Source organism: Oncorhynchus kisutch, linkage group LG3 (genome assembly GCF_002021735.2).
Source record: "Oncorhynchus kisutch isolate 150728-3 linkage group LG3, Okis_V2, whole genome shotgun sequence".
Taxonomy (NCBI): Eukaryota; Metazoa; Chordata; class Actinopteri; order Salmoniformes; family Salmonidae; genus Oncorhynchus; species Oncorhynchus kisutch.
This window is the reverse complement of record NC_034176.2, coordinates 27,739,712-27,857,328: the sequence shown is the minus strand read 5'-3', so window position 1 is coordinate 27,857,328 and position 117,617 is coordinate 27,739,712. Positions and strand designations below refer to the sequence as shown.

The 117,617-nt window shown below is 43.0% G+C and overlaps 3 protein-coding genes across 9 annotated transcripts in view; 2 read left to right on the top strand and 1 right to left on the bottom strand.

The window, feature by feature from the left end:
* Positions 1 to 695: 695 nt before the first annotated feature.
* Positions 696 to 10,738, top strand: LOC109879445 (KAT8 regulatory NSL complex subunit 3-like). Of its 3 annotated transcripts, XM_020471615.2 has the most exons (20): positions 696 to 1,105; positions 1,612 to 1,875; positions 2,073 to 2,243; positions 2,450 to 2,540; positions 2,702 to 2,887; positions 3,006 to 3,137; positions 3,403 to 3,519; positions 3,635 to 3,733; positions 3,896 to 3,967; positions 4,345 to 4,419; positions 4,567 to 4,724; positions 4,932 to 4,995; positions 5,196 to 5,384; positions 7,387 to 7,543; positions 7,812 to 7,889; positions 8,300 to 8,476; positions 8,711 to 8,798; positions 8,993 to 9,099; positions 9,508 to 9,614; positions 9,710 to 10,738. In XM_020471615.2, the coding sequence occupies exons 2-20, from the start codon at positions 1,670 to 1,672 to the stop codon at positions 9,944 to 9,946; spliced, it is 2,511 nt and encodes an 836-aa protein (XP_020327204.1). In that variant the 5' UTR covers positions 696 to 1,105; positions 1,612 to 1,669; the 3' UTR covers positions 9,947 to 10,738. The 3 variants fall into 3 exon arrangements, with proteins under 3 accessions (XP_020327204.1, XP_020327216.1, XP_020327209.1); XM_020471627.2 differs by lacking the exon at positions 8,993 to 9,099 and having other exon boundaries at positions 809 to 1,105; positions 9,710 to 10,715; XM_020471620.2 differs by lacking the exon at positions 8,993 to 9,099 and having other exon boundaries at positions 823 to 1,105; positions 9,524 to 9,614.
* A 10,853-nt stretch (positions 10,739 to 21,591) lies between these two features.
* On the top strand, positions 21,592 to 74,866 carry LOC109879433 (bone morphogenetic protein 1). Its single transcript, XM_020471609.2, has 20 exons — positions 21,592 to 21,867; positions 47,686 to 47,799; positions 48,426 to 48,569; positions 48,869 to 48,986; positions 50,386 to 50,564; positions 50,723 to 50,828; positions 57,443 to 57,567; positions 60,756 to 60,871; positions 65,011 to 65,113; positions 65,267 to 65,383; positions 66,294 to 66,439; positions 66,598 to 66,793; positions 67,130 to 67,255; positions 68,016 to 68,176; positions 68,404 to 68,584; positions 68,739 to 68,864; positions 69,289 to 69,416; positions 69,848 to 70,061; positions 71,458 to 71,708; positions 72,601 to 74,866. The coding sequence occupies exons 1-20, from the start codon at positions 21,723 to 21,725 to the stop codon at positions 72,733 to 72,735; spliced, it is 2,931 nt and encodes a 976-aa protein (XP_020327198.1). The 5' UTR covers positions 21,592 to 21,722; the 3' UTR covers positions 72,736 to 74,866.
* A 27,803-nt stretch (positions 74,867 to 102,669) lies between these two features.
* LOC109879424 (protein dispatched homolog 3) overlaps positions 102,670 to 117,617 on the bottom strand; it is a 15,402-nt gene continuing 454 nt past the window's right edge. Inside the window, exons 3-27 of one of the 5 annotated variants that reach the window (XM_031819897.1) lie at positions 117,515 to 117,609; positions 117,182 to 117,294; positions 116,689 to 117,068; positions 113,220 to 116,495; positions 111,212 to 111,322; positions 109,189 to 110,214; positions 108,809 to 109,028; positions 108,419 to 108,555; positions 108,102 to 108,236; positions 107,824 to 107,984; positions 107,535 to 107,674; positions 107,303 to 107,394; positions 107,038 to 107,205; positions 106,667 to 106,828; positions 106,209 to 106,358; positions 105,941 to 106,077; positions 105,677 to 105,837; positions 105,453 to 105,583; positions 105,141 to 105,316; positions 104,916 to 105,042; positions 104,671 to 104,816; positions 104,397 to 104,556; positions 104,117 to 104,230; positions 103,718 to 103,890; positions 102,670 to 103,480 (exon numbers count right to left, since the gene is read on the bottom strand). In XM_031819897.1, the coding sequence (XP_031675757.1) occupies positions 103,130 to 103,480; positions 103,718 to 103,890; positions 104,117 to 104,230; positions 104,397 to 104,556; positions 104,671 to 104,816; positions 104,916 to 105,042; positions 105,141 to 105,316; positions 105,453 to 105,583; positions 105,677 to 105,837; positions 105,941 to 106,077; positions 106,209 to 106,358; positions 106,667 to 106,828; positions 107,038 to 107,205; positions 107,303 to 107,394; positions 107,535 to 107,674; positions 107,824 to 107,984; positions 108,102 to 108,236; positions 108,419 to 108,555; positions 108,809 to 109,028; positions 109,189 to 110,203 (4,056 nt within the window). In that variant the 5' untranslated portion in view covers positions 110,204 to 110,214; positions 111,212 to 111,322; positions 113,220 to 116,495; ... (1 more) ...; positions 117,182 to 117,294; positions 117,515 to 117,609 and the 3' untranslated portion in view covers positions 102,670 to 103,129. Of the gene's footprint in view, positions 103,481 to 103,717; positions 103,891 to 104,116; positions 104,231 to 104,396; positions 104,557 to 104,670; positions 104,817 to 104,915; positions 105,043 to 105,140; positions 105,317 to 105,452; positions 105,584 to 105,676; positions 105,838 to 105,940; positions 106,078 to 106,208; positions 106,359 to 106,666; positions 106,829 to 107,037; positions 107,206 to 107,302; positions 107,395 to 107,534; positions 107,675 to 107,823; positions 107,985 to 108,101; positions 108,237 to 108,418; positions 108,556 to 108,808; positions 109,029 to 109,188; positions 110,215 to 111,211; positions 113,197 to 113,219; positions 116,496 to 116,688; positions 117,069 to 117,181; positions 117,295 to 117,514; positions 117,610 to 117,617 lie in introns of those variants that run through there. The other 4 variants (XM_031819900.1, XM_031819898.1, XM_031819893.1 and 1 more) reach the window with 4 other exon arrangements.

Genomic DNA, 117,617 nt, shown 5'->3' with positions numbered 1-117,617 from the left:
TGTCTTTTTAGGCATGATCCATTGCCAGTGTAGCCGGTGCTATACTGCACCGCTGTAACTCTGCGTTGTGTGTGGTTGATAGAGACTATAAACATGGATTTTGGAGATCAGGTAGTTTTAATCAAGCAGAACTGACTCTCTGCATCCTGCATCTGCATCCAAAAGGAAATAAAACATTTGTAGAGCACATCTGTTCTGAGAATCGTCGCCTCTTTCTACAACAGATGCACAATAGGAGGGACTGGGATCTTTCGAGGAGCTAGCCATCGTTCACACATACAATAGCCTGCTAATACCTTAGCTAGCTATTAACCACATGTTGAATTCAGAATGTTGATATTATCCTAAAAAGTACAATTACAAGTGCATCTTAACAATACCATCCACTTATGAGTAACCTCTAAATATATCTTCTAAGGATCTTCTATCCTTGTGGGGACCTAAAACACCAGGGTTTGAATTAGGGTAAGGGGCTTTGGTTTAAAAATCGTATTTTTTGACTGTTTTCACATTTTACAATCATAATAGTTCATATAAATACAAATCAGCTTTCACATCAATACATGGATACATTATTACATAACATGGTTTACAGTGTGTAGTAGCAGTTCCATAAAATGTGTTCTAAACTCTCATCATGACAATTAGGTATAGGACAAAATGTACAAAACAGCTCCACTTTTACTACGGAACGCACTGGTAAACGTCGTACGGAAATCCACCATGCAGTTTTTATTTCATTTGCTGACAATTGTGTACTGAGTAGATTTTTAATAAATTCTTTAACATCTGGTTAACATAGAGCCACTGCTTTTCAGGGTTCAGAGCAGGCGCTGGCCAAGGCCCCAGTACATGCACCGCCCGTAGGAAATAGCTACCCAGGCGGTGTTTTACATCCGTGTACTGACAGTGGCACGCGCCCACTCAAAACAAAAGGAAGTCGGCTATAATCAATGATTTATATAAACCCGAGGCGGAGTAGTCCTTCTTAAATGTGACAATTTACACGGAATTTAGATTTTGACGTTTATATTTTATTGAATTTGGACTTAATTAGATTTCGATTGCAATCACATAATGCTATCAATGGTAGTAGTATGAAAAGGTGAGTAGCCAATACGACTAGCGCGTGCTAGCTTTAATGCTACTATGCACGCCAAGTTAGCTAGCTACGTAGCCACGTTGTAATGCCCGGTATGATTGTTAGTTACCCCTTCTGTAAGCTAACGTTAGTGTAATGCATATTTCGTGTTAGGTAGCTAACTAGCTAGTTGGCGTTAGCGCATCTGTCTAGGCATGTAGCTAGCTTACGTTAGCAAGTTAGCCAGCTACATAATAAAGTAACGTCAACAACGCACAGATCGCTCTCCGCCATGCATGAAGCAAACGCATGTTGCTTGCTATCAACATTATGAGAACATCTCTAAAGAATCTAAATAATGCCGTTAGCCAGCTAGCTAGCGTTACAAAGTTGGTTATTAAGCCAATGCATAAGAAGGGTGCTTGTAACGAACCAGCTGTGGGTTAAAGATGAGTGGTCCAACTCACATGACGTGATGTCCCATTATGTTTTGACGTATATGATATTGATCATGGTTCCTCCCCCTTCAGGCTTGGGTTGAAAGGACCACTCTCTCAGAGCTGTAGAGCCTTGGGGTCTCAGTAGAGGATGTACTGTAGTGGGGACTTCCAGACTTCAGCGCAGAGGATGGGTACATCCTTGCTGTTCCAGTTGTCTGTTCATGAGCGTGAGCAGGACTTGGTGTTATTGGACCACAGCTATGCCAAGCCATGGAATGCCCACCCGGACGCCAGCAGTGCCCGGCCCACGCGCATGCTGTTCGTCACACCCCGTCGCCAACCTGATGCCACTCCGTGAGTGTCAACCTTCATAATCCTCACTAATGACTCAATGCCCAAATTATTTTATGCACACATATGACAACACTGAAGACATGTCTATCTTTCTGCCTCAGAACAAATTTCATTTTGTAACTTTATCAAGGCAATAATTAAGTGACTGCTAAAACTGGATAACATCATTGACTGTAGTATGTTTGTGTCTTTTGCAGGGAATCAGATCTGTCAATAGATGTGGAATCTGTCACGCCTACACCTATCCGACTCTATGACAACCAGAAAGCACGCAGTGTTATGAAGGAGTGTGAGCGACATGTTTTATTTGCTCGCACAGTTGCCGATGGTCCCCCACCCCCTGATGACTGGGACGAACGCATCAACAAGTGAGTGGCCTCTACCCAACATCCCTTTGAATAACCCTATAGAGATTTTCAAAATATACATTATTTCGGACTTCTGTGGTGCAGTTACCTTGTTTGCTCAGCTCTTGTATACACTTTTTTCCTAAATTATTAATGTCTCTCAATCTCCATTTCAAATAGTGATCATCTTCACACTTCAATACTGGTACACACTGCTTGTATTACAGGGCTGGATGGTCGGTCACTCAAAACAAATTATTTAATAAGCTGCTGAAAGCTCTGCAAGCTGAACGACTGGCCCGGCTTGCCAATGAAAATGTGAGTTCATAAACACCAGCTAAATGCTTTTGTATGTGGTGCGTATTTTGTTTCAAATGTGATTCAACACGAAAATATTGCGTTGACATGATTCAGTTTGAATGACTATCAAAGTTCCTGTCCCTGTTGTCTCACCATCTCACCACCCTTCTGACTCGTAGGCCTCCAATGAGCCAGTATTGCGCAGGATTGCTGTGGACAAATGTGCCCGGAAGGTGCGCCATGCACTGGCCAGTGTCAACTGGGACACCAAACTGACCCAGTGGCTACACAGCACCCTGATAGAGTCTCTCAGTCTGGCCATGCTGGCTGCTTACCTGGACGTACTGCAGACACTCAAGAGCAAGGTACTCATTCTCTCTCTCTCTCAAAATGTGATTACACTTTGATGTTATGACACATGCATTCTTATATAGAGGGATACATTCTATCAGGGTGATTCACCATTCCTCTCTGTCTGTGCAGTTGCCCTTGCTGATTGACAGAATGCTGCTGACGTCGTCAGTAAAGACTGGAGCGGCTGGTGCAGAAGCCCTCTCTCTGCTCCTGAAGAGGCCGTGGGATCCAGCCGTGGGCGTTCTGTCTCACAACAAACCGGTACGTCTCTAATGCTGATATCCCTGTCAGTGGTGCTGGGAGCAATCAGAATTCACTGCAGTCAAAGAATGAATAGGACAATGGAAACAAACACACATTCCAAATTATGATAGGGATGAAAGTGATAGTTGTGGCAGTAAGAGAAAGCTCTTAGTAGTTTCATCTTTATGCTGTTTTATACGGCTAACTGTCTTACTTTGACCACTGTTTTGACTTGCACTACTTTGATTACATTTCCATATCTTTGTGCTTGTTTGTATTGCAGAGCAAGCTTCCTGGCTCCCCACTCATCTTAATTGTACCATCAGGTCCCACCAATCCTGCTCTTTCTACCCCGCGCCGATTTAGATTTTGGCAGTCACAACTCTCCTGCTTGGGAAAGGTATATATCTACTCTATTCATACTCAAGTGTGACTGCGTCTTTGTGTTTTATTCACACCCAATAGGCTTTTGGGAAAGTAATTGAATTACTTACTGTATAATGTGTCTATCCCAGGTCATCCCAGTAAGTACCCATGTAAACAGTGGAGCCAATGTGGGTATCGCTCAGTGTCTGGAGCACATGTTGGCCACAGTCAGGGCCAAAGTCATGGAGGTAAGGCTGTTCTATGAATCTGAAGTTGTGTATCCAGATTAATGTTCCTAATGGATTTGACCGTTGCTGCTAATTGAGATTGTTGTTTGAATACTATGTACCAGACTGATCTGTCTTCAATTTGCTTCTATTCATTTGCTTTTCAATGCATTTATGCACCAGGTCCACAGTCACTTCCCTCACAAACCCATTATCTTGGTTGGCTGGAATGTGGGAGCTCTCATCGCCTGTCACGTAAGGCTGCTTTATGAATGCTGTCTCTGTCTATACTGAACACATATAAACGCAACATGCAACTATTTCAAGGAGTTATAGTTCATATCAGGAAATCAGTCAATAAGAAATGAGACCCTAATCTATGAATTTCACATGACTGTGCAGGGTCGCAGCCATGGGTGGGCCTGGGAGGGCATAGACATGGGACAAACACTTTACATGTTGCGTTTATATTTTTGTTCAGTATATATGGTGTCCACATTTTCTAAGAGAATTCTCTGTGATGCTCAGAAAGATATACATCTGTTGGTTATTGAAAACCAATCCACGGTTTGACGTGTGTGATGGGTGGATGTGACATTGGTGCACATATTGACGTGGTTGTCCTCTCCCAGGTCTCCCTCATGGAGTACCTGACCGCTGTGGTGTGTCTTGGCTTTCCTCTGCTAACAATCAATGGGGCAAGAGGGGTAAGGAAATATGCTCAAAAGTTTTCTGCCTTGTGGAGACATTAGGATATGATGCTTCTACTTGTCTTACAGTTTCAACATTCTTTCACGGGTCAGGGATGTGAGTCATAGACTTGTATTGACTGTATTTGTATTGTTGACTGGCAGGATGTGGACGACCCCTTACTGGACATGAAGACCCCAGTGCTGTTTGTGGTTGGTCAGAACGCTCTGCAGTGTGGCACAGAGGCCATGGAGGAGTTCCGAGAGAAACTCAGAGTCGACAACAGCATGGTGGTGGTGGGGGGAGCTGAAGACAACCTCAGGTGGGTTAAGCCTACCCTGTGTTTACTCTGAGGAGGGTTAGTGGTCTTCACACGCTATTGAAATATATATGAAGACATTGGAATTTAAAAAAGCAATTTTATACTTGGTGATTGCTCACAGTCATTTTCTGCATGGCTATTCAATTGAAGAATTTGAGGACATTTCAGTTTATTTCTCAGTCATGATTAAATGGTGTCTTTCCTCAGAATCAACTCAACAAAGATCAAATCAGAGGGATTGACACAGACCATGGTGGATCGCTGCATTCAGGTTGGTCCATTTTTCTTGTCCTTGTCTTGGAAAGGAACCATGTTTGTTTTATCCAGACAATGTTTGGCTAAGTGCAGGAGTTTCTACGAAAACTCTCGAAAGAATTTTGAGAATGAAAACCATGGCCATCAAACTCTTCACATATAGTGTCAGTGAAATGCGTTTGATGCAGATATATGCCTGTTGTCTCTCATGTGTAGGATGAGATAGCAGACTTTCTGTCGGGAGTGCTGGAGCGGGCGGAGAGCCACGGCCACAGCTCCGGAGAGCTGAGGGACCTGGACACAGAGAAGAAGAAGCAGCCCTGGCGGGAGTTACCCTTTGACCTAGAGAGGGCCCGCCCCTCTTCCCCTGCCCTCAGAGTACCTATCTCCCCCTCAGGCTCCGAGGTACATCCTGCATCACTCAGTCACGCTTAGGAAAACTAACAAGGAAATGCTAGGAATTATATACACTGACTGTACAAAACATTAGGAACACCTTTTGCTCTCAGAACAGCCTAAGTCCGCCGGGGCATGGACTCTAGAAGGTGTCGAAAGCGTTCCACAGGGATGCTAGCCCATCTTGACTCCAAAGCTTCCCACAGCTGTGTTAAGTTAGCTGGATGTCCTTTGGGTGGTGGGCCATTCTTGATACACACGGGAAACTGTTGGGCGTGAAACTCTGCACCATTGCCATTCTTGACACACTCCAACTGGTGCCTGGCACCTACCACCATACCCTGTTCAAAGGCACTTATATATATTGTCTTGCCCATTCATCCTCTGGATGGCACATACAGTGCCTTTCGAAAGTATTCAGACACCATTACTTTTTCCATATTTTGTTATATTACAGCTTTATTCTAAAATGTATAAAATTAAAATAAAAACTCATAAATCTACACACAATACCCCATAATGACAAAGAAAAAACAGGTTTTACATTTTTTTGCAAATGTATTAAAAAACAACAACAGATACCTTATTTACATTAGTATTCAGACCCTTTGCTATGAGACTTGATTGGACGTGATTTGGAAAGGCACACACCTGTGTATATAAGGTCCCATAGTTGACAGTGCATGCCAGAGAAAAACCAAGCCATGAGGTAGAAGGAATTTTCCATAGAGCTCTGAAACAGGATTGTGTCGAGCCACAGATCTGGAGAAGGGTACTAAAAAAATTCTGTAGCATTGAAGGTCTCCAAGAACACAGTGGCCTCCATTGTTAAATGGAATAAGTTTGGAACCACCAAGACTCTTCCTAGAGCTGGCCACCTGGCCAAACTCAGCAATCGGGGGAGAAGGGCCTTGGTCAGGGAGGTGACCAAGAACAGAAGGGCCTTGGTCAGGGAGGTGACCAAGAACCCCGATGGTCACTTTGACAGAGCTCCAGAGTTCCTCTGTGGAGATGGGAGAACGATCCAGAAGTACAACCATCTCTGCAGCACTCCACCAATCAGGCCTTTGTGGTAGAATGACCAGACAGAAGCCACTCTTCAGTAAAAGACATGACAGCCCGCTTGGAGTTTGCCAAAAGACAGCTAAAGAAGCAGGATTCTCTGGTTTGATGAAAACAAGATTGAACTCTTTGGCCTCCCCATCCAATCTGATAGAGCTTGAGGATCTGCAGAGAATGGGATAAACTCCCCAAATACAGGTGTGCAAAGATTGTGCTTTAACAAAGTACTGAGTAAAGGGTCTGAATACTTATGTAAATTTGATATTTCTGTTTTATTCTTTATAAATTAGCAAAAACGTCTTAACCTGTTTTTGCTTTCTCATTATGGGGTATTGTGTGTAGATTGAGGGGCGGAAAAACAATGTAATACATTTTAGAACAAAGCTGTAACGAAACTAAATATGAACAAAGCCAAAGGGTCTGAATACTTACCGAAGGGTCGTTATCACTTAATTGTTTTATTATATAAATAACTGTGGGTCAAAGAAAAGTCAGTGTATAACATCATTGCCCATCATGCATTGCTCTAACTTTCAAAAGATTTTTCCGAAGTTTGCCCACAAAAAAAATATTTTCCTACGAATGAAGTCGCTAATTTTGGGGGGTCTTTTCGCACACAAACGCACAAAATCTGCTGAAATACTTTTTGTACATATTTGCATGAATTGAGTGATTGATTGTGTTGGATGGCTTGAGACGGCATCCAAATAAAAGAAACATCTCTATTTTAGGCTGACAGATTCTTATGGGGATTTTGTATTATTATGCTAATTCGATTTCCACAGGGTGCAGACATTGACCTTAGGGGGTTAACAAGTGACATCAAAAAGGGATCATATCTTTCACCTGATCAGACTGTCATTGAAAGAGCAGGTGTTCCTAATGTTTTGTACACTCAGTCTACATTGCTGATCATTTGATTAACCGTGTTTTCTGGTTGTGTCCTCAGGACATGTCCAGTGTTTGCAGCAGTCCCACCTCCAGCCCCAAGCCAAAGACCTCGGGACTGTCCCCGGCACAGAAGTCCAGCCTGATCACCGCCACACAACTCCTCAAGACCCATATGCAGCGGTCTGGGACGGTGCTCACACACAAGCAGGCACAAGGTTTGTGGGCTTACTTGCGTGTATGAACACACACACACACACACAGCTCTCACATTTGACACATTTGTTTGTGTGCGTTTGTTCTAATGAGTCAGTCCCCTCCATTGCCAATGTGGGCTTTGGAAAATGTGAATGAAATATTGAATGGTGAAAATAGTTTTCTTCGACATGAATCTTGTTAGAGCAGTCACGACAACAGAAGGGCACAATGGAACGTAACGGATATCTTTTCATCCCTTTTTTTTTCATCCCTTTTAATTCATTCCAGCCCAGTTTGCTGCTTTTATGAAACAAAACATGCTTGTGAGGAAAAATCTGCCCCCTGGTGCTCCCTCCTGTGTCTTTGGTAAGTATCTCCTCTTTTCTCTTCTGTCTGCCATCTCCCTCTTACTGCCAGATCATTAGCTTCTAATCATTAGCTGCCGAGTTCCCAACTACCGGATGTTCCGGGGTTTTTTCCGGTTATGACGCGACTTCTACTTTTGGACGTTAACAAGGCGACACTCCATCTGAACATTTACTGGACTTGTTGAACAATGCAGAAGAGACCCTTCCATTTTTACTTAGATTCTTTCTCGTCAAGACCAGTATGTAGGGGAACTAGTTTTAGATGTTTATTTTACGCCTTCTACGTTAGGTTACCAGATAATTGATGTACATTTTTTATAGGGTCATATAACAATTTTGAGCATTTTTATCAGGGTTGAAGTGGTCTGGTTTGTATATCCCAGTCAGTGATGTCTGTCTGTGTCTCAGTGCCTGTATCCAGTGAGCAGACTGAGAGCCTGGAGAGAGATGAGCTGATGGCCCATCTGAAGAGAAGGCAGACGCCCAGCCCCACTCCCACCAAGGCCTCAAAGAGAGCCAAGATCAAGGTGACCATCCTGCATGGAGAGTCAGCAGGGGTTGCTGTCAGCTCTGCAGCACAGGAAGGTAACTGGCTCAGATTTAAGTGTGGGCAGTTTTCTGCTCCTCTAAATGAATGATTCAGTAAAGAAAAATTAGAAATAGTTTCCAAGTTAATTTAAATATTTGTAGGGCTTATATGGATCATATTCATATTCATTTCCACCATTTCAAAACTCATTAGAAACCATTGTCAATGTCATTGTGGCGTTGTCCAATCAGATTTGGCTTATTCTCTTCATTGTCTGTTTTCCAATGCAGTGGGACCCTCTGGGAAGCCCCTGAATGTGACTGTGGGACAGACTGTATCTGGAGCCAAGGAAGTCTCCAGACTACTCACAGCCCAGCGGTAGGCCTGACACACCATGATCTCCAACTTTCCAAACTCTAGCCCGTTGGGCAGCGGTGTGTGCTGCAAACGGATTGAGTTCTGGACTGGTTGGAAGTTATTGTATAGAAAATAAACTATGGGGAGGGTAGCTATCACAGCAGCTCTGTTTATCAGAGCAACTTTGAGTAGATTGATTGTGTGTGTTAATGCAGGTCTGGTAGTCTGACAGGGGTGTCTAGCTCTTTCCACAATCTGCAGAGTTGCATGGTGTCAGGGTCCTCCTCACATTTCCAGGCGCAAGCTCCTGCTACTGCCCAAGGTATCTCCTACCTGCCTGCACAACTGTCTTAACTCGGCACTGCAGCAGATCTATCTCACAGAACACTGTGAACTACAACCAAATATGTTGTACAGTATATTTTCACAGATTTGTTAGTTGCAATGCAGAGGAACAGAGAATCAATGTAAAAAGAATGGAACTAAAGTGGAGTTTTATGTCATGACTTTGAGCACTTCACGAGAACCGATCTGAGCAAACAATGTTATTGATTACTTTTTGCGTTACCCTTGCAATGTCTCTGGTTGTTTTTTCAAGGTCGTTATTTTGAATAGAGAAATAGGGGTGGTTCTCAACTGTCGTCACCAGCAATTGTGTTGTTGAGCTTCCTGTATTGACTGTGTCTAAATGTGAACTGTGCTGAATCATTCTCGCTGTGTTTGTGTGCAGCACCTTCCGCCAGCAGCCTCCTCCACGGCCTAAGTTTCAGTCTACAGGAGATGGTGACCAAATCCCCTAGCCTGCCCAGCACAACAGCTAGCATGGGCAGCATTCAGGTACACCCAGCCTCAAAAACCTGCTAAAAGTATCCTTGTGTCTGTGTGTGCTGACTCATTGTTACTGACTGGCTCTACCTCTCCTCTCTCCCTAGGCCCTCGGTGGGAAGCCCCAGGGTCAGGTTCTTAACTCCATAGATACTGCCAGCAGCACTCTGCTCCGGGCAGTGCCTGTGGTCTCCACTGGAGGGCTGACCAAGACAACTGCCATCCACCAGCTACTCAACAACGGTGGGCTGGCCAAGCCGGCGAGTGGCCTCCCCGGCCTGCCACACATCTTCACCCAGAGTGCCGGTACGTCTCGAACTGCCAAACCAAGGCGGCCACGCTGAATGCCCAGGGTTAACTCCTTAACCCCTTGTTTCGGGAAAGCTAGAATAGCAGGACGGGCCCTATCGCCAGTTCACTTTGGCCACACTACAGATGGGTGACACAGATAGTGGACAGCATGATCAGTAATGTGTATGCAGATAGTCATCTATGAAGATCCTAGGTGTTGTCAGTATTTGAAAAGACAGACTTGCAGCTGTGTAACATCGAGTATATAGATTTGTATCGTACGGGATGTATTTTTGTACTAATTATCATGTTTGAAAGAGCCATAAGGAAAACATCAATGAATACCATGATCTGGAGGGATGTGACATTGGAATTAGAAGTTTGATGAAGTCAAGTTTAATAGTTATTGTTTCTGAATCAATGGAAGTCTGTGTCAAATGTAAATGTTCAAAATGCTGACATGAGAATCCGTCAATGGCATGTTCATATTTGCATGATGTTGCATTGAATACATGGAACTCTTGATACAAAATTGATGTCACAAGAATTGTGAATCAGGAGGGCCAAAAATGAGTCCATTTTAATATTTGACTAAATGTCACATGACTACAGAATATGTCAATGGCCCTGTTCAGAATGAATTTCTTCACCACATACGTCCACTCGGTAAAGATGGTCTTCATGTTACATTATTAATTAAATCACCTGCAAGCAGCAGCCGTACTTCCAGATGCGCACAAGGACCCACAGACTCACTTTGGAGGGAGTAGAAGAGTTGAAGACAGTAATATTCACATCCGGCATATGTTTCTGTTTCTATCATTGCAATAAAGACTGGAAAATAACCCATGTTTTCATTCCTATTTTTTGATGGAGAAATGGATGTTGCTGTTAAGATATCCAAGTCTTCCACTCCTTCCCCAGGATTGCTGTTGTCTTTGGAGGCTTATTTTTGTAATTCTGTGTAAAGTTCGAACCTGGATGAATCATTTACGCTAAGACTAAAACAAGTTATTTTTATCCTTACATACTCCAGTAGAAATCCTGTATATACGGGAAGATCTCAATTGCATACACCTCGCATCCTCTACACAAAACCCATTTGAGGACAGGGACCTCTGGCTTTCTCATCCAATGGGTTTTGAGAAGGAGAGAGGATGCGAGGAGTATGCAATTGAGATCTTTCCTCACTGTGTCTCCTGACATGGACTGTTCCCGTCATTGAGAAAAGCAAGCCAGACATGAAAATACAGCCAAACACCAAATACGCCCTTGGGAAATATTTGATCTGATTTAAATATTTTTCCCCCATCGGATTAACACTGCTGGATACTCGCTGTTCAGGAATGTCAGTTGGAAAGTTGCCTGCTTTGCTGTGTCTGGGGAAAATTCTGTCTGAACTAGGCTTGACACCAAGATCAAGTTAAAAGATCAGAGTAGATGTGTAACCCATGCCATCTCTGTGTTGGCAGCAGGGCTGCAGAGCCCCCAAAAATATAATTGTGACACTGCGAGGACAGCCCAGCAGAATGACTGCACTGGGCTAGGCTGTGGGTGGCAAACATCCCGTCACTCCCTGACCTTAGTTATCTTTGTTTTCTTTATTATTTTGGTTAGGTCAGAGGGTGGTATGTGTGTTTTTGTCTTGTCTAGGTTTTTTTGTATATCTATGGGGTTTTGGTATGTAGGTCTATGGTGGCCTGAATTGGTTCCCAATCAGAGACAGCTGTTTATCGTTGTCTCTGATTGGGGATCCTATTTATGTTGCCATTTTGGTTTTGTGGGTTATTATTCTATGTTTAGTTGCCTGTTCACACTAGTCATATTGCTTCACGGTTCGTTTTTGTTATTTTGTATAGTTTTGTTCAGTGTTGCATTCGATTAATAAATTAGAATGTACGCCTTTCACACTGCGCCTTGGTCTCCTTATGACTACCGTGACAGAATAACCCACCAAACCAGGACCAAGCAGCGTGAAAAGGAGGAACAGCTCTTAATGGGGAAATGGACCTGGGAGGAGATATTAGATTGAGCAGGACTGTGTCCAGGGGAGTATCACCGTCCTAAGGAGGAGTTAGAGGCAGCGAAAGCGGAACGGTGATACTACGAGGATAAATACAGGAGAATAGAGGAACAGCGATGATATGAAGGTACACGGATAGCACGGAAGCCCGAGAGGCAGCCCCAAAAAAACAATTTTGGGGGCACACGAGGAGATTGCATGAGTCAGATCGGAGACCTGAGCCGACTCCTCGTGCTTACTGTGGGGAGCATGTTACTGGTCAGGCACCGTGTTATGCGGTAGAGCGCACAGTGCGCTATTCTAGCCCGGTGCGCTCTATTCCAGCTCCTCGCATTGGCCGGACTAGAATGGGCATCAAGCCAGGAAGGAGGGTGCCGGCTCAGCGCTCCTGGTCTCCAGTAGACCTCTTTGGACCAGGATATCCTGCGCCGGCTCTGTGTACTGTGTCTCCGGTGAGTCTGCACAGCCCACTGCGTCCTGTGCCAGCGCAACAATAAACATCCAGCCAGGACAGGTTGTCAGCTCTACACTCCAGACCTCCAGTGCGCCTCCACAGTCCAGTACGTCCTGTGCCTGCTCCCCGTACTCGCCCTGAGGTGTGTGTCACCAGCCCAGTACCACTAGTGCCAACACCACGCACCAGGCTTCCAGTGAGCCTCCAGGGTCCAGTACGCCCTGCTCCTCGCACTCGCCCTGAGGTGCGTGTCCCCAGCCCGGTACCACCAGTGCCGGAACCAGGCCTACCGTGCGCCTCGGCAGTCCAGAGCGTCCGGCGACAGTACCCATTCCAGTCTGGAACCTCCAACGACGGGCCACAGTCCGGGCCTCCTCCGACGGGCCACAGTCCGGGGCCTCCTCCGACGGGCCACAGTCCGGGGCCTCCTCCGACGGGCCACAGTCCGGGGCCTCCTCCGACGGGCCACAGTCCGGGGCCTCCGACGACGGGCCACAGTCCGGGGCCTCCGACGACGGGCCACAGTCCGGGGCCTCCGGCGACGGTCCCCAGCCCGGGGTGTCCGGCGACGGTCCACGGGTCAGTGCTACAAGAGCGGACTCAGTGTAAAGAAGGGGGGCGGCGTCCAGAACCAGAGTCGCCACAGAGGTTAGATGCCTACCCAGACCCTCCCATATAGGTTTAGATTTGCTGCCGGGAGTCCGCACCTTTGGGGGGGGGGGGGGGGGGTACTGTCATGCCCTGACCTTGGTTATCTTTGTTTTCTTTATTATTTTGGTTAGGTCAGGGTGTGACGAGGGTGGTATGTGTGTTTTTGTCCTGTCTAGGGTTTTTCTGTATATCTATGGATGATGTCTAGGTATATGTAGGTCTATGGTGGTCTGAATTGGTTTCCAATCAGAGACTGCTGTTTATTGTTGTCTCTGATTGGGGATCCTATTTTGGTTGCCATTTTCCATTTTGGTTTTGTGGGTTATTATTCTATGTTTAGTTGCCTGTTCGCACTAGGCATATTGCTTTACGGTTCGTTTTGTTATTTTGTATAGTTTTGTTCAGTGTTGCATTCGTTTAATAAATTAGAATGTACGCTTATGACGCTGCGCCTTGGTCTCCTCCTTATGACGACCGTGACACATCCTGATATGAAAGTCTGTCTCCTCGCAAACATGTTAACTTTTATCACATTTTCTAAAACAATGTTTTGTTACCAAATATCCTGAGTGTACAAAATGTTAGGAACATATTAGAACAAACATTAGAAACATATCCTAATATTGAGTTGTACCCACTTTTGCCCTCACAACAGCCTCAAATTGTCAGGGCATGGACTCTACAAGGTGTCAAGAGTTCCACAGGGATGCTGGCCCATGGTGACTCCAATGCTTCCCACAGTTGTCAAGTTGACTGGATGTCCTTTGGGTTGTGGACTGTTCTTGATACACACAGGATACACACTTGGCATTGCCAAGGAGATGGCGCCGGAGGAGATGGCTGCCGTTTTACGGCAAGCAGGACTCACACGATATTCTCCAAACACCCCAAAGGGCAGACATCCCAATTATTCGCAAAAGGAAACCACGCAGAGGACGAAGAGCCAGATGCCCCGTCCGGACCCGCAGAAGGCAACTAGGAAAGCTGCCGTTACCGTCTATTACTCGCCAACGTGCAATCATTGGACAATAAACTAGACAAGGTACGATCACGAATATCCTACCAACGCGACATCAAAAACTGTAATATCCTATGCTTCACGGAATCGTGGCTGAATGACGACATGGATATTCAGCTAGCGGGATACACGCTGCACCGGCAGGATAGAACAGCACACTCCAGTAAGACAGACTACACATTGTGTAGACCCAGATGCAAACCATGTCAAATAAACAATCGTTTAATATTCCAACAGGGGCAGGCAATAGGGTGTGACAAAAAAGGCCTGTGTTGTTGATGGTATACTCAATGAAATGATAAAATATGCAGATAACAAATTGGCTATACTTAAACTATTTGACAGCATCCTAATCTCTGGCATCTTCCCCAATATTTGTACCCAAGAACTGATCACCCCAATCAACAAAAGTGGAGACAAATTTGACCTCAATAACTGTGGTGGGATATGCGTCGACAGCAAACTTGGGAGAATCTTCTGCAATATCATTAACAGCAGACTCGTACATTTCCTCAGTGAAAACAATGTACTGAGCAAATGTTAAATTGACCTTTTACCAAATTACCGTACAACAGACCATGTATTCACCCTGCACACCCTAATTGACAGACAAACAAACCAAAACAAAGGAAAAGTCTTCTCATGCTTTATTTATATAAAAAAAGCAATTTGGCTTCAGGGTCTGCTATACAAAGTGATGGAATGGGTGTTGGGGGAAAAACATGCAACATTTTAAAATCCATGTACACAATTGCCAAATAACATGATTAAATTGCCAAAAAACACACACAATTCTTTCCACAGGGCCGTGGGGTGAGACAGGGATGCAGCTTAAGCCCCACTGTCTTCAACATGTATATCAACGGCACTAGAACAGTCTGCAGCACCCGGCCTCACCCCACTAGAATCTGAAGTTAAATATCTACTGTTTGCTAATGATCTGGTGCTTCTGTCCCCAACCAAGGAGGGCACCTAGATCTTCTGTACAGATTCTGTCAGACCTGGGCCCTGACAGTAAATCTCAGTAAGTCAAAAATGATGGTGTTCCAAATCATACAAATACAAATTCAATCTAGACACCGTTGTGCATATTTGTAAACAACAGCTGGTGCACGAAATCTAAGGAGGTCTCTAGATTTTGCTCGCCTGAAGTAGAGTATATTGTGATAAATTGCAGGTCACACTACTTGCCTAGAGAGTTCTCAGCTATACTTTTTTGTCGCTGTTTATTTACCACCACAGACGGTTGCTGGCACTAAGACCGCTCAGCTGTATAAGGAAATAAGCAAATAGGAAACCACTCACCCAGAGGCGGCGCTCCTGGTGGCCGGAGACTTTAATGCAGGGAAACTTAAATCAGTTCTACCAAATCTCTATCAACATGTTAAATGTGCAACCAGAGGGAAAAAAATCTAGATCACCTGTACTCCACACACAGAGGCGCGTACAAAGCTTTCCCTCGCCCTCCATTTGGTAAATCCGACCACAACTCTATCCTCCTATTCCTGCTTACAAGCAAAAATTAAAGCAGGAAGCACCAGTGACTCGGTCTATAAAAAAATGGTCAGATGAAGCAGATGCTAAACTACAGGACTACTTTGCTATTCCAGACTGGAATATGTTCCGGGATTCTTCCGTTGACATTGAGGAATACACCACATCAGTCACTGGCTTTATCAATAAGTGCATTGAGGACGTCGTCCCCACAGTGACTGTACGTACATACCCCAACCAGAAGCCATGGATTACAGGCAACATTCGCACTGAGCTAAAGGGTAGAGCTGCCGCTTTCAAGGTGCGGGACTCTAACCCGGAAGCTTACAAGAAATCCCGCTATGCCCTGCGACGAACCGTCAAACAGGCAAAGCGTCAATACAGGGCTAAGATTGAATCATACTACACCGGCTCCGGCGCTTGTCGGATGTGGCAGGGCTTGCAAACTATTACAGACTACAAAGGAAGCACAGCCGCGAGTTGCCCAGTGACACGAGCCAACCAGATGAGCTAAATCACTTCTATGCTCGCTTCGAGGCAAGCAACGCTGAGGCATGCATGAGAGCATCAGCTGTTCCGGACGACTGTGTGATCACGCTCTCCGTAGCCGACGTGAGTAAGACCTTTAAACAGGTCAACGTACACAAGGCTGCGGGGCCAGGCGGATTACCAGGAAGTGTGCTCCGGGCATGTGCTGACCAACTGGCAGGTGTCTTCACTGACATTTTCAACATGTACCTGATTGAGTGTAATACCAACATGTTTCAAGCAGACCACCATAGTCCCTGTGCCCAAGAACACAAAGGCAACCTGCCTAAATGACTACAGACCCGTAGCACTCACGTCTGGAGCCATGAAGTGCTTTGAAAGGTTGGTAATGGCTCACATCAACACCATTATCCTAGAAACCCTAGACCCACTCCAATTTGCATACCGCCCAAACAAATCAGATGATGCAATCTCTATTGCACTCCACACTGCCCTTTCCCACCTGGACAAAAGGAACACCTATATGAGAATGCTGTTCATTGACTACAGCTCAGCGTTCAACACCATAGTACCCTCAAAGCTCATCACCAAGCTAAAGAACCTGGGACAAAACACCTCCCTTTGTAAGTGGATCCTGGACTTCCTGACAGGCCGCCCCCAGGTGGTGAGGGTAGGTAGCAACACATCTGCCATGCTGATCCTCAACACTGGAGCTTCCCAGGGTGCGTGCTCAATCCCCTCCTGTACTCCCTGTTCACCCACGACTGCATGGCCAGGCACGACTCCAACACCATCATTAAGTTTGCTGACGACACAACAGCCTGATCACCGACAACGACGAGACAGTCTCTAGGGAGGAGGTCAGAGACCTAGCCGGGTGGCGCCAGAATAACAACCTATCTCTCAACGTAACCAAGACTAAGGAGATGATTGTGGACTACAGGAAAAGGAGCACCGAGCACGTCCCCATTCTCATCGACGGGGCTGTAGTGGAGCAGGTTGAAAGCTTCAAATTCCTTGGTGTCCACATCAACAACAAACTAGATTGGTCCAAACACACCAAGACAGCCGTGAAGAGGGCATGACAAAGTCTATTCCCCCTCAGGAAACTAAAAAGATTTGGCATGGGTCCTGAGATCCTCAAAAGGTTCTACAGCTGCAACATCAAGAGCATCCTGACCGGTTGTATCACTGCCTTGCACGGCAATTGCTCGACCTCCGACCGCAAGGCACTTCAGAGGGTAGTGCGTATGGCCCAGTACATCACTGGGGCTAAGCTGCCTGCCATCCAGGACCTCTACACCAGGCGGTGTCAGAGGAAGGCCCTAAAAATTGTCAAAGACCCCAGCCACCCCAGTCATAGACTGTTCTCTCTACTACCACATGACAAGCGGTACCGGAGTGCCAAGTCTAAGACAAAAAGGCTTCTCGACAGTTTTTACCCCCCAAGCCATAGGACTCCTGAACAGGTAACCAAATGGTTACCCGGACTATTTGCATTGTGTGCCTCCTGGCTCGCAGTCGACGTCCCACCCCTATTTTACCATGCTGCTGCTACTCTCTGTTTACCTTATATGCATAGTCACTTTAACTCTACATTCATGTACATACTACCTAAATTGGCCTGACCAACCAGTGCTCCCACACATTGGCTGCTCGGGCTATCTGCATTGGGTCCCACCACCCGCCAACCCCTCGTTTTACGCTCTGCTAATCTCTGTTCATCATATATGCATAGTCACTTTAACGATACCTACATGTACATACTTCTTCAATTAGCCTGACTAACAGGTGTCTGTATATAGCCTTGCTACCCTTTTTTCAAATGTTTTATTTCTTTACTTACCTACACACCCACACATACCTTTTTTTCCCGCACCCATTGGTTAGAGCCTGTAAGTAATCACGAAAAGAGCAGGTGTTCTTAATGTTTTGTACACTGTATATCCTCTTTTTCAGTGATGACCTAATGATGATCATGATGACTGAATCATGCCAGATGCCAAATGTGATGCCATCATCCTGAACGGGGCTATGATCTGACTATTCAGATATGTAGATATGAGTTAGTTTATGTACCCCCTGCCCTTACGTCTACTCCCACCCCAATGCAGCAGAGGAACACTACATTACGTAAAGGATTCAATTCCCCATGGTTTGAGATGACTAGCTGTGTAGTGGATGAGTCTCCATTCTGCTACAGGCATTCTCCATCTACCCAACTGCCATATGTTGAGAGTTGAGGGCTTACATTATTGAAGGTATTTTGTCACATTTTGTCATCCTCAGCATCGTTGAAAAGGATAGCCCTAACAATTATTTTCTGTATGCTTTGTTCTGTAACTTTGTTTAACTCCAGTTGGGTCAATTAATTTATAATTTGACCTCTATCTCATGGGAGGAATTATATAAAGCTTTTTGGCCTGGCAAGATGTTTCACAAATATGTGTGGGACATTGTTCACATTTATTAATAGGTGGACTACTCCTGTGTTGTAAATATGTATTTACAGATCAAACATTTTACTTTTAAATGGAACAAGAGCGAGGTGAGAGGACGTGATTGTTATCACAGAGGTTCACCATCATTTTGAGCTTTTCATGTAAGTTTGAATAGCTCATCATTGGCTAGTAGTGAAGCATTGAACAAGCACATCATTATCTTCATACGTTATTCTTCTGCACTGTGTCTTCATTACACACATGGGTAACAGTCAGACAATATAGAGGAGAGAGTATGTTTTCGCTCTTATATAAGCCCAGCTTTGTCTGTGATAAACAGGGGATAAGTAAGCCAGTCCTGAAGTCCTGCTGTTGGACTAACTTCCCCACAGTTCATGGTCATATTTATTCCTTCAGGCAATCCATGTTTCACTCCTACCACAATGCCACATGGGTCATCTATAATGTGGGCTGCAAGTGTTTGTCTCAAACATACTTTCTACATTAAGCTTTGTATGTGGACACCTGCTCGTCGAACATCTCATTCCAAAATCATGGGCATTAATATGGAGTTGGTTCCCACTTTGCTGCTATAACAGCCTCCACTCTTCTGGGAAGGCTTTCCACTAGATGTCAGGACAATGCTTGTTTCCATTCAGCCACAAGAGCATTAGTGAGGTTGTGCACTGATGTTTGGCAATTAGGCCTGGCTCGCAGTCGACGTTCCAATTCATCCCAAAGGTGTTCAATGGGGTTGAGATCAGGGCTCTGTGCAGACCAGTCAAGTTCTTCCACACCGATCTCGACCAAGCATTTCTGTATGGACCTCACTTTGTGCACGGGGGCATTTTAATACTGAAACAGGAGAGGGCCTTCCCCAAACTTTTGCCACAAAGTCGGAAGCACAGAATCTTCTAGAATTTCATTATATGCTGTATCGTTAAGATTTCCCTTCACTGGAACTAAGGGGCCCGAACCATGAAAAACAGCCCCTGACCATTATTCCTCCACCAAACTTTACAGTTGTCACTATGCATTTGGGCAGATAGCATTCTCCTGGCATCCGCCATACCCAGATTCGTCCGTCGGACTGCCAGATGGTGAAGTATGATTCATTACTCCAGAGAACATGTTTTCACTGCTCCAGAGTCCAATGACGGTGCACTTTACACGACTCCAGCCAATACTTACCATTGTGCATGGTGATCTTAGGCTTGTGTGCAGCTGCTTGGCCATAGAAACCCATTTCATGAAGCTCCTGATGAACAGTTCTTGTGCTGACGTTGCTTCCAGAGGCAGTTTGGAACTCGGTTTTAGATTTGTGTATTGTTTTGAATTGTTAGATAGATACTACTGCACTGTTGGAGCTAGGAACACAAGCATTTCGCTACACCCGCAATAACATCTGCTAAACGTGTATGTGATCAATTAACATTTGATTAGATTTTTTAGTGAGTGTTGCAACTGAGGACAGACGATTTGTATGCTCTTCAGCACTCGGCGGTCCAGTTCTATGAGCTTGTGTGGCCTACCACTTCGCGTCTGAGCCGTTGTTGCTTCTAGACATTTCCACTTCACAATAAAATCACTTACAGTTGACCGGGGAAGCTCTATCAGGGCATCCTATGATGGTGCCACGTTGAAAGAGCTCTTCAGTACGGGCCATTCTACTGCCAATGATTGTCTATGGAGATTGCATGTCTGTGTGCTCGATTTTAAACACCTGTCAGCAACGGGTGTGGCTAAAATAGCCGAATCCACTCATTTGAAAGGGGTTTCCACATACTTTTGGCCATGTAGTGTAATTTACATCTCCAAAACTGACAAATTTGCTTGGTTGCTTCCCACGCTTACTGAGTGAGACCCCCACTTACTGAGAAATGATTCAGGCCACATTTGATCAGGATCTTTGTGTCAAAATGCCACTTGTATTTAGTCAACACAGCTCCATCCTGTTCACTCCTAAATCACTGGGATGAGACACCTGACAAATCAAACGCTAACTCAACTGTCTTTGCAGACTGATCTACATGTTTTTGCAAACTTTGAATTGTCTACATTGAGTTTGCACAATTGATCATTTTATGCAGTATCATGATCAGAGGAACGGGTAGGAATGGCCTATGTTTGATCTTTTACATGTTTGCTGTCGAGTCATTTGTATTCAGTTAATAATGAAATAATCAATCTTTGTCATGCTTCGTGTTTACTTTTTGATTACAAATAAATGGTGTTTTTCTTTGCAAGTAAAATATGATAATTCCATGTGTTGGCAACAGGTGGCGCTCAACTCAGTAAAAACCATTACTGTTTTAACTGATTCTTAATGATACACAGTATGAGTTATAGCTCCCTCTTTATTTTTCTAAATTAATATTTCCTTTTGTCTCTGATTGCATAGTTAGTTTGATATCTGATTAATAGATTTCATCAAGTGATAATAAGGCTGTGGTATCTTAGTCACATCTATGGAAGGGTTCTGCCTTGTCTGGGGTAGGGGGAAGCCTGTTTGATAAACAGCTTAATGTTTCTTTACAACCAGACAAAATACATGATGAACTGTGTGACTTATAAACCACCTGAGTAGAATAGTGATGACAATGCCAGCCAGGAATAAAAGTGTGTGTGTGCAAGCGTGCGTGCGTGTGTGTCAATCCATCTCCATTGGCCTTTCTTTATATCGACTATGGGAGCAGAGGGTGTGATCATTTGGGATGATGAAACACAAAATGTTATATGTAACTTTGTAATGATAGGTTTTCGATTTACTTACTTTCAAATTACACAAATCAAGTCAAGTTTATTTCTCATATGCACAGGAACACATGGGACACAAAAACATAAGACTGGTTGCTCTTAATTTTCCAGTATTGACCATGTTGAAATGAAATGTGTTTACACAATTCAATCATGTTTGTTAAAGTTAGGGATTATAATTCATTAAAGACTAAGATAAATAACTATTTTTACAGACGAGTAGGTACGGGGCCCCATCGCTGTGGCTCCTCTCCATAGATCCCAACGTGATGATGTGCCACGATCACCGAAGTTTGCAGGCAAATGCACTAGCCCGGAGCACGTCTAGGGAGCGAATCACTGCCCCATAATCAAGACTTTGTGGAGAGGCTGAGCTCTGATTTTAAACCCGCCCTCCGGAGAGATCTAATTTCCCCAAAACCTCCCATTTTCTCTCTCTCCTTCTGTCCCTTTTTCTTTATCTATTATTTTTCGTCTTTCGCTGTAACCCCACTCACGAATCATGGATCTCACAACGAGATGTTTGTTTCTTCTACCCTGCCTTTGCATGATATCTGCGATCGATTTAGAAGCAATAGACACAAGCTACTATGTGGAGCCTACTGCCACTTCAGATGTTATCGACTATAAGGATCCCTGTAAAGCTGGTAAGATTTTGGAACGCTATTTACCTCGTTTATGTGGACCTCAAACATGCCACGAAATGCTTTTTGTGTGTCTGGAAGCTTGTGGTCAGTGAAGGAAATGCATTTGGAGATGACAGCGGTGAATCGAGTTTTAAAAGGTATAAGGATATTTTATATTTCTTTATTTTTGACCTATTTTCATAGTTTAGCTGATTCACGCGTTGAACATAACATACTGTTGACATAGCTAGTGGTGGAAAGTTGGCACTCGTTGAAATAAAATAAGGACAATGTCATTTCTCAGGGTATAATGTTAAAGGCATGGAAGAAAAAAAAAAGTTAAGAATTTTTACTGGAACATAATGCAAACATGTTATTAGTTTAAAAGTTGTGTCATGTCTTTATAGAAAGTATTTTTAATGTATGATCTTTCTGTGTAGTTAAAAAAATATGGCATTTTTAGAATAGCCTATTTAAAGAGATTTTAAGGAGTTCTAGCCTAACTTGGAAGAATAAAGATCCATTGGAGAGCACTAAATAATCACCTATTGAACTGTCAGTTGAAACTATTATAATCCTTTCTACCGATCTTACGTTCACTTATTAATTAGGCCTTGATCGTGAAGAAAAACGCTGCATTTTAGTATGTTATGAGGCTCCAGTGTTACCCACTTGGTTTTGTCATTGCGCAAAATGACCTGCATTTAATACTTCACCGGCTGTTCATGTGACCACTGAAAACAAGCAGCTGGAGGGGGTGCTGTAATGTAGTCCACACCTGGTCTATTATATTATTATCCTCATCTCCAGTTCTGACCACTCTAAATCCCAATTCTGTTTACATTAATTGGGAGCCTATGTGATCTTCTAAATATACACTACACGACCAAAAATATGTGGACACTAGCATGAAAAACAGGCCCACACCATTATTCCTCCTCCAACACCAAACTTTACAGTTGACACTATACATTAAGGCAGGTAGCTTTCTTCTGGCAAACACAGATTTGTCCATCGGACTGCCAGATGCTGAAGTGTGATTCATCACTCCAGAGAACGCATTTCCACTGCTCATGAATCTAATGGCTGCCAGCTTTACAGCCAACGCGTGGCATTGCACATAGTGATCTTTGGCTTGTGTGAACCTGCTCGGCCATGGAAACCCATTTCATGAAGCTCCCGATGAGCAGTTCTTGTGGTGACGTTGCTTCCATAGACCGTTTGGAACTCAGTCATTTGTGTTGTAACCGAGGACAGAGGATGTTTTTGCGTTTCAGCACTCGGCGGTCCCGTTCCGTGAGCTTGTGTAGCCAACCACTTCGTGGCTGAGCCGTTGTTGCTCCTAGACGTTTCCACTTCACAATAACAGCACTTACAGTTGACCGAGGCAGCTCTAGCAGGGAAATTTCTCCCAAGGATGAACCAGACTTGTGGAGGTCTACAATTTTTTTCCTAAGGTCTTGGCTGATTTCTTTTGATTTTCCCATGATGTCAAGCAAAGAGGCACTGAGTTTGAAGGTAGACCTTGAAATACATCCACAGGTACACCTCCAATTGACTCAAATTATGTCAATTAGCCTATCAGAAGCTTCTAAAGCCATGATATAATTTTCTGGAATTTTCCAAGCTTTTTGAAGGCACAGTCAACTTAGTGTATGTAAACTTCTGATCCACTGGAATTGTGATACAGTGAAATAATCTGCCTGTAAACAATTGTTGGAAAAATTCCTTGTGTCATGCACAAAGTATATGTCCTAACCGACCGAGAAATTTGTGGAGTGGTTGAAAAACAAGTTTTAATGACTCCAACCTAAGTCTCTGCAAACTTCCGAATTCAACTGTATATATTATTTTAAAAGCAGCCAACAAGTGCTCACCATATTTGGGAACTCCTTCAAGACTGTTGGAAATGCATTCCAGGTGAAGCTGGTTGACAGCTTTGCAATCTCTTGGCATTCTCTCAAGTTCAAAGGGTGGCTACTTTGAAGAATGTATAAAATGCCATTTTTTGATGTAACACTTTTTTTGGTCACTACATGACTCCATATGTTTTATTTCATAGTTGGGAAGTCTTCACTTCTATTCTACAATGTAGAAAATAGTAAAAATCAAGAAAAACTCTTGAATGGGTGTGTCCAAACCTTTGACTGGTACTGTGTATATATCTTGGCTGTTGTTTGTTTACGTGGTATTTCTCTTATCATATGGATATTCTCCCATAGCCTAGGTTGTAGGCATAGCCGCGGGAAGTTGTGGTGGTGAGGGTGCTGCAGCACCCCCTGAAAAATCTGAATAAAAAGAAAACAATATTATGCACTGTGCCTTAACCAGTTCTGCATTAGCGATTCGATATAGCCGTCTCTAGCGTGCCGGAAAATCTCAGCACCCCCCTCCAGCAGAGGCAACAACAAGAAACGTAGACTAAAATCATTCCAATCCTGATTTAAAATTGCAATGGCTGTTTACCTGTAAAGGCTGGCTTTAGGACCATGCAGAGCATTGGAGAGCAGCCTATGTGCCTTTTTCTGTCACTTTTAGAAAGCAGAGGGCAGAGACGGTGCCATTTCCTTTGCCGAAAAGCTGTTTAGACAGTGTGCTGATGTAACAGTATAACTTTAGTCCGTCCCCTCGCCCCTACCCGGGTTCGAACCAGGGACCCTCTGCACACAGACAACTGACACCCACGAAGCATCGTTACCCGTCGCTCCACAAAAGCCATGGCCCTTGGGGAACCACTACTTCAAGGTCTCAGAGCAAGTGACGTCACCGATTGAAACACTATTAGCGCGCACCACCTCTAACTAGCTAGCCATTTCACATAGGTTACACTCACCCCTCATTTGACGACCTCCTTTTCCGCAGCAACCAGTGATCCGGGTCAACAGCATCAATGTAACAGTATAACTTTAGTCCGTCCCCTCGCCCCGACCCGGGCTCGAACCAGGGACCCTCTGCACACATCAACAACTGACACCCACGAAGCATCGTTACCCATCGCTCCACAAAAGCCACGGCCCTTGCAGAGCAAGTGGAACCACTACTTCAAGGTTTCAAAGCGAGTGAGGTCGCCGATTGATACACTATTAGCGCGCACCACTGCTAACTAGCTAGCCATTTCACATCGGTTACACTGATTGCTTTGAATTTGATGTTGGCATTTGAACTTGGTCTTGTAAGCGTTGTTGTAATCTGATAGCCAGAGGTTCATTTTAATTGTGAGGAGGGGAGTCCTCCTTTTTTGAAACCAAAAGCTGTTTTATTGCTATTAAAATATAGGTTGTGATAGCTGTAAGCCTAATTTATTATTTTAAATTTTTCACCCAGCAGGCTAGTGCAATTTTGGTTTCATGTTGGCCTATAGATATGAAAATAAACAACTGAATAACAGCATTTTCCAAAAATACATGTCTTGTTTTTGGCTTCGAAGACTATAACAATTGCAGGCTATAACAATGTGCATTGTCATGCAGTGACAGAATGATAATTGATATCATGCAAATTATTATCTAGTTGGGCTAACTTTTTTTACTTCTCGCTATAGCTGGCAGTACCTACAGTTGAAGTGGGAAGTTTACATACACTTAGGTTGGAGTCATTAAAAAAAATGTTTCAACCACTCCGCAAATTTCTTATTAACCTACTATAGTTTTTGCAAGTTTGTTGTGTCATGCACAAAGTAGATGTCCTAAGTATTTTTTCCAACTATTGTTTACAGACATATTATTTCACTTATAAATCACTGTATCACAATTCCACAGGGTCAGAAGTTTACATACACTAAGTTGACAGTGCCTTGGAAAATTCCAGAAAATGATGTAAAAAAGGTACAGGTACAAAAGTATCTATATCCACAGTAAAACGAGTCCTATAACGACATAACCTGAAAGGCCGCTCAGCAAGGAAGAAGCCACTGCTCCAAAACTGCCATAAAAAAAGCCAGACTACGGTTTGCAACTGCACATGGGGACAAAGATCGTACTTTTTGGAGAAATGTCCTCTGGTCTGATGAAATAAAAATGGAACTGCTTGGCCATAATTAACATCGTTATGTCAAGAAGTAAAAAAGGGGAGGCTTGCAAGCCAAAGAACACCATCCCTACCGTGAAGCACAGGGGTGGCTGCATCATGTCTGCTTTGCTGCAGGAGGGAGGGACTGGTGCACTTCACAAAATAGATGGCATCACGAGGATGGAAAATTATGGGGATATATTGAAACAACATCTCAAGACATCAGTTTATGCTTGATTGCAAATGGGTCTTCCAAATGGACAGTGACCCCAAGCATACTTCCAAAGTTGTGGCAAAATGGCTTAAGGACAACAAAGTCACGGTATTGGAGTGGCCATCAAAAAGCCCTGACCTCAACCCTAAAGAAAATGTGTTGGCAGAACTGAAAAAGCGTGTGCGAGCAAGGAGGCCTACACACCTGACTCAGTTACACCAGCTCTGTCAGGAGGAATGGGCCAAAATTCACCCAAGTTATTGTGGGAAGCTTGTGGAAGGCTACCCAAAACGTTTGACCCAAGTTCAACAATTTAAAGGCAATGCTACCAAATACTAATTGAGTGTATGTTAACTTCTGACCCACTGGGAATGTGATGGAAGAAATTAAAGCTGAAATAAATAATTCTCTCTACTATTATTCTGACATTTCACATTCTTAAAATAAAGTGGTGATCCTAACTTACCTAAGACAGGGAATCTTTACTCGGATTAAACGTCAGGAATTGTGAAAACTGGGGTTAAATATATTTGGCTACGGTGTATGTAAACTTCTGTACATCATCATCCTCTGCCTGCATCCCTACCTGAAGCCTACCTGCCTCTGCTGTAATGCATTTCCACCTCTCGCTCTTGCTTGTCCATCGTCCTGAATTAACAGATCATTCTTGCTGGAAAAACGTCATTAAATATTGCTAATTATTTAGCTATAGTGTGGATGTAGGGCTGTTTTTGTGTATATTGAGCACCCAGATGTTTCCCTCCCCTGACAATTTAATGCAGACAGGCAAATACAATAATGAGCTGGGTACAGACATTAGAAGGAATGGTGATAAGCGCACCAGACAATGACACTGTCATAGTAGACTGTATGCGCCGTTCAAAAGGGTGACTTCATATAGCAGGGGGTCTGCAATCTTTTTCATATGAGTGACAATTTACAATTGATCCTACAATTTCTAAAGATCTCCGTGCCAGTTATGATTTTCATATAAGCATTGTAGGCTACTCAACTCTGCCCAGGAAATGTCTAACTGCCCACAAACTGAATAGCCTAATTCTACCTGGCTAATAGACAGAGACGCTGTCCATTCAGCCACCCCCCACGGAGCTCCACTATGCCTACCTGTACCGAGGCACTGTCCATTCAGCGGTGCTGAATCCCGAGCACTGCCTTAATGTGTAGGTTTTTCATAATTCCCTGGTCGAGTTGTTTGTCCTTGTCGATTGTAGGCCTAAGTAATTCCTTTTATGTATGCCTTTTATTTCAATGCATGTGCAGGATTTTTCTGGTATAGTGTCAATGTCGGCCTTGATAGCGTGTATTATGCATCTATTTCATCATGTTGCACTGTTCCCCAGTCTGTGGAGCATATGTATGAGGATGAGTAGTACATTGTACATGCCATTTCACAGACATTTAAACCTAATATTGACGTGATAATGTCGGACATTTTTTTTTTTTGCTGTTCTCCAAATAGCATTATATTGTTTTAAAATTGTGTATAAGTACAGTAAATGAGCTTCAACTGGCGGGTGTATTTCAACACACCCCGCTTTGCCATACCCTAGGTTTAGCTGAGCTGCACTACCCCCACCCCCCAAACTTTGGCTATGGTTGTAGGGGTCCTTCATTTATAACCCAGGCAAGATGTGTAGCCTAATTAAATCCAATCAATATATTCTGATTACATCAAGATCTGATTACACCATCCTCTGGCTAGTTTATTTCTACAAATATGACAACATTCAGAACAGAATAGGCATGTATATTTTGTGTGGAAGAGCATATCTCAGTTGTCATCGTAATAAACAATGTGCTGTGAATTCACTGTCTCCCAAAGTGTCTGGTGAATTTCTAGAGATTATTTTCTCCATCTGCTGAAGGCATTTAGTTTACAGACAAGAGACATGTCTCCTGGTACTTAAATTGTTTGGCGCTTGTGCCTGTCTCATTCTCGCTTGACAGCATCATGCAGATGAAGGGTATGTGTAAAGTCCTTCATGTCTCTGTTAGTCCTCCTACTTCTCCTCCTCTGTCTTCATTTATCCTCAGTCCAGTGGCCTGGATTCTTTGTCCTGTTTTTCTACGGAGAAGAGCTGGGTTGAGCATGATCCCAGCCACTCTATTTGGGCAATTCCACGATAACGGAATTGCGCTGAGACTAAAATTTTTCACTTACAATGTATGCCAAACCAAAACCAATGATTTCAAAGTTTAACAAACCATATAACTCTATGATCAAGGACTACTTTTAAAAATTTACAATGAACATTTGTCAAAAACACATTTACTGGAAGAGCTGTGCAGATGCAAAGTTGGGACAGAATTTCTGTAATATCTCCCTAATATTTGACCACGTTTTCCAAAACTTTTAAATATCTGCTCCGAATTAAGTTTCAAAGATGTCTGCAGAAATGATTGGGTGTCAGCTATGACATGACACCTTGCGTTTAAAAATATATATATTTTGGTTATTGAACTACAGTAAGTGAAGTGGATTTACACCTGGTAACATAATTGTGGTAACGGATATTCATCATGGGTCCCTGATCAATATTACACAGAAATGCATCATTATGGATTTGTTGCATGTCATTCTCTTCATGGTGATGTATCCTAAATAGGATTCAGTACAGCACATTATAGTGTACTCAGCTCTAGTGTGCTCAACTGTATTGTAATAAGCTCTACTTTAGTTTTCTTTACTATACTGTGCTGTCCAAGCATAGCCATCTATGATTGGTTCTGATTTGGTGGAGGATGCTGGTTATAGAATTACATAGGAAAGAGATGGGGCTCATGGGTAGGTGTCATTAACCTTTATTTAACCAGGTAGGCCAGTTGAGAACAAGTTCTCATTTACAACTGCGACCTGGCCAAGATAAAGCAAAGCAGTGCGACAAAATCAACAACAGAGTTACACATAAACAAACGTACAGTCAATAACACAAAAATCTATGTACAGACTGTGCAAATGTAGGGAGGTTGGCAATAAATAGGCCCTAGAGGTGAAAATAATTACAATTTAGCATTAATACTGGAGTGATAGATGTGCAGATGATGATGTGCAAGTAGAGATACTGGGGTGCAAAAGAGCAAGAGGGTAAGTAATAATATGGGGGTGAGGTAGAAGGAAAGAGATGGAGAGAGGGTTCCAGACTAGAGTTTTTTTAATAACTTAATCATTCATAAAGAAAATGTATATCAGTGAAAACACAAACTAATTGATAGGTCCACCTTTACTTGTTACTTCTGTGAACGTTCATTATCCTCCCTCATATGGATGCTTGTGGAAGGCTACCTGAAACGTTTGACCAAAGTTAAACAATTTAAATGCAATGCTACCAAATACTAATTGAGTGAATGTGATCTTCTGATCCACTGGGAATGTGATGAAAGAAATAAAAGCTGAAATAAATCATTCTCTCTACTATTATTCTGACATTTCACATTCTTAAAATTAAGTGGTGATCCTAACAAACCTAGAATTAAATGTCAGGAATTGTGAAAAACCGAGTTGAAATGTATTTGGCTAAGGTGTATGTAAACTTCCAACTTCATCTCTATATAAAATGTGTATATATATATAAAATGTGTATATATATATATATATATATATATATATAACTCTTAGCTTTCATTTGACACCCAATTTTACATGCTCCTATGAACCTCACATGTTGGTGCTCATGGGTCTTTTTACATGGAAATGACCAGAGGCAGAACATAATAAAAGTGGTGTTTTGCAATACAGAATCCATCACACACACACACTGCTCTAATTTCATATAGCTTGTTTATACTTTTCTTGTATGTAGTGAGGCGTGATTACGTGAGATGTTTTTTACGGGGGGTTCAAGAGGTTGCTTCCTCTACTATCTACACAGATCTGTTTAGAGGAGCAACGTTATCAGTATTTGTCATCTCAGTTGTCCAGGCAAATTGTTTAACTTACAAATAGGAACATGTGGGATCTGACTCATGGTTAGGAGCCCCCTGGAAGCAGAGTAAATCAATCAGTACAAGTGCTCCAAGTGGGATTCCTAAATGTAAACAAGTATGTTTTCATCATGGGCTGGAATTAAGGATGCAACATGAACAAACATGTGCAGTGTTTTCTGAAGATCAAAGGTCCGAAGTGTCAGTTTTTTGCTCGTTGCTTATTCCATTGACCTAACATGATATCTTTAACTTGTCTAGTTGGAGCAAATTACCAAAATCAAACAAACAAATGTCAGGAAGTCATTTCTTGACATATTTTAGTAGTGATGGTAGACCAGTCCCATCATCATTTGAACAGTGGGTTAATGTGTTCACACATACCCATGAGCAATGTTAAGGACAGGTTCTGAAAAGACGGTTAAGTACAACTCCCACCCATTTCTAGCCTCCGCCCCCTTTCAGCTGTCTCACTCAAACTTCTTCACTCAATGACTCGCTCACTGACTTACTCACGCTCTCTCGCAAAAGGTGACAACCACTGTCAGCAATCGATAGTGGTGTTGTGTTCCTTCGCTAGTGCCTGTATCGATTTTTACTAAAGGATACCATTGCATTTAGTCAATTTGATAGCAGTCTGCTGCTTTCAAGGTTAGCTTTAGGTCAACAGTGCTTAGTGCACTTGCAAGCTTACAAGATTAATAAGTAGTTTACTTGAGCAAAATATAATTGCTAACATTACAAATGGTTGAATATAAATTGTAAATGGAGAAAATCCATTTTAAAACCGATAGTTATCTGATGGAAAATGCCTTAGTTCAGAGCTCCAACCATGGCAGCATCCCAGCAACTTGTTTACTGTAAGAACCTATTAAGATTAGGTCCACTCATTTTATATATAACAAAAAGAGTGCATTCTATAATTCTATATAAGAAATGCAAGTCACGCTCAATGCCTCCTGTATTTAAATCATGATAGATCTTCAAGAGAGCAGAAACTGACTTGACATTTGAGTTTGCATTGTGGGGTAGATGACTTCATCTACCAAGGAGCTTCTTTCAAGGGTTGAGTCTGTTGGATTTGAAATCATATATCCTTCTAATTTGTATTCTGACATTTCATTTGAAGTCTGTGGGCTACAACAGGCTTTGCCCTCCGTTTGAGCTCATCTGCTGTAAGCGTTACCAAGAGACGTGCTGTAGCCTATAGGGAGGGTGAGGAGGAGACCAGCCTCAAGCAACAAGCAACCCCCTGCCCTCGCTTATGCAAGTGGTTTTCCTGTCTCCCCCACCCCCCTCCTCTCTCCTCTGACTGTCCCTGGCAGTTCCCACAGACTGTACTGTAGGTCATTCACGCCATGCCAGGGCAGAGCTGCTGGAAGGTGGAGGGCAGGCTGGGCAGACTGGCCACGCCAGCTTAAGGTGAGTGAAGCCCATTGGCAGCTTATCTAGGAGCTGTTAACTGGCCCTGAGGGTTGCATGCATGCAGTCAACCCAAGCCTTTAATCATCCCCACCGTTACTTATGCATTTGACTATGAGCTAGTCTCTGACTTGATAATAAACAATGGATCCTGGGTGATAGGGGATGTTTGGAAGGCAGCTGTCTACTCTGATGTCTTTGTCATCTGAAGAGTCTAGTTGGATAATTCCCTAATTAATTTCAGGTGTCCTGAGTTGTTGATAGTGTGACCCAGAGGGAGCTTGTATCTTGAGGCCATGTTCTCTAAGAGACCTCACATGTGCTACTCAAGGGTTCGAAACCTGGATATTTAAATCACTCCTCAAAAAATGTGATCCCAGTGGGTAAGGTTATTCTCAAACAGATCTAGTGAAATATTACTTGTGTGATTTAGACAGCAAGAGCCAGATGTTTGTCATTGGGAGAGAATTTGATGGGTGATTATATTCGTCAACAAAACAAAAACATCTAAAATATCAGCGTTGTTGTAAACCAATTGTTTTTTAATGTCTGTTACGTGGTTTGTTGATTTAGAACTAAACTCTCCATCTCTTATTTTTGGAGAAAAATACATTTAAACGGTACAGTCTTTGTAAATGATATCATAAATATGACTGGTGGAGTTATGTCATACATGCAGCTAACAAAACTATATGGAAATGTGTGCCTATTGCAGCATTACCGCAGAAGTGGAAGAGGCAAGTGAAAGGGGGAGAAAGTAAAGAACTGCTTTAAAGACCGAAATTGGTTAAAGAAAAATGGTTAAAGTATACCAGTTTAATTTAAGGACCAAACAATTAACAGCTGTGCTATATATTATTACAAAATAGTTGGGAAGAGATTTTTGATGTACTGATTCCATGGCACATGGATTATGAACTAATGCACAAAATAACACTGGATTCAAAACTTTTAGTTTTTGCATTTAAATTATTATACGACATTCTTGCAACCAATAGAATGTTATATACTAACGTTACCGTTCAAAGTTTGGGGTCACTTAGAAATGTCATTGTTTTTGAAAGAAAAGCAAAAAAGATTTGTCCATTTAAAATGACAAAATTGATCAGAAATACAGTGTAGACATTGTTAATGTTGTAAATGACTACTGTAGCTGGAAACGGCAGATTTTTATTAATGGAATATCTACATAGGCGTACAGAGGCCCATTATCAGCACCCGTCACTCCTGTGTTCCAATGGCACGTTGTGTTAGCTAATCCAAGTTTTTATCATTTTAAAAGGCTAATTGATCATTAGAAACCCCTTTTGCAATAATGTTATCATAGCTTAAAACTGTTGTGCTGATTTTAAAGAAGCAATAAAACTGGCCTCCTTTAGACTCGTTGAGTATCTGGAGCATCAGCATTTGTGGGTTCGATTACAGGCTCAAAATGGCCAAGAAACAAAACTTTCTTCTGAAATTCGTCAGTCTATTCTTGTTCTGAAAAATGAAGGCTATTCCATGCGAGAAATTGCCAACAAACTGAAGATCTCGTACAACGCTGTATGCTACTCCCTTCACAGAACAGCGCAAATTGGCTCTAACCAGAATAGAAAGAGGAGTGGGAGGTCCCGGTGCACAACTGAGCAAGAGGACAAGTACATTAGAGTGTCTAGTTTGAGAAACAGACGCCTCAAGTCCTCAACTGGCAACTTCAGTAAATAGTACCTGCAAAACACCAGTCTCAACGTCAACAGTGAAGAGGCGACTCCAGGATGCTGGGCTTCTAGGAAGAGTTCCGAAGAAAAGGCCATATCTCAGATTGACCAATAAAAAGAAAAGCTTAAGATGGGCAAAAAAACACAGGCACTGGACAGAGGAACTCTGCCTAGAAGGACAGCTTCCCGGAGTCGTTTCTTCACTGTTAACGTTGAGACTGGTGTTTTGCGGGTACTAATTAATGAAGCTGCCAGTTGAGGACTTGTGAGGCGTCTGTTTCTCAATATATACAGTTCCAGTCAAAGAGTTGGACACACCTACTCATTCCCGGGGTTTTCTTTTTCTACATTGTAGAATAATAGTAAAGACATCAAAACAATGATATAACACATATGAAATCATGTAATAACCCAAAAAGTGTTAAACAAATATATTATATACATTAGATTCTTCAAAGTAGCCACCCTTTGCCTTGATGACAGCTTTGCACACTCTGGGAAATGATGCAGACAATCACATGGATGGAATCTGCAATATTAATGCTGATCTACCCCCCCCCCCCCCCGCCCAAATTTTTTTTAAATAAATAAATGATAATAAGTAGAACTTCTCCATTTAGTTACTATTGGGACCTGCTTCTAGAAAGCTCCATGCATGGAAGATGGAACGTATACAAACCAGCCCACACATAATGTAGTTTATATCAACAGGTTTGCTCCTGTAGTTTTCAGGTGATTAGGGTGCCATGGTGTGGTCATAATCTGGATGCATTAGTGGGAACAATATGTTTGTTGTCAATGCTAAGAAATAACAAATGCTCTGGGAGTGCTCATTTAAATGACTCAAAGCATGCCTAATTAAGCAACAATAATGAGAAGCTAAACAAGCAAAGAGGGAACTTCTTTACAGTTCAGTCCCATTTGTCATTCATTTTGACTTGTCTGAATTATTCATTTGAGCTCCATTACTGGAAATAGTGTTTTCCCCACCTGTAGTTTCTTTAAAAGTCTCCTTTTAAATGTATTTAAAGAAGCTTGGATGTCTCTTCATGACACAATGCATCATCTCAGCTTGACTAATGACTATGACAATTCTAAAGTAAATTCTCTAATCTCTGATTTGTACTTTATGTAGCTACCACTCTTCACTAGCCATAAAAATGCTTCGCAAAGATATGGCATATGAGTAATAACAGACATAATATGTTGCAATGGTTACATGATGATCCCATAAAACGAATGATTATTTGAAAATGTTATGGCTATACGATATGGGAGTTATTGGGGAACACTATGTCAGTCATGATTTTAAGATGACATTTTAGACATGGATAAATATGGGAAATCAGATCCTGCTAATGGGCCTGATGGAGTTTGAAATACGTTAGAAGAGACAGGCTCTGGGCGTGTGTCTCTGGATGTGTGGCTGCCTTCATGGTGTCAATAATAAGACTCTGGATCTCTGCTGTGGTGCCTGATGAGACTTCTAGGATTTTATTGGAGCGTAATCCCCTCTTAGAATCTGGGGCTTTAACCTGAGGCTTCTCCGGAATCTCTCCGAATTACACCATAGTTGTGTTTTTTTTCCCTCCTGCCTTGGGCTCAAATTGCAGTGTGAGGAAGTATCAAGGTAAGCATTTGCTCAAGGAAAAACAGCTGGAGTTGTTTTTGTTTTTCCAGAAGGAGAGGGGCACAATATTTACAAGACTCCCACCTTCCATAATACCACCAATCACTTCTTACTATAAGCTTTTCATAGACTGTAACACTGTTTGCCTCACTATTCGTGGTACCTGGATGTTTTGTTTGTATTTTTCTCTCAGGAATTTAAAAAGATACAGCCACAGAAGGCACAATGATGCCTCATTTTTGACTCGACAACCAGTGTTACCCTAGTGTATACTAAGTGTAACAATATTAGAAAAATAGTGTTTCCATAGCTAGGACTAACAGTGAGGACAAGATGAGAATCGACAACCTCTGCATAATCAAAACAGTGAGAACAAGATGAGACAACCTCTGCATAATCAAAACAGTGCGTTGTGGTGTTAAAGTTCACAGTTAGCCATTGTTTTGTAAATTGAATCTGAAAAGTACCAGTGGCCTTGCTTTGGCCCCAAGTGAGAGCAGGTCTGCCGGAGCCATGGCCCATTGAGACACGGGTGCCGGCCCGCATAGATGGAAACAGAAAAGTCTGTGCCTTTTGGGTAAATCCTGTGTGGAAATGTGCCATGAGTGTAGGGTATCACCCTGCTGCCACACTGTAGCCAACATGTGTGAAGTCAGATAGGGTTGGCATTCACTGAATGAAACCTGAAAAGTGATACTTGCCCTGTCATCAGATGGTAATCATCTTAACGCAATACACTATTGGCTGCCATTAGAATGCAAATGCATGTTTGTTTTCAAAACACCCTCACTGTGAAAGGCATTGCCATTTCATTGTAATGCATTTCAAGCCCACGTCAGCTGTTCTTTTCCACATCTCATCTCATTGATAGGAAAATATCCCCTTTTTTCAGGCAAACTGAGTACTATAGAAGTCCAAGTCTCCTAGTGATCCTACTTTCCTTTATGTGATAGTCGTGTTGGTTTTTAGAGGTTGTTTGTAGTTTTACTGTACCAGATGTGGTGTCCTGGTGGTCACACAGGGAGAATAACCAGTAAATAGTGTCAGTAAGGGTAATTTCCATGTCGAAGGATCTAAGAGCACCAACATGTGAAGTTCATAGGAGCATGTCAAATGGAAGCCAAGAGTCGGTTTATTTTATTATTAAGGCCTATATACATTTTTCTACCATTTTCCATCCTAAAAATGAGCAATAAGCAAAGGCTTTGATTTCTTTTCAAACAGAGGGAAATAGGGTCTTAGAAAACATCTACCAGAAAAAATATGTATGTATTAGAAATACATGTATTAGAAATACATCAAAACACGATGAAGTAGAAGTAAAGGAAAATGTTGTCCACCTTCTGTAAGTTTAAGAAACATAGCCTTGTTACCAAAAACCCACATCTTTAAGATATTTTCTAATTGAGGGAGGACAATAAAAGTTCACATAACTAGCAAGTAAAGTTAGAACTATCAATTAGTTCGTTTTTACTGAAATTAATTTCGTTTCTGAATTATTAAGTGATTAAAACTCATTCTGTTATCAAGTCGGTAACAGAATTTCAGAAAAATTGGTAACAGAATTTCTGCAATTGAATTGGCTGAACCAATCAGACGTCTAGGTTTCACAAGTTTGGACAGCACAGTACAGTACTCACAAACCATAGTCACCTGCTACTGTCCTCCCTTCCACTGGCGTACTGTTCAGCTGAAACGTTCTCTTTCTGTCATCTGATGGTCAAAGCAAGTGTGAAAAATCTGGACAATCCCTGTCTCTCTCCTCTCTCTCTCTCTCCAATGAATGTCACATCTCCCGGCTATTACTGACAGCAATTACAGTCCTCGAGGGCCTGATTGGTGTCCCAGATTTGCCCCAGCTAGCACACCGGACTCCAATAATCACCTAATCATGATCTTCAGTTTAGAATGCAATTTAATTAATCAGCTGTGTTTGCTAGGGATCGAGAAAAAGTGTGACACCAATCATGTCCTCGAGGACTGGAGTTGCCCACCGCTGATTTAGGCATTTACTGTAACCAACATCCTCACCCACTGTGCACGGTCCGACACCGGAAGTCCATTCAATTTGGTTAGTCTGCCCTGGCCGTCTGGACCGGCCTTCATTTGGCCAAAACATATACTTCCATGATTGTTTCAGATTTAGTCTGGTCTGGACCAAATCTGAACCAATCATAGACGTCTATGTTTCACAAGTTTGGACAGTAAAGTAGAGTACAGTAAATAAAAATAGTATAGTACAGCACAGTCCTGTATTGTACAGTAGAATAGAGTACACAGTAGAGCACACTATAGTTGAGTGCTCAATGCTTTAGCACACTGCCAACCATGATGTCCTTGCCGTGTCTGAATCCTGGTTTAGGAAGGCCACCAAAAATTCTGAGGTTTCCATACCCAACTAAAAAAAAATATGTCAAGATAGAACTGCCAAAGGGGGAGGTGTTAGCCTGCAAAGTTCTGTCATACTTTCCGGGTCTATGCCCAAACAGTTCGAGTTTCTAATTTTAAAAATGAACTTCTACAGAAAAAAGTGTCTCACTGTTGCCGCCTGTTATAGACCCCCCTCAGCTCCCAGCTATGCCCTGGACACCATATGTGAATTGATTGCCCCCCATCTATCTTCAGAGTATGTTCTGTTAGGTGACCTAAACTGGGATATGCTTAACACCCCGGCAGTCCTACAATCTAAGCTAGATGCCCTCAATCTCACACAAATTATCAAGGAACCCACTAGGTACAACCCTAAATCCATAAACATGGGCACCCTCATAGATATTATCCTGACCAACTTGCCCTCCAAACTACCCCTCTGCTGTTATCAATCAGGATCTCAGCAATCACTGCCTCGTTGCCTGCATCCGCTATGGGTCCGCGGTCGAACGACCACCCCTCATCACTGTCAAACGCTCCCTAAAACACTTCAGCGAACAGGCCTTTCTAATCGACCTGGCCCGGGTATCCTGGAAGGATATTGACCTCATCCCGTCAGTCGGATGCCTAGTCGTTCTTTAAAAGTGCTTTCCTCACCATCTTAAATAATAATCTTAAATAAAAATGTAGAACTAAGAACAGATATAGCCCTTGGTTCACTCCAGACCTGACTGCCCTCAACCAGCACAAAAACATCCTGTGGCGGACTGCACTAGCATCGAATAGTCCCTGCGATATGCAACTTTTCAGCGAAGAACCAATACACGCAGTCAGTCAGGAAAGCAAAGGCTAGCGTTTTCACACAGAAATTTGCATCCTGTAGCTCTAACTCCAAAACGTTCTAGTATACTGTAAAGTCCATGGAGAATAAGAGCACCTCCTCCCAGCTGCCCACTACACTGAGGCTAGGTATCATTGTCACCACCGTAAATCCACGATAATCGAAGTATTTCTCTGTCTGGCTTCCTTGCTTTCCTCCTGGCTACCCCAACCCCGGCCAACAGCTCCGCACCCCCGCAGCTACTTGCCCGATTATTATTTGCCATCATTGTTGCGACCCCTATTACCAGTCTGTTCAACCTCTCTTTCGTATCGTCCAAGATTCCTAAAGATTGGCAAGCTGCCGCGGTCATCCCCCTCTTCAAAGGGGGTAACACTCTAGACCCTAACTTTTATAGATTTATATCTATCCTGCCCTGTCTTTCTAAAGTCTTCGAAAGCCAAGTTAATAAACAGATCACTGACCATTTCGAATCCCACCGTACCTTCTCTGCTGCGCAATCCGGTTTTCGAGCTGGTCACTGTTGCACCGCAGCCACGCTCAAGGTACTAAACGATATCATACCCGCCATCGATAAAAGACAGTACTGTGCAGCCGTTTTCGTCGACCTGGCCAAGGCTTTCGACTCTGTAAATCACCGTATTCTTATCGGCAGACTCAACAGCCTTGGTTTCTCAAATGACTGCCTCGCCTGGTTCACCAACTACTTCTCAGACCGAGTTCAGTGTGTCAAATCGGAGTTCCTGTTGTCCGGACCCCTGGCAGTCTCTCTGTAAATCACCGTATTCTTATCGGCAGACTCAACAGCCTTGGTTTCTCAAATGACTGCCTCGCCTGGTTCACCAACTACTTCTCAGACCGAGTTCAGTGTGTCAAATCGGAGTTCCTGTTGTCCGGACCCCTGGCAGTCTCTATGTGGGTACCACATGGTTCAATTCTCGGGCCGACAATTTTCTCTGTATATATCAACGATGTCGCTCTTGCTGCGGGTGATTCCCTGATCCACCTCTACGCAGATGACACCATTCTGTATACATTTGGCCCTTCTTTGGACACTGTGTTAACTAACCTCCAAACAATCTTCAATGCCATACAACACTCTTTCCGCGGCCTCTAACTGCTCTTAAACGCTAAATAAACCAAATGCATGCTTTTCAACCGTTCCCTGCCCGCACTCGCCCACCTGACTAGCATCGCTACTCTGGACGGTTCTGACTTAGAATATGTGGACAACTACAAATACCTAGGTGTCTGGCTAGACTGTAAACTCTCCTTCCAGACTCATATTAAACATCTCCAATCCAAAATTAAATCTAGAATCGGCTTCCTATTTATCAACAAAGCCGCCTTCACTCACGCCACCAAACAGTCAGTTTTACTAGGGTATCTTACCGATCCTTGACTTCGGCGATGTCATTTACAAAATGGCTTCCAATACTCTACTCAGCATATTGGATGCAGTCTATCACAGTGCCATCCATTTTGTCACCAAAGCCCCTTATACCACCTACCACTGCGACCTGTATGCTCTAGTCGGCTGGCCCTCGCTACATATTCGTCATCAGACCCACTGGCTCCAGGTCATCTATAAGTCTATGCTAGGTAAAGCTCTGCCTTATCTCAGCTCACTGGTAACGATAACAACACCCATCCATAGCACGCACTCCAGCAGGTATATCTCACTGGTCATCCCCAAAGCCAACACAACCTTTGGCCGCCTTTCCTTCCAGTTATCTGCTGCCAATGACTGGAACGAATTGCAAAAATTGCTGAAGCTGGAGACTTAATTTCCCTCACTAACTTTTAAACATCAGCTATCTGAGCAGCTAAGCGATCGCTGCAGCTGTACATAGCCCATCTGTAAATAGCCCACCCAACCTACCTACCTCATCCCCATATTGTTTTTATTTACTTTTCTGCTGTTTTGCACACCAGTATTTCTACGTGCACATCACCAGCTGCTCATCTATCACCCCAGTGTTAATTTGCTTGTAATTGTAATTACTTCGCTACTATGGCCTATTTGTTGCCTTACCTCCTCACGCCATTTGCACACACTGTATATAGACTTTATTTTTTTCTATTGTGTTATTGACTGTACGCTTGTTTATTCCATGTGTAACTTTGTGTTGTTTGTGTCGCACTGCTTTGCTTTATCTTGGCCAGGTCGCAGTTGTAAATGAGAACTTGTTCTGAACTAGCTTACCTGGTTAAATAAATGTTAAATAAAAAATAAATCAAATTAAAAAGTACACCAATAGTGCCGGGACGATACCAGTATCGCAATACTCATTAGTATCGTGGCACGGAAAAAAAACACGAAGCGGATTTAACTTATTTAGCAAATGTGATCCAGAGTCACATTTTATTTTCCAAGTTTTAGCACACTATTTTACATACAGCAGGTTTTTAAAGGACCAAGGAGTTTGACCTACATCGCGTTTTCATTTTTGCCATGGAAAAAATATTGCGATACTGGTAGCGTCACAGCCCTACACTATAATGAACTGAACGATACTATAATTTTTTTAATTAGATATATATTATATACAAAAATAAAATGTTTTATGTTTATTGCTAGCTGCAACAGAATACCATTGTGGATACCATTTTTAAGTCTCTGCATCCAGTATGAAGGAAGTTAAAGGTAGTTTCACAAGCCAATGCTAACTACCACAATGATTGGAAGTCTACAGGAACAGTTAGCATGCTAGCTCTTGCTGTTTATCCAACTCTGGGCAAGCAGATAAAATAGTTATTTGAGAACTAACAATGAAATAAGCTATACAGTCAGGTAGAATTTTAAAAAATAAATAAAATGTTAATGGCCATTCAGGCACAGCCCATTGAGTTTTGTTATAATGTTTGAGCAGAGGAACACAGCATTAGCCATGGCAAAATACATAGAATTGCAGGAGATTAGCTTCAAAACTGCTAAATGTTTTCTCAGCTCAGTCTATTTGTTTTGTTTTTATTGCAGAAAATTTTCAACAGCAACATTTTCTCTATGCCGCCAAGATATTTTTCTACTGAATAGACTGTTAGAATGTACACTTCCTCTTCCAATGAACTGTGGGGAGGTCAAAATTAATTAAAATAATGAAACTGTCTACCAACTATTAATTTTAAAATGTTGATTATTTTTACTTGCCATTATCGTTCACTTATCATCACTTGATGATACGTCACTCTGTTTTCAATTTTTTGCTAACATATTCTTTTTTAATTTTATTTTACCCTTATTTTAACAGGTAAATTGACGACTGAGAACACATTCTTATTTACAGCAACAACCTGGGGAATAGTTACAGGGGAGAGAAAAGGGGATGAATTAGCCAATTGAAAGCTGAGTATGATTAGGTGGCCATAATGGTATGAGGGCCAGATTGGGAATTTAGGGCTTAACCGGGCTTAACACCCCTACTCTCATGATAAGTGCCATGGGATCTTTAATGACCATAGACAGTCAAGGCACCCGTTTAACATCCCATGAAAGACGGCACCCTACACAGGGCAATGTCCCCAATCACTACCCTGTGGCATTGGGATATTTTTTTTAGACCAGAGGAAAGAGTGCCCCCTGCTGGCCCTCCAACAACTCTTCCAGCAGCATATTGTCTCCCATCCAGGTGTCAACCAGGACCAACCCTGCTTAGCTTCAGAGGCAAGCTAGCAGTGGGATGCAAATTTGGTCTTGTTTGGTGTCGGAGCTCATTAAAACAATAGCAAGTGTGTAGAATAATACCCAAATATGTAAATTAGGATATTGCATATTTCTACCTTTTTTGTGTACCTATTTAAGATACATCACCATGAGGAGAATGAGATTCATATCCATAATTAGGCATTTCTGTGTTCAGATCAGGGACCCATGATGAAATTCTGTTACCAGGTGTAAATACACTTCACTTACTGTAGTTCAATAACCACAAGAAAAAAAAAATCAAACTCAAGGTGTCATGTCATAGCTGACAGGCGATTCTTTCTGCAGACATCTTTGAATCTTAATTCGTTTTTTTAAAACATGGTCACATAAAAAAACAGAGGGAGATTTTACCAAAATTTGGTTACCACACTTTGCATCTGCACAGTTCTACCAGTAAATTTATTTTTGTAAAATGTTCAGTGAAAATTCTTAAAAGTAGTCATTGTACATAAAGTTGTATGGTTTTTGTTTGCGCAAATCTGCAATTCAGTCATGGTGTATGTCTTACACCAAGGAGGCCGTGTCCTGGGAATTCCCTGAATCAAATGGTGTTTAATTTGATAGAGATCTCGTGTGTAATCTGACAGGCCAAACTGATTGATGGGGGTGGTCTGAGATGAAAGCTATTATGATGGTTAAGATCTAAAGACACATTCCAGCGATGGGGGAGGAGAGGGAGAAAGTGTAACGCACAAAGTGCAATCAATCAAATGTATAATCAAAGGCTGTTTTTATCTTTCCAGTATGTCCCATACAGTGATGAACAGTATCTCTGTCCCAGCCACTAAGTGTGGCACGTAAATGAAAATACCTGTTTGTGTCTCTCCACAATAGATGTTTATGTTAGGACACTGAGAACCATATCATCTTTAAACTGGAATGGAACGATCTCTTAGAGCGGAAATGATCAAATTGTTCAACCTTTACATTTCTGTTGAAATTCATATCATGGCTGCAGCTGTTGTCATTTAGGTAATGAATGTTGCTGGAAAGAGAGTGGCGGCAATGCTGTGCTCAATAGTGATCTGCTCCCATCTGCCTCTTTCTTTCTCTTTCTCTGGGTTTTAATCTTCATTACTAGTCTTTCTCTGCTCAGTCTGTTTTGACAGTCGTGCACATGCTGTGGGGTTTCTCTGTTTTAAAAATCAACTGGCCAGTGCAATGACTGCCATCCTGTCCTCTGCCCGGTGCTCCATATTGAAGAATCCAGAGATTCTGTCTCTGTCCGTGGATAATTAAAGCCAGTAGACATGGGGATTAATTTTCAATCCCTGGGAGACTTTCCCTAAACCTGCAGCGTCTCCAGGACGACTGGGAAGCCCGGGGGAAATGAATCCTAATGCCGCCGGGGCTGTGCATTTGCTCACTTCAATCTTAGCTGTTGTCAGGGAACAATTATACGCTGGATTAAGAGCTTGTCCCCAGAATGTTTTGTGGATGAGTGGGTCTCAGCCATGGACGGAAAGTACATTAGCCCTCTGTGCACGGCAGCGGGGTGGGGGTGGGGACAATCCTGCAACTTGTTGTGTGGTTAGTTGGTTCTAGCATTAGGCCAATAAATCAATGTTAATAACTGTGTAACTCAGTTTAGTATTACTGTAGCATTATATATTCGGTAAAGCAGGGTTACTCTCATAAATTAAATCATCTAATTGCAGCTACATTTTTATCTTCCACTGTGGAAAGAGTGCTCCCTGTCCTCTTGGTGACAGCCCCAAATTGATGTTGGTTTTGTCGAAGTGCTTTCTATTCTCTCATCCTTTTAATGCTGTCAGTTCTTGGAATCAAAAGTAAGAACAAGAGGATAAAAGAGCATTGTGACAGTCAGTTTGTATCCATTGCATACTGTATGGACAGCTGGTAGCTTGTAGTGATCTTCAGAAAGTCTTCAGTCTTCAGAAAGCATTCACACCGCTTTTAAAATAAAAAGTCAAATAAATCATGAAATAAAATCAAATGCGTTTATATTACATAGTAATTTCATGGATGTAAAGGCCCGTTGGTTAAGAGTTCCGAAATGTCCGCTGCTGCTTTTATCCATGTGTCCAGAGTGGACACCTTGGCCCTGGTGGATCCTGGCCGTGGAGAGTGGACACCTTGGCCCTGGTGGATCCTGGCCGTGGAGAGTGGACACCTTTGCCCTGGTGGATCCTGGCCGTGGAGAGTGGACACCTTGGCCCTGGTGGATCCTGGCCGTGGAGAGTGGACACCTTGGCCCTGGTGGATCCTGGCCGTGGAGAGTGGACACCTTGGCCCTGGTGGATCCTGGCCGTGGAGAGTGGACACCTTGGCCCTGGTGGATCCTGGCCGTGGAGAGTGGACACCTTGGCCCTGGTGGATCCTGGCCGTGGAGAGCTTCATAAGTACAATTCCCTTAAATGTGAGCAGCCATTGTTGCAATGGTAACTGATGAGGTGGAATCCACCTTTGTAAAATAACCTTCTTAGCAGCTGTTGTTCCTGCCAACCACACTCTCCGTTGGCGTTCTGACAAGTGCCAATCAGAGTCATCACAAAGCAACATCACTATTGGATCTAATGGCATTATTGTATCTATAAGTACAGAGATGACATTGTTAACTTTCCCCCAGAATTCAACCACCTCCTGGCATTTCCACAGCACATGCTGAAATGTACCAAGGTCCCCTGTGGTGCAGAACTCACATAATGGCGATGGACAAATGCCCATGTGATGTATTCTTTGAGGTGTTAGATACCTAATTGTACAACTGAATGCCTTCAACTGAAATGTGTCTTCCGCATTTCACCCAACCCCTCTGAATCAGAGCGGTGCGGAGGGCTGCTTTAATCGACATCCACGTCTTCGGCACCCGGGGAACAGTGGGTTAACTGCCTTGCTCAGGGGCAGAAAGACAGATTTTTACCTTATCGACTCGGGATTCGATCCAGCAACCTTTCGGTTACTGGCCCAATGCTCTAACCACCAGGTAGGTTCTATAGCAAATGTTTTTATTAATTAATTGGTGATTGGGGTTTCTAAATGATCCAGATATATTTTTTCCATTCTGTCTCCCAATTTATTTGTCTGTCAGCAAGTTTAAGTGTAATCCTTTTCTCATACAGTGGATAGAGTTAATGATTGTTCTCCTGCTAGAATTAATTAACAATAGATATTAAAAACAACTCCCTTTGAGGGGGGTCTGTCCGTTAGAAGTTTGACCAATGGGTGTTCTGCTAGTGCTGCTCCCCAGGGGACCCCATAGGCTTGCATGGATAGGTGGAGTTGAAGGTAAAGACAAAATGATGAACCTGGGACATTAAAACACTGGCGGATATCCTGGAAACTGAGGAGTCCGTTCAAATTGAATGTCTGAAAGTATTTTAAAAAATCTCTAAATGTATTGTATGAATCTTATGAATTGAAATAATAAACTTTATGCAAATGTGTTACTCAATATAAAATGGATTAAATTAAGATTTTGTGTCACTGGCCTACACACTACCCCATGTCGTCAAAGTGAAGTGTTTGGTAAATACATTTTTAAAAAAAAGCTGAAATGTCTTGAGTCAATAAGTATTCAAACGCTTTGTTATGGCAAGCCTTGAGTTCAGGACATGATTTCTGAATGACTACCTCTGTACCCCACACTTACAATTATATGTGAGGTACCTCAGATGAGCAGTGAATTTCTAACACAGATTCAACCACAAAGACCAAAGACCATGGATTTTTTTTTAGAAAGAAGATATTGAATATCCCTTTCAGCATGGTGAAGTTATTAATTACACTTTGGATGGTGTATCAATACACCCAGCCACTACAAAGATACAGGCGTCCTTCCTAACTCGGTTGCCGGAGAGGAAGGAAACTACTCAGGGATTTCACAATGAGACCAATGAGGCCTATTTCCAAGCATCTGCATGCATCGTGTTATGGGTATGCTTGTCATCGGCAAAGACCAGGGAGTTATTTTGGGATAAAAAGTAACGGAATAAAACAAATTCACCTTTCAGCAGGACCTTAAGCTAAAGCACAATGCCAAATAAAGCCTTACCAAGACGACATTGACTTTTCCTGAGTGGCCTAGTTACGGTTTTGACTTAAATCGTCTTGAAAATATATAGCAAGACATGAAAATAGCTGTCTAGCAGTGATCAACAACCAACTTGGCCGAGCTTGAAGAATTGTAAAAAGTGTGCAAATATTGTACAATTCAGGTGTGCAACGCTCTTAGACTAACCCAGAAAGACTCACAGCTGTAATCGCTGCCGAAGGTGCTTCTACAAAGTATTGACCCCGGTGTGAATACTTATGTATATGAGCTATTTCTATATTTCATTTTCAATAAATTAGCAAAGCATTCGAAAAACATGTTTTTGCTTTCTCATTATGGGGTATTGCGTGTAGATGGGTGAGCGATTAAAAAAATTAAAATAGATTTTATCGTTTTTGAATTCAGACTGTAACACAACCAAATGTGGAATAAGTCAAGGGGTATGAACACTTTCTGAAGGCACTGTATACTCTTGGCACAGAGTGTCTGTATTTGAGCTGAGTACGAATAGTCTATTTGAATGTTTTGGGGATTTGGTGACACTCACAGTGATTGAGTGTTTTTCTGAGTGCAAATGATAGGAACCCTTTGACTTATGGTATTTTCAACCTGCCCACTGAGCTCTGAGCATGCCCTATCTTGCAGCCAATGATCTACACCTTTTCTTATTGCTGTCATTAGCTTGTAATCTTGCTAGCCCACAACATGCCCTCTCCGACACTCTGTTGCTTGTGTGAGACTGTCAGCCAGCTACATCTCAGCCAGCTACATATTGTTTTCCTTCGTTGTCTTTTCTCTCTGACACAAACGCACACCACAATCTGACTGTTATTAATGGTCGAGCCAATGATTGCTCAGTTATAACAGTCTTAGATTGTTGTTGAGTTCTAAAAACAACCTTAAGCCCTGAAAAGATGCATTCACTTTGATTCCCAGACCACAGTTTGTCAGTTCTTAGTTATCCATCTTTCACTATAGCAGTTGATGTTGTTTTTCCCAGTAAAGCAGTTCCCAGAAGGGCAATTCCACAGGAACAGAATGATGCTGAGACTCAATTTGTCAAAGATTTGCAAAGTTAGGTGACAACAGCACAAACCGTCATTCTGCTACGGCACTTTGCATCTGCACTGTTCTTCAACTAAATGTGTTTTTGTAAAAAAAAAAATGTGGAAATTGTTAAAAGCAGTACTTGTGCATAGAGTTGTATGGTCCACTCCTGCACACAGGACAGGGCGTAATTCAGCAAATGTGCTGGTTTAAAAGCTTTTAAAACAGCGGCCTGTATCTGTGGAGAGGACTCCTGCCCAAACTGCCGAAGAAATAGGGCATTTAGCAAGGAATACCATTCTTCACATTCTTCATAAAGGGTGACTGCTTGGTTATTTTTCCTTCTCCTTGGCCTCATTAAGAACGTATTACTTGTTCAAGGTGCCCTATATACAGTATTGAGGCAGCATCTTACAGTATTAGGTCTGCTCGAGGACTCATTAATGGTACAAAGATATCAGGACATGAAGTATTCCCCCAGAGTTTTCTCAACGGCAACTGGATTGACCCAGCACATCTGGGGTATGCTGATCTGAAAGCTTTTGAATGTAGCTCTCATTAATTGATTTCCTATGTCCTCCACTGAATGTCATAAAGAGATGTTCCCTCCCCTGATGGTATGACTTATTTAGCTTGGAGCTTATAGAGCTCTGAGACTCAGACCGCATTCCTCTCCTGTTATTCAAACATTCACATAACTGATGTTTCACAACTCTGTGTGTCTGTTTGCGAGAGGGGGCCAAAGAGATGGGAGAGAGAGAGTGTGAGAGGGAGAGAATGTCTAGCTTTTTCACCCTCTGTTTTAATGGATGCCTATGTGATCGACAGGGTTTGTCGGACTGCAGAGCAGGAAAACCTTGAGGCTATTGAACGGTGCAAAACAATATTGTAAAAATGCCTTAAATATGTCTGACTTGCTTTCTCTCTATGTGTGTCTGTTTCAGTTGCCTTTTGGGGAGACATTGCTCTGGATGAGGAGGACATGCGCATGTTTAAGGTGGACCGGATTATAAACATGGCCCAACGGACCGTCCAGACCTTCAATGAGACAACCACAGGTGAGCAAGAGCTGTGAGGCTGGCTGACCAAGTCATGGTTACTGGGAATAAAGACTAAGGCCTATCGCCATAGTCTAAAAGCGTGCATTTTCTTATAAACGTGCCTGTCATCAATTCTAAAAGTCTGACTCCATTTATGCATGTGCTATTATATAGTGCTGACTAAAATGTCTCCTTAATGATACAATACAAACCAGACCAAGAACAAAAACTTGCCTTCAGTTAAATAGTTCCCACATTTTCCCACCTCAAGGCCAATTATGCAAGGAGGCTTTGTAACTCTCTCCCAGTGCATCTGCCAGGAAGATGTATACGATGCATGAACCACTCAGCACCAGGTGATGACTCCTCTCCAACACTGGGTTGGCCAAGACACCTGTTGTAAACAAACAGCATGTTTATCACCAGCACTCTCAAAGTGTTTATGTAAAGAAAATGCTCAACCAGCATATAAAGCATGCTTCATTGTCATTATCATCTCTTTACCATTTAGGAACAGCTGAAATGTTGTAATCTCATCATGGTTTTTACCATGTTCTCAACAGAGTTGAACTTTTTAATTGGATGGTTTTCTGTGATTTTATATTGTACAAACCTCATCTTTGGCTGGTAATTGGGAATGACAGGGTCTTCTGCCAATGAGACCAGTCGAAACAGAGCATTGCCAAACCGGCAAGGATCACACCGCAGGAAAAGGGCGGCAACATCCAGACCTGAGAGGGTGTGGCCAGAAGGTGTCATTCCCTATGTCATCAGTGGGAACTTCAGTGGTAAGTCCCACATCATCACTGCTGTTTACTTGCCCTATGTGTCTTATATGCACCCTATAACATAGTTTCCTACTAAAATGTGGTAGCTGGTGTCCATTAAGCATACTTCAGCATACTTGCATCCACTACATTAAAATGAATGTCTTGGCAGCTATTGGACATACCATTTTTAATTAACTTTACTTGGAATGAATTTGGCATTATGAGCAAGCTGTTAGCATTGGTATTTTATCCTCCTTTTTACGTGACTTATGGACGTCAGCCTCACTGATCTCCTCCCTTCTTCCCATCACATTCAGGCAGCCAGCGGGCGATATTCCGCCAGGCCATGCGTCACTGGGAGAAGCATACCTGCGTGACCTTTATCGAAAGGACAACAGAGGAGAGCTACATTGTGTTCACTTACCGGCCATGTGGGTAAGTCCACGCAGGCCTGGGCTCTCCTCCCTCAGAAAGGAAGTGTAGCTGGTCAGCCTGCTCAGACATGACAGTCCTTTATCCACACAGCCATAATGAGTTATCGCTTAAGTACTTTTCCTTACCACTCCTCCATTGTCCTTTAGTGCTGGCTCATCCCCTCTGTCCGCAGTCTGTCTGCGTGAGTTGTGCTAATTGAAGCCCCCTGCAAGTCCTGAGAAAGACGACCATTCATGCCCAAGGAATGCATGCTGTGCCTCATAGTTCTGACACATCTTTCACTGAGCACTGGTGTCACATGTATTTTTTTAATGACACCCAAGGGAGACCTCCTCAGCTTAACCATAACCTGTAATTCCACATGATATATTTTGTCCTTTTCCCAGCTATGCATGTTTTTTCAGTTCAAAAGATTTCACACAAAACTGTAGCCACGTTGATGGCGTTATACTCTGGCTCTGCATGTACACTAAATCCACTACCAAGAAGAACATATAAGAGCGGATATGGAGCATAAACTGACCTTTTTCCACCCAGCTGTTGATAGCCATTTTTAGCCTAGTAACTGTCCTCCAGAGTAACAGGGATGACATTATCCACTCAGGCGGCCGCAGTTAGTGGGAATGCCTGGGCTCTGGGCTGGCCTGCTGCAGGCTCCATCTGTCCTGTGCAAAGTTCAAGGCCCGTCTCAGGAAAGCCTGGCTCACAGTAATTAGAGAGAGGCTGGTTGGCCCACAGGGGCGCGGTGTGTGTCCATGGACCGGGGTTCCACACTGACCCTTTCATGTCAGGGAGGGAGAGATGGAGAGCCCTGCAGTCTAAAGTTAGCCATCCTTCACTGTCACACATTGTAACCCTCCATCTACAGTGAAGCACGCATCAATGAATGTCACCACTGTATTAGGATGTAGGGTCACCTCACCTCCGCTAGTTTTCCTATGACGTGCTAGAAAGGCTGTTAAGAATGCTGTTCCTAATACTGTATATATGCATTAGAGATGTGAGATGAACCACAAACTTTTGAGGTCAGACCCTGCGTCTCTCCAGGAACAGGGATTCCTTCCCTGTTCCTGGACACTTGGCTTATTCGTTATTTGTTCACTCCTTCTGGTTAACACTTTCATGTTTGTGGAAGTAAAGTTCTATATATCCGGTGTAACACGAAGTTCACCAAGTTCTTGTTACATGATTGAGATGTACACAGAAATGTAGCATTTACATAGTACTATGGTAAGCACGATGGCCAATCTTGAGCTAATGTTCTCATCTTTGTGTCTGCCAAGTTAAAAGTGACTTAGTTTAGTCTAATATGTAGCCAGTCACCACAGTCTTTGAACTAGCTTGTTACCCTGCCTGTTGACCTGTCCCTGATCTTTGTTCTGTGTGTTGGACCCTGCAGGTGCTGTTCCTATGTGGGCCGCAGGGGTGGCGGTCCCCAGGCCATCTCCATAGGAAAGAACTGTGACAAGTTTGGAATAGTGGTGCATGAGCTGGGCCACGTGATTGGTTTCTGGCACGAGCACACCCGGCCCGACAGAGACGAACACGTCAGCATCATCAGGGACAACATCCAGCCAGGCAAGACTGCTTTGTAGACTGCTGTGTATGGAACAGCGCACTCATCTTTCCCTTTCTAGGAGATAGCCTCTCACTTTTGTATTTAGTATTCTGGTACAGTATTTGAGGTAGGAGTGGGTTGCAGGTTTCAGTATCTGTTTTCTTGCTTCCATTCACAGGACAGGAGTATAACTTCTTGAAGATGGAGCCAGGGGAGGTGGACTCTCTGGGAGAAGTGTATGACTTTGACAGCATCATGCACTATGCCAGGAATACATTCTCAAGGTAGGAGATGGGCCAAGTTCCACTTCATACACAGCAGAGGAGAACAGACATCGTGGAAATCAGTTACAGTTTAGGCCAGAGAGCAGTTTCCCAGACTGTCACTTTTGCTCTCATGTCTCACTTCAGGTCTTTTCCATGTGAGTCACTTCATAGTTCTACAATGTGTCAATGTCTCTTTTTTTCTCTCCATTATTTTGTTTATTTTTAGAGCCAGGGGCTGACTTCAAGGCTTAGGAAAGGTGGCGCAAATTGAAGCTTAGATACTATTCAGTTAATGACCTGCTGACATTCATAGCCTGGGGGACAAATATACTGCTGACTTGTCACTGTTACTTAGCCTGTATGATGGTTGGTCTGATGAATTTAAAGTACAGGGAAGCAGGACAAAGACACAACTCAGTGATGGACCTCATGAACGTGTCAGTGCCTTGGCTTAAAGGAAGAACATCTGCAGAATATAATACTTTTTGGGAGTGTCTACTCTTTCTCTCTCTTCCGGAAATTTATTTTGGCTTGGATCTTTTAACTCTCTCAATGGTCACCGCTTACATTTGAGCTTGCAGTGGAAATGCTCAGGGGTGAACTGATGTGGTTTCTGTGAGATGCAGAAAGGATTATATTGCTTGTCCTTGTAATGAGATTTTGGAGGGTAAAAAAGTGTAATCCACCAGGATGCCTGGAGTAACGTGTCATTAGAGTTGACACATCTGGCCCATTTAGCTTTTTGGGGCCCAGAAAGAGCAGGATTATAGAGATTTCGCTTTCAATCCTGGTGAATGTTTTATACGTTTTCCTAGACAACACCAACGTTTTTATCTTGTGTAGTCCACCTTGCCCAGTCCATCTGTAGTCTAATAGTAGAAGGGCACCTACAAAAATCAATGCACACAAACTGCAGCATGCTTTACCAACCCCATGTAATACCATGCCTATCTGTTTTGTATTATGGGGTTAGGCATATATCGTATTGATTGCTTCCAGTCTTTCAAGTAGCTGCGTCTCTCAGTGGGGATGCTGTTCTGTGGCAGCTATGTATCAAGGGCGGGTATTTGTTAGATAAAGCTATTTCCATGTAAAAGGATCCATGAGCACCAACATGCGAAGTTCATAGAAGCATATCAAATTGGGTGTCAAATGAAAGCTAATGTAAAACGAAATCCAGCAATATTAAGTCTATGTCCTACAATGACAGAAACCCAAAATATTATTCATATCTTCTATTCTGCGCCTCTGTCTCGTGTTTTAATGTTTCTGCACATAATAATGTGCACACTAACAAAGCAGCTCACTATTTGCATGTCGGAATTTTTTTCCTACGAAAACCGAGATACAGGATCAATCATCGTAATGTGGATGGAATGAAAAGATCTGTGAAAGGAAATCGCGAAATGTGAGCATGTCCAAATTGTTACGATTTTAGAAGTCGTGTAGTGTATGCACAGCATAAGAAACTGCCTTGTCACCAAATACCTGTTACCAAAAATATATTTTTAAAATTTCGCTCCCTCATTAGGAGGGAGGATAATGAAAGTTCAGAGGTAACAAGTAAAGGTAGACCTATCAATTAGTTATAGTATTTTTACTGATATCAATTTTGTTTATGAATTATTAAGTGATTAAAACTCAATTCTGTTAACAAATAGGTAAAGGAATTTCCAAAAAATACAGTACATACTCTAGTACACTAGAGTTGAGTACACTATAATGTACTGTACTGACCTCTACTCTACAGAGGGCTACTGTGCTGTACTTTAATGTCCAAACTTGTAAATGTAGACGTCTATGATTGGTTCAGATTTGGCACGGTCTGGACCAACCAAATTGGGTCTTGTTTCGGGGCAGAACTCATTAAAATAATAGCCAGTGTGTAGAATAATACCCAAACATGCAAAAGAGGATATATCACCATTAATAGAATGAGATTCATATCCATAAGTATGCATGTCTGTGTAGTGCAGATCATGGAGCCAAGACGATATTCCGTTACCGCAATTCCGTTACCAGGTGTAAATCCACTCTACTTACTGTAGTTCAATAACCAAAGTAGATTATTTTAAAGTTAATGTGTCATGTCATAGCTGACACCCCATTCTTTCTGCAGACATCTTTGAATCTCAATTCAGAGCAGATATTTAAGAGTTTTTGGAAAACTTGGACACAAAGAACTGAGAGAGATTTCACCAAAATTCTGTTACCGAACATTGCATCTGCAAAGTTCATCCAGGAAATGTTTTTTTGTTGTAAAAATGTCAGTGTAAAAAAAAGTTTTTATGCGTAGTTATATGGTTTGTTAAACTTTGAAATCAATGGTTTTTGTTTGGCATACATTTTAAGTGGAAAAATCTGAGTCTCAGATCCGTGGAATTACCCATAAGGTTTGATTGTGTCTACCTTTTGATGAGCCAACTTTTACCCACAGCCACAGGTTGTTCCAATTATCCCTCCCCTGGTTGGCTCAAGCTGCCTGAGTGTGTAGCAGCAGCCCAGTAAACCTCCACATCCAACCCCAGGTTCAGGTAGAGCCGCTAGCGCCAGTGGCCCTGCTGCAGCACATCAGGCTACATGGCACACTCATACCTCTGTGAAGCTCCTTGTAAAAGTTCTCCTCTCATAGTGTGAACTGCCTCATTATGCCACATAGAGCCCCTTTGAAGTGGCTTTGATCGTCGTTAGCAACATGATCCCACATACCAGGCTTCTTTAGGAGGTTATAGGGTTTTATTCCCGAGGTGTCTGCTGGCTAGCTTCATGGCTCCCTGGTGTAAAAAAAAAAGTCAGGTCTACTTGCTAGCATGATTTAGGTCAACCACTAATGATCACATAAACTTGGAGACCATTCAATGTCATTTCCCCGACATTGACTTGACAAGTCAAATCTCTGAGAGTACAGAATCAAACTGATCCTGTTTCGAGTTGCGTTCTGACTGCAAGCTATAGATTTTTCAATAAATTGTTGATATGATTGATCTATATTGGCTTTGTGATCAAGGCGTCATAGATGGTTTGTGCAGCTTTTATAAAGGACAAAAGGAGTGTAAAATATCCCACAGCTTTTTTGTTTCATGGCCACGGAGATGGAATCTGTTATGATTCTATTTTTGTCACACTTTGCCCTCTTAAGATTTAAAAAAAGTAGAGTCTATGTAATACTAAACAGCAGGAAAACCACTATCCACTCAAACCAAACTCTTTTGTAGTAGATGTTGTAGTAGATGCTGTTGCGATTTGAAATTCATATTTCACAAAATTGCTTCTTGTCCTTGAAGTATGCATGAAAAGGAGAGCAGTGCATGTGTCATGGTTTTTGATACTCCACTGTGCCAATGCGTCCCTCTGTGCCAGCTGACCTCTTTATTTCTCCCAGACTCCCTGTTGGATGCATCTGGAAATCTCTCCAGATGCTGTCCTGTTAGTCACAGACAGAGACCGTGGTGTCATAGTGGCGGTTTGAGATTTGGACCAGCCCAGCTTCTATGACGACTGCATGCTTTTTTGGGTTTTACCCATCTGCTTGCTTTTTAGGCTGCAGTTTGGCACTGTTTCTGCCTGTTTCCGTTGGATCAAAGCAAAGCCAAAAGGTCCACTTGGGACTGAGTTGGAGATTGAGCTGTAAATTTGGTGTCATTACATAAGTCATACAAGCCAATGGATAAAGGTTGCCTGACATCCTTGTCAGGAAGTGTGCAGTCTATAGGGGATTGCATGACGATGGGGGGGATACCCTGGCACTGAGTTTAACATACCGGTAACATGCGGTTCCCTCCCTCAGCCATGTGTGTGTGTGATACATTTTTGGTACCCGCTGTGCATCTCGACGCGTACTTTCTTCAAAAGATCTTTTACATAAACAAAATGTGAAATTGTCTAGCGCTACAAACATCGGCATCAGTGATTGTTGTTCCAATTCAATGCCTCTTTCCCAATTGCAGGAAGGGGTTTGGCATGCCCCAGCTTCCCAGTGTGAATGTAATGTGAGCCTGGGCACATGCAAGGCGAGTGAGAGCTGGAGGAGAGGGTGGCCAGACCAGACTGTAATCATTACTACACAGCTCTCTGGTATGAGAACCAGCTGTTGGCTCTCCTTTTGTTCAAAATGTTCTTCCCTTTTTTACACCGAGGCTGGCCCTTTCCTCAATGCCTCATATTGCAGTCTGTCCCAAATAACCTGCCATGTGCTCGTGGCAACTGGATTCTGGGAAACCGGGAGAGATTCTTTCTCTACAAGGAGGCTGAGATTGGATACAAACACTCTTTCAGGCCACTGCACAGAGTGGGCTGTCTAGCCCTTTATTTTTCTAACTGTACAGGGAATGTGCTTGTCAGGGGATGACAATGAAGTAGGTTTTTGATTGTTGATGCTTTCTGCTCTATTGTCATTCAACCTCTCTGAGCATGTCCTATTTTCCCTGAGTATAGCCAGCCTTATTTAATTATTTCACTGTTTAGAGATGAAAAAGTAATGTATTGAGAGTGTGGTCAGTGTGTTTTCAGAGCACCTTATTAGGAGACAAGGGGCTCCTGTTAGCTTTTCTCAGTTTACACTTCCCCTGCATGCTGATCAGTGGAGGCTTCTGAGGGCAGGACTACTCATAATAATGGCTGGAACGGAGCAAATAGATAGGCATCAAACACATGGAAACAATGTGTTTGTTCCACTCATTCCGCTGCAGCCATTACCATGAGCCCTTCTTCCCCAATTAAGGTGTTACCAACCTCCTCTGATGTTGATGTACCTGTCCCAATGTCTAACTTTGTTTCCCCATTATTAGCCTGTGTGTTTGCACAGCGTTTTTACTGTAAATCACCGTGGGAAGCCAGGGCCTTTGCCGAGATTGTTGTTGGCAAGATTTCATGGGGAGCCCTCATGTTTTGAAGTGTCTCCTGGGGACAAGTAAGGCAGCTCCCCATGCTTTTTGTCTGGGGCATGTTACCCAACCCTGGGCTTTATCCGCCCCTCTGCGCTGGGGACATTTTTCAGGCCTGGTGCATAAAGCAGAGCCAACTCAAATAAAGACCTGCCAGTATGCCCTTTGTCTGCTCTGACACTGGCTGGAGTGGCGTTGTTCACCGACAGCCAGCTTACGGGCTCCTGGAGGCAGGCAGACAGACAGACAGACCGACAGGCAGACAGACAGTGCTTAAACTGTTAGCTCAGGCTGCTCTGTTTGCACATGCCTGGCGTTGATGGGTACGTCACCATGGGAACAGCCAGGAACCAGGCTTTGCTCACCATTGCAGAGAGAGAAAAGGAGATGATAAACTAGCAAAGTGTCAAGTGAGAAAGTGGTGTGAAAAGGTCTGGTTTTTCGCCATCAACTGTTCTGGACTCCTTTTCAAGCCAAAGGCAAGCCACCATGATGTGAATTTTATACATCTTTCTAATTGTTCTTGTTCTTTTGGACTTTTAATCCTTATGCTAAATATTGCTGTTGTCCATACAACAAACCAATCAAGTTTTAGATTTTCCTATAGAGTTGTCAGAGGAGGGCATTTGGTTTTTCGTATTGGAATTGGATAATGTTTTTCTTCCATCTGCACAGCACACATGACGAGGTCAGTTGGAGGTCAGTTTTGACCCCCAGACCTGTTTGAACTACCTCCTCTCTCTGTGGAGGACATTCCTACAGCCTTGGAGGGGACCACTGACCAGTAACAGTCCATTGGTTGTTTTTTATATAATAATATATGAAGTTAGGTCATTGTTTTTGACAGTGTTGATAAGGGTCATGGGTCCGCTGATGGGTGTGGCTCCACTTCTCTGTGCTGAGTTCACTGATGAGAAAGACTGAATGGGCACCGCCTTGCCTCAGAGCCATACAAAATATACTTGACGTATTTCTGAGCACCACCAAGATGTATGGTACCTACTAATGGTTTAGTTACTAGAGACAGAAACGAAAGTAGGGAGGTTGGTCGGGGAGGATGGGTGAGCGTTATCTGTGACAGTCTAGCAATCCAAAGCTTGAATGTTCGAGTTGCGCCTGGGCCCACTGTAGCATTTTAGCTAACCTTTCTCCTAACCCATATTCTAAACTTAACCCAATTCACCTAACCTTCTACATAAATTCGCCTAACATTTGCTGTTTTAGTTCTCCTAACCGCCAAGTAAATTCTCTCCATAATTCTCCTTTGTTGTTATGGCGCAACAAGCAACCTGGTCTCCGATAAAGATGTGCAATATTATACGTCAACCAAGATGTATGAGAAGGTACATCATCCAATTTGTATGATATTATACCACCAAGTAAGATGTATGATACTACACATCCTCTAGTACGTATCTTATTGTATGCTATTCCATTTATAATGTAACCTAACGTATCATATCATACTAAAAGGAGTGTCAGATTTATGTACAGAATAATACAAATTGCCCTGAGACCACATTGTTGGGCAGCACGGCTTGTGTCAGCATCCTCAGTATATCACTGAATAATGCCTACTGTCAGTGTTAGTGTCAGCAGTTCAGCCGCTGGCTGATGGCTCTTTAGGGTTCACCACTGCCCTCTGAATGGTGTCTTTTCTGAGAAAGTGTGTACCAGTGTGTATGTGCAAGTGCCTTCTCGGTTATGCAGTGTTTTGATCTAACAGCGGTCTCTTCTCCTGAAATGCAGAGGAATCTTCTTGGACACCATCCTGCCACGCTATGATGTCAATGCAGTGAGACCGCCAATTGGCCAGAGGACAAGGCTAAGCAAAGGGGATATCACACAGGCACGCAAACTCTACAAGTGTTCCAGTAAGAACAGCACAATTATTTCAAACACATTTTGGTGTATACAGTGGCAAGAAAAAGCATGTGTTACCTGAATACCTGAATTTCTGCATAAATTGGTCATAAAATTATATCTGATCTTCATCTAAGTCACAACAATAGACAAACACAGTCTGCTTAAACTAATAATACACCAATTATTGTATTGAATACATAATTTAAACATTCACAGTATAGTTTGGAGAAAAAAAGTATTTCAAACCCCTAGGCTAATGACTTCTCCGAAAGTTAATTGGAGTCAGGAGTCCGCTAACCTGGAGTCCAATCAATGAGACGAGATTGGAAATGTTGGTTAGAACTGTCTAGCCCTGTAAAAACACTCACACAATTTGAGTTTTCCTGATGTGAAACATGCCTTGAACATGCCTTGAACAAAAGAGATCTCAGAAGACCTAAGATTAAGAATTGTTGACTTGCATAAATCTGGATAGGGTTACAAAAGTATCTCTAAAAGCCTTGATGTTCATCAGTCCACGGTAAGACAAATAGTCTATAAATGGAGAAAGTTCATCACTGTTGCTACTCTCCCTAGGAGTGGTTGTAAGGGAAAGATGACTGCAAGAGCACAGCGCAGAATGCTCAATGTGGTAAAGAAGGATCCTAGAGTGTGAGCTAAAGACTAACAGAAATATAAGGAGCATGTTAACATCTCTGTTGATGAGTCTATGATACATAAAACACTAAACAAGAATGGTGTTCATGTGTTCACCACAGAAGAATCCACTGCTGTCCCCCAAAAAATTGCTGCACGTCTGAAGTTTGCAATAGTGCAGCTGGATTTTCCGGCAAAATATTCTGTGGACAGATGAAACTACAATTGAGTTGTTTGGAAGAAACACACAACACTATGTGTGGAGGAAAAAAAGGCACACCAACATCAAAAACTTATCCCAACTGTGAAGTATGGTGGAGGGAGCATCATGGTTTGGGGCTGCCTCAGGACATGGACAGCTTGCTCTCATCGACAGAAAAACAAATTCCCAAGTTTATCAAGACATTTTGGAGGAGAATGTAAGGCTATCTGTCTGCCAATTGAAGCTCAACAGAAGTTGGGTGATGCAACAGGACAATGACCCAAAACACAGAAGTAAATCAACAACAGAATGGCTTCAACAGAAAACAATACGCCTTCTGGAGTGGCCCAGTCCTGACCTCAACCAAATTTGAGATGCTATGGCATGACCTCGAGAGTGGTTCACACCAGACATCCCAAGAATATTGCTGAACTGAAACAGTTTTGTGGAATGAGGAATGGTCCAAAATTCTTCCTGACCATTGTGCAGGTCTGATCCCAAACTACAGAAAACATTTGGCTGAGGTTATTGCTGCCAAAGGAGGGTCATCCAGTTATTAAATCCAAGGGTTCACATACTTTTTCCATCCTGCACTGTGAATGTTTACACGGTGTGTTCAATAAAGACAAACGTATCATTGTTTGTGTGTTATTAGTTTAAACAGACTGTGTTCGTCTATTGTTGTGACTTCAAATTTGGTCTAATCTTCCTCTATGACCAATTTATGCAGAAATCCAGATCATTCCGAAGTGTTCACATACTTTTTCTTGCCACTGTAGTTTGTACATAGCATAAGGTATATATTAAACAATAGGTCTAGGAAGTTGACATAATAATGCACAATGGACATTATATAGTGCTTTTGTTGCTTTTGCTTACCTTTGAGAGTGAGAAATGTTAATCTACTTTTTCGTGTCTCTCAATATCACAGCGTGAATACTGAAACGCTCCTTATTTTCCTAGATGTAGTTTACGTGTGGAAATAGTTGAGCATCTACCATTGATGTGACGTGGTTCCCTGGCTACAGTTGCCTTGACTCCCTGGCTAGGGGAAGGAGTGTAAACAGTGCCCTAGAACAGGAAGTGTCATCACTCTTTCCCAGATAGACTCAAAAGAAAGGCTGGTCTCAAGAGAACAATGACTAGAATGATGGCTGGGAATCAACATACTCTATTCTTAGAGTCCAGAGATCAAGATATTTTCTATGTAAACTGAACATATGTGTTCTAAAGGAAAACATCCTGCCCTGACACTTTACCAGTAGTTATGCTGGTCTTTAGAAAGACTTAAAGGTTTAATAAGGTTAAGGCTGAAGGGACAACGACTACAGGCGCAAGGTCGATTTATAGCATTAACCGACAAGTTTAAAATAGTCATTCATAAAACAAAAGTGATGTCAGAGCGTTAATTGTGGGTCAGACAGGGAAAACTGGGTTTGTCAGAACCACATTAAAGCTCAGTGAATAAACAGTATACTGCTGGCCAGAGCTGGACCACTGAATGTGGTTTTAGTGGGGGGAATCATCTTTCTTCACCATAGATGGTTTAGAGAGGTGGGGCTGTTTTAAGTGGGTGTGTTTTGTGTTCTTCACAGTGATAAACTCTCTCTCAGTGGAACAGGGGCTAGTGGATGATGTGGCGCACAGAGGATGCAGCTAGGAAGGAGTCTCTCTCTGTTTTCATGGAAAACAGATTGTACGAGTGGATCCTTATTCACACAGCATTCCTGGGAGCATTTGTCATCCCCTCAGAGTGATTGTTAATGGTTTAGCATCAGCAGACCTCTGCCAAGCGTTATTTGACGCTTTATGGCCTGGAGGGAGGGAGCCAATGAACGTAACCCGTTGTGGGAGATGTTTTTCTTACTCCCGCTGAGTAAGAAAAACTCAGTAAGAAGTTCCCCTAGAGCACTGTGCATGCATGCTGGTTGAAATGATCCCCTGTAGCACAGTGGGCCAGAGGGAGGATTGAACTACCAGCATGTTCATAATGTATTAGGTCTCCTAGAGGATTTGGTTATTTACAGTATTTATTTACAGATTTATTTTGAGACGATGCACATAGAATGTGTCTCATACGGTCTTCTATTGCTTCTCATCAACTGGAAGAGGTTGATAATCATCACCATCAGCAGATTATATTTTGAAAATGAAAGAGTTGCCCTCTTAAGATTCAGGATTATAGTTGTAGCATCAAACTGCTGTCTTCTACAGTCTGCCTTTAGTGGTACTTGGCTACTTCATTTCTGTTTCTCTAATCAGTATTTTAGCCCTTATCAGAAAGAAACAAATTGCTAGATTCTCCACTGGTTGACGTGGTCCTCATGTTCATGTGTCTCTCTCTTTCTCTGTTGATAGGATGTGGAGACAGTCTGCAGGAAAGCAGTGGGAACTTCTCCTCTCCTGGCTTCCCCAATGGATACTCAGCCTACATGCACTGCATCTGGAGAATATCGGTCACACCTGGGGAAAAGGTGGGGCCATGGAAAACTGACTGAGATAAAAACTTGAAGTGCTTTGTTTATTGTGACTTAGTGATAACTCTGTTCCCTTTGTCTGTCACTCTGTATAACATACCACGGGGAGTCAACGACCAGTCATATTCACTGAAAACTGAAATCATGCCCAACAGGCCAATAGATAGATGCCAAGCCTGCCATTGGAAGCCCCGCCTTCCTGGCTATAATACTGGGGTTCGTGGAATACCGGGGAACGTGTCACGCAATTTACAAACTTTTCAAGCAAACGAAGACTACGAGATTCGGCTCCGACTTACGTGTCTGTTAGTGGGGAGACAGTACTCGTCCCTGTAGATGTTGCGAGTTTTGGGTCTTGGCATTGGTTTTTGCATTTGCTAAAACCCCACTACTTTCTGCTCTGCTTGTGTAGCTAATGCTTCCTTGCTTGAATAAGATGGCCAGTGGTAAGAGTAAGTTCAAAAAGTCTAATCAGTTGAGTTTGAACCACCGATCGTGCCCTAGGGCATGTGGTTTCACAATGAAAATTAAAGATACTCATGAGTGCTGTCCTGTTGCCTGGGGTGGAAACACGCTTTGGCTCAGACCAGATTGTGTGACATTTTATCCGGCTTGGTTCAACTTCCATTGGGCGTTTGGCTGACTTTGTGAGAAAGATTGGGGCTGCTGGCGAAGGGTCTTCCGGTGAAGCGACCCCAGGAATGGGGTTGTCTGAGACCGGAAAAGAGCAGCAGTGGTGGTCAGAGTTGTCAACCCAGCCGAGTGAGGCTCATTCTGGTTTCTCTGGCAGTGTTCAGAGTCCAGATGATATACAATCCCTTGTTGGCTCTTGAGGGTTTTCAGAGTGTGAATCGGATGTCATCAGTCCGGGGCAGCCTAAAGCCCCGGCTTTGGATTCTGTGTGGGAGAGTGAACCATTGGTGGTATATTTGCCTTTTGATGGAGCTGTGTCATAGGGTGGTAGATCACATGTGGGTGGTTTGGCCATCTTCTCCCCCACAGCAGAGTTGGTCCAAGTTTGGGGGAAGGTATTTACCACCTGTCCCTGCAGCAGTGAAGCGTTGCTTACCCCTATTTAAAGATTTCGCAGATGAGCTAAAGGCGACCTGGGTTTCCCCTCATTCAGCCAGGCTGGATCATGAGTGTAGAGGATATGGAGAAAGCTGGGCTTTTTTGCACAGTGCTGATGGATGGAAAGCTGGCGAGACACTATATATACAAAAGTAAATGTGGAAACCCTTCAAATTAGTGGATTCGGGCATTTCAGCCACACCCGTTGCTGACAGGTATAAACAATCAAGCACATAGTCATGCAATCTCCATAGACAAGCATTGGCAGTAGAATGGCCTTACTGAAGAGCTCAGTGACTTTCAACGTGGGCACCGTCATAGGATGCCACTGTTCCAACAAGTCAGTTTGTCAAATTTCTGCCCTGCTAGAGCTGCCCCAGTCAACTGTAAGTTCTGTTACTGTGAAGTGGAAATGTCTAGGAGCAAGAACGGCTCAGTCGTAAAGTGGTAGTGCGTAAGAAGTGTCTGTCCTCGGTTGCAACACTCACTACCAAGTTCCAAACGGCCTCTGGAAGCATGGTCAGCACAAGAACTGTTCGTCGGGAGCTTCATGAAATGGGTTTCCATGGCCGAGCAGCTGCACAGAAGCCTAAGATCACCATGCGCAATGCCAAGTGTCAGCTGGAGTGGTGTAAAGTTCGCCACCGTTGGTCTCTGGAGCAGTAGAAATGCATTCACTGGACTGATGAATCACACTTCACCATCTGGCAGTCCGATGGACAAATCTGGGTTTGGTGGATGCCAGGAAAATGCTACCTATCCCAATGCATAGTGCCAACTGTACAGTTTGGTGGATGAGGAATAATGGTCTGGGGCTGTTTTTCATTGTTTGGGCTAGACCCCTTAACGCTACAGCATACAATGACATTCTAGACTATTCTGTGCTTCCAACTTTGTGGCAACAGTTTGGGGAAGGCCCTTTCCCTTTTTAGCATGACAATGCCCCCTTGCACAAAGTGAAGTTCATACAGAAATGGTTTGTTGAGATCGGTGTGTAAGAACTTGACTGGCCTGCACAGAGCCCTGACCTGAACCCCATCGAACACCTTTGGGAAGAATCTGAACGCCGACTGCGAGCCAGGTCTAATCGCCCAACATCAGTGCCTGACCTCACTAATGCTCTTGTGGCTGAATGGAAGCAAGTCCCCACATCTAGTGGAAAGCTTTCCCAGAAGAGTGGAGGCTGTTATAGCAGCAAAGGGGGGACCAACTCCATATTAATGCCCATCATTTTGGAATGAGATGTTCGACGAGCAGGTGTCCACATACCTTTTGTCATGTAGTGTTCTTAGCCTCTGGGGCTAACAATGGGGCTAATCCTAGAACGGTGCTTCCAAATAAACAGCCAGTTCTCAGCGGATTAGCTGGACAAAGTGTACCAGGCTAAGGGTGTGGCGGCCTAGTCATTAAATATGGTCACAATGCTGCAGATTTACAGTGCATTCGGGAAGTATTCAGACCACTTGCCTTTTTCCATTTGGTTACGTTACGGCCTTTTTCTAAAATGTATTAAATAGTTTTTCCCTCATCAATCTACACACAATACCCCATAATTACATTTTTGCAAATGTATTAAAAATAAATAACTGAAATATCACATTTAAATAAGTATCCAGACCCTTTACTCAGTACTTTGTTGAAGCACCTTTGGCAGCGGTTAGAGCCTTGAGTCGTTTTGCGTATGAGGCTACAAGCTTGGCACACCTGTATTTGGGGAGTTTCTCCCATTCATTTCTGCAGATCCACTCAAGCTCTGTCAGGTTGGATGGGGAGTGTCGCTGCACAGCTATTTGCAAGTCTCTCCAGAAATGTTTGATCAGGTTCAAGTCCGGGCTCTTGCTGGGCCACTCAAGGACATTCAGAGACTTGTCCTGAGGGATCAGAGTTTTGGCTGGTTGTAGTGGACTCGAGTAAACAGGTGGAGCTCCACACTGCCACGCTGGTTTCCCATATTTCTCTCTGGGGTTCATAGGCAATCACAAAAAAAGTTGTTTGACTCTGGCTCAGTGCATTCAGTTACTGGGTTTTATCATATGGATGTAACTGTCCCAGTGTGGCTCATAGTGTTCTTATGGCTGGGTCCGGGAGTGGGTGCAATGCAGGTTGCACATTTATCCAGGTTTCTACAGTTCCCTATGGGTTTCAGCCTTAGGGTGCGGCAGTGCGTAAAGAGGGCATTATCATGTTTACCACAGTTTTCTGTGGATTTGAGCCTTGGTCTGCCATGGCAGCGGCGAGTACACAGTTTCCAGGTTACTGCTGGTTTGCTGTGGGTTTGAGCCTCAGGCTGCCATGGTTCATCTGGTTGATGCTATGCAGCATGAATGTGCGCTTTACCAAGTCACAACAGGTGTTCTGTTTTGGACTTGCGGTTTCTTGCACGAGTACTGATATTTCAGGATGGCAAGGTAAGTATTATTATTGGAACCATGGGGTCTATGGACTGGGGCTGCAGTGGCAGTGTGTCAGTGCGTATGGCCAATTTGTAGTAGGTTCTGGTTCCCTATATTTGGCGCTGACAGTTCAGCGCCCAGTTCAGTATTAGGGAAAAAAGTGGCTTCTGTAACCCCTTTTTTGGACATGTGGGCCTGCTAGTTTGGTACCAACTGAGCTGGCTTGGGGAGTGATTGTATGTCCCCATAGAATGTTATACAGAGTAACCGACTGAACGGGAAGGTACAGTTATGAATATAACTACAGTTCCCTGAAGGCAGAAATGAGGTATAACATATTTTGGCCACATGCCGTCAGGGGGTTTGGGATCACTGAAGAGCAGTACTGAATTGAGAAATTAATGCGAGTATTATTGCCAGGAAGGTAGGGCATCCGAGGGCGGGCTCGGCATTCATTGGCCCGTTGGGTGTGATTTCAATTTTCTTCAGGTGAATATGATTGGTTGTTGACTCCCCACAGTATGTTATACATCATTCCCTCCTTCAGGGAACAGTAGTTATATTCATAACTAAGTTTTTCCTAAGGATGATAAAATCTCGATTTTAAAGTCATGTTGAAACTGTTTGGACTGTATTTTGTTCATTAATCATCATGCTCTCTTGGTTATTAAGATCATTCTGAACTTCACCTCCATGGATCTGTACAGGAGTCACCTGTGTTGGTATGACCATGTTGAGATCAGAGATGGATACTCCAGGAAAGCCCCTCTGAAAGGTTAGGATTTAAGAATGTCTTAGTCCCATACATGCAGTATACACTATGGTAAAGTGATGCTGAAAATAAACTTAAATGTAACACAAGGGTGTCTGGACAAAAAGGTAGTTCTGAGTGTAATAAGGTGGTCTGGTGTGTGTGTGTGTGTTCCAGGTCGTTTCTGTGGGGATAAGCTACCTGAACCAATCATCTCCACCGACAGCCGCCTGTGGATCGAGTTCCGCAGCAGCAGTAACTGGGTGGGGAAGGGCTTCTCCGCTGTGTATGAAGGTAAGGCCAGAGCCCAATCCCCAGCAGCCCCATAACAACACAACTCCGCTGACTGACTGGCCACATCGGTCACAGATTGAACAACATGCCTGAAAGCAGCTCAGTGATTCTGTCAAATCCCCAAGTCTGACTGCCTCCATGCTGATGTATCCAGAACATCAGCATGGCTCATTGTAACATTGTATCCAGATTGTAAAGCAGGGTTGGGCAAACTTTACGGCTCGAGGGCCACATCGGGATTTTGAAATTCAACGGGGGGACGCATTTTTTGGGGGACCAATTGTTTGTTAAAATCAATTTGCGGGGGCCTCCTGAGTGGCGCAGGGGTTTAAGGTACTGCATCACAATGCTTGAGGTCTCACTACAGACCCTGGTTCGATCCCAGGCTGTGTAACAATTGTGACTGGCGCACAATTGGCCCAGCGTCGTCCGGGTTAGGAGAGGGTTTGGCAGGTTGAGATTTCCCTGTCCCATCGCGCTCTAGAGACTCCTGTGGCGGGCTGGACGCCAGGTGTACAGTGTTTCCTCCGAAACATTGGTGCGGCTGGCTTCCAGGTTAAGCGGGCATTGTGTCAAGAAGCAGTGCGACTTGGCTGGGTCGTGTTTTGGAGGACGGCTCCAAAACACGGCTCTCAACCTTCTCCTCTCCCGAGTCCGTACAGAAGTTGCAGCGATGCGACAAGATTGTAACTAACAATTTTATACCATGTAAATTGAAGTGCCCGACGAGCCGGCTATGGCCATACTTCACCCCCCCCCCCCCCCCCCCCCCCCTTGCTGTAGAGCATGGTGTATTGAATATAGGAACCATTTAATTTAATCCACATTATGAAATCCATCAACCCATTAAAATAAATGTGGTGATGATGATAGATAGCTATGACGTCACTGCATGTTCTCTGCCATTCAGCCATCTGTGGAGGGGAGGTGAAGAAGGATAACGGACAGATCCAGTCTCCTAACTACCCAGACGACTATCGGCCCAACAAGGTGTGCATATGGAAGATCAGTGTGTCTCAGGGCTACCACGTCGGCCTGACCTTCCAGTCCTTTGAGGTAAGAGATACGGGCCTCTACTTGTTCCTTTCACCCCCTTTATCCATTATCACATTTTTCCATACCACTACATCATTATCCTCCGCAACCTTTGTGTATGAGGAATGAAAATGACTTGGAAGTTCTAACCTTGTCCCTTTTACCCATCCCTTCCTTAGATTGAGAGGCATGACAGCTGTGCCTATGACTACCTGGAGGTGAGGGATGGGAACTCCGAGAACAGCCCACTGGTGGGACGCTTCTGTGGTTACGACAAGCCAGATGACATTAAGACCAGTTCCAACCAGCTCTGGATGAAGTTTGTGTCTGATGGCTCTGTCAATAAGGCTGGCTTCGCTGCCAACTTTTTCAAAGGTCAGATCTCAAGGGTTTTGTACTGTATAAATAAACACCCAGAGAGTCATTGCTGATTGCATATGCCCTTGTTGTAGAAATTACCAGCCTAAGTTTCATAGTAATGAATCTCTCAGCATCATGTCATTACAAGGTGACATTTTGAGTAATTTGATAATTCTGCCATGATTGGTTGTGTTAAACTATATATAATTCAGGGGAGACAATTTCATCATTCATCATTTGTGACCTTATAATGTTTATCTTTGGTTTAGTTTTGGAGGGGTGCACTTGTAGGCTGTTGAGTTGTGAGGCTATGTAAAGGGCGCTAACCTGTTGTTGTTGTGCTGGTTGTAGAGATGGACGAGTGCTCCAAGCCAGACAATGGTCGCTGTGAGCAACGCTGTGTCAACACACTGGGCAGCTACAAGTGTGCCTGTGACCCGGGCTATGAGCTGGCTGCCGACAAGCGCAGCTGTGAGGGTGAGTACAGTAGAATACTGACCAGAGCCTGCTCAATAATGCCCCATCTACTGCAGGTCACACAGTAATGCAGTTCAGTGCTGTTCTTTAGTCACTGCCCCCCAAATACACCAGTTGCCCCATATACAGTAGCTAGAATAAATACCTCCAGAGATGTGTGTACTCAACAGTTCGTCATTTGGATTTATTGCCACCCAATGGGGTTGTATTTGTTGCCCTCACCCTACCAAAATTAAACTCCAACTTCACAGGTAATCAGAGCACAAAGCAAGTGTTGAAAACATCCTGACTATTACGACCATCATCTGTAAATTAGAAACAGACAGAAGTGCTGCTGATGCAGGGGTTTATTGTTTTACCTTTTCGTTTTCCAAACCTGACCACTGTCTGCCTCTAGAGGAGGAGTTCTGCTATGACATGTTCTTCAAACGTTGAAAAATTATCCAACTTAACCCTTTTGGGTGACATACATTTCTGCATGTTTATGCTTTTGGTAAAAATATAGCAGGTTGTCTGTTAGAAAATGATCCTCAATTGTTAAATAATACACAGCTTAACCTTTTTGGATGACATACATTGTGCTTTTCAGCTTTTGGGGGAATAAAATCCCACCAATATAGATAGATGTTTTGCACAAATTGTAATTGATACACATTTTTATATACACCATTTTATCCTTATAACCATATGAAGTTTAGGCACATCTTAACTATTGTCCTGGTCTTCTCTCATATGGACATGTGTCTGTCTGTGTGTGTAGCTGCATGTGGGGGTTTCATCACCAAACTGAACGGCTCCATCACCAGTCCAGGCTGGCCTAGAGAGTACCCCCCCAACAAGAACTGTATCTGGCAGCTGGTGGCGCCCACACAGTACCGCATCACCCTGCTCTTTGACGTCTTTGAGACGGAGGGCAATGACGTGAGCACCGGGGTTATTATGACTGGGCACGGATTGGGTTTGTTCTATCTCCATGGGCCTTAATGGTGTCATCATGGATCTGTCCTCCTGTCTGTCATAGAGTACAGAATGTTGTCCTTATATTGTACTTTGTAATAGTATATATTCATGTGCATCGTATTTGTGTACAAATTGTAATTGCATTCCCAAATGTTTCATGTTTCATGACCTGATGCTTCTCTGTCCAGGTGTGTAAATATGACTATGTGGAGGTGCGCAGTGGGCTCTCAGCAGACTCAAGGCTACATGGGAAATTCTGTGGAGCAGAGAAACCTGAGGCCATCACCTCTCAGTACAACAACATGCGCATTGAGTTTAAGTCAGACAACACCGTCTCCAAAAAGGGATTCAAAGCTCAGTTCTTCTCAGGTGAGCCTTTGGCACTGTGTGTCTTTCCCTCCAAGAGTCTGTTTCTGTGTGTATGAGTGAAGGTTAATCGATTCGACCCCATGTTTGAGTGCTAATGGCAGGGTGGTAGTGTGGGAGAAACGTTCATGAATGTAGTGTCCCTTTATGTCCCCAGACAAAGACGAGTGCTCGAAGGAGAATGGAGGCTGCCAGCATGAGTGTGTCAACACCTTCGGAAGCTACAGCTGTCAGTGCCGCAGTGGCTTTGTGCTGCACGAGAACAAACACGACTGCAAAGAAGGTACCGATCGGCCACCTGCACACTGAGACCCACTGGCACATTGATTCTGGGTTTATGTATTTTATGCGGGTTGGAGCTCTGAAGGTTATTTTTAGGGGGATGACTTAACAGGAGGTTGGTGGCACCTTAATTGGGGAGATAATGGTTGGAGTGGAATAAGTGGAATGGTATCAAATGCATCAGTCACATGGTTTTCATGTGTTTGATGCCATTCCATTGGCTCCGTTCCAGACATTATTAGCTGTCCTCCCCTCAACAGCCTCCAGTGGATGCCTTCCTATTGCAATGATTGGAGGTGAGCAAGTACACATTCCCTTGTGCCAAATACCACAGTGCAGCTCCTGAGTGGAGTTTGAACATTGGCCTGTGTGGAGCAGTAATGATACAGGGGAGCGATGTTGATCTTGTGGATGTATTTTTGCAGCCGGCTGTGATCACGTTGTGAACAGTGTGACTGGCACTATCACAAGCCCCAATTGGCCAGATAAATACCCCAGCAAGAAGGCATGCACCTGGGCACTCTCCACCACCGCAGGCCATCGCATCAAAATCGTATGTGTCCCCCTCCAACTCTCTCTACAGTCTTAACATACAGATTGCATGTGTGTGTAGGTATGGGTATGCATGTGTTTGTGGGAAGGGGGGGTTTGGGTGAACTGTGGAAACCATTGAGGACTTTGCACTGTACCGTACTGAGCACCACAGCCTCTGCTTAATTGAAACAATCCCCTAACCACAAATGTCTCCCCCTTCTGCACAATCATACCGTTTGTCTTAATCCATGGCAGACTGTACATATCTCAGCTTTTTGAATATGGTTAACTTGGCTTAGCCAATGAAAAGTGATTCCAATTGGTTTCTTAAGGTTATTACGCTGATAGGGAACCATTATATTTCATACTCAGCTCTTCTAGCTTTTGTAAAACAGGCTGTATACTTGCCACCTTCTTTCCTTATTTCTTTCCCCTCATGCTTTGTCTCAGGCCTTCAATGCAATTGACATGGAGGCCCATCTAGAGTGTGCCTACGACCACATTGAGATCTACGACGGGCGCGACAGCAAAGCCCCCAGTCTGGGACGCTTCTGTGGCACTAAGGAGCCTCCTCCCATCATGTCCAGCGCCAACAAGATGTTCATCCGCTTCTTCTCTGATAACTCTGTTCAGAAGAAGGGCTTCGAGGCCTCCCACACAGCAGGTACAGTGGGGCAAAAAAGTATTTAGTCAGCCACCAATTGTGCAAGTTCTCCCAGTTAAAAAGATGAGAGGCCTGTAATTTTCATCGTAGGTACACTTCAACTATGACAGACAAAATGAGAGAAAAAATCCAGAAAATCACATTGTAGGATTTTTAATGAATTTATTTGCAAATTATGGTGGAAAATAAGTATTTGGTCAATAACAAAAGTTTATCTCAATACTTTGTGATATACCCTTTGTTGGCAATGACAGAGGTCAAAAGTTTTCTGTAAGTCTTCACAAGGTTTTCACACACTGTTGCTGGTATTTTGGCCCATTCCTCCATGCAGATCTCCTCTAGAACAGTGATGTTTTGGGACTGTTGCTGGGCAACACGGACTTTCAACTCCCTCCAAAGATTTTCTATGGGGTTGAGATCTGGAGACTTGCTAGGCCACTCCAGGACCTTGAAATGCTTCTTACGAAGCCACTCCTTCGTTGCCCGGGCGGTGTGTTTGGGATCATTGTCATGCTGAAAGACCCAGCCACGTTTCATCTTCAATGCCCTTGCTGATGGAAGGAGGTTTTCACTCAAAATCTCACGATACATGGCCCCATTCATTCTTTCCTTTACACGGATCAGTCGTCCTGGTCCCTTTGCAGAAAAACGGCCCCAAAGCATGATGTTTCCACCCCCATGCTTCACAGTAGGTATGGTGTTCTTTGGATGCAACTCAGCATTCTTTGTCCTCCAAACACGACGAGTTGAGTTTTTACCAAAAAGTTATATTTTGGTTTCATCTGACCATATGACATTCTCCCAATCTTCTTCTGGATCATCCAAATGCTCTCTAGCAAACTTCAGACGGGCCTGGACATGTACTGGCTTAAGCAGGGGGACACGTCTGGCACTGCAGGATTTGAGTCCCTGGCGGCGTAGTGTGTTACTGATGGTAGGCTTTGTTACTTTGGTCCCAGCTCTCTGCAGGTCAATCACTAGGTCCCCCCGTGTGGTTCTGGGATTTTTGCTTGTGATCATTTTGACCCCACGGGGTGAGATCTTTCGAGGAGCCCCAGATCGAGGGAGATTATCAGTGGTCTTGTATGTCTTCCATTTCCTAATAATTGCATTAAAAATCCTACAATGTGATTTTCAGGATTTTTTTTTTCTCATTTTGTCTGTCATAGTTGAAGTGTACCTATGATGAAAATTACAGGCCTCTCTCATCTTTTTAAGTAGGAGAACTTGCACAATTGGTGGCTGACTAAATACTTTTTTGCCCCACTGTATATTACTGCCATCACAACTTAGACTCTAGCCTGCTTTGTGAATAGAAATACTGCAGTGGTTTCTCATAAATTGTCATTGGTTAGTTCCTTCTAAATGATGTCTATGGTGTTTATTTTATCTCCAGAGTGTGGAGGTCGTCTCAAGGCTGAGGTCAAGACCAAAGACCTGTACTCCCATGCTCAATTTGGTGACAATAACTACCCCGGTGCATCTGACTGCCAGTGGGTGATCGCTGCTGAGAAAGGCTATGGGGTGGAGCTCATCTTCCAGACCTTTGAAATCGAGGAGGAGGCTGACTGTGGCTACGACTACATGGAGCTCTTTGATGGTGCTGACACCAAGTCCCCAAGGCTAGGACGCTACTGTGGCTCTGGGGTAAACTCATTGATAACCTCATCTATTGAAAGACTTTTTCTGGCCAAAGTAATTTTTAGCACCAACAGTTTACTGTCATAATATAATTTCATAATATAATTTTTCTCTCGTTCAGGTCTAGTTTTATTGAACAACTGCAGCTGTGTTAAAACAACACTTTCAGAGGCAGTGTAAAATGACCTCTGCAGTCGAATAACCTTTTATACTGTGTGTCTGTGTTTGAGCGTTAAAGAATGGCCCCAGTGTTGTAAAGATTTCCACTCCGCTCTCCAGCTTTAATCACTTTGTTAAAGTTGATGTGTTCCTCTGGGTTGGACAATATTGCTTCAGTAGCAGCTGAGCTCAATAAGAGCGGGCCCTGGCTGGCTTGTGATAGGCTATCATGGTCTCCAGCACTGAGCTGTAACTGAGAATGAATCAGCCAGTGCTGAGCCTACAGTGGGTGGGGGGTAGCTGGAACAATGAGGCCACTGGGGAGTTGAAACGTTAGCTCCATAGGCCATGGAACACCCTTGATTTCATTTAACATACTTAATAATAAGCCTGTCTCTCTAGCTACTTTACTGATGCCTGGTACTGTAAATCAGTTCTAGCAGGAGCTGGAGGGCACATAATGCTCACAGTACCAAAATTACCACTTCCTCCATCAAGTCATTTTTAGACATGTTGGACTAAACTGCAAACTGAGATTGTAAAGTAAGGTGGAAAGCTCATTATGGGTTTTATTGGAGAATAAGTTGTTCACGCCAACAGCCCTCCCCCTCCCTTACGCTACAGTTCCCTCAGTCTATATCTGTGAGATATCATTTGGTTTTAATTAAAGTGCAGTCAGAGTGCCAGAAACCGACAGCCGTTAACTCAATCTGTGTGTTTTTTTCCTCTGTTCCCCCAGCCTCCTGAGGAGATCTACTCTGCCGGCGACTCCATTGTAATCAAGTTCCGCTCTGACGACACCATCAACAAGAAAGGCTTCCATGTCCGCTACACCAGCACTAAGTTCCAGGACACACTGCACTCGCGCAAGTGACCAGCGGGGGCCGGAAAGGGCCGGGTGGGGAAGAGGGGCAAGCGGAGGGGCCCACAGGGGAGGCGCCAGCCTGACACTCGGAAACCTTCGGCCACCAAGATCATTCAGAAACGACAGAACAGCCGCAAGACCACCAACCGCACCTCAGTTCCCAGGGGCTCCAGCTCCCGACAGACTGTGAGGAGTAAAGCCATTCTGCAGTAGACCTTGTTTTTACCTTTTTTATGGTTATGATTGGGGTGGGTGGGTGGATATTCGGTTTAGGCGGATTCAGGGGGAAAGTTTATCTACCCCTAGGTTTTTTATTTTATTTTAAAAACAAATGCCTCCTAATGAGAGCTAAATGAACAACAGTGGATTCTCAGGACCTGTAGGAAGGCAGGCATCAGCTGGACAGATCCCTGCTTTTGTCAGGCCAGCCCACCATGCCAGGGGGGGAAGAAGAAGGAGAAGAGGAGGAGACCGGAGGGAGTTCCAGAGGGATTAGCCAACCCCAACCTCCCGGCCGCACTCCTCCGGAATACTAGAGCTCCTCTCCTCACATTCCCATCCCTATTGTTCAAGGATTCCAATCCATAAGAGGATTAGAGGAATACCTTTGACTTGAGGTTTTGATACTGTATGTCAGAGAATTGGAAGTGTAATTGGAATTGTCCTGGCAACCAGTACAGGATTCTCATTATTACCATTAACAAGGAAATTAAGGAAGCAGTTATCTAATAAATAAAATGTGACCCATGTCTTCTGGTTGGTAATTGCTTGCCCATTGAGGGGCTATTGCTGTACCTCTCTGTGTAATGTAATGAGTAATGAGTATGATTATTCAAAGGGACGTGACATGCTTTCCTCAACTCAAATCAGTAAGCACTTTACAGTGAATTGTTCCAAATCATGAACTAATGAGATTTTGTCAAATGCAAGTTCACTTATTTTTGATGCATTTTTATGCAAATCACTTCTATTCCCTGATTATTTTTTCATTGCTCCATTTAGTTTCTCAGGCGTGCTGGAGATCTGTTTGTACCCTGTAACATTGGGGAATAAAGATATGGTTTCTGTTTCAGTGTTGATCTACAGGTTTAATGTGCAGGATTTTCTCCCACTAGACTACAACTCTCCATAGATAGAACAATATCCAGGTGCAAGCCAGAGCCTCCTTTATTGTAATAGAAGGCTCTGGGTGCTGGCAAGTCTGAGTAGTCATTGTCATAGCAACCATTGCACAATATAATCATCTGTTTATGGTGGAGCACTGCAGAAGTCCATGCTAGTATGAAAGTGTTGGTATTTTGCAGCAAGACTGATGTTGAATACATGTCAATTACTGTTATCCCACTCTATTTTCAGGTTATTTTTCATTTGACTGACAATTCCAGCTGTGTCACTTAATGTCTTTGCCTTTTATAACCAATCAATGCAGATGTTTAGCATGGTTGGATTTGTAAAAACCACTGGATGTGCTTGTGATAACAAAGTAAGTGCTATGTGTGCTTGTATGCTGCCATATGCTCCTGTCTCTTTTCAGCTGTCTGTGTTTAGCATGTGCTGGTTAGGTGAGAGTCCTGGGCACTGTAGAGAGAGAATACTTCCACAGGAGTCAGAACGGATTATTTTCTAATAGCCTGAAGCACATTGGTCTGAGACTGCCAAGCTCCACAAACCAATGAAGACCAAGCATTTTCAGTTATTCAATCACACACACTTAGCCCGCCCCAAAAAGGCTAACCATTTCATCTTCTGAAATTATTTCCTGGGTTTAGTTTGAGTTTCAGGCTATATTTGGTTTCAACATATCTGTAATAATGATGACCTGTGAACATCTCCAGTGACCTCTGACATAATGGTTCAGCCACTGTTTTGCTCTGTACAATACTGCCTTATTATTCATGTTGCATGAGTGATAATGTTATCAAGCAATAATCCTCAGGGTGGCACCAAATAGACTGTGAGCTCACACTAGCTGTGCTCACTGGAAACCAAATCTGTACATTTAACAGTAACAAATAGCATAGCCTGTCTTTGTGCATTTTAAATCTGCTAATATGAAAAGTATTTCTGTATTTTTTTTTTCTTGCTCAGCAGGAAATACATGGTTCTGTTCAGTAAAATTAAAAAGCTATTATTCTTGGAATCCATTTAATTAACTAAATATTATATTCTCTACCATGGTTGATGGACAGTAATTACAAATTCTGAAATGATCACATCAGCTTGTCTCATACAGCTCTAGTAGGATATATAAGCACAGACATCTAATCATATTCCATATTGAGCTCGCAAGTGGTGCAGGGGTCTAAGGCACTGCAATTCAGTGTGTCACTACAGTCCCTGGTTTGAATCCAGGCTGTATCACATCCTGCCGTGATTGGGAGTCCCATAGGGAGGCGCACAATTGGCCCAGCGTTGGCCAAGGTTTGGCTGGGATAGGCCATCATTGTAAATAAGAATTTGTTCTTAACTGACTTGCCTAGTTAAATAAAGGTACAAAACAATGTTGAACATAAGCTGTCAGGGTGCTGTGTGCTTTAGGGCTGTATTGAATCGCTTTACAGATATGCAATAGAAATGTAAAGGTCATTTCAGATTGAGCCGACATATGCAGCGTTTGCGGTGAATGCAGCCTCCGCTAAAGCGGGAACATTGTCTTTCAATTTTAATCGCGCTGTAAAGCTGAACTTCCGCTGTCTGGATTGAATAGAGACACTCGCCATCAGACAGTAGGTGGCTTGTGGATATCTATGTCAATAACAGTTCTTTGTTTGCCTAATGATTTACATGAAAAATGAATTGCGCTCGAGCTATTTGTCATTAATTATTAACTGTCACCAGAGGAGAAGACATGTCCCAGCTGTCACAATCGGCTTAGTGTGACACTCGAATTCACTGAGCGTCACACTAAACTGATTGTGACATCTCTCTTAGTATCTCTGCTCTCCTGAGATATGGTGTTACCAAGCAAAATCGGAGGCAAGGGCTGCAAACCAAGGACAAGGACACACACAAGTGTGCTTGTAAAAACTTGAGCAATATACTTGCAAACAAAAACAATCAAAATAACAGTGAAATAACATCTCTTTTGAATGTTTGCCCTTCAAGAACGTCTATAATTTCCTCATAGAGTAAGTGGGTACTGCATTAGAAGTGCAGTTGAAATGTGCCTTAGAACCTTAGATGGTTATATGCAACATAAACCTATATCATTTTAAGTATCACTCTTAAATCAGTTTGAAATGAAGGGAATTAAAATAACTACCTTTTTTATTTAATGCTTACAGCAACAGGTCTACACACATAATGTACTGAAGTGTTTCAGATTCCACAATAGACATAATGTCAATTCCAATTGAGCAGACGTGGAACGTTTACAGTGAATGCAGTCGCCATTAAAGGCGGAATATTGCCTGTAAAATTCCATCACGCTGGACAGCTGAAATTTCCGCAATGTGGATTGATTAGAGTCCTTAATCTACAGATTCATCATGTAGGCTAACTTAAAAAACATTATTTAAGTAATAATAACATGAGGCCATGTGTTATGACATTTTTATCATTGCTGTGACCTGGTCATTCGCCTCATGGCATAGACTAGTGTTGTGCGGTCTAGCTGTTTGTTCACTCACACCCTCCCACAATTGCTAATAGCCTAACCCCTCCGTAACCACTAGACTATATGATTAAGTACAAATCTGAGGCCCGCACCCGACCCTAACCCGCAAATATAGAAAATACACTGTAGTCTACAGTCAAAGACTGCAGAATGTTGTTTTTTTGCCGAATTTGGAAATGTTCCTGCTTATAATTTCCGACATTTGGGGAGGCTATTTCGAGGGTTTTTGACTAAGGCTCTATCTGCATTTTTGTCAAATTTGAGTTGTAGACAAAGCCTTGTTTGTTAAATGGTCTCTAGTTGTATATTACTCTAAATAACCCCAATTGATGTTGATAAACCAATGAGGGTTTGGAACTTTAAAGCCAATTATCTCAGAATCATCGTTTTGTAGATATAAACTTACAGTCCCAAGCTCCCCTGAATGAGACGTTAGCTCCCCTAAATGCAACAGAAGTCAAACTTTAGGAGGGGGGGGGCTTAAAAAATATGCTAATTTAACCATTCTTTAAAATGTAGTGGTAAATGCACTACATGACCAAACGTATGTGGACACCTGCTCGTCGAACAACTTCCAGAATCATGAGCATTAATATGGAGTTGGTCCCCCCTTTGCTGCTATAACAGCCTCCACTCTTCTGGGAAGGCTTTCCACTAGATGTTGGAACATTGCTGATGGGACTTGCTTCCATTCAGCCACAAGAGAACTAGTAAGGCTGGGTACTGATTAGGCCTGGCTCGCAGTCGGCATCCAATTCATCCCAAAGGTGTTTGATGGGGTTGAGGTCAGGGCTCTGTGCAGGCCAGTCAAGTTCTTCCACACTGATCTTGACAAACCATTTCTGCATGAACCTCGGTTTGTACACAAGGGAGGGCATTGTCATGCTGAAAAAGGAAATGGCCTCCCCCTAACAATTTTGGAAGCACAGAATCATCTAGAATGTAATTGTATGCTGTAGCCCAAACCATGAAAAAACATTATTCCTGTTCCACCAAACTTTACAGTTGGCACTATGCATTGGGGCAGGTAGTGTTCTGGCATCCACCAAACCCAGATTAGTCTGTTGGACTGCCAGATGGTGATGCGTGATTCATCACTCCAGAGAATGTGTTTCCATTGCTCCAAAGTCCAGTGGCGGTGAGCTTTACAACACTCCAGCCGACGCTTGGCATAGCACGTGTTGATCTTAGGCTTGTGTGCAGCTGCTCGGCCATGGAAACCAATTTCATGAAGCTCCTGACTAACAGTTATTGTGCTGACATTGCTTCCAGAGGGAGTTTAGAACTCTGTAGAGAGTGTTACAACCAGAGGACAATTTTTATGCGCTTCGGCACTCGGTGGTCCCGTTCTGTGAGCTTGTGTGGCCTACCACTGAGGCTGAGCCTTGTTTCTCCTAGGTGTTTCCACTTCACAATGACAGCATTTATAGTTGACTGGGGCAGCTATAGCAGGGCAGAAATTTAACCAACTGACTTGTTGGAAAGGTGGCTTCCTATGAAGGTGCGATTGAAAGTCACTGAGCTATTCAGTATGGCCATTCTACTGCAATGTTTGTCTATAGAGATTGCATGGCTGTGTGCTCGATTTTATACACCTGCCAGCAACAGGTGTGGCTGAAATAGCCGAATCCACCATACTTTTGTATATATAGTGTATGTTTTACATTGGTAAATATGAAAATAAACGCTTCTAAATTAAACGAACACCCCCACTTCTCTGTTATGGATTAAGCCATGTATTTTTATGTGGAGCACTGTACACTCAGTAGTGTTGAATTTCAGCCTCAACTGAGATCTTTATGCATACATTTTCCTCTGTACTTCCTAATTGTCGCTATTTGTTTTCCATGTGTCCTTGACAAAAAATAACCTATGCCTTTATTGCAATGCATTAGATTTATCTGTTGATTTATCATTGTTTGCTTTTGTCAGTCTGTTGTTTAGAGCGCTCATTGCTTTTTTTCCCAGGCCTGCGAGGGTACTGTTGTTCTTCGTGCCATACTTGGCCAGTAGTAGACCATTTATTTACCTTTTTTTTATCAATATTTGTTTTCTTTCCTTGATCAGCTGATGATGGTCGACAATATCACTAGATAACTATTACTGTACCAACTATCCATAGTTGGTACAGGGTTTAAATTCAGTGTCCTAATTCAATTGTTAAATGCTCAATCATGTCAAATAACATTAATGTAAGGAAAGGTCATATTTTATATCACATGATCTGTGAAGACGCCTCGCATTAACTCTTGAATTATGGACAACTCATGAACTAGGGTGTAAAACATGTTTTGATTCAACTCATATTCTATTGAATGTTGGCTAGCTGTCCTGCGTGTGTTCATGTGTAACATTGCCTTGGCTGAGAGGTCTAGTGGAGAGTAAAAGCAAGTTAACACTGTTTTACCACATTTTGCAGAAAAATGCATTAAAAGTATAGGGGGCGTTACTTTTATTTACCACAATCAGGGGCTACTGGTAGGCCTATTTGAAGTTCATGGTGAGATGCCTTGTAGCCTAGTTTAGTAAATAGTGTGTTAGTGACCATCCCATTTTCCCTGGACAGTTTCAGCCCCATTTCATGTGTCCAAACTTTTCAGGCTACAAAAAAGGTACATTTGTCAGCAAGACGCATCAATTAATGTAGGCCTAATCAATGGCAATTTCTAATTAGTTGTGCTCATGCCACATTAAAAGGTCATTCCTTTTTAAATTATGTCATTATTAGGCCCATAAATAAATGGTGTGCATGCGCAAGAACAATGAGACAGATATTTCACTGGATGTAGCATATAAATGTGAAGCATCCCTTTGGCTTTTCCACTCACCAAATATGGTGATAAGAGGAAGCCCACTAACCGGCAGTGGAAGAACATAACTGCTAGAACGCGCCAATTGGATCTCGCTAGCTGGTGCTTGGTTCTGCCCACGTCGTTTATTGTTCTGCCCACTATGATTCATTTGCTCCCATTGGAAACAACAGGCTCTGGTCTATATGGGTTAGTTATACAAATCTTTGATGGATCTGTAAAGTGGTAGCAAAGCTGTTTAGGCTCCCAAGTGGCGCAGCGGTCTAAGGTATTACATCTCAGTGCAACAGACTTCACTGTAGTCATTGGTTCAAATCCAGGCTGCATCACATCTGGTCGTGATTGGGAGTCACAGGGCGGAGCACAATTGGCCCAGTGTCATCTGGGGTAGGCCGTCATTGTAAATAAGAATGTGTTCTTAACTGTCTTGCCTAGTTAGTAGACTACAGACTGTCATTTCCAATGGTCACATATTTAGCAGGAGTAGCAAAATTGTGTTCCTAAGTCCAACAGTGCAGTAATATCTAACAATACACACATCTAAAAGTAAAATAAAGAAATGTATAAACATTAGGATGAGCAATGTCAGAGTGGCATTGACTGAAATACAGTAGAATAGAATACAGTATATACAGTTGAAGTCGGAAGTTTACATATACCTTAGCCAAATACATTTAAACTCAGTTATTCACAATTCCCTGTCTCAGGTCAGTTAGGATCACCACTTTATTTTAAGAATGTGAAATGTCAGAATAATAGTAGAGAGTGATTTATTTCAGCTTTTATTTATTTCATCACATTCCCAGTGGGTCAGAAGTTTACATACACTCAATTAGTATTTGGTAGCATTGCCTTTAAATTGTTGAACTTGGGTCAAACGTTTCAGGTTGTTCAGGTTGTCTTCCACAAGCTTCCCACAATAAGTTGGCCCATTCCTCCTGACAGAGCTGGTGTAACTGAGTCAGGTTTGCAGGCCTCCTTGCTCGCACACACTTTTTCAGTTCTGCCCACACATTTTCTATAGGGTTGAGGTCAGGGCTTTGGGATGGCCCCTCCAATACCCTCCAATACCTTACACTGTTGTCCTTAAGCCATTTTGCCACAAATGTGGAAGTGTGCTTGGGGTCATTGTCCATTTGGAAGACCCATTTGCGACCAAGCTTTAACTGATGTCTTGAGATGTTGCTTCAATATATCCACATAATTTTCCAACCTTATGATGCCATCTATTTTGTGAAGTGCACCAGTCCCACCTGCAGCAAAGAACCCATACAGCATGATGCTGCCACCCCCGTGCTTCACGGTTGGGATGGTGTTCTTCAGCTGGCAAGCCTCCCCCTTTTTCCTCCAAACACAACGATAGTCATTATGGCCAAACAGTTCTAATTTTGTTTCATCAGAGGACATTTCTCCAAAAAGTACGACATTTGTCCCCATGTGGAGTTGCAAACCATAGTCTAGCTTTTTTTTAACGGCGGTTTTGGAGTAGTGGCTTCTTCCTTGCTGAGAGGCCTTTCAGGTTCTGTTGATATAGGACTCGTTTTACTGATATAGATACTTTTGTACCTGTTTCCTCCAGCATCTTCACAAGGTCCTTTGCTGTTATTCTGGGATTGATTTGCACTTTTCATACCAAAGTACGTTCATCTCTAAGAGACAGAACGCATCTCCTTCCTGAGCGGTATGACGGCTGCGTGGTCCCATGGTGTTTATACTTGCGTACCATTGTTTGTACAGATGAATGTGGTACATTCAGGTGTTTGGAAATTGCTGGATGAACCAGACTTGTGGAGGTCTACACATTTTTTTCTGAGGTCTTGGCTGATTTCTTTTGATTTTCCCATGATGTCAAGCAAAGAGGCACTGAGTTTGAAGGTAGGCCTTGAAATACATCCACAGATACACCTCGAATTGACTCAAATTATGTCAATTATCCTACCAGAAGCTTCTAAAGTCTTGACCTCATTTTTCTGGGATTTTCCAAGCTGTTTAAAGGCACAGTCAACTTAGTGTATGTAAACTTTGGATCCAGTGGAATTGTGATACAGTGAATTATAGGTGCTATAATCTGTTGGGAAAATTACTTTGTTTCATACACAAAGTAGATGTCCTAACCGACTTGCCAAAACTATAGTTAACAAGAAATTTGTGGAGTGGTTGAAAAACAAGCTTTAATGCCTCCAACCTAAGTGTATGTAAACTTCCGACTTCAACTGTACACCTATTTCACTTTTGCATGGCAAAAAAAAAGAAGACATCTGACATGCATCCACTGTTTTGAACAGATTAGATTCTACTATTTAGAATGAGCTTACATCATGAGTGCACAAGGAAGAACGCAACAAGCATGCAGATCTAATAAGTGAAAACACATAATCTAACTGGTGATAGCTAGCTAACATAATATCACGAAGCATGATGCGCTAGCCAGTTACCTTTTATTCCGAAATAACTTTACATGTACGAGTTAGTCAGATATTAGTTTAGAAAGACTTGAAATTGTCATGGGAGCTAACTAGCTAGCAAGCTGCTTATCAAAGGTGGGTAACTGGTTAATTTGACCCAGAAATCAACCCAAAAATCTCTGTATTTCTCAAAATTATTGTAGCTAGCTACTTAATTCGATCATGCTTTGTGATACATAAGGTCCTATGCTGTTTCAATCCATACAACATAAAATTTGCGTGATTGCACACGCACAATTCACCGAGTAGGTGTTCCCAATGGAAATATGCAAATACATGCTAGAACGCGCCAATAGGATCTCGCTAGCTCGTGCTTGGCTCTACCGCCTCCTTGCTTGTCCTGCCTACTATGACTCATTTGTATTCGGAGTGGACTTCTAGTCCGACTCAGGAGGCGGGTACACCATCCACCGCTTCTGAGTATATTACTCGCTAATGTTCAGTCTCTGGACAATAAAGTAGACCAGCTAAAGGTGAGGATCTCCTTCCAGAGAGACATCAGAGATTGTAACATACTCTGTTTCACGGAATCATGGCTCTCTACGGATATACGTTCCCCGTCCATACAGACAGCTGGGTTTTCAGTACATCGCGCAGACAGGCATAAGGAACTCTCAGAGAAGAAGGGCGGTGGTGTATGTTTCATGATTAACCACTCATGGTGCGATTGTGATAACGTACTTAAACTCAAGTCCTTTTGTTCACCCTACCTAGAATACCCTACAATCAAATGCGGACCATATTACCTCCCGAGAGAATTATCTTCGGTTAAAGTCACAGCAGTGTATATTCCCCCTCAAACCCAATACCACGACGGCTCTCAAGGAACTACACTGAACTTTATGCAAACTGGAAAGCACATATCCTGAGGCTGCATTAATTGTTGTTGGGGATATTAACAAAGCAAATTTGAGGAAAACACTACCAAAGTTCTATCAATACATTGACTGTAGCACTCGTGCTGGGAAAACACTCGAGCACTGCTATTTTCTCTTCAGGGATGCCTACAAGGCCCTCCCCCGCCCCCCTTCGGCAAATCAGATCACAGCATCTCAAGACATCAGTGAGGAAGTTAAAGTTTGGTCGCAAATGGGTCTTCCAAATTAACAATGACCCCGAGCATTCTTCCAAAGTTGTGGCAAAATGGCTTAAGGACAACAAAGTCAAGATATTGGAGTGGCCATCACAAAACCCTAGCAATTTTGTGGGCAGAACTGAAAACGCGTGTGCGAGCAAGCAGGCCTACAAATCTGACTCAGTTACACCAGCTTTGTCAGGAGGAATTGACCAAAATTCACCCAACTTATTGTGGGAAGCTATCTGAAACGTTTGACCCAAGTTCAACAATTTAAAGACAATGCTACCAAATACTAATTAAGTGTATGTAAACTTCTGACCCACTGAGAATGTGATGAATGAATTAAAAGCTGAAATAAATCACTCTAATATTATTCTGACATTTCACATTAAAATAAAGTAGTGATTCTAACTGACCTAAGGCAGGGAATTTTTACTAGGATTAAATGTGAGGGATTGTGAAAAACTGAGTTTAAATTATTTGGCTACGGTGTATGTAAACTTCTGACTTCAACTGTATTTATGCTGTTGTTCAAATGCACAGATTGCTTTTTAGATCTTCTCAAAGAAACTACCAGTAGTTCGAAAACTTGGCATCATATACTTCTGTCATGCTGCGGCCGCCACTAGACTTTTAGTAAGTGCTGTCAAGTGCTTTGCAAAGGCCATTGAGTGCCTTCACCCGAGAGGCTCTCAAATGCTCATATCTTAGCATTGGTTCAGGATTGAGGCATTTAAAACAGCCAATGTGTGAATAATTTGTAGAATTATGTGTATTGTGGGCCAATCCGAGACACTCCATTTAGTGTGATATGTTTTGTTTCGTATGTTATGTATTAATTTGTGGATGACCATCATCCATTGTTTGATATGTTATGAATCACAATTAGTTTGATATGTAAAAAAAATAAAAATCACAAATTTGCAAAACCTATGATTTTTACGAATTCCAATGTGTTAGCTAAACCTTCCCTTAACCCTAACCTTCAAAACTGTCTCCTTTTTTTCAAAACTCTACACACACAATTCCCAAAACTGCACACACAAAATGCCTCACATCTCCTTCAAAATGTAACACTGCATTCAAAATGCCATAAACACATGTCAGAATGAAGCATTTGCATCAAATGGCAAACATTGCTTTCATAATAGTACATTTTTGGATATACCATGCAAACACTGTTGTTCTAAATCTAAAGTTCTTTGGTCTTTCATAGGATTATATCTACATTTCAATACAATGTGTGAAAGTAATCTGGTTAGAGGGGTAACAAGTACACTCTAGACACCAATGCAATGTAGAAACAGAAAATATTTATTAGGCCAAACATGACCTTTGTATACAGTAGCATACAACAAAACCATAAACATGTGTAAACCAAAAGTATATTCTTTAGAATACAGTAAAGAACACAATTGTGTGTGTGGGGTCCCGGTGGGGCAGTCCAGGAATTGGTAGGGGGGGGCAGTCACCAGTGCTAAGCTACGCTTCATCTCTTCTCCGGCCTGGGTCTGGCCACAATACTTCGTCCACATCACAAGATACGTCTTCTCTTACCAAATATCGAGGGAAGTATCTCCTAGCATGGCGTATCCAACCTTGGACCGAGGCCACCTCTATGTCCCCACATGCGTCCTCCATTGCCTGGAGAAGTGTCATGCGGGCATAGGGTTGGCGATCATACACTTTCCAGCGCCGGGCTGAGAAGAATTTCTCTGTGGGATTTAGAAAAGGTGAATATGGGGGTAGGTACAAAACTACAAATTGTGGATGGATGGCAAACCAGTTTTGGACCAGAACAGCCTGGTGAAAACTAACATTGTCCCATAAAACCACAACTCTAGCAGGCTCCTGATCTGGATCAGGGACAAGCATTGCGTAAATTGCATCCAGAAAAGTGAGCATATGGCCGGTGTTGTACGGACCCAGTGTGGCATTGTGATGGAGGACCCCGTTTTGAGTGATGGCAGCACACATAGTTATATTACCCCCACGCTGTCCAGGGACATTGGTAATTGCCTTCTGTCCTATTACATTACTTCCGTGGCGCCTGGTTTTGGTGAGGTTGAAGCCAACCTCATCCACATAAATAAATTAATGGCGAATTACATGGGCATCCAGCTCCAATACTCTCTGTAACAGACAAAAGGATATATAGATGATTAAAAATATGGTATGTCTGAAGTACTGGAAGTAGTGTTGCATACATACCTCTAGTTTCTCTCAAATGGCACCTTGTAAAGTAGTTTCATCGTCACTCGGTGCCGTTGGAGGATGCATTGTATGGTCAACAGTCTTACAGCATTGATGTTGTTAAATATGGTGTCATTATTCAAGATATGCTCTCTTATCTCTCGAATCCTAATTGCATTGTTGGCCAAAACCATATTTATAATTGCAGTCTCTTGTACATCTGTAAACAAGTGTCCTCGTCCTCCATGATGTCTTTGCCTTTCCACTCTGTACAGAATTCAAGCACAGTATGTGTTCAGCATAGGAACTGTAAACAATGTACAAAAAAATGTAGTACAGCATGATAACCAACCTCATTCATTCAATGCAAACCGTGGTTGATCACATGATCAACAAGTGTTGCCCTAATCTCATCAGAGATGGCTCTCCTTCCTTCTCTTCTTTGCCCTCATCCTCTTCCTCTCCCCCCTCTTGCTCTCTGTCCATTGTTGGCATCCATTGTTCAAAACAGGTAATCTGACCTTTGACCTATGAATAGGCCTATACTACAGTAAAGCAGTGATTGGTTAGTGATCAGCTAAGCTATTAGTGTTTGCACATGTGAGGAGTGTGTGTGTGACCTGGTGAATAAGTGTAGCATTTTGATTGGTTGTGTTTGGAAAAGGAAAGCAAGTCACTTCCTGTTAGATTTTTGTGTTTTAGGTAGAGAATTGTGTGTAGTGTTTTGAAAAAAGTGTTTTATGCAATTGACAACTGAGTCAAAAGGCTGAGAAATTGGTTTTGGATATTTTGGATATTTGGTGTGTAGTTTAGCACTTTGGCACTTTGAGTGAGAGGTTTCAAAAATCGTGTGACATGAAAAGATTTTGTGTGTAAGCAGTTGGAAAAAACTGTGAGCTAAAATGCTGAAGTTGTCCATGATGAGATTCGAACACGCAAACTTGCTAGTCGTTCACCGTCCTTTCGTTTTTGTCTTAAGTAACCTTCTGTCTTATGTAACCATACCAAACATAACATATCATACTAATTTGAGTGTCCTGGATTTATTACGCTTACTATGTTGTGTCGAATCTATGAGACCAGGCTGTGTGGGTGGACAAGGAAAGGGCAAAGGGAGGGAGACTGGGCACAGTACATGTACTGTACTGTACTGTACTGTACTGTGCCCAGTGCTTTATTTGTAAATTGGGAGGTGCCAGAACAAAAAGTGAGCATGAGAGGGGGATGCCCTGGGGGGCTTTGAGATACCGGAACGCATTAAAAAAAATACAGACATCTAAAGCATTACATGCTTGTCATCGTATTTGTGTAGTGTCATAGAGCGGTATAGTAGAGGTGCTTGCAGGAGTTGCACAAAAGGGGAAATATTTTTGTAGCGTAGGGTCTGCTATTACCTTTTGCCTTTACATTTTTGTTTGTTTGTCATTTTACATGACTGGAGACTTTAGCATAATCTTTTTTAATTACACAAATTTTCAAAATGACAGGCAACTTTGACATTGAAAAACTGAGATCAATAAAAACAACCTTGTCTTTAATCCCTCAATCCCTAGGGAATTATAGGCCTAAAAAAGCTTTCCCAGTTTCACTGACTCACCCAATGATGCACAGTTCATGCATAGCTGATGTGCTCATGCCATCGCTCTCATTTTACTTTGTAAAACAATGTTTTCTCAATATGCCTGTTTGGAAGTTGATAGAATATTGTGGTAGCCTCTACAGACAGATCAGTCCTCTCTTTTCAGCAGGAGGAATTTGCTTTCCAACCTGTGTTTTCCGGCAATTGTATTTGAAATAATGCAAAAGGCCTGTTTGGGCAGCATGCTCTTCACTGACAGAGTTGCGGCACATTCCGGAGTGTAGGCTATGCCTTCCAATTGGGCTACACACAATCCACAGCTAGGCAAAAATGAAATAAGATATTGATCCTCTGTCTAAATTTTAGGCCTACTCCTTGTGTAGTATTCTGAATGAATTCATTCATTTATGAACAGACTGCTGTAATTCTATAACTTTGGCAAATGTAGCCAAATTTCAATTTATCAGGTTTTCAGCAGATATGATTCTATAAGGAAATAAATGATGAATTGCAATGCTGGAGTGATGATAGTTGCAGGCTCATATCTATCAGAGCAGCGCGAAGGAGAGAGATAATCAGTGTCGACCCGTCATTGAGGGCAGGTGGGGCAGGGCCCCAACTGTTTTGAGCCCCACATTTTTAGCAACAAAACAAATATATATATATAAAGCACCAGTCAAAAGTTTGGACACACCTACTCATTCCAGAGTTTTTCTTTATTTTTATTATTTAATACATTTTAGAATAATAGTGAAGACATCAAAACTATGAAAGAGCACATGGAATCATGAAGTAACCAAAAAGATTGTTAACAAATACAAATGTATTTTATATTTGAAATTCTTCAAAGTATTCACTGTAATGGAATTTAATGTTTGTTGTGCTTTTCTTAACTAATTTCTGTGTTCTATTTATGTGCTGTTCTATAAACCAATTTCTGTGTTTTCTTAATTAATTAAATGATTTAACCTTTATTTAACTAGGCAAGTCAGTTAAGAACAAAATTCCTATTTACAATGATGGCCTACCAAAAGGCAAAAGGCCTCCTGCGGGAATGGGGGCTGGGAATAAAAATAAATGAAATAAAAATATAGGACAAAACACACATCAGTAGCTGCAATTTAGCAGTATGCCCAAACCTTGTTTTGAGAACGAACGAAAGATATCTCAGTTTCAAGGTCTCAGCTTAGAGAGAAGAAGCCTTGTGAGGTATTGGTCTGTCAAATGTTATGAAACAAAACGGCAATGATTAATTAATTATGCTAAATTATGCAAATATAAATATTTATTCTGTGTAAGCCAACTGCTGGGAATGCCCAAGCAGAGGTCCTGATTGACATGTGTATTATGGTGCATTGGGTTGGTTGGAAACTCTCTGGCGCACTGACAATAAACATGATACATTTAAGATTGACTTTGAGTGTCCCTGTGTAAGAATTTCCAAGACACCACCCTTTGCCTTGATGACAGCTTTGCACAGTCTTGGTATTCTCTCAAACAGTTTCATGAGGTAATCTTCCTGGAATGCATTTAAATGAACATGTGCCTTGTTAAAAGCTATCATGAGGACCACCACTGGAAAGAAAAACCCAGAAGTACCTCTGCTGCAGACGATAAGTTCATCAGAGTTACCAGCCTCAGAAATTGCAGCCCAAATAAATGCTTCACGGAGTTCAAGTAATAGACACATCTCAACATCAACTGTTCAGAGGAGACTGTGAATCAGGCCTTCATGGTCGAATGTCTTATATATACATATATATAAAAAATTAGCCCTTTTTTCTCCCCAATTTCGTGGTATCCAATTGTTGTAGTAGCTACTATCTTGTCTCATCGCTACAACTCCCGTACGGGCTCGGGAGAGACGAAGGTTGAAAGTCATGCGTCCTCTGATACACAACCCAACCAGCCGTACTGCTTCTTAACACAGCGCTCATCCAACCCGGAAGCCAGCCGCACCAATGTGTCGGAGGGTACACCGTGCACCTGGCAACCTTGGTTAGTGCGCACTGCGCCCGGCCCGCCACAGGAGTCGCTGGTGCGCGATGAGACAAGGACATCCCTACCGACCAAGCCCTCCCTAACCCGGACGACGCTAGGCCAATTGTGCGTCGCCCCACGGACCTCACGGTCGCAACCGGTTACGACAGAGCCTGGGCGCGAACCCAGGGACTCTGATGGCACAGCTGGCGCTGCAGTACAGCGCCCTTAACCACTGTGCCACCCGGGAGGCCGCTCATGGTCGAATTTCTGCATAGAAACCAGTACTAAAGGACACCAATAAGAAGAAGAGACTTGCTTGGGCCATGAAACACAAGCAATGGACATTAAACCGGTGGAAATCTGTCCTTTGGTCTGATGAGTTCAAATTTGAGATGTTTGATTCCAAATCGCTGTGTCTTAGTGAGACGAGTAGTAGGTGAACGGATTATCTCTGCATGTGTGGTTCCCACCGTGAAGCATGGATGAGGTGTGATGGTGTGCGGGTGTTGATTTATTTCAAATTGAAGGCATACTTAACCAGCATGGCTACCACAGCATTCTGCAGCAATACGCCATCCCATCTGGTTTGCGCTTAGTGGCACTATCATTTGTTTTTCAATAGGACAATGACCCAACACACCTCCAGGCTGTGTAAGGGCTATTTGACCAAGAAGTAGAGTGATGGAGTGCTGCATCAGATGACCTGGTCTCCACAATCACCTCGACCTCAACCCCAATTTATTTATATAGCCCTTCTTACATCAGCTGATATCTCAAAGTGCTGTACAAAAACCCAGCCTAAATCCCCAAACAGCAAGCAATGCAGGTGTAGAAGCACAGTGGCTAGGAATTTTTCTTAGAGAGACCAAAACCTAGGAAGAAACCTAGAGAGGAACCAGGCTATGAGGGGTGGCCAGTCCTCTTCTGTCTGTGCCGGGTTGAGATTATAACAGAACATGGCCAAGATGTTTAAATGTTCATAAATTACCAGCATGGTCAAATAATAATAATTCCAGTAGTTGTCGAGGGTGCAGCAAGTCAGCACCTCAGGAGTAGATGTCAGTTCGCTTTTCATAGCCGATCATTAGGAGTATGTCTACCGCTCCTGCTGTTTCTAGAGAGTTGAAAACAGCAGGTCTGGGACAGGTAGCACGTCCGGTGAACAGGTCAGGGTTCCATAGCCGAGGGCAGAACAGTTGAAACTGGAGCAGCAGCACGGCCAGGTGGACTGGGGACAGCAAGGAGTCATCATGCCAGGTAGTCCTGAGGCATGGTCCTAGGGCTCAGGTCCTCCGAAAGAGAGAAAGAAAGAGAGAATTAGAGAGAGCATACTTAAATTCACACAGGACACCGGATAAGACAGGAGAAGTACTCCAGAAAAACAAACTGACCCTAGCCCCCGACACTACTAAACTACTGCAGCATCAATACTGGAGGCTGAGACAGGAGGGGTCAGGAGACACTGTGGCCCCATATGATGATACCCCCAGACAGGAAGGATATAACCCCACCCACTTTGCCAAAGCACAACCACCAACTTACCATCCTGAGACAAGGCCGAGTATAGCCCACAGAGATCTCCACCACGGCACAACCAAAGGAGGGGCGCCAACCCAGACAGGAAGATCACGTCAGTGACTCAACCCACTCAAGTGACGCACCCCTCCTAGGGACGGCATGAAAGAGCAGCAGTAAGCCAGTGACTCAGCCCCTGTAATAGGGTTAGAGGCAGAGAATCCCAGTGGAGAGAGGGGAACCAGCCAGGCAGCGACAGCAAGGGCAGTTCGTTGCTCCAGAGCCTTTCCGTTCACCTTCACACTCCTGGGCCAGACTACACTCAATCATATGACCCACTGAAGAGATGAGTCTTCAGTAAAGACTTAAAGATTGAGACCAAGTCTGCGTCTCTTACATGGGTAGGCAGACCATTCCATAAAAATGGAGCTCTATAGGAGAAAGCCCTGCCTCCAGCTGTTTGCTTAGAAATTCTAGGGACAATTAGGAGGCCTGCATCTTGTGACCGTAGCGTACATGTAGGTATGTACGGCAGGACCAAATCAGAAAGATAGGTAGGAGCAAGCCCATGTAATGCTTTGTAGGTTAGCAGTAAAACCTTGAAATCAGCCCTTGCCTTAACAGGAAGCCAGTGTAGGGAGGGTAGCACTGGAGTAATATGATATTTTTTTTTGCTTCTAGTCAGGATAGTAGCAGCCGTCTTTATTGTAACAGCATAATTTTAGACCGTCCCCTCACCCATACCCAGGCGCGAACCAGGGACCCTCTGCACACATCAACAACAGTCACCCACGAAGCATCGTTACCCATCGCTCCACAAAAGCCGCGGCCCTTGCACAGCAAGGAGAACCACTACTTTGAGGTCTCAGAGCAAGTGACGTCACCGATTGAAACGCTATTTAGCGCGCACCACCGCTGACTAGCTAGCCGTTTCTCATCCATTACACTAGCACTAACTAAAGTTTATTTAGGTCTTTATGCGGGTAGCCGGAAAGTAAAGCATTGCAATAGTCTAACCTAGAAGTAACAAAAGCATGGATTCATTTTTCTGCATCATTTTTGGACAAAGTTTCAGATTTTTGCAATGTTATGTAGATGGGAAAAAAGCTGTCCTTGAAACAGTCTTGATATGTTCATCAAAAGAGAGATTAGGGTCCAGAGTAACGCTGAGGTTCTTCACAGTTTTATTTGAGACGACTGTACAACCATCAATATTAAATTGTCAGATTCAACAGAAGATCTCTTTGTTTCTTGGGACCTAAAACAAGCATCTCTATTTTGTCTCAGTTTAAAAGTAGAACGTTGCAGCCATCTACTTCCTTATGTCTGAAACACAGGATTCTAGCGTGGGAAATTTTGGGGCTTCACCATGTTTTGTTGAAATGTACAGCTGTGTGTCATCCGCATAGCAGTGAAAGTTAACATGATGTTTTCGAATGACATCCCCAAGAGGTAAAATATATAGTGAAAACAATAGTGGTCCTAAAACGGAACCTTGAGGAACACCGAAATTTACAGTTGATTTGTCAGAGGAGAAACCATTCAGAGACAAACTGATATCTTTCTGACAGATAAGATTTAAACCAGGCCAGAACTTGTCCGTGTAGACCAATTTGGGTTTCCAATCTCTCCAAAAGAATGTGGTGATTGATGGTATCAAAAGCAGCACTAAGGTCTAGGAGCATGAGGACAGATGCAGAGCCTCGGTCTGATGCCATTAAAATCTAATTTACCACCTTCACAAGTGCAGTCTCAGTGCTATGATGGGGTCTAAAACCAGCCTGAAGCATTTCGTATACATTGTTTGTCTTCAGGAAGGGAGTAAGTTGCTGCTCAACAGCTTTTTCTCAAATTTGATAGGAATGGAAGATTCGATATTGGACGATAGTTTTTTATATTTTCTGGGTCAAGGTTTGGCTTTTTCAAGAGAGGCTTTATTACTGCCACTTTTAGTGAGTTTGGTACCCATCCGGTGGATAGAGTGCCATTTATTAGGAACATAGAAGCAGCTCTTTCAGTAGTTTAGTTGGAATAGGGTCCAGTATGCAGCTTGAAGGTTTAGAGGCCATGATTATTTTCATCATTGTGTCAAGTGATATAGTACTAAAACACTTGAGTGTCTCTCTTGATCCTAGGTCCTGGCAGAGTTGTGCAGACTCAGGACAACTGAGCTTTGGAGAAATACGCAGATTTAAAGAGGAGTCCGTAATTTGCTTTCTAATGATCATTATATTTTCCTCAAAGAAGTTAATGAATTTATTACTGCTGAAGTGACAGCCATCCTCACTTGGGGAATGCTGCTTTTTACTTAGCTTTGCAACAGTATCAAAAATAAATTAAGTTGGAAAAATAGGATGATCGAGCAGCAGTGAGGGCTCTTCGATACTGCACGGTACCGTCTTTCCAAGCTATCTGGAAGACTTCCAGTTTGGTGTGGCGCCATTTCCGTTCCAATTTTCTGGAAGCTTGCATAAGAGCTCAGGTATATTCTGTATACCAGGGAGCTAGTTTCTTATGACAAATGTTTTTAGTTTTTAGGGGTGCTAAAAGCAAATGAGTGAAGAAAAAGCACACAACAAGTGCTCAGCATATGTGGTACCTCCTTCAAGACTGTTGGAAAAGCATTCCAGGTGAAGCTGGTTGAGAAAATACCAAGCATTTGCAAAGCGTTCATCAAGGCAAGGGTGGCTACTTTTTAAAATGATTTGCGTAACACTTTTTTGGTTACTACATGATTATATACGTGTTATTTCATAGTTTTGATATCTTCACTACCATTCTACAATGTAGAAAATAGTCAAATAAAGAAAATCCCTGGAATGAGTAGGTGTCCAAACTTTTGACTGGTTATATATATATATTTTTTACATTTGGGTGGGGGGGGGGGCTGTTTTGCATGTTATTTTGACATTAATCCGTGTCACATATGTTTAAAACCTGTTATGGCTGCAATCCCGATACCGGGATCGATATGACAACTACCAGTGAAAATAGAGGGCGCCAAATTCAAACCACAGAAATCTCATAATTACAATTCCTAAAACATACGTGTCATATCATTTTCTCGTTGTTAATCCCACCAAAGTGTCCAATTTCAAATGGGCTTTTCAGCGAAAGCAGTACAAACGATGATGTTAGGTCTCCACCAAACCACAATAAGCACAGCCATTTTCCAGCAAAATATAGCATTCACAAAAAGCTGAAATAAAGACAAATGAATCACTAACCTTGAATTAACTTCATCAGATGACTTCATGTTGCACAATACATGCATGTTTTGTTTGATAAAGTTCATATTTATATTTTAAAAAGTTTTACATTGGCAAGTTAAATTCACTAGTTCCAAAAACATCAAGTGATTTTGCATAGCCACATCATTCAACAGAAATACTCATAAATGTAGATGATAATATAGTTATACACATGGAATTATAGACATACCTCTCTGTTAGAGATAGGGGGCAGTATTTCCCCTTTGGATGAATTGCGTGCCCATAGTGAACTGCATCAAAATCTGTCCTAAATTGCTAATATATGCATATTATTATTATTAATATTGGATAGAAAACACTGAAGTTTCTAAAACCGTTTGAATTATGTCTGTGAGTATAACAGAACTCACAGGGCAGGCAATCTTCCAAACTAGTTTTGAAATCCTGAAAGTTGGGGCAACTTTGACGTCATCGCCCCCTCCCTTCCCAACAAGTTATGGATCTGGAAACACTTCCTATGTCTTCCACTAGATGTCCTCATTCAGTAGAAAGTGTAATGGAGCATTTGCTGTGAACTTTGACCTAATGGGAAGGAAAGTAGTAAGTGTCGCAAAAGATTTCCATGTGCTTGAGGCGCGTTTGCGTGCTTCGGCTGTTCCGATCAGCCCCAGATGAAAATGAATAGTCCGGTTGGAATGCTATTGGTTCTATATGATTATAACATCCTGAAGATTGATTCTGCACTTAGTTTGACCAGTTTCGTCGACCTGTAATATGTCATTTGGAAGTTTTGATGCAAAGTTATCCTGGACCAAAAGTAATTTTTTGGGCATTTGAGCTGAACGTGGTAGCAAATGCTGCTACTTGGACACTAGATTTGAACATTATGAAACAAAACGATTTGTTGAACTAGGACTCCTTGCACTACATTCTGATGGAAGATCAAAGGTAAGGGAATATTTATGTTGTAATTTTGTATTTCTGTTGACTGTCTGAGCGCCGTCTCAGATTATTGCAATGTTAGGCTTTTTCCGTAACGTTAAAAAAGTGACACAGCGGTTGCATTAATTAAGAACCAGTGTATCTTTAATTATATGTAGAACATCTATCTTTAGTCAAAGTTTATGATGAGTATTTCTGTTATCTGGCGTAGCTTTCTATAATTCCTCCGGATATTTTGGAGTATTTTCTGAACATGGCGTCAATGTAAACCGAGATTTATGGATATAAAATGCATATTATCGAACAAAACAAATGTACTGTGTAACATGTCATATGACTGTCATCTGATGAAGATTTTCAAGAGGTTAGTGATAGATTTTAAAAAAAATCCTGCTTTTGTCATTTTATATTTTGCCTGACAAAATGGCTACGTTTATTCTTTGTTTTGGTGGTGGTCTAACATAAATATATGCTGTGTTTTCGCCGTAAAACATTAAAAAAATCTGACACGCTGGGTAGATGAACAAGGTGTTTCTTTCATTTGAGGTATTGGACTTGTTAATGTGTGGAGGTTAAATATTTCTAAGAATATTTTTGCATTCCCTGCGCCACCGTTTCAGCTGAACGGGGGGTGGAGTTCCTGTAGGGGAACCTATAGCCTTATTAATGCAACCGGTGTCAGATTTTTTAAAAACTTTACGGAAAAAGAAACACATGCAATAATCTGAGACAGCGCTCAAAAGTAAAAACACAGCCGCAAAGATGGCGTCAACATAAACAAGAAATTACATTATAAATATTTCCTTACCTTTGATGATCTATATCAGGAAGCACTCCAAGAATCCCAGGTCCACAATAAATGTTTGTTTTGTTCGAAAATGTCCATTATTTATGTCCAAATACCTTCTTTTGTTAGTGCGTTTGATATACATATCCAAACGCTAATTCTGGTCAGCGTTATATCGGACAAAAACTTCAAAAAGTGATATTACCGGTCGAAGAAACATTTCAAACTAAGTACAGAATCAATCATAGGATGTGTTTAACATATAACTTCAATAAAGTTCCAACCGGAGTATTCTTTCTTGTCTTCGTGAGCAATGGAACGCAAGTGACTACCATGAGGAAAAAGTGGGATCACAAAATGGCTGCTTGATGGACATCTGATATATTCTGCTCTCATTCACTCCCACAACAACATAGAAGCCTCATTATAATTTCTATTGATGGTTGACATCTAGTGGAACCCCTAGGCAGTGCAACATCATTCATATCTCAAGGGGATTTCATAAAAGCTCAGATTTCTGACTTCCTGTTTTGATTTCAACTCAGGATTTTGCCTGCCAATATGAGTTCTGTTATACTCACAGACATCATTCAAACAGTTTTAGAAACTTCCGAGTGTTTTCTATCCAATACTACTAATAATATACAAATATTAGCAACTATGACTGAGAAGCAGGCCGTTTGATATGGGCACCTTTCATCCAAGCTACTCAATACTGCCCCTGCAGCCAAAAGAAGTTAAAAACATTGTAAAAACGAAATAAATAATAATAATTGAGTTAACCTGACAAAGATGTTGGTTCCCAATTGGGGAACAGCCCCCCCACCGTCAGCTGGAACGGTGGCGCACGGAATGCAAAAATATTCGTAGAAATATTTAACCTCCACACATTAACATGTCCAATAGCTCAAATGAAAGATAAACAACTTGTTTATCTATCCAGCAAGTCAGATTTCTAAAATGTTTTACGGCGAAAACATAGCACATATTTATGTCAAACCACCACCGAATACACACCGAAGACACAGCTCATTTCCATAGCCAAATTGAACAAAATATGCAATCACCAAACGCAGGATTAAAAGAAAAATAATTTCACTAACCTTTTGAAATCTTCATCAGATGACAGTAATATAACATGTTACACAGTACATTTATGTTTTTTTCAATAATATGCCATAAATATCCATAAATCTCTGTTTACAATGACGCATTGTTAAAAAAATGCTACTCAAATGTCTGGAGAAATGACGATGGCTTCTGCACACGCCGTCAGCTAACATGGAATACACAACATTAACTTTGACTAAATATGCATGTTCTACATATATATAGAAAGATACACTTCTTCTAAATGCAATCGCTGTGTTACATTTATTTTTAACTTTACAGATTTCGTTCACTAGGCTATAATGTGAGTCGGCGCTCAGGAATTAGCATTTTGGCTCCTCTATCTCGGAGTCCACAGAAACACAAATTTAACACATAAATGTTCCCTTACCTTTGCTGTTCTTCCATCAGAAGACCTGGAAGGGTTTATACTTACCAAAAACAGCTTTAGTTTTGAAGTCTGTGTCTTTCGGTTATCAAACACGACATATTTCGGTTGAAATGCAGCCAAAAAGTAAAGTTAGTTCGCACCAAAACGTCGAAATTACATATTATATGTCGACTAAACTTGTCAAACTTGGTTCAGAACACAGCGTTAGCATGCTATATAGCTTCACCGCAATTCTCAGGACAAAGAGAAACACAAGCATCGTTTAATCAATCTTGAAAGAAAGACACAACAGGAGCAGAACGCGCATGAGAGTAACCTGTTTTCTCGCGCGACCGAAAGGATTCTCCCGTCATTACTCTCGTGAGCGCACGATTCACACAATGAGAAGCCCCATTGAAAGCGGACACCGCGCTGAAGGCATAGGAACTGTTCCCAGGACTGTAGGTGCTTGGGAAGGGTGGAGGCGATGACGTCAAAGTTGGGCCAACTTTTTGGATGACAAGAGAGAGTTTGGGAGAATGAGTGCCCTGAGAGTTCTGCTTTACTTACAGACATAATTTAAACGGTTTTAGAAGCTTTAGAGTGTTTTCTATTCAATAATAATTTTTTATTGCATATATTAGCAATTTTTGACAGATTTTTTTTCTGTTTACCATGGGCACGCAATCACCCCAAAGGGGGCAGCAATCAGCCCTATCCCCAACAGGTTTTAATAAAGCTGCATACAAAAAATATATATTTTTTGCTTTCTTGAGGAAGGCAACTCCAAAATACAGGTGTTTCAGCCAAGCTCAGTGCTTCCTGTGGTGGTGGGGCAGCCAACAGGAAATACGGAGGGGCTGGTAATGTTCTCTAGTTGCGCCGTGATTGACTCAGTGTTTTGTCACTCATGGGGACACTATGTCACCGCCAAATCTAAGGGTAGAGCTTGAAAATTCAAGCCCCTTGGGTGCTGCCATAGGTACATTAGAAGTGCCCATCCAAGAAGCCTCAAGGTCGTTGGCTACAGATAAAATGACTTCAAATCATGTTATATCTACAGTAGCTTTGATTGGACTTAGCTAGCAGTCATCATCATGAATCAAGTCAAACATCTACTGGCAAATCAGTTTTAATACTTGTCATATGAAGAGAAATAATGAAAAGAAATTATAGATAAAATGTATTGGTGCCACATTGGGTGGTATTGGACACCGTGTATATGGTTTGTCCAATGCCAATGACTTCCCATTCATTTTTGTCCATTTCAGGGGGGTATTCCCTTACACAACAAGTTGTAAATCGCAAATTCAACAATGAGTGGTTTGAAAGAAATTGGTGGCTAACTGCAAACATTGTAAAGCAATCACTAGCCTGCTATTCAGTGGAGTGGCTGTGTGGTCCCAAGTCTGGGTTTAAGGGTCTCTTTTCCAAGCTTAAAAGGATACACATTCAACATTGGCCATGCTGACAATCCAGCATGATTTCTGCCACGCTCAAAACAACTTTTAACGCAGATGTCATGTCTTGTCATATTATGTCTTGTTCCTGTTCTTTCACTTCACTCTGTCTCCCTCTGCTGGTCGTATTAGGTTACCTTCTCTTTCTCTCCTCCTCCAGCTGTTCCTCATCTCCTCTAACTACCTCGTTCACCCTTTTCCCACCTGTTCCCTTTTTTCCCTCTGATTAGGTCTCTATTTCTCTCTCTGTTCCTGCTTCTTTCTTTGTCAGATTCTCGTTTGAGTTTCTCATGCCAGAAACAAACTATCGTCTCGTTTACTTCACCCTTGTCCTGTCGGAATCTGCCTGGCAAGTGCATCCTGTACTCAGCTAACTGTCTTATCGTTTGTACTGTGTCCAGTTCATCTGATGCTACGTGAGATCAGGTACCACTGTTCCTCTACGACCCGCGCCTACCCAGAGAGACCTGCAGCCTGTCGCCGCTAACCCAGCTATTCTCCTCTGCTGCTAAGAAGGGGGCTATTTTGTAATTATCAGAAGGACTTTTTGTTTCATTTGTCGCCCTCTCTGCGGGTTGTCTATTTTCCCATTATCTACATCTGAAGAGGATCTATGTCTTCCCTGTGTTTACATTAAAGGACTCTGTTTTTGTTAAACTGCTTTTGGGTCCTCACTCAAGTGCACAACAACAGAACTGGCAAATCTGACTTCAGCTTTGATTTTTGTGATTTTTTTTTATTTATTTAACTAGGCAAGTCAGCTAATAACAAATTCCTACTTACAATGACGGCCTACACCGGTCAAACCCGGAGGATGCTGAGCCAATTGTGCGCCGTCCTATGGGACTCCCAATCACGGCCGGTTGTGATATAGCCTGGAATCAAACCAGAGCTTCTGTAGTGATGCCTCAAGCACTGAGATGAAGTGCCTTAGACCACTGCGCCACTCAGGAGCCCAAGTTAAAAGTTTGAGGACTCAATTTTCCCACAAAGTACTGAGGCACCACCTTCCTGTTCAAGTGAGCACAGCACCACAAGGTGAGTCAAAAAATGTATTGTATGCTGCTGCATAAAGGATGTAATATGCCAGGAAGATATGTATATGGTAGCTAAGAAAGTAATAGTAAATGTATGTTGTGTAGTAAGCTTTTAGTAACCCATGTGCCTCACCCTAATAATTTGGTCCCGTTTCCCCTCTTAATTTCACCTACTGTTCTGAACAGTGGTGGGCCGTCAGGACCAGCAAGGCCTTCTCTGCTGGCCTAAACATCATCAGAATAAAAAAAAATTTTAAATATATTTTCCCACAAATATGTATTAAATTATTCCCCAGAGTAAGAGTTATACTCTTCATTTCATAGCTTTCCTCTTGGTTGCACTGCTTCCAGGCCCAGGTTGAGATTTGGAGGGCTGGTCTTTATGTTAGAGCTTTTATCCAATCATATTCAGCCATCATGTGTTGCCAGGGGTCTAAAATCTGCCCTCAGGCCTTCAGAATCAACAGTGCGGGCGCTTGTAGCTTAAAGTGAATGGAAATGAAAATTTAGTGTCAACCAATCAGCTTTAGAGTTGGCTATTGTACGCCTGCTGGCTGGCTCCAGTGTTACACAGGAGCCAGCTAGCAGGCGTAGTGCGTGCACGTCTTTTGATTGGATTACCAATATTGAGAGGCAGGTCCTATATGGGCAGGTATATGCAAACCTCAGAACTAGGAAACTGAATTTTATAAACTAATTAATTTGTGTACTTCTAAGCTGTTTTTTTAACCCACAATGGTGTAAGGAGGAGAAGATATCGATTTGGTCGAGGATATAATTATAACGCCATTCTCAAGACAAACTTTTCAAGAAAAGTTAGACATTGTCAGGAGAGGTCGCCCGACACCTGACGCTACAAAGCCTGTCACAGGCGGGAAAGGGTTTCGTTCGCCACTTTCAAAGTTCCAACTACGAGCGCTATCAATGGCTCACAGGCTCCGAGAAGCACTGCAAACTGTACTGCTGGGAATGCCTATTATTTGTAAGTGATAGATTTGGTGTTTGGAGCCACACTGGCTTTGCAAACTTGAGTTGTCTAACCAAGGCAGCAATGAGACACGGCTGGGCACTTACACGCAATGGTGCTTTTGAAAACTTTTGGGGACACCCGAGTGGATCTACAGCTCAACGAACAAGCGCGCAGGGCAATGGGAGCTGCACAATGAAAAGGTATTGTACTCTTCCCCTGCAATTCTATGAATAAAAATGTCAATTTCAAGGTGACGCAACGCCTGGTTTCATACTGCGTTTCTGTCTAAATGTATAGTGTCTAGAGCCATGGCATCATAATGATGGTAATAAGAGGTGGATTAATTTGGGTGGGACTGTGTAGGACCTCACTGAAGGCCCAGCCCCCAGGCCCACGGCACGCCACTGGTTCTGAATTGATAGTGCACATGTAGCCTGTTTTAGAGAAATGTAATCATCAAATATTGTAAGAGCTTTCATTGTCTGCTTATATGCCCCCTTTATTTATCCTAAGGTTCTGACTTTGTGTACAGGGAGAACACTAAGAATGGCCCATGTTATGAATTCTGTTGCTGTACATTTCAAAAGTGCTGAACAAATAGTTATATTGACTTCGTCCATCCTAGCTCACTCATTAACGTCTTAATCGAAATTACAGATGGTCTCTTATCCACTTGTCCCTTCATGCCATAGTTTGTACATCTCAATTGTCAGTAGAAACCACATTGTTTAAGCCATCAGCCATATCAGCTATGTTTTTGTCAAGGCAGTAAATGAGGCTGAATGAACTGTTTCGCTGCCAGACAAGGCTTCGCTGATAGCCAGGTGTAGCAGTGGTAAGGTTTTGGGACTGCTGTTAGGACAGCTTTATGTAGGCCCTAACAGTTTGTGGGCACCGTTTGTCACTGTTATAGTGCAATTAATGTATCGTTTAGTTTTGTGTTGTGTAGTGGCTTTGCTGGCATGCATTCCACATTTTTTTTTTACCTGCATCTCCCAAATCGCCACTGGAGATAATATAACGTGAATCTCATTCTAGTTCTGTGAGAGAGGCTACCACAGCAACGTGTTGTTCCCTAGGCTACAATGTTGCGCAAACTATAAACCCGGTCCTCCCAACGCAAATTCACTCTTAGAATATCAGACAAGGGCTGAAAATCTACGTTTTCACAATACGTTTTTTTAAGGGGCATTAGAATTAGAAAGGCAACTCGAATTAACTGTGATTGCTTTTATTGAAATGTTTACAAAAAAGGCATGCGATGAGAGGTACCAGGATCCTGGCAAATAAATTCCACAACGAAAAAGTCAAGGGCGGGAATCGGCTCAAATTAAGCACTGACTGTGCCATTGAATTGATACCTTCATCACAGTACATAACTCACATTTTTGTAGGTTTACAATTTACTGTCTGAAGTGCATGAAGATACCACAGTATAGCTTCGGGGTCTATTCAATCATATCTGCTTTTGCAGACTGCATAGCTGTTGTTTTGGCAGTGCATTACATGTAAAGCAAATTCGAACACTGGAACGTGAGATGTAGGTCTATCTACACCTCGATTAGGATGATAGAAATTCTCATTATTTCGTTCAATGATTTGTCAATTTGAGCGTAATTATTTATATATAGCCTACACTTTCTCATTCTGACCTTTTATGCGAATGGGGCAGTGTATGCATTTCGACCTCTCACACCTCCAAAACATCAGGGTGTCCGCTATCGTTGATCTGATTTAATCTAGGCCTTAGAGAGAAATGTACAGTACATTTGAACCATAATGAGAGGGCTAGCATTTTTGTTCAGGTATGTGTGGTTAGTCCTTAATTTCCTTATCAGATGTTAAATTTGAGTTACTCCTGTCTGTGGAATTGCAATATCCCTTCCTCGAAATGCTCCTCAAATCACTGCTCTATTTCCACCGAATGTTACAGCACTCAAGGAGTGTGTTAGTAGGTATCCTCAGGAGAAGGAAAACATTTCCCAAGTGTGTGTGGTATTAGCAGCATACAGTGCATTCGGAAAATGTATTCAGACCCCTTGACTTTTTCCACATTCTGTTATGTTACAGCCTTATTCCAAAATGGATTATATTATTTTCCTCATCAATCTACATACAATATCCAATAATGACAAAGCAAAAACAGGTTATTGAAAACATATAAACATATAAAAACGTATTTACATAAGTATTCAGACCCTTTGCTATGAGACTCAACATTGAGCTCAGGTGCATCTTGTTTCTGATGATCATCCTTGAGATGATCAACTTGATTGGAGTCCACCTGTGGTAAATTCAATTGATTGGACATTATTTGGAAAGGCACACACCCATCTATATAAAGGACCCACAGTTGACAGTGCATGTCAGAGCAAAAACCAAGCCATGAGTTTGAAGGAATTCTCTGTAGAGCTCCGAGACAGGATTGTGTCGAGGCACAGATCTGGGGAAGGGTACCAAAAATTGCCTCCATTATTCTTAAATGGAAAAAGTTTGAAACCACCAAGACTCTTCCTAGAGCTGGCCGCCCGGCCAAACTGAGCAATCAGGGAGAAGGGCCTTCCTTGGTCGTGGAGGTTACCAAGAACCCAATGGTATATCTCACACTACATCTAATATCTACACATGTAGACTGGACAAGAGTGAGGCCAGTAAAGTAAAGCACATTTTATCCTAGTTTTTACAATCTTCCCAATTTACACTGGCCTTGTCTTGAATAATCTTTTGACTCGCAACATTCTCTTCTGAACAATCAGACAAGTGAAGAGGTGTGATGTGAGTGATAGGCTTTTCACTGGAATAAGGGAGTGCATGACAATGATTCATATTTTTATTATGATTCAACACATGTCTTCTTGGACCTCAAAGTGTGGTTTCCAACCATCAGAGATGAGGTTAGTGCTAATAGCAGGTCAGAGAAGCTAGACATTTTCTAAAAAAATAAATATTCTCAGGAACAGAGTAACATGGACAATAGAACAACGTGGATCCAACCAGTATTTAAATCAACACTGTAATCTCCTTCTGTGGGCAGTAGGCTGCATCCACAGAAACCAAAACCTATTCTGCAGACTATTTATTCTCAAGAGACCACATTCTGTTCTTTTGGTAAAAAAATGATTCAACTTTATCCACATGAAGAATGGTCTACTTCAACAAGATGCTTTTACGTATCTGAAACCTTACAGCTGCATGTATAGAACAATGATAAACTGAAGTTTAGACCAAGCCTCTTAGTTTTGCTTACAGAGGTAACAGTAGTGGTTGAGTTTGTGGTCACATGGTGACTACTGTGTGCCAGGGACTGGTCCTAGTTGCCCAGCACAGGGCAACGCCAAAGGCTGTGGTACCCAGTACTGCCAGGCTGGCCTTCAGCACTGCACCGGGAGGCCTGTGGAAGTTGGCAGGGCCCATGGTGGCTAACATGGCTGCTGTCACAGTCAGGGTGAACAAGATGGATACTACTGTGTTTATGGCCACGATCTGACCAAATTTAGCAAAAGGCACGATGACACAGAAGAAGAGAGGGATGGTTGAAATGACTGTGGTGACAGCACTGGACACTATGGCAACTCCTACGTGGTTCACTGCGTCTAGGGTCCGTCTCTGCCTTTTAGCTGACAGATCCTGAGAATACAAACACATTAATATAATGAGTCTTTTCTCTTTATGCATTATAACCCTCAGGCGTATTCCATTAAACCCGGTGGCATTCATCACAGAATGACTTTTAAGTAAACAGAATATACTCAAGGCAAATCCTTCATTTACCAAGTTTGGCTCTCTAACAGTAGAATATATAATATGTAAATTAAATTCCTCATGTGCCAATAATAGATGCATATCAGATTGTGTTGTACGTACCATAGTGTGTTCTGGTGTGGCTGTTGAGGTCTCCCCAGCCAGCAGGTAGCCCTCCACCAGGTGCAGGCAGTAGTCCACTGAGGAGCCCACTAGGATGGACAGAGAGATGGCCTCCATGGCCCCCAACTCCCAGCCCAGCCAGTACATGATGGCCACCACCAGACAGATGACCCCTGCATATGGTCAAGAGATCACAATCACATACTGACAGACCGATGACCCCCTAATCCTCCCACGGCTAAAACCACAGAACATACAGTATGTACATTACAACAGTTAATGACTGCCTCTTACATTACACCCAATGACACATCAATAATGCATTGTATCTAATTATTGGAGACCTTTCTCCGCAGTCTATTCACAATGGGCCATCCTGATAAAAATAATCTTGATTACCCATAATGGTGAGCAGTATTGGCAGCAGCAGAAGCGTATGGGCAGTGAAAACAGACACCGCTGCCACACAGATGGCCAGGGACAGGAGCAGACTGCAGAGGGCGCTCTCCACACCTACATATAACCCAGGATGGAGTCAGTCAGCACAGGAAAGTTACATTCACAGAAGGACTGAAATAATAATCTTTTACATATATTTATTAGCTGCCTGACAGGCAGTCAAAAGATTTGATTGTGCCCTGGATATTGAACAGCTATGTCCTCTGGCTTCTCCACTTGCCTATGATTTCCATAAAGATCTGCTTCCAGTGCTCACATGTCTGGAAACCTCTCCGTAGAGCAGAGGACTCTGGGAGAGCTGAGAGCTGCTCTTGTAGGAAGGTCTCCCATTGGAGGAAGTCTGAGCGAGTCTGGAAAGAGGATTTCCCCTTGTAGGTGGTCTTAGGAACAGACAGATGAAAAAGACATGGGCTCAGTTACAGGCACAGATCAGGGCTATATCACTACATTAGAGGTGGTAGTATACACCAAGTACAACAGTGGCTAGCACTCACAGACTCAAAGGCCATGGAGAGCCAGCGCACTCTGCCACCGTGTGTTCCCACGGCCCCATGGGACAGCTGGCCTGGCAACAGGTTGGGCTCAGGGAGTGAGTGGCAGTCTGGGTGGAGTAAGGGCAGGATAGAAGAAAGCTTGTTGCCTGAAGAGAGGGAGAGAGAGGACACATGTAACTCATATCAAATGTGGTTTGTGTATGTGTGCTGTTATATGTGTTTGACTGTGCCTGTGCAGTTTGTACCGGAGGGTAGACATTGGGCTCCTCCCGGCTTCACAAGCTGTTTATTAGCACTGATGACTTTACAGATTTGGCAGAGATGACCAATCTCTTGGAAGATATCAAAGTTTGGATCCAATATCACACTGCCCTATGGAGAGCATTTTAAAGAAAATAAAAACCACTAAAACAGTATTGATAATTAAATTACACCTTCATATCTTTATTGTCTCGCAGTTGGCCCCTCACCATGTCCCCAATGACGTGGTTGTCTGTGCGTTGGGTGCGGTTGACTCCCAGTATTCCAAAAACCACAAACACCATGGCACCAGTGTCAACCAGAGGACGGACTGCTGGCTGGCCACAGCCACCTCCACTACAGGGGTTAAAACCGGAGGTCCTGGACCTTTTCGTTGAGGTGGAATCTTTGAAACAAGGTACAAATTAGGAAAAAGGTCACTCCATCACATTCATAAGCAACAATTCATAGTACACTCTTTTATTTCAGTATTCATGCAGTTTCCTGACGTCCTCTGGCTCCAGATGTTCTCCCGCTCTTACCTGTGGGGAGCGGTGTGTAGAAGTAGCCCCGTGTGGGTCCGTCAGGGCCGGAGCTGATCACACAACCAGGTGGTTCTGCACACACTCGGCTTGGATGAGGACTAAGCTTGTGCTGGGCAAAATACAGCCTCCTAGAAGGCACAAGGACAGCTGTGTTAACAGTTTGACCACAAACAGCTTGACTGTTCTCTATTCCTCAATCTGTCCCTCGTCATTCCTTTTACCTGCTGTGCTGCTGCTCAGCCGATGCCACATAGAAGCTGAACTCTGACCTCCAGCCGTGGCGTGGGTCACATGACTGGGAAGTGATCATCCAGCGAGGGCTGGGGTGGGACACACACACAGTCATGTGGGTGCTGAAGTTGCTGTGAGGTTCAATGTAAGCCTGTTTAGAGACACCAGAAGTTATATGATGAAGCTGATTATCAGAAGTTAGATATTCAATCATAACCCAGTAATACCGCATTTTTATTTTGGGGTCATCTAACCTGAAAGGATGGAACTTCTCCATTCCTAGGACTGAGGCTTTTCCAAGGCGAGGGCATGCTAGTATTCAGAGAGAAGCGGTACAGAGTGATAGAAGCGCCTACATCCAGCTTAGAGACATACACGGTCAGCAGAGGCCCTGTCATGAAAAGATACAGTAGTAGTATACGCAGTAGATTAATGGAGCTACACATTCAAACACTGACAGAACATTGACAGGGATATATTCATGTGGATCCTGTTTTGATATGTTAACATAATATCCAGTACCTGTTGTGATGGAGGAAGTGCTTGGTGTGATTGGGCTCCGTAGAGTTGAGTTTGAAGTGTTTATGGTATGCTGATGGGGGTGATACCAAGCCACGGAGGGGGTAGTATGGGTAGGGCTGTGCAGAAGATGAGGTTTCTCCATGAACAGACCTGCAGGGGACATTTCGATTCAATGCTAAATGATTGGCAGAGTTTATTATCCTGGTATATACAATGTCCTGGAAGTGTTGTAAATGTGAGCACTGAACTGGAGCATGCAAATACCCATAGCAAGAATAATAATGCAATGGAGTCAGCTCTTACCAAGAGTCGACTGTAAATTAATATCCCAGTCTAAAATTAATTGAAATGTTGCTTAAAGACATTTACATCCAGTTTCATTTGGCTTTAAAGTGGTGGAATCAGTTTACTTTACACCCATCTGGGTTCCATCACACAGATTGATGGCGACATCTCACCAGAGCACATGTGGCAGGATATGCCCTGGGCACTTAGGTTGTTCCTCAGTCCCAGTAGAGTCTGGAGGTTGGTGTCTGGACGAAACAGTAACGGGGCATGAGTGGCCGGCCGCAGGAGGCAGCAGCACCCAGCAGACAGCAGCAGGACCAGGAAGTAGATTCCTATTGGCAGCAAGACAAAGACTGGTCGGTAAGAGATGAGGGGGATCACTGAGGGGAGAGGAATACGATTAAATAGCTGTTCTGTGAGGAGGATTCAGGGATAGCCAATACAAAACTCATGGACATTGCTGAAAAAAGTTGAAAAAGGATTATGGGCATCATGAGATATGGTGGTCCTTCCAACTGCTGCAGACAGACAGAGCCCTTACCTAGAATGACTTTACGGTTCTCCACGGCTGGCTCTGCCACCCAGTGCCTCAGAGCCCACTGAAGGTAAATGCTGACCATGCCTGAAGTTCCCTGCTCTGGTGGTGAGAGAGAAGTCTCCACTGACAGGGACAGAATGGCTGCATCTACATCTGTGTCACAGGAGCCTGCTTGAGACAGAGAGAGGAGCTGAATGGTGTCGGGACTCTATTACCTTTCATTATTTTGCCCTTCATTCATTTATCTCTGTTCAGATATGGATCTCACCTGGCTCCATCTCTACTGACAGTAGGATCACATCGTCATCCTCATCTGACAAAGGACTGTGGCTCACTGGCAGTCCTGCAAGTGCCTTCCACCTTTAAGAGGAAGTGTATCAGAGAGATACAGCTTTAGAACCACACTTTGTTCATAATAGGAAAACAGAATGAAAAGGCAAGCAGCACAACCATAGGAACTCTGTTCTCTAGCACAAAATGTAGGAAAGATGGGATCACACCATTTGAGACAGGAATTCTCCTGGGGGTCAATACACTGGGTCCAGATACACAGGGCAGCGGGCATGAGGATTGACACCCAAAGCCAACAGCAGCTGACGATGAGGGCCATGAATAGGCCGAAGTCATGCACGGCCGGAATCTGATTGGAAGGGTAAAAGACCTCAATACATTTACATAATGCTTTTCATATTGATACATATACAGACAGTTCCACCTCACAGACATTCATTTATTGTGCATTCCCTTTGGAAGGATAATACAATATGGACTGACAATAATTCTGAGTACCTGTGAGAAGGTGTTGGCAGCATATGCGGCTGCGGTGGTGAAGGAGGTGAGGAAGGTTGCCCGGCCAGCTGTTTTCACCGTGTACACCATCCTCTGGACTGGATGGACTAAGTGGGAAGCCTGTCTGAAGGTACTCATGAACACAAACACATCATCCACACCTGGAGACCAGAGGGGAAACAGAAGAAAGAGTGGAATGTTATCTGTAACAAAGATGTCGTTTCTCAACTAGTTTGGTCATGAGAGAAATTCTAGTATTTTTTCATATTGTCACTCACCAATGCCAATGATCACAAAGGCTGCAACCCCATTGAGGATGCCCAGGTATCTCACCCCAAAGACCACATGGTAGAGAAAAAGAGCGACCAGGCAGCTCAGACCAATGCTAGTGAGCCCAAAGAATGTCAGGAACACTGTAGAGACACACCAAAGTGACTGACTGCGAGACCTCATGCATGTGGTATCAAAATAATAAGAATACTATACTGATGCTAGCTTATCAGATACCATGTATAACAGCACATGACCTATAGGAAATGTTGCATTAACATGCATGTTGTATCTAATGCAGGTGGGAGAGTGCATGGGACCTTACTTGAGAAGGAGGTGAGGAAATAGACCAGCAGAGTGATGCAGCCTCCACTGATCAGCGCCAGCAACATGTCTCTGTGGAAGGTCCGTCTCACCTCGTTATCAAACAGCTCTGTGCCCCCATACAACACCTTCACCTGGCTAGCACCCCACATATCCAGAGATAAGGAGACAGCGACAAGAGAATGAAAGAATAGTGGGTGTCATGAAATGTGGGTGTCATGAAAGGAGGGACTCTTTGATTATGCTTAATTAAAATTGGTCTGGAGAGTTTAAAATTAAAAACAGCATCAGTTCATCTTATGGCTATTTTATGTATTTTAGAATGTGGTTCTTTTAAAGCTTACACAGGGTATCATCAGCCTTGGCAGAGGGCCCATAAGCCATAACCCACCTGGTGGACTGCTGAGCCAGGATGTCAGCGTACTGAACCACGAAGTTCCTGAAGCGGCTTCTCTGCTCCTCAGGCCGGTCCTGGAGGGAGCAGTAAGAGGGCAGTGGAGCTCCAAATTGGATCTCACTGCGCAGGAGAGAGGAGGAGAGCCGGTCAGGGGCCAGACTCTCATCCACATACCAGTAGAACTGTGGGTGGGTGATCGCTAGACTCAGAGCACCTGGGAATAAAAACACAAGTGAAGATCAAAGTGGTAATGTCGCTGCCTGCTCCCTTTAATATTCTGCTTGATCTCCCTCAAGCAGAAGAGCTCCCTACTAAATCATGCAGAGCAGCAACTGTACCTACAGAAGTTGCCCAGTTTTTTAAACATCACTCACCATGGATGTCAGCCAGGTTGGGTCCCATGCCATCGTAGTAGATCCTGCCTCCCCGTTCACTGGGGAAGAGGTAGGAGAGGAGGGAGCTTGGAGGGGAGCAGTAGGAGGGGCCCAGGGGCAGGTCTCTCAGGACCTCCAGAGGCTTCCAACAGAACTGTTGGAACTGGGGATGCTGCATGAGCAGACGCTCTATGTGGTGGATGGTGCGGAGACGCTCTGGGGTGAAGATGTTGTTGTCCACCCCACCCTGAGCTACAAACACCAGCTCGATCCTCCACAGGGCCTGGCTCTGCAGGTATGAGTAGTTGGGGGCAAACCTGCGCATCCTAGTCTGAGATCTCTCACTGTCCCTGTCGCCCTCTCCTTCTATGGACTCACGACTCTCAAATGTTCCTAAATTAGTTGTATTTTTATCCTCGTCTCTTACCTCTAGTTTACCACCCCTAGCCTCTCCATGCCTCTCAGTCTCTCGCTGACTCAGGGCATCTCCTCTCTGTTCCATAACTACTCTTTTGAACAAGTTTTTTTTCAGAGATGTTGAGGTCAGCCCTCCATGTGATGTCCTGTTGGATGTTCCATCTCCCTGCCTACCCAGCATGTCCAACAGCAGCTCCTGTAGAGTGGTGGAGTCATAGGGGTCCACGTCACGCCTGCGTCTGTCCCAGGACCCCAACTGAGTCTTTATGGCAATGGTGAGTGCATCAAACCGCTCAGCGGAGAAGTGGCTGTGAACCTCAAAGGCACTGTAGGAAAGGTCTATGTCCAATGGGGGGCAGTATAGGAACATGTAGGCAGAGAGGGCACAGGGGAGAAAAACTCCAACTCCCAGGACAACACCACTCACCCAGGGCTGTGTGTAGACCCAGCCCACTGCTCCCCACACGCCATTGCCTCCAGTGGTGCCGGTTCTCCCATTAATCTGTGTATCTGACTCCCCGCCCTCCTCCTTCTCCTCCTCTTCTTTCTCAGCATCCCAGCTGCTCTGGAATAACAACGTCTCGTCTTCCAAGTCCATGGCTGGAGCACCTGTCACAAACACACACAGTTCTTCCTCATCACTCACTCTCCGAATGTAAATTCTCTCCTGTCCTTGGGCAGAAAAACAGACATAAACTCTAGGTGATTTAATAGAGCAGTCATAATAGTGGTACAGGGTATTCTGCAGTACACAGCCAGCAAGAGCACAGCCATTACATCTGTCCCTCAATAGCCAAGACCCACAGGGTTCTTATTCAGCTGACAGAAACGTCAAGGGGAGAATTTAGGAAGAAAATGGACCTTGTCTCAAGGGCCCAAAGCAGTGTACCGGTCTGCCAGTTTAATATGCTGAACACTAAGGCTGGGGGCTTAGAGAGTATTGGCTGTAATTTCATGCCTCTCACTCATTCCTTCAGTGTGTGCAAAAAACAATATTTCCCCTAGAGTGCTCAGTGGCGTCTTTGTCCACGTCAGCAGTCGACTTGGGTTTGTCTGATCTTCAGCAAATTAAATAATCTCACTTGTCTAATTACGGAGAGTGGAGAGACGTGTGGAATGTTAGCGAGAGGTGGAATGTGAGGGGTTTTATCCCTGGTGATGGACAGCTTCTGGTAGTGTTAAGCTATTGTTCCTTCCTCTTTTCACTCCACTGAAAACACAGGATACTGCAGTAACTTGGTATTCTGCAAACACAGGATACTGCAGTAACTTGGTATTCAAGTGGCAATAATCGTGCTAACGACAAATTGGCAAGTCATCTACCATCTTTAGAATTTAGCTCCAGGGTCATCTAGGTGGGGCGGGGAGGACAAAAGAGTGGGTGCATCATTTCCATATCGCTCTTCAGCCTGGGTCTTGAATATTTACATTTCCGATAAGAAGTGTATTTGAATCGATTGTTAATTTGGTTGGTAAACCTATGGCAGTTGATCAAGAACAAAAATAAGCATTGTGATTTGTTATCAGCCGTAGTAGCTAGCCATCTGTACACATTTGCAACTGCACCTGCACATAGTCACGTATACAGTCTATTCAAGGAGATCACCATGACAATGAGTCCACCCTGTGCCATGCCATTGTTCAGAGCAGAGATGGACACCCTCACTGAGAGAACAGAGCAGTTCAACATCTGTCTGCACTGGGAGAACATCTGGGTCTGCAGAGGACAAATTCATTAGACACAGGATCAGTCTGTTGAGGGAGAAAAAGAGGGGAAAGGAGAGGGAGAAAAAGAGGGGAAATGGAACACCTTACAACACCAACAAATGATGATGTCCTGTGTGAAAGGCAGTTTAGTGCAGTTTAATATTCAAGGCAGTTTAAAATCAGCTAGCTCTGTACATTTCCATATCTGCCATGTTTGTTTCCACATCCCTGGAATCGCTGATCAGTTGTGGTGAAACACCATGCTGGCCCCTCACACTTACACCACTCTTCGGTTATGCAGAGAGTGCTATTAAAGCAGAGCTGTGTATTTCATGTTAGTGGTCGCTGAGAACACGGTTACACAGACATAACATAGATGTACGGTAGAGCATCCCTCCACCACCAGGCAGATTACTGCGATGCAACCTGGAATAATCGGTCTCTGACACGTTCTTTTCCCCTCTTGACAATTCAGCCACGCCGCTTTTCCAGCCATACAATATCTTTATTAGAGAAGCCTCAGCTGCAGGGTAACACTCCAAGGGCTGAAGCGAGAATGAGGAATGTGTTTACAAGCTTCCAGAATCATTCAACTTTTTCATTTTTCTTTAATGCTTGAGAGCAGAGGAAGTCAATTTATGCTGTGCAGGTGGGGAAATAAAAATAGATTTATGGACGACAAAAGCATTCTCAAACGTTTCAATCAGCATGATTCTGGAACTTTGTCATTCTAGTCTGTCATTTATTTTTGGACCCATATTGTAGACACTGCCCAGCTGAATTTATAGGTTATTTTCAACTACAGGTTTTTCCACAGCAAAGACAAATTCATTGGATGAGGTTGATCATTTTGTACATTATTTACAATGCTGTGACATATCAATTACCCTGATACAACTATTTAAAAAAAGAATGCAGTGAAAGGTGAATTAATATCCTTATGTGAATAACTTTCTAGAGAACTAAAGATATAACTGTCCTCCCAGACCAAATGCTAGCTTTTTGGGTTGACTATGGAATGTGAAGCACCAAAGCCCAAGGTTGAATGCCAGTTGGTGACTATTGCTGTTGTGTGACAGTGTGTGGTTTTCTTGGTACTGTACTGTCTATGCTGAGTGTTAGTCTCCTGTGGATCTGATGTGGCACTCTAAACACTCCCAGCATGCCATCCAACACACCCTCACTAAGAGGCACATAAGGCTTTTATTCCTTGCTTTCTGGGGATGTGCCGATGCATGTGTATGCCTGTGTGTGTGCACAAGTGGGGGTAAGGAGGATACATACATACTATTTTTAGCTGTTGTCAGTAAGAAAGGTTATGCTCCAGTCTGCTCTCCTTCCTCCCCTCCCCATTTGGGAAAGGATCAATCTCATCCGATATGGATTTCACAGCTTCTCCTGCCCCACAGATTCAGCATGGTTCAAATTCACAAACCATGCAAGGGACATTAATCTCAGCCCAGCATGCCAGAAGACAGACCTTGCTTATGTATGAGCACTGAGTATATCACTAAAGGGGAATCACTGAGGGTGATGCTTCTATTCTTCACAGATCCCTAGGATATAAAGGTTCAGCATAGTTCAAGTGTAAAGACCTTACACTCATGCTCCATTTGTACCTACTGTAATGACAGTCATTTGTTTGATATTTGCAAACACGGATGACCCCCTCAACACATGCAAGTACCATAAACCCAAATCTGAAATCTCACTACTGCTGCTACACCTGGGGGAGATGGTGGGTGATCGCAGAAGAAGAGTGATTGCCTGGAGATTTACAGAGCCATTTGAAGTTTGACGACAGATAAAAAAAATAAAACCATCCCATTACAGCAAGCTAAGGTCTCTGAAACTTCCACCTGAGAGCTCCATTTACTGCAGAGTACGGCAAAGCCGGAGAATCTTACCTGAGCTTGATGAGTAGAGGTATGAACTGACGGGGTGTGCAGCCCTATGGAGTCCTTCGAGGATGCAAACCTGTGCTGAACAATTTCATTTCAAACTTGTTCTCCAGATGTTCACTTGATTCGCTCTGTTGATCTCTGTTTAATGTTCAGTGTTCTAGCTCCACTAGGGAGAGCGCCTGCACCTTTGTGCAGCCTCTCTGATACAAGACTCAATGTGTCTTGGCCACCATGACAATTATGTTTTGTTGTTTTCTCCCTTTCTCTCACTCTTCCCTCCCTCCTGTGCCTGGTTGTCCAGGCGACAGTCAGTGAGAGTATCAGTTCTTTCACTCTCCCAGCAGCTCTTCTCTCATGGCTTTGTTCAGGCTTCTCTCCTGACTGGCATACCGAGGGGAGGGTTTGCACAGCCCTGGGCATCAAGGACACTACATGTGATGGGATACATCTCATCACAGCCTAACAGGTAATACAAAAAGAGGGCTGACTCTGATTCCAGCTCTATTTTGCAGGAAACACGTGTCTAATGTGAAGGTTTTGCCAACAGACTGCAGCAGATTCCCCCTTGGCTTCGAGAGGAATTGGTTGGTATAGTCTGGCCGGGGCTCTGCAAGGAGGAAAGTGGGAGGGGGTAGTTCAGGAGGTTAATCAGAGTAACTGCATACAGTTGAAGACAAGGTGTAGGACATATCATTTCAACCCCAGGAGTCTGAGCCCATCAAGAATGTGTTATTTTTTGTTCCCCCAATCCTCCCCTGCATTCACATCTAATACATTGTGTTAAAGGGACTCAGAGCTATCATTATTCAACATGAAATGTGAAGTTATGATTGGATAATATGCTTAGATAGGGCTGCTTGTGGTCACATCACTTTGGTTCATTACGATACAGTGATGATTTGACATATTCTTCACTGTTTACACCCATTGTTCCATGGACCGATGTACTACACTGGGTGTAGACCTACAGTATTGCAATCTCCTTAATCATATTTCTGTCATGAATGAGTGGTTTGATAATGTTCTAGTCTTATTACATACACTCCTGTATTCTTTTTAATCAATCACTTCATCATCCATCTCAAGCTTTCAAAACTAATATACAGTAAGTCTTTGCTCAGCGTGTGCGTACGCACAAGAGACGACATGTGACGATGTCATTGTCCTGTTCAAGATGCTGCATAGGATACCATCTTACCTCAGAATAATCCTACATATCTACATTGATTTCAGCTCACCTGCTTAGTAGGAACAGAGGGAAATGACGACAGATACCAGACTGCTGTGAGTCATAGCAGCCATCTGGAGGACTGAATGGGGATGCATTGGACGACTCTGCAGATCTTAGCAATTATTGAGGACATCCTGCAAAGCAATCTCACAGAGACCAGACTGTTGTTGTTAGGGTTTAATGAGTCTATCGAATCTGAACAGACATCATTCCATCAACTTACATGCATCTCAAATATTGGCATACAAGCACTTTCAGGCAGTTTGTAAAGTCGAACATGTACAGTTAAATAATAGGAACGCACACAAGCACATCCTCTCATTCAGATAGACGTACTGAACAGACACTGTGCTCTCCCTGATCACACAGAAGTTAGTGTTTCTGCTCAGATGGTGCTTGTTGCCTGTCTCTTTAAGGCTAGTCTTTCAGAATAAACACCATCCTTTGGGAACTTTTCCATGACTTGTGGCTAACAGAACAGATGCGTACTTACAATGTCAATAATTAAGAGAAACTTTAGAATCGCTAATGCTAAATGGATGGAGGGTGGGGAAGCTGCACTAACGTCACGCAATGCTATTAGTACCGAATCACAAATTAAGGGCTGCAGTTGTATGGGCATACTCCACTTGGGGATCTACATTTAAAAAATGAGAATACAATTACAGGTGCATGCACTCCAAACTCTAGGGAGTTTTTCCTAGCCACCGTGCTTCTACACCTGCATTGCTTGCTGTTTGGGGTTTTAGGCTGGGTTTCTGTACAGCACTTTGAGATATCAGCTGATGTACGAAGGGCTATATAAATAAATTTGATTTGATGAGTTCAATCAAAAACCATGTTAGTCTCTCACACCAACATCCCTGTCATCTGGGTAGGACTAGATCTAGACTTCTGAAACTGCCTCTACAAAACACTGCCTCTATGAGGCACATTGCATACATGGGGTCATTTTAACATGGGGTACAATATTTGAATGCATTCTGAGATATGGACAGTAAAGGACTGCCTAAGGACAGTAAAATCATTTTGCATAGTGGCTTTCTACACTTCACCGCTATATTCCTCAAATCAGTGTTGGACTCAACCATAACTATCCTGCATTTCCTGAAAAGCTAGCTGTACAACACACACACACACACACGTCTTTGTGTCTGCTATTCATAAATGATGTAGTCTCAGTTGTCCAAAAACATGTGAAAGAAAAGCCTGACTAGTAACTTCATATTGAGAAAAGAAATGCTGTATTCTGTTGTGAACATATGACTTCGCTATGGGACTAATATATGCACAAACACAGTGCAAATGTACAACTGGAATGATATGTAAACATGACACGCATCAAGAACACAAGCCTGCTCTAGCTCACAACTACTGTACCCCTCCACCCTATAGACCAGGTCAAACCAAACCTCTGCAGCATCCCTGAAGACCAGGATCATAGTGCATAATGTTTGGTTCTCTCCCGCTGTTCATCTTTACAGAATGTCACAAAGAAATAAAAAGGAGAAACCAATAAAAGGCTGATTATAGTTACTCGGCGCACATACTTTCAGAAACTGGGATCATGGTTTGAGATCACTCTTCCATAAATAGATACATCAATGGAAACAAATGTAGCAGTACATGCACAACCTGTGCCATGACGCAATAAAGACCCTAGAAAACAACTTAATACTGCACATTATAAAAACACATTTCCAACCACAACCAAAAGACCCAACAGACATTTAGACAGACGATTGTTGCACTTACTTTGTTTTTGATCATGGGTGTCTCACATTATGGCCAACTCAATACAATGGACCAGCTCTGCCTGAGACACAATGGTCAAAATCCTCCAGCCGAGAGGCCAGTGGACAGACAAAAAGGACAGCTGGATGTGCTATGGTCAGTGTGAGCTCAGTGGTATTGCCATACAGTACTTACATTCTCACCTACACTCTCAAAGACATGTGATCAGTGGGGAAAGGTCAGTTGCATTGGGCTACCTACCACAGGTGTCTCCCGAATATCCGAGATTATGTTGTTGCTGCCTTTTATGAGAGCTTGAGGAAAGAAAGAAAGAAAGAAAGAAAGAAAGAAAGAAAGAAAGAAAGAAAGAAAGAAAGAAAGAAAGAAAGAAAGAAAGAAAGAAAGAAAAAGGATACCGGTGTTAAAGGGAGAAACAGAAAGTACAATATAAAGTGCATGAAAGTCTACACCCAGTAAGTAGGGATTCCAGTAGCACCCATACAGTACCTCCAGCCACCTCTGTCCTCTGTTGTGCTGTATCCTGGGACTCGATGAGCAGCTCCTGCAGCAGGTTATGTTTGTACAGCTGGCCCACCAGCTCACTCTGCAGATGGTACTTCACAAAGTTCACCAGGAAGTGCATCACTGTCTTGGGCACACTGCAGACACACAAGTCCTAAGACACACAGTTAGCTAACCCACCAGGACAGGCAAGGCTCAACTCAACTCACCACTAACTGAATATATAAATAACACCCCTAGGTGCCCTGGTCTCTGAACGGTCCTGAATGCTCTTGCGGACAATGAGGAAGTAGCAGTTGATGAAGCGTTGGATGACCTCAGTCTCTCTGCTCCCGGGTACTCAGCTTGCAGGATGCCAGCACCGCCTGGCAAACAGAGAAGGGGTCAGATGTTACAAAATGTCACAGATTTAATTTGATACAGTGATGCTCTACATGCTAGCGCTGGGTCAGTTCTGACTGCTGATTCCACTACTCACTGTGTCCAGGAGGTTGATGGCCTGGCCCTTCACGGGGCTGCTGAAACCTGCCACTTGTACATTCTCCTCTGCCATTTTCGTATTCTTCCAGTACTTCTCTCCATCCTGCCAGCCTTAAAATAGGTGGAATGAGGGGTTCAATTCAGTTTGTCTGTTCTAGTAACATGTTAAAAGTCATTCAAGTAAATTTCACAACTGGCTTAGTGAAATTCCTTAAAAGTGAAGTCCATACTGGCATGAAAAGACAGCATCACACTCGTGCCCTCTGGTCAACATTAGGCTCATCTACATGCATGAAAGCAGAACATCTGCTTTGAGTTGAGACAGAATTACCTGTTGACAGATGCTGAGACCTGAGCACCATCAGTGAATTCTGGGTGCTTTGTGTTGATGTAATAAGCAAGCTCAATTTGAACCAAGTTGTGGACCTGCTCGG

What these genes read in the sequence shown, in the direction of transcription:
- LOC109879445 (XM_020471615.2), top strand. Translation starts at nt 1,670, where the DNA reads ATGTACTGTAGTGGGGACTTCCAGACTTCAGCGCAGAGGATGGGTACA. An exon ending in CGCCAACCTGATGCCACTCC is followed by an intron (nt 1,876 to 2,072) that starts GTGAGTGTCAAC and finishes TGTCTTTTGCAG; the next exon opens with GGAATCAGATCTGTCAATAG. An exon ending in TGGGACGAACGCATCAACAA is followed by an intron (nt 2,244 to 2,449) that starts GTGAGTGGCCTC and finishes CTTGTATTACAG; the next exon opens with GGCTGGATGGTCGGTCACTC.
- LOC109879433 (XM_020471609.2), top strand. Translation starts at nt 21,723, where the DNA reads ATGGATCTCACAACGAGATGTTTGTTTCTTCTACCCTGCCTTTGCATG. An exon ending in TGACCTTCCAGTCCTTTGAG is followed by an intron (nt 66,440 to 66,597) that starts GTAAGAGATACG and finishes TCCCTTCCTTAG; the next exon opens with ATTGAGAGGCATGACAGCTG. An exon ending in GACGCTACTGTGGCTCTGGG is followed by an intron (nt 71,709 to 72,600) that starts GTAAACTCATTG and finishes CTGTTCCCCCAG; the next exon opens with CCTCCTGAGGAGATCTACTC.